General features: G+C 39.5%; 10 protein-coding genes and 1 pseudogene across 12 annotated transcripts in view; 7 read left to right on the plus strand and 4 right to left on the minus strand.

Annotated features, from left to right (window-relative positions):
* Positions 1–2,485: 2,485 nt before the first annotated feature.
* Positions 2,486–4,168, minus strand: LOC134616990 (tripartite motif-containing protein 16-like; annotated as a pseudogene).
* Positions 4,169–13,424: 9,256 nt separating this feature from the next.
* Positions 13,425–38,683, minus strand: retreg1 (reticulophagy regulator 1). The gene is made up of 9 exons (XM_063462125.1): positions 38,449–38,683; positions 37,313–37,419; positions 35,069–35,099; positions 17,393–17,510; positions 16,992–17,076; positions 16,504–16,626; positions 15,810–15,880; positions 15,238–15,361; positions 13,425–15,129 (listed from the first exon to the last, which is right to left on the minus strand). The coding sequence occupies exons 1-9, from the start codon at positions 38,631–38,633 to the stop codon at positions 14,624–14,626; spliced, it is 1,350 nt and encodes a 449-aa protein (XP_063318195.1). The 5' UTR covers positions 38,634–38,683; the 3' UTR covers positions 13,425–14,623.
* Positions 38,684–40,761: 2,078 nt separating this feature from the next.
* rnf182 (ring finger protein 182) lies at positions 40,762–44,836 on the plus strand. Its single transcript, XM_063462135.1, has 2 exons — positions 40,762–40,868; positions 42,154–44,836. Exon 2 carries the CDS (start codon positions 42,508–42,510, stop codon positions 43,369–43,371), a length of 864 nt encoding a protein of 287 aa, XP_063318205.1. The 5' UTR covers positions 40,762–40,868; positions 42,154–42,507; the 3' UTR covers positions 43,372–44,836.
* Positions 44,837–49,203: 4,367 nt separating this feature from the next.
* On the plus strand, positions 49,204–75,381 carry ranbp9 (RAN binding protein 9). The gene is made up of 14 exons (XM_063462102.1): positions 49,204–49,841; positions 52,997–53,108; positions 55,947–55,999; positions 59,305–59,472; positions 60,760–60,782; positions 64,404–64,588; positions 67,660–67,772; positions 68,270–68,378; positions 68,864–69,018; positions 70,416–70,569; positions 72,320–72,441; positions 72,611–72,762; positions 73,592–73,703; positions 74,380–75,381. The coding sequence occupies exons 1-14, from the start codon at positions 49,625–49,627 to the stop codon at positions 74,508–74,510; spliced, it is 1,806 nt and encodes a 601-aa protein (XP_063318172.1). The 5' UTR covers positions 49,204–49,624; the 3' UTR covers positions 74,511–75,381.
* A 7-nt stretch (positions 75,382–75,388) lies between these two features.
* On the minus strand, positions 75,389–84,612 carry nol7 (nucleolar protein 7). The gene is made up of 8 exons (XM_063462137.1): positions 84,411–84,612; positions 83,708–83,768; positions 82,714–82,769; positions 82,596–82,621; positions 82,375–82,465; positions 81,523–81,644; positions 81,068–81,145; positions 75,389–79,508 (listed from the first exon to the last, which is right to left on the minus strand). Exons 1-8 carry the CDS (start codon positions 84,593–84,595, stop codon positions 79,435–79,437), a joined length of 693 nt encoding a protein of 230 aa, XP_063318207.1. The 5' UTR covers positions 84,596–84,612; the 3' UTR covers positions 75,389–79,434.
* A 677-nt stretch (positions 84,613–85,289) lies between these two features.
* epdr1 (ependymin related 1) lies at positions 85,290–89,321 on the plus strand. The gene is made up of 3 exons (XM_063462143.1): positions 85,290–85,590; positions 87,416–87,624; positions 88,579–89,321. The coding sequence occupies exons 1-3, from the start codon at positions 85,355–85,357 to the stop codon at positions 88,770–88,772; spliced, it is 639 nt and encodes a 212-aa protein (XP_063318213.1). The 5' UTR covers positions 85,290–85,354; the 3' UTR covers positions 88,773–89,321.
* A 312-nt stretch (positions 89,322–89,633) lies between these two features.
* On the plus strand, positions 89,634–97,069 carry LOC134616965 (gastrula zinc finger protein XlCGF57.1-like). Its single transcript, XM_063462101.1, has 3 exons — positions 89,634–89,762; positions 91,004–91,253; positions 92,800–97,069. Exons 2-3 carry the CDS (start codon positions 91,019–91,021, stop codon positions 94,422–94,424), a joined length of 1,860 nt encoding a protein of 619 aa, XP_063318171.1. The 5' UTR covers positions 89,634–89,762; positions 91,004–91,018; the 3' UTR covers positions 94,425–97,069.
* Positions 97,070–97,980: 911 nt separating this feature from the next.
* LOC134616982 (zinc finger protein 501-like) lies at positions 97,981–112,386 on the minus strand. Of its 3 annotated transcripts, none has more exons than XM_063462124.1 (4): positions 112,229–112,386; positions 111,162–111,251; positions 107,915–108,152; positions 97,981–100,404 (listed from the first exon to the last, which is right to left on the minus strand). In XM_063462124.1, the coding sequence occupies exons 3-4, from the start codon at positions 108,135–108,137 to the stop codon at positions 99,398–99,400; spliced, it is 1,230 nt and encodes a 409-aa protein (XP_063318194.1). In that variant the 5' UTR covers positions 108,138–108,152; positions 111,162–111,251; positions 112,229–112,386; the 3' UTR covers positions 97,981–99,397. The 3 variants fall into 3 exon arrangements, with proteins under 3 accessions (XP_063318194.1, XP_063318192.1, XP_063318193.1); XM_063462122.1 differs by lacking the exon at positions 112,229–112,386 and adding an exon at positions 111,357–111,439; XM_063462123.1 differs by lacking the exon at positions 111,162–111,251.
* A 66-nt stretch (positions 112,387–112,452) lies between these two features.
* LOC134616960 (zinc finger protein 883-like) lies at positions 112,453–120,477 on the plus strand. Its single transcript, XM_063462087.1, has 4 exons — positions 112,453–112,620; positions 113,123–113,712; positions 115,747–116,011; positions 117,842–120,477. Exons 3-4 carry the CDS (start codon positions 115,762–115,764, stop codon positions 119,779–119,781), a joined length of 2,190 nt encoding a protein of 729 aa, XP_063318157.1. The 5' UTR covers positions 112,453–112,620; positions 113,123–113,712; positions 115,747–115,761; the 3' UTR covers positions 119,782–120,477.
* Positions 120,478–130,206: 9,729 nt separating this feature from the next.
* LOC134616991 (tripartite motif-containing protein 16-like) lies at positions 130,207–131,905 on the plus strand. The gene has a single exon (XM_063462133.1). The coding sequence runs from the start codon at positions 130,225–130,227 to the stop codon at positions 131,884–131,886; it is 1,662 nt and encodes a 553-aa protein (XP_063318203.1). The 5' UTR covers positions 130,207–130,224; the 3' UTR covers positions 131,887–131,905.
* A 5,161-nt stretch (positions 131,906–137,066) lies between these two features.
* Positions 137,067–143,199, plus strand: part of LOC134616193 (uncharacterized) — a 7,151-nt gene continuing 1,018 nt past the window's right edge. Inside the window, exons 1-3 of the mRNA XM_063460922.1 lie at positions 137,067–138,728; positions 140,440–140,489; positions 142,524–143,199. The exon at positions 142,524–143,199 is cut by the window's right edge and continues 1,018 nt beyond it. Of these exons, the coding sequence (XP_063316992.1) occupies positions 137,071–138,728; positions 140,440–140,489; positions 142,524–143,199 (2,384 nt within the window). The 5' untranslated portion in view covers positions 137,067–137,070. The remainder of the gene's footprint in view (positions 138,729–140,439; positions 140,490–142,523) is intronic.

Below are 143,199 nucleotides of genomic sequence, written 5' to 3' on the forward strand. Positions count from 1 at the left end.
TTAAACCGGTCCGTGGCGCAAAAAAGGTTGGGGACCGCTGCTATAGGGCTTGGTTAGTCTATGGGACTTTGGAGGGAGCTGAGGTACCAACAGGCCGTGTGAAACATGGCTCAGGCCATGTTTCAAGTGTGGGAGGAGTTCAGAGAGGCCATGGAAAAAGACTTTCAGACTGACTCGAAGAGATTCTGGCAAACTGTCAGGCGACTCGGGAGGGGAAGGCTGTGCTCTAGCTGCACTGTGTATAGTGCAGGTGGAGCGCTGCTGGCTTCGACTGAAGAATTTGTTGGGTGGTGGAAGGAATTCTTCGAGGACCTCCTTAATCCTACTGGCATGTCTTCCATTGAGGAAGCAGCGTCTGGGGATGAGGGGGGAAGACCCGCCAATCTCTGGGGCAAGGCCACTGAGGCAGTTAAACAATTCCTTAGTGGCAGAGCCCCTGGGTTGGATGAGGTCTGCCCTGACTACCTGAAGGCTCTGGATGTTTTGGGGCTGTGTTGGTTGACACACCTCTACCATGTTGCGTGGAGAGCAGGGGCGCTACCTCTGGATAGAATTTCTAGGCGTAGCCAAGTAGCGGAAGGCCTTCACCTGGGTGGTCTCAGAATCTCTTCTCTGCTTTTCGCAGATGATGTAGTTCTGTTGGCTTCATCAGGTGATGGCCTCCAGCTCGCACTGGAACAGTTCACAGCCAAGTGTGAAGTGGTGGGAATGAGAATTAGCACCTCCAAATCTGAAGCCATGGTCCTCAGCCAGAAAAGAGTGGGGTGCCCACTCCAAGTCAGGGACAAGTTCCTGCCCCAAGTGGAGGAGTTTTAGTATCTCTGGGTCTTGTTCACGAGTGATGAGAGAATTTGGTGCTGCGGCTGAAGCGATGCGGATGCTGTACCGGACCATTGTGGTGAAGAGAGCTGAGTGTAAAAGCGAAGCTCTCAATTTACCGGTCCCTACCCTCACCTATGGTCACAAGCTGTGGGTAGTGACCAAAAGAATGAGATCCCGGATACAAGCGGCAGATATGAGCTTCCTCCAAAGGGTAACTGGCCTCTCCCTTAGACATAGGGTGAGAAGTTCAACCATCCGGGCGGGGCTCAGAGTAGAGCCGCTGCTCCTTCACATCGAAAGGAGCCAGTTGACGTGGTGCGGGCATCTGACAAGTATGCCTCCTGGGCTTCTCCTGGGTGAGGTGTTCAGGGCATGTCCCACCGGAAGAAGGCCCCGGAGCAGACACAGGACACACTGGAGAAGTGTTTCGCCCCAGGTTAAAGGTGATCACTCGTTACAGCTTTGCATTGTTTTGCAGTGACTTTTCTCTGTGACAAAATAACCCAGACAAGGCAGCAAGGTTCCACAGTGCACCACATCAACATCCTGTATCAGGATAGACAGAGATCTTTTAGCCGACCTCGTCCTTCTGAAATTTATTCCTGTCTCTCTGATCTTATCCACACTCAGCATCAGATGATTTCTCCCAGAGCACTCTACAAAATTATCCATTATTGCTCTATACTTTAGTTGTGTACTTTAGCAAAGCTAAAAAAAAAATATTCATGAATTTAGAAAATTACATCTTTCTGTTGAAACCAAATGGTGAAATAGATAATCTTTGCACAAAAATATCACCCAGTGTCTATCTCGTCATAAAATGGGCAAAAGTCAAAAAGAGTAAATTCTATTTACTAAATTCTTCTATTTTCTTTAAGATTTTAGTGTTTACACTTCAGATAAAAGAAGTTGACAAGAAGTCTTCTCATCTGGATTCTGTCTTTACAACACTGTGAAGCTAAATTACAAAAGTATAAAAGTACAGAAGTACCAACCCATTCTGAAGTTTAATCTTTATTGAAAACTGTCAAAACACAAAAATGTTCCCAAGACTGAAATATTTAAATGTATTTATTTGAACACAAACTTCATATCATTGCTTTCCAATAGCCTTTAATCTTGTGTAATGAATTATTTTTAGTGACAAGGAGCACAAAATAAATCTTGAAATTAAAAAGCAAACAAATGAAAATCTCCACTATTTTTCTTGAAGCAAACCTTTTTAGTTAAGAAAGGTAAAAGAATTTCAAAGATTAAAAAATAACAAAAATAAAATGTTAATGCAGAGAATTGTGACTGAATCACATCAGTCCCAGTTCTAATGACTAAACAGTCTGCTGTCATTGTGAAGGAAAGATGTGTTATAGAAGTGTTACAAACACATTACAAACACAACACACGGTGTTCCACTCCTGTAAAGGTGGAAGGGGCCATTCCCCCCCAAGCTTGTGTTTATCTTCATCTTCAGGCTACAGAGCTGCACATTTTTGTGACTCTATCTTCCACAGTGGTGACATTAACACAAAATCTCTCCCAGCAGACATATAAACACATTGCAACTGCTTTTTGTGAAAAAACTTGCTGCACTAGATTTATACTGGGTCATATTTTGCCATAATGTCATAATACCAGCCTCACTCTTGCAGCTGATAATTATCTCCATTTATTTCAATTTGCAGAATTCAACACTTGTTCCAAACACAAACCATCCACTAAGATAAACTCCAGCATAGAGCGGCTGCGTGAATGTGGTCTGGACTCTGTGGAGGAGAGTCATGGTTTCAGAGACGCTGTAGAAGGACAAAATACCTGCTCTGTGATCCAGGTACACTCCTACTCTGGAGGACTGAGGACCTGAGATGGGAATTTGAATGTTGTTGTACCAAAATATATAACTGCTTTTGTTACACTCTAATGCCCAAGATTTATAATTTCGTCCAAATCTACATTCATTCCCCTCTCTGCTGATATTTTTGTATGTCACTGCTACATCAACTCCTATCCCATTCCACTCCATCTCCCAGTAACAACGTCCAGTCAGACTCTCTCTACTCAGGACCTGTTCATATCCAGTGAATCTGTCTGGATGATGAGAATAAGACTGATCTTGAAAAATAAATGTTGATTTTCTGTGTCCTTCTGATAATACAAGATTTTTGTGTACTGTGTTTGGATCAAATGTGATTTCACGTGAATATTTTAGGAATTCAGCTCTGGTCTTTGGCTCTGATTGTGGCAGTAAAACATCCACTTCAGTGACTGTCAGTGAGATGTTTGTCCATTCCTCTCTCAGAATGTCCTGTAGTTTATCTCTGACCTCTGACACAGCTGCTGTCACATCCTCAAAGTAGCTCAGAGGACGGATATTGATGCTGGATGAGTCTGTAGACTCACTGAGTGCTGACAGTGAGGGGTAGTTGTGTAGAAACTGGATGTGATCCTCTGTGTGTGAGAGCTGCTTCAGCTCAGCATCTTTCCTCTTCAGCTCAGTGATCTCCTGCTCCAGCTTCTCCTCAAGCTCTTTGACTCGACTCACTTCAGTTTCCTGCTGGGATCTGATCTGCTGCTTCACATCAGAGCTTCTTTTCTGGATGAGATGGATCAGCTCAGTGAAGATCTTCTCACTGTGCTCCACTGTTTGATCAGCAGACTGATTGATGGCTTTCACTTCACGCTGAAGCAGCTTCACATCTTTCTCTCTGTCCTGGATTCTCTACTGGATGTTTTGTCGACTCACCTCCAGCTCTCTCTGCCTCTCAGTCCTTTCTGCTGCAGCTGAGACTGTGTCGTGGCCTTTATGTTCATCCACAGAGCAGAGATAACAGATACTCTGGTGATCAGTACGGCAGAACATCTTCATCATCTGATCATGACGAGAGCAGATGTTCTCCTGGAACTTCTTGGAGGGCTCCACCAGCTTGTGTTTTCCAAAGGCAGGAGACCCATAATGAGGCTGAAGGTGTTTCTCACAATAAGACACCAGACAGACCAAACAGAACTTCACTGCTTTCATTTTTCTTCCAGTACAGAAATCACAGGCCACATCTTCAGGTCCAGCATAGCAGTGATCAGCAGGAGCAGCTTGGAGTCCAGTCTTCTTGAATTTCTCCACTAAAACTGATAACATGCTGTTTTTTTCCAGAACAGGTCTGTCTGGTGTGAAAGTCTGTCTGCACTGAGGGCAGCTGTAGATTTTCTTCTCTTCCTCTTCATCCCAGAAGCTTTTAATACAGTTCATGCAGTAGCTGTGTCCACAGGGAATAGTAACCGGATCCTTCAGTAGATCCAAACAGATAGAACAAGAGAAGGTTTCTCGGTCCAGCTGAACTCCTTTCTGCGCCATTTCTCCTCTCAGTGTCAGTGTCTGCGCTGTATGTGTTTCTTTTTTAAACGGTGCCTGATGAGTCATGCAGTTCAAATTCTTGGAACTTGTACAGTGGGAATAGGAGAAAGGTGAGGGAGGTTTTCAGTTTAACTTACTGCAGGAACAAAATTGACCTGAAAGAATAAGTGTAATAAAAATGTAATACATTAACATGCAACCAAGATTTACTCACCATATAGACATAAAAAAGTACAAGGTACGAATCATTGCACAGATTAACTCTTGCAGATATTGAACTTGTTTGTGAATGAACTTGTTTTCAGGGGATAAAATCTCTCAACTACAAATAAATCTATATGTATATAATTTCATGCAGTTAGGTGAAATAGAAAGTACACCCTCTTTCATTTGTGAGGATCCATATACCAGGAATCTTTTTTTTTTAAAAAAAGCTTCTGGTCCTTACAGGTTCCAACAATTTTCACATCTAGGTGTAAAACAACATATAAAAACTAGAAAGCGAAAATTTCAGAAGAAATTTTAAGTGTGCCTATGCCGCTGGTAAACAGTGTAGTTTGCCATTCATACAGCTACAGAGAGCAAAACTCAGCAGAGCAGCCATTCTCCACCATGAACTATGGTAAAAACAAACACCGCTCGCACCTCACAGATGACAGCTTACAATTTTGGGTAAAGATGAAGTGACTTTGTACAGCCCCAATTTGCAGACGCTGTGCACATAGTTTCATGAGCAGAAGTCCCATTGTACCACGGCAGACCCGACAATGTTTGCATGAACACGCTTTGAAGCATTACGTTATGGACCACTTTTCACACATGGTTGGTGTACCCACACAGCCGGCTGTAGCTTTTCAACACACAGCCTGACACACACCCAAAAAACAGCCGAGAGAGCACAGACTACGCCAGAGAGGCGTGATTGCAGATGCCGCTCAGGTGGGTCCACCTCCCCTGCAGCGGCACTGCAGACCACGCCCCGCCACACACATCAATCACGTAAAATAAATATTTATGCACTTTTGCATTCACTTTTTGTTTTTTGTTATTTTTACACAGTGTTCTGAATGATTAACAATGGTCTACAGCCAATCTTGTGTATTATTATACAAACTTTGGTTGTAAGATGCCCTACCTGGCCCCCTGGCAAAAGCTTTGCTAGATCCGCCCCTGCACAGTTACCAGCTGTCAGCTAAATAAAAAAGGAGCTTGGTGTTTATTTCTCTCAGAAACAGTTCATAACTTCCCTTCAACTCATTCATGTCACCTAAAAAAAAGGTAAACCTGTTTCTCCATCACCAGTTCAGCTCTGATGATTCGGTAAGGTCATCTCCTGGTTTCCACCAAACTACACCTAAACTCGGTTTATATCTGACCCAAATAGAGTGCAGTTCATAACTTCTTACCTGAAATTCAGTTCACCTCACGCTCTGACCGGCAGCCGCCTGCTTCTCCTGCCTTCGGTTTCCCTGATCCACGATCTACCACCGGTTGATCGGCGGTCGCCTCGCCGCCTCGTTCCCTGCATGCTCTGTCTGACACACACCGGTGGATAGCTGCCCTCGGTTGTAGCTCCGCGTCAGCGACCACCAAACAACTCAGTTATTTTTTCCACATCGACCAGCATCTGGACAATCCACCGCCTTTCACTGTTTGTACCGTTACTAAAAAAAAACCCTCATCGGCTCATAAAAACGAAAAATAAGTCCAGCTATGACCCTGAGTCAAAAAGACAGCCAGTTAGCTAGCTAGCTGTCTAGCTCTTTGCAGGCACCGAAACCATCAGAGCTAATATGGGATGTCTTGGTAACACGAGCACATATTTGAAGTTTACATCTGGCCAATCCACCACCTTTCACTGTTTATACCGTTACTAAAATGAATAAATAAATAAATCATTTATTTATTTAAAATAAGTCCAGCTGTGACCACGAGACTTTACGAAGGACCGGGTGTGAAACCAGAGTAAGCCGCTCTCACTGTCATCCAGGCCGGCTGTAGCTTGTTAGCAAAGCCGCGCTAGCCACACTAGCCAGCTAGCCTCAAGCAGAAACGACATCGTCAGAACATTGTCGCTAATATGGGATGTTTTGACAAAATGAGCAGATATTTGAAGTTTACACACCTATATTCTCGCCTGAAAATATCTTAAAAGTTTATTTTGTGACCTAGAAACAGTATTAAGAGGAAAATAAAAACTAAGTGATGGCCGCCATTGTTTGACTCGGCAGAGGCGTGCTATGAATTGTGGGATATTGAGTTTTCCACCAAGCATTACCGTAACTTTTGAATGATTTGCGCAACCTTAAAAATTCCAATGGCTCCTGAAAGCAGCGACGCTGTGCGCACCGTTGATATTGTCATCATTACGGTAATCCAAATAAGGGTAGACAGGCCGTACTACTCCCGGCATACCACTAGAGAGAGCCAACACACCACAAATGAAGTTTGAAATTTGTGTCAGTGGGACCAAAAGATGGAGCCAACACACCACAAATGAAGTCTGTTTCTATGGCGCCAAAAGAAGAATCTTTCTAAATTTGCACTAAAATATTAATATTTAAAAAACTATAAAAGTCATAAACACCAAAAGTGTATACCATACTAGTCCAGCTCCAGCCGCACAAAATGATCTAACATATGTAACCCTATTGTCAAAACTGTTTGGCAGAGAAGCGCGGGAAAATTTTCACTAAAATATTAATATTTAAAAAACTATAATAGTCATAAACACCAAAAGTCATAGCACACCATTCCTGATCCAGCCGCACAAAATGAGGTAACATATATGAATCTTGTCTCAAAACTGCGAGGCGAGATTCGCTGCAAAATTTCAGGCGGAAACTGAAGAATAATAATAACTAGAAAAATTTGCATTTCCTGCGAAAATGCTGTGTGGATGCCTTAACGCTGAAGCTGCCTGCTGAAAAGCTGAAAACGATGAAAAGTTGCAAAAAGTTGTATGGTGGTGAAAAAAAACTTTGCCCTGAGCAGGATTCGAACCTGGCCCTCCTGGGCTAAAGGCAGCTACTCACCTCACTGACCCAAACTCATTCTCAAAAAGAACAGGTGGAGAGACGGACAATTCTGCTGAAATGAGAAGAAGCTGCTGAGAATTGTGCTGATAAGAGGAGAAAAGGCTGAAAATTTTGCAGAAAAGAGGTGAATCAGCAGAATTTTCTGCTGAAAAGAGGTAAAGAAGCAGAAAGTTGCGCTGAAAAGAGATGAATCAGCAGAATTTCTGCTCAAAAGTGTATTTTCTGAAAACAGCTGAGATTTGTGCTGATAAGAGGTGAAAAGGCTGAAAATTTTGCAGAAGAGGTGAATAAGCAGAATTTGGGCTGAAAAGAAGTGCAAATTCTGCTGAAAAGAGTTCAATCAGCAGAATTTCTGCTGAATAGAGTTATGCAGAACTCTTTTCAGAATTCTGCTGAAAAGATGTTTTTGCTGAAAATAGTTGAAAAAGCTGGGATTTGTGCTGAAAAGTGGTGAAAAAACTGAAAATTTTGCTGAAAAGGGATGAAAAAGCTGAAATTGAGTTAAAAAAGTTTAACTGTTAACTGAAAAAAATGTTGCCACAAGCGGGATTTGAACCCGGGCCTCCCAGTCTGAGAACGGCTGCTCATCTCACTGAGCTAAAACACAGCTCAGCCTGGCGAGCAGAAATAAGTGACCACATTGATAATGTGTTCCATTCATTTCAATGGGCAAAAATATTGCATAAAAAATTCAATATCTCAAAAAGTATAGAAGTTATGAGCACCAAAAGTCATAGCACACATTAGCAGAAAGAGCAGAATTTTTTAAAGTTTGAACGGTGAAAATCGGCTGAAAACTGAGGGAGTAGTTAATCGGCAAAGAACGGAGCAACTAGAGGAATAATAAAGATAAAGAATAAAGAGAAACAGGAAAACAATAGTGTGGATGCCATGAGGCATCCACACAATAATAATAAATCCGACGAATAGTAATATGTGTGCCTCTTGGCATAGGCACACATAATAATAATAATAATAATAATAATAAATCCGACGAATAGTAATATGTGTGCCTCTTGGCATAGGCACACATAATAATAATAATAATAATAAATCCGACGAATAGTAATATGTGTGCCTCTTGGCATAGGCACACATAATGATTACTTGAAGTTATTGCTACAAAAGATGGTTCTACAAGCTACTGAAACATTGGGATTCAAGCAAAAATACTTTTGTCTTACTTTTGTCTCTCATTATAGATGATATAAAACCTTGAATAATAGTACCGCGGAAAGGTCAGCTGTTTCAGAGATGTCCCCAAAACCTAGCTACTTATGACAGGGTTGATTCTGGTTTTTCAACTGCCTTTACAGCAGCTTTTTAAAAAGGATTTCCCATATTATAACAGCAGGTGAATGAAATAAATAAACAATTTAACCAGTCTGACACATAATAAAAATAACCTTTATTTACTCAGATGTTGGAACATTTCTTTGTATTACTGTGATTACATGTGAGCTAAAAGTCAACTTCATTCAACTTTGCCACTACAAAGTCCTCTTAGGCAGTGATAATGTATTTCCACTTTTATCTACAAGGTGCGTACAAAAACACATGCATGGGGCATGTTAAAGAAACATAGTCACTCTTCCCAGCAGACATCTGGTGCAGAGTTAAATAATGATTGTAATATTTAAAAAATACATTACAAAATAAAATAGAATCCCACATCCGAATTGTCTGGGCCTGGCAGAGGTGATTGAGGTGTTGTTATAAACCCCGGTGGGTTTCAGTGAAATCTAAAATATTGATATTGCTGCTCTTTTGGAAAGCCTGCCATGTGTCTCTAATTATAGAGTTACATGTTTCAGACACACTTGACACATCCAAACAACCTGCGAGGTGTTTACCTTCTTTATCCTCACCTTTCCCAGTCCTGGTTATGTTGGAGGTTTCTTCCTGTTTTTTCACCACCGGTTTAGTTATTCATTAGTAATCAAAAACTGTCTAAAGCAAACCCTGTGCTCCTCTGACTATGGAGCTGTGATGAGCTGTGTGGTCAAAGCTTTGAGGCCATGTTGGTTAATTTCTACCCTCTAGTGGTGAAAGCTGTTTAATACAGCTTTATTTGGTTTAAGTTTGAAACACTGACACCTGAGTCACCCTGCAGCCAGCAGGAGTGCATTTTAGATGCATCTTCATATATCCTGTAATTGTTCAACTTATTCAGACATACAAACATGGCAACATTTTGCTTTGTAAAGTTGATGGTACTTTGAGTTTTGTATTTTAGATTATCATTTGAACTTTTAGTCTTTAGTTCTGCTTACTTTTGTATTCTGGGTTCTCTTTACATTTTGAGCACTGGTTTGTATTTACTTGTTTGTTTTTCAGTTTTAATATAGCCTCCTCAGTCTACTTTTGTTTCTTGTTAAGAATTTGTCTCTCTCCCATTTGTTACATCCTGTTTTAATTTGATACACAGTTGTTTCTTGTGTTTTGTATTTGACACAATGAGACAAGGTTCCTTTGTCTCTTTGTTCTTGATTAATTTCAGATGTTCTTGTTTCCCAAGTGTTTCCTTTCCACCTCTCGTTAGCTGTGTATGTATATATGGAGTCAGTTTCCGTTTGTCCTTTGGCAGAGAGTCAGTTTGTCATTTCTCTGTTTGGTCCCAAGAGTTTAGATTCTGCAGCTTTCATGGAGTTGTAACCTAATTGGTTGGTTTTACCTTGGTTTTGCCTGTGGGTCTTGGACTTCGATCATTTTTGCCACCCCTAATACCGATAAAATCAAAATAAAATGTATTAGAGTCAGGGTCGACATTGTTCTATTTTTTTGTGTTTCTAATTTTTGAACCTACTGAAACAGTCTATTTGATGAACCACTTTTCGGTACTCCAGCTGGTGGCTCGCGCTGCCAGGACACACTTCTTCCTGAGCAAACGCTTTCAGTTCTCACAGAAGGAAAATCACTGATATATTAATGATGGTTCAGTTACACTCAATTATTTTTGTCATGCATATTGTCAGTTCCTCTCCTTGTAATTTGGGTCTTTCCCACCAGAGAGAAGGAAACAAGGAAGCAGCACAAGGAAAGAGGAATTTAAAAAAGGCAACTAAATAAAACATCTTCACTTTGTTGTCACAGCTCCACTGACTGTTTATCATTTTGTTACAGTCTGTCTCATTTTCTGATCTCAGATGTCAAATAAATACATAGTGTTCATGAAAACGGTTTTATTTAGGCCTACTTTTAATTAAATTTAAACACGCACTTGAGTTTTTTGTTCTTTTTATTTATCACACATTAATGGTGAGAGACAGAAAGTTTGAATATGCAACCAATCATCTTACGAAAAATCTCACAAGACTAAGAGGTGCTCCTCACACTGTGGTTTGTATATTCATGCTGTGTTGCCTCTTTAGTACATAAAAAATGTAGGATAGACTCTTTCTGTCTATTAGATACATTTTTGAAATTGTGATTTCCCTCATGTTGACTCAGTGATCCTAATTTCAGTCACTAGGCACATATTAGAGAAATGAGAAAAGCCCTAAGTGTCAGAGAAAGCTGTGACCGTGAATCAGCATGACCACATACAAGACCTCCTCTAAGACAAATGAAGCCATCATTAATTCTTCCTGTGTTTTCCCTACTGTGACAAATTAAACATACACTCAATTTTCAGATTAAATATCTTCATGTCTAAAGCTGAGACAATAATTTTGATACCTTCTGCAAGTTGTAATAACATATGCATGAAACATAAAGGTAAAGCAGGTGCATGTAAAATTCAAATCCAAATTTTAAAAATAAACTACATATTAAAGATTATTTGGTTCCCTTGTGATTGTAAACTGATTTGATGGAATTGTGGGTAATGTAGTTGGAAGAATTGTTTCACCACTGAAGTTTGATTCAGGTGTTATGAGCCGAGTAGCAGCAGCAGTGGTTTTTCAGCCAAATCCATTCGTCCTTTTCTTCCCAGATATCCAGCCTGGGATCCTGGAGCCTGTCCTGTAAGCAACTAAATCCTGTCAGTTATAATACTAACAGCAGGTGATAGGAAGTTTTCCTGCCCACTATACAAACTCACTGGTAAAATACAGTCTTTGCTACAATAACACCTGTGTTCAGTTAACATTTACTCCTAAACTACAATTTAAAAAGTGAATTTTTATACTTAGATGACCTTTTAAATCCCAACTTTGAATCTTGTTTCAAAGTCTGGGTAACTCTAATGCGATTACTTTCAGCACTTGCAGACATGTATTTATTAAATGGTTGTAATTAAACACTGTAATTTAGCTGTATGCATATATAAAGACATTTAATGTGCATAAAAAGACAATAAATATTAGTGTTAAAGTGTGATCAAAGCATAAAATATTGAATTTTTTTTCACAATTTAAACTGAACGACCTCCTTTCCTCAAAAGGCCTCAAAATGTGTCTGAGAGGATTTAACATGCATAGACCTCAAGATGGTTTATAAAAAAGTATAAACCTTAATATAACGTATGCTGTACTTTATGAATAATCACTCCTTTATTTGTTATGCAACAATACAAAATGATTTACAGGCGTAAAAGAATTTCACAAATACATAAATAAACACATAAATATCGTTATTTGCTTACAACTAAATAACAGCAAGTGATGAATGAAACATTAAGTGTTTATGATACTTATCAATCCTAAATTTAGACCTCATATACCATTCAGCTGTTTTAAAAAGCCACAACTGATGAAAAATCAAGAGCAGGAGATTTGTCATCAACCAGTCACCTGCCTGTCATGCTGGGACCACACCATGCAATATCTTTGTGTTTAAAGGGAACATGAAATGCTACACATATAAAGGCAAATTTATGTTATTGAGCCCTGCTCTCAAAAACAGACAGAGATTTAAAATTGTCTGTGAAAGTTATAGTTTTAAAAACATGTTTAGCTCCATCTTCTGTCAGTGCAGAACGTGACGTCATTGGTCGGTTGGTTGATTGCGGCCAATAGACTTACATTAGTTTATGTTAGCTAACTTGTGACAGAATCGATAACTCAGAGGAAAAGTAACGATACTAAAACTAAAAATCAGTCTAAGAGGATCACTTCTATGCTGCTCCTGACTGTAACAATGAGTTTGATGTTAAAACCAAGAATATACTGTCCACTTTCACTGTGTGTCTCTTTAGCAGGAAGTGGCTGGTCGCTGTTTGGCTAGCTGCACTCAGACAGGAAAATCCACCTGTTAGCCGTAATGTTCGAGTTCGTAAAGCACTTTATAAATGAGGACTGTGTGGAGGAGAGCCTGTTTGAGAAAGGTGACAGGTGGTTTCACCGAGCTGACAGAAACTGTTTTTTCCTCCTCTGGCCAAGTTTACTGAGGGGCGCAATCAGCTGATGCATTCAGCACTTTTTATGCAATAAAATAATCTTTCTCTTCTTGAGCACATCCAGACAGTTTACAACATAACAGCCCACTACATGCACATCACACCAGGAATCCAATCAGTACGTCTGCAGGGAAAGCAATAGTATGTGCACGAAGGGAAAAAAAATAAGGCGGAGGCTCTGAAGAAGAAATGTCACACTTTTTGGAGACCTTTTGTATTTTCCTCACATCATCTCACAGACTGGATTACTTCATATAGAACTGAGGATAAGCGAAGCCCAAATGTAAGTGAAGGAGACTGTAACATGGAGATTTATTTTCCTGCAGACATGCTGATGGATGTTAGGGTTTCTAATAGCCTTCAGTAAAAAACTGTTATGTTTTTGGTGCGATATTCATGCTGTAACCTGTTATGTAGTAAACTGGTTGTGTTTTGGAAAAGAGAGAATTTTTTTTTTGCATAAAATAGTGCTGATGGCATCTTGCCAATATCTGCTTTGCGAGCTGATTTCACGGCTCCGTACACCCGGCCTGGTGAGGAAAAGCTGGAGTATTGGACTCCAGCTTGTCGGTCTGGGGACTCCAACAGGCTTCACACAGTCCTCATTTATAAAGTGCTTTACAAACCCGAACATTACGGCTAACAGATGAATTTTCCTGTTTGGTGCAGCTAGCCAAACAGCAACCAGCCACTTCCTGCAAAAGAGACAGACAGAGTGGACAGTATATCCTCAGTTTCTTAACATCAAACTCATTGTTGCAGCCAGGGACAGCACAAAAGTGATCTTAGACTGATTCTTAGTTTTAGTATCATTATTTTTCCTCTGAGCTATCAATTCTGTCACTAGTTAGCTAATATAAACTACTGTAAGTCTATTAGCCGCAACCAACGAAATGACCACATGACGTCATGTTCTGTACTGACAGAAGATGGCGCCAACCATGTTTTTAAAACTTTAACTTTAAGCACTTATTTCTTAAATCCAGCTTCACAGACAGTTTTAAATCTATGCATATATCGAGCAGGGCTCAATAGTGTAGATTAGCCTTTATTTATTTAGCATTTCATGCCCCCTTTAATAAAGGCGACTTAAACCTTGCTGTGACTTGACTCACAGGCATAATTAAATGTCTAATTTCTCTCAGCTCTATGTGAAGAACCAACTCAAGGAGTAGTACTGGAGTAGTATGTCACAAGATTTGAGTCTTACGGGAAGTCAGTATTCATCTTAATGTCCCCACTTTTTTAAGCTTTAAACTACTTTGTTAGGTTCAGCAAAGTTTGGGTTAAAACAGACGTTTCATTGTAAACTAAATTCCGAGCTCCTCTTTTGTTTCTTGGATTATCAGTTTGAGGAATCCTGTCTCACATAAAAATTATGACTGGCTTTGTGATAAGTTAGATTTAAATAAATAACATTTTCCCATTGCAACATTAATGAGAATGCAAATTAGATTTATAGGAACCCAATATATTTTAGGTGCAGGGCTGGAGGTGCATACTGTAGGTTTACCTTCCTGCAACTTAAGAATAACAAATCATATTATAAACCAGCATTTGTAAAATGGAAAGAGATATTCTAGTGAGAGTTTTGTACTACACTAGTTTTGCACACTTGCCACATAGCGACACTGTTACCTGAAAACTACGTCTAAGTCAATTCAGTGTTAATTTGAAATCCATATAAAGCCTTATAAACGTGAGTGACCAGCCTCCACCTGATTGATAGACTGACCAGCTGCAGTCCTAATGGCATGCTGGACCAGCAAATAATAAAAGTATAAATTTAAAAAATCCATATGCCTGTTTTCAGATGAGCATGGATCTTTCATTAGTTACTGAAATCATCTTAGAGGCCTCAGTTTGGTCAGCCATTATTAGGGTATATGGTGTGGTCTCAGCTTTGGGCTACTCTGGTTCGATTAAAAAAAGACAGCACTATCTGATCAGGTCTGTAGATGTTTGCTTAACAGGAAGAAGCTAAATTGAAACTCTGTGTTCTCACAGCTCTATAAAGTTGCCTCCCCTCCACATGTCCTCTGGAAACCACACCTCACCATCTGCTTTCAAACTTTTCATCCGTCAGTGGCGTTTAAGGAGTTTGGACAAGAAGCCAGAAGAGGCGGGATTGTCGGTCTGCACCTCCTCTTTGGCTTTGGCCTTCTCCTCTCCAAGGCCAAGCTCCCCCTCCAGTTGCTCCAACTCTGACTGGTCCAGCAGCTCAAAGTCCTCCACCTCGCTGTCCGACTCCTCGGTCAGCTCCAGCAGCCTGCTCGATTCTGTGAGTCTCGCCCGCTTGGGGTCTTCAGTTGGCGTCATGAAGCTGACCGCTGCTTCTATTCTCTCCTGGATGGCAGCTGTGACTGCAGCGGTGATAACTTCGCCTGCCATCTGGTTGACCAAATCGAGGGCATTGGTGGACTGGTCTTGAGGTTCGTGCTTGGATTTGATTGGATCCTGGAGCCGAGTTGGAGGTGAAGCAAGGCTGAGGCTGAGGTCATCGTCGTCGTCGCCATTGGTGGTCATGCCATTATCAAGTGAAGGGAATTCAGGCAGGCCACCAATGAACGGTTCTTCTCTGTCAAGGTCTGATCAAAGTGGCCCCGACACAAAAAGGAAGAAACACCAGTTACCTAAATATGTGAGACACGAAGTAGCTCTCTGCGTCAGTCAGAAGAGCATCAAATGAAACTTACCTTCTGAGTTCTCAGTCTGTGGTGTGTGTCCCTCTGACAGGTTGAAAGTACCATTGTCTGTCCATGTGACATCTGACACCTCTGTGTCCGAGACAGACATCTCTTTACACACTGTGGAGTCGAGCTGGGGGAGAGAGACACACGCAGACATCAGATTTTATAGTGCAAACCCAGATCTGAGCTGGTAATTGGTTGACTCAGACAAAGTGGTGACATCCGGGACTAAAAGATGAAGCCACATAACAACTAAGTGCATGAAACTGCAGAATCCTGAAGTCACTTGAGGCTTACAAGGCATACAACATATTCTTTCTGCATTACATTCATTACATTTGCACAGTGATTTGAACACTCTAATAGTGAGCGTGACAGGGAAGTGCACTCAGTGAATTCAACCAGCAGCTCAGTGTTTGGCATGAGGAGAAAAACTTTAAAGCATTTCTTGCCATTGAATTTGTCCCATGCTGACGATGGTGATGTGGATCATGTGTACTGAATTTTACTAGCTTTAACTGGATGCTATCAGTCAACAGAGGCATGATTAGATTAAGATGAGAAGATGATTAGCCAACCTTTGGAAACATAGAGGAGAGGTCTGACTCAATGCCTTCTTTCTCATTCTGAGCCTGCAGGAGTCGCTTTTCTGAAAGAAAAAAAAAGAAAAGAAAAACATGGATAAGACTGACTTAGTTCTCTGGCAAAATACTGGATAAAAAAGGTAAACTGCTTTTTACATGATAACAAATCTTTTTAATGTTTACTCACTATTTAAATATGCATTTTTATTAAAAATCTACTCTACATTCAGTGTTCATTTCTACAATAGTTCCTACATGCTATGCAGCATTTCACAATAATATCAAATCTAGGTCAAGCTGTGACCTCAATGTCAATTTACCTGCACACTTGACTTTGGATCAAATGAAAAAAACAACAAAAAAACCCACCATCACCGTTGCAATGGTAGGTCTTAATGAACTGCAGAGCAGAAACGACACACCCTTACATTATGCTTGTTATGTGTTGTTGAGATATATGGCTCATATTGCATATGCCAAAGGTAACATTTAGCAGTTGCAACAAAACTTCAGTTAAAGTTTTTAAAGATTTGTTCTGGTTTGGTCTGCATGATAGAAAAATAAAGGTCATATAAGTTTGCAGCAGTTTGGCAGGTGGTTGTCCACATGGTAAACCACATGGTAAGTCACTTCCTGATCTCATGTACTCGTTTGGATAATAAGTAAAAACAAATTGCATGATATTTACCGTGGTTCTCTTTGATTTTCTGAAAAAACTCCCCGATGCCAAAGTCCAGCTTCTGCAGAACTGGCTCCAGCCACGAGCTGATGTCATGAGATGAAATCAGAGGCCACAGAAAGACACCCAACACTTCACAGAGAAAAAAACAATGTCAGCTTATTTTGCAGAATAAAATGTGTTCAGCAAGCTCAAATTCAGCATGCGATATTCATCATATGTGTTGTTTAACTTGTGTTGTCCTCGGGATTCCCATATACTTGTTTGCCATTCACCTAGGGACCATTTTTGGCCCGAGGACAACACAAGGGTTACATCAAGATGTAGGCTCTTTAATAATCATTATTTATTTGCTAATTATTGCACTAATTAACGGTATACCGATGACACACCGCTATTGCACTCAATTTGGTGAAATAACTCTCAGAAACCAGACAAAAAATGTGATTTTCAGTTGATAACTTGACCTTTTGTTGAGCAAATCTTTGAGGACTCACCTAGAATATATGAGATAATGATCCCTGGAATGTAGCGTCCTAAGACAGCAAAGAAAGTGCACACACTGCAAACCAGCAGGCAAAACTAAAACAGAGAGGCAAAAACAAAGATAATTTTTTGCTGTCAGTTACAAACTAAACTCCCCCTCAACAGTAAACTGTTTTAGTATTTGTGTTTTTACAGATATGCAAAATCCCCCCCGGCTTCAGCTTCAGACACAAAGTAGAGACAGTGAAGTTATAAAGCAAATAGGTATTTTCCAACAATGCTGAATGGTAGAATTGTTTTATACAGATTTCTATAATTTATTAACTCATTCTTATACTAAATATATATATATATACAGTATACATATATGCTTTGTTTATGACAAACGTCAGGTATGTCGTCTCTGCCTCACCTTGCCTGGGTTTTGCTTTTTGAAAGCTGATGTCTCTTGCAGGAAGAGTCTGAGGGAGTCAGTAAGCTGAGGTCCGACCCCAGTCCGGCTGTCCTGGCCTGAATCAATGATCTCCCAGCTATAAAGAGACAAAGACAGAGGAATGTTAATTAAATTGAAGATAACACTCCTGACTGTGCTTGAAACAATGGGCCTCTAAAATGGAAATTCGGAGGTCTAATGATGCTGATGGTACTCTGCCAAACAAAATAGCCACCATAATTTAGACATTAAAGGCTAAAATTGTCATGGTCGTGGGTCTGTTGCCCAGAGTTCTGTGTTTTTTAAGTTTTCTAGTTCTGTTGCATTTCTTGCTTTAGTCTGTTTTCATAGTCCCCTCCAATAAATTGACTGGACTAGATCATGCTGACACACTTTACGGTGACTCCGCATTAAAAATAGGACCAGCATTTAACAAACTAAGAAGGGGATTACATTGCTGTCAGAGGCTTGAAATTCTGCTTCGTTGAGGGTCATTGATAAATTTTAGTCCAAGTAAAAAGCCACTCCAATGCAAATGTCATTGTCTAAATTAGGAAGCCTACAATAACATTGGCACGATGACTGTGCAGACAGGTGTGGGATGGGAATAGGGACGTGAAACTGGTTTCCATGCTGTGGCACTGCTGGGAATTCTGGGCCACCTGATGATTTATAAAACTTTCCGCTCCAGGATGGGAGTTCCCAAACATCACCTCCTATTTAAGCTCCACTATCAGCCCCTCGTGTTCTCTTCAGATATAAAACAGCTATGAAAGGCACAGGTGTGGCTCGTGTGTAGGTCATGTGTGATAAATAGATATGAGTATGAGGCAGCTATTGTCATCTTTCCTCTCTTAGCTACTTTCAGTTCCCCAGGCTGTAACGCAATGCGGCAGTAATATTAGTAAAGCTAAAATGTGATAAATGAGCATCTACTAGTGTATAATGTAACACTAGAAACATCTATCACCAGGACAGTGATTCCAGAAAGATCACCTCTGAATGGCTCAAAAACAAAGAAAAGGATTTTGTAATGGCCTAGTCAAGATCTGGACTTAAATCAGATTGATGTGCTTTCTCACGACCTCAAACAGGAAGCAAAATACTACTTCTAGAGCTGTTTAGCCTACTATCTTCTCATGAATATGATGGAAATAAATAGCAAAAATTTGCAGAAAGAAAATCATAAATCCGGACCCAGTTATTACAAAAATCTCAAAGTCGGTGCGAGCAGTCTCTTACACGAAAATATACCTATGAAATGTGATCACTCTGCAGAAGAAAGCATCAGTCTACCCTGCACCTTTGTCTCGTCGTTGTCGAAGTTTATTCTGGTCTCCTTTTTGGTTTACTTCTTGTTTTATTTTAAAGGTTAGGTCTTCATATTTTTTTTCTATGTTTCTGCTTCCTTCCTTTGGTATTTGCCCTGTCCTCTTTAGTGTTTGATTAAATTCACCTGTAGCTTGTTACCTTTGTTTTCCTGCTGTCTATTTAGCCTACCGACTCATTTCCCAGATTGTTGTTATTGCCTCTCTCTCATCCAACCTAAAATAAACAAGAGTATTTCAAGTTCAAACATAAATCCATAGTGTACTAAGAGAAATTTCTACTGTTGTTCAGACCAAATTAATCTGTCATTGTCAGTGTAAAAGCTGGAAATGTCTCAACCATGTTCCTCATATTAAATATCCCACTTTATCTAGCTGAGGATGGAAACTACATGTCCTGTGGTTGCAGCTGTCCTGGAAACAGCTGGTGGGAAATGGTGATGGGGCTCAGGTTACTACAGCAGCTAGACAGGTTTCCACCAGTTAACCAACAAATGTTGGCTTCATATCAAAATACTGACAGTTTTGTAGACTGTGTTACATTTTACACAGAACCTAACTCCTTTCTGAGTCTGATTTAATCTCAGTGAATGACTGATGCAGTAAACAGTGTGGAAGGGGAAGCTTAACAAATACAAGTAGGATCACTACTGTAGCCCGGTGGCTCTGCAGCGTTAGGCAGTTTAAGGCCACGTTTACCTCCAATGACTTACGCTGAAAGTCTGTCACTAATAATATGAGCTTGTTCTTTCTTTCTGAGTGCAACTTGATTCAAATTTTACCAGCACATACTGATAAAGGGACTGGACATTTGCATTAAAAAATAAATAAATAAATTACTTCCAGCAAGGTCTGATTTAATGTGGTATTTCTGACGGCTCCCAGATTTATCCCTATTCTTGGCAGGTCTTTAGGAAAAGCTTATTCAGCCTAAGTATTGCAAATTAGCATTTGCTGGCAGCTGCTAATACTGGAAACGATCTTCACCAAGGTTGGTTTTCTCCTTTCCTTGCACAGCTTTTAAATCCACATTCACAGTTTCCTCTGTCTACTGTCTCACAAACAGAGCATTAAACTAACTAAACTTGACTACTAAGGTGATTTAACTGATACCATCCTATGCATGCAACTGGTAAATCTCATATGGTGAAAGGCTGCTTACAGTTGCTGCACTTCTGCAAGCCACTTTGCAGCCCATCTTCTGCCCATAACCTAATTATTTTGCTTACTAACACAATCAGTGCCATGTCTGCAGTCATCTCCATTTTTCTTTCATCCCTGACCAGCATTAAAGATGGACTCTACCAATTCATTGTTATATTTACTTTTATTACACTGTCCGACCCAACACAGATCATTTGCATTGACTCAAAATGATAATCCAAATTGTCTGTATAAATTTGTAATCTGCTACGATCCAAAAACACCCTGTATTTGTGTTGAAAAAGAGAAACTGTTTTAGTTCAACCATAGAAATTAAACAGTCAGAACTTATCAGTTAAACTTCCACTTTATCTACAACTCAGTCCAATTCTCCCTCCCCACAATCATGCTTCAGTTTGGCACCTAGGCCACGAGAAGCGACAGTATCTCATTTACACCCACCTGACCCACACACCCAGCCTTGTCTCACATAACCCTGATGACAAAAACTCAACCTGCTGATCCCCTCTCGACTTCCAGCGCCCTGTAGGAGTTTGCTTTCCAGGCAAGATGGTGTGCTGAACATGTGACAGTAAAACTGCAAAGCAATTATAGCAACATGGATGGGCTGACAAGGTAAGAATTTATCCATTCCACGAAAGCCAGACATCTCCCTAGAAAGACATGCAGCACTTCTGTAAAGTTTCACCACATTTGTTTGTTTGAGCTTGTTGCTTGGTAATTTCTTTGGCAAATCCAGCTTTACAGCTGACACAGAGGCCTCTTGGATGTGATGCGATCCAGTGCCATATGGATGATTGCTTGTTCTGAAATTAGTAAATCCCATTTAGTTTTCCATCCAGCTTAACTTTTACAGTAATATTTGCATCAGCTGAGAAATGAATGCACATTCAGCAGATGTTTTGACCTACTTTGATTTTGACTTTTCTGGTGGGGGTCACCAGACAGACAAACCTTCTGCTCATGGGATTTTCTTAATTCTGTTGTTGCATTAAGGCTGAAGAAGGGAAGCTAGGTGTGATTTTGCCTCACTATATTCCTTCTAAATACATGCTAAAATCTTAAAATCTGTTCATTAACACTTGTTAACACTACCCTTTATATTCACCTCATCATCTTCATTGCAATCATGACATAAGAAGTGAAGGAACAAACCAAAACGCTTTCAAAGAAATGCTAAAATCTACCCATTTCTCTGAGCAGAGTAACACACGTGGTGTTTTGATCGTTGACTTTTCACGTTAAAAAGTAAGCTGGTGGCAAGTAGCCATCTTTCATCCTCATTTATATATACTGACAGGCGACTTTAATAACATTGTTCGATTTTTATCAAGATGACCAATCAGACTTGTTTATGCAGACATTGCACCAGAGCGCACCAACAACCCATACTCCTTGAGGCAGCCTTGGAGCTCAAGCAGACTTGGAAAACGTGTGATTGGATCGGCAGCTGCCCCCATTCACGTCCACAACCGAGTGGACCAACCAACAGCAATGATGTCAGTAAACACACCACAAAATCTCAATGGGAATGGAAAAAAAACACATTTCAAGACATTGACCCAACCTTCAACTCCCCCAAAACTTATCAAAAGTATGAATATTGGGTTTATGTTTACATTTCTTGGTAGCCTCTGTCTGCAAGATTTTCCAGTGAATTACGTCTCACCAGTTTCTGACTTTAGATTTAACCAAAAAGTGTTTGCACAACTTAAAGGAAAGTAATAATCAACTTTCAACATGTGCATTCTCAAAACTCCTGCCCCATGCTCTCTGGATACTTATTGAGAAAAGACTATATCATGTTTCATTGCCCCAGACTCTTACACACCACCACTGAGCACCGTTATCCACTGGTGGGTCATTATTAGTCACATGTATGAAGGATTCAGGCAAGAGTCCAATAGAAACTAAAAGGCCAATTTCCACTGAAAACTTCACAAGCAGCTGGGGAATGAAGATAGAACCATCACATGAGCAGCTGTTGAGCAAATATCATTTTTTACACAATGAGTAAGCTCTGAAACAACAGGAAACAGAAAAAGCAGCACGTCTGAGCCTCTAACAAGCCCGGTGACGGCAGTTTAAAAATAGAAAGACAAACAATGCAAAGAATGGCGGCAAAAACATCTCAGCTCTTCACTTGTGACTGGGAAGGAGGGGTTTACTGATGCTTTGCCCCCCCCCCCCCCCCCCACAGATATTTACCACAGAAAACCTGACTCTGACGCAACTAATACCTGATTATGTTCTGCGTAGAGACACACAGATAAAAAGACTGATATTAACAGAGTGAGAAATCAGAATCCCAGCTGATGGAGTTTACAGTTAATGCCTTCGTGAAAGGGCAGTCTGCATGTGTCTGCGTAAGAAGCCAAAACAAACAAGTTATATAAGAAACCAGTGTAACAGACAGACATGGCCCAATGACACAACTTTTCAAAGTTCATCTGTTCTGTGGTGCTTCTTTATTCAGACTGACATCAAAAGTTGAATGTATTATAAATTTAATAATTCTAGTATGATCTAACTTTACGTTGAGATTCTTTATTAAGTTCAAGTCACCCTCCCAACCCCCCAAAGATAAAAAAATGTTTTCAGTTTTTCTTTAAAGTACTTGAGCTTGTTCAGTTAAAAGTGCTACATCATCTCCTTCATTTCTGCCAAAAATAAAAAATAAATCTCAGATCCATGTGTTTTCAAGCCAACAATAAAGGGACAAATACAACCAAAATTGTCCAAATATCTGCATGTTTCCAACTGTAAAAACAGCTAAATTATTTCTATTGGATCTGGGTGAGCAGACCAGACAAGTCATTGCTCCTTAAATCTATTCTAGCTTCCTCTCCAGGACACAAATTTGTACCTCAATCCTGCCCCATGGTCTTCAGGAGACATCTCAAGGTCTTCGGGCACCTTCAGAGGGCTAAATGGTGCAAATAAAACAGCCAGGTAAAAACTGGATCACGGTTGATGGTAGAAAAAAAGAAACACCTAATTTAAATTTTTTCCAGTTGTTACAAAATGCAAACCTAGGCTTGAGGTAAACTCAGCTTTTAAGTGTGACACACTGCACGAGAGCAGCTTCTGTTTATCCTCAATGAAGCCCCGCTTGGAGTATTTCAAGTGACCCCGTCTAAAAATAACCGAGTCACACTACATTCCATCCGGCAGCCATCAGGAGTACAGAGGGACGGGGTTGGGTTAGGTTGTGCTGGTTTGGATGCGGTTGGGTGGGGTGGGGGGCAACAACAACAGCCTGTATCAACAACACCGATCCCACAACAACGGTCTCCTAAACACACCTGCTCATGTTTCAGTGACATGCACTGGACAAACAGATGAGCGTGTTAATCGATGCTGTCAAAACTTTTAGCTGAAGGGAAAGTCTGACGCTTGTCATGGCCTTTTCCTTTCAGCATTGTGTGGGCCTTTCTATCACTTATGGACAAACAGTTTCCCCCCTTTTGTATTTGTCTGGGTGTTTAACCCAAGAGGCAACATCCAGGAGTCAAAAGAAGTTCATGTAAAGACCACTTCAGGATGGCTCCAAAGACAAGACGTTACTGTAGAAACGTGTTTATGGTGTAGTACAAAAAAATTATTTTGACCGATTTATTATAGCTTTGACTGACGCAGAAAGGTGTAGCTGTCAGCCAGCTTCACCTGAACTGGACTTCTTAACCGTGTTTATGCTATTTGTACCTTTTCTTATTTTCGTATTTTTATGGAATTATCATAAAAATAATATGCTTACTTTGTAGTATAGACAAAAACAGAGAGATGCCAACAGGTAAAGGTTATCCAGATACAGTTTTGGCAACAACTTTGGTTAATTTTCTTCTTAAAAACATTCAACTTGGTAAACTACTTTTAAGAGGAAAAGCAACAAAGTTTGGATGTAATCACTGTTATTCTTTATACATGACTTAATCACATCACTTGACTGTGATGAAACACTCTGCTGGTTTATTGTGCTGTTTTTACTCCAGCTGACCCCAGGTCCAATCAGAGCGGGCACCCTGAAACACACCCACTCCATCCCAAGCGATCTGATTGGTTCAAGTGCTCCCTGTCACGTCTGAATCTGTTCCGGCAGTGTGGAAACAGCTGAGTCACTCACACACACACATGCACAGTAAGTAATTAGGCACACATTACACTCAGGTTTCACAACCCTTAAGAAACTTTGCAGTTGTTGTGGGAACACAGAGTAGCACAGCACTGAGTCTTTCCTCGAAGCCAACGCCGCAAACACAAATTGTATGAGTCGCATGACGTTCGTCTACATCTATAAGCACCATCATTTAAACACACAAATGGCACTGACATGATGCTTGACCAACAGTTCTTTCATTTTCCCAATAACAGTTTTATTGCATTTGGCATTAGTTTACATTCTGTAACTCTTGACTCCACAAATCCACAAAGCTGGAATAATTTAAAACACCTGTGTGTGTGTGTGCTGGGCTTTTTTAAAGCTGATCACTGGATAGTTCTCATATTTATATTATGATAAACCTGAGAAACAAAAAAAATCCTATTGAAGCAATCACAGTTATCTCTCTGTTTTGGTTCTATGTTCTGCTGTGTGGCTCAGGCTGACTTGTGTTATTGACCTTCCAGGTGCAGCAGGAAGCAGGTTTTACCAAATAAGCTATTACACCCACTAAGCACCAAACAGCAGACAGGCACACGTAAATGTCAGCTGTTAAAGTAAACAGCAACAACAGCTTCAACTCTTCTGGGAAGGCTTTCCACAAGGTTTAGGAGTGTTTATGGGAGTTTTTTTCCAGAAGCACATTTGTGAGGTCAGATACTGATGTTCAACCTGGCCTTCTCACAGTCTCTGCTCTATTTCATCTAGAGGCATTCTATCAGGTTGAGGTCAGGACCCTGTGGAGGCCAGTCACGTTTTCCCACACCAAACTTGCTCATCCATGTCTTTTTTGACATGTTGGAACAGGAAGAGGCCATCCCCAAATTGTCCAAATTGTCTTGGTATGCTGAAGAGTTCCTTCCGCTGGAAATAAGGGGGCGAGTCCAACTCCTGAAGAACCACCCCACAACACTCTCCTGGTAACCGCCAACCCCAGATTCATCCTTTAGATTGCCAGAAGGAGAAGCATGATTTGCGACTCCAGAAAGCACATCTGCACTGCTCCAGAGGCCAGTGGTGGCGTGCTTTATATCACTGCATCTGACGCTTTGCATTGCACTCAGTGATGTAAGGCTTGGATGCAGAAGCTCGGCCATGGAAAAGCATCCCATGAAGATCTCTATGCACTGTTCTTGAGCTAATCTGAAGGCTGTTTGAAGTTCAGAGGTCTGTAGCAACTGAATTTGCAGAAAGGTGACAAACTCTGTGGACTATGTACCTCAGCATTCGCTGACCCTGTTCAATGATTTTACGTGGTGTACCACTTCATGGCTGAGTTGCTGTTGTTCGTAATCGCTTCCGCTTTGTTATAATGCCAATAACTTTTAGCAGAGAGGAAATTTCGCAACTGGACTTGTTTTGCAGGTATCATGGTTCCACTCTGGAATCCACTGAGCTCCTGAGAGCAACCCATTCTTCCACAAATGTTTGTAGAAGCAGTCTGCCTGCCTGCTTGATTTTTAAATACCTGTGGCCATGGAAGTGATTGGAACATTTGAATTCGGTGATTTGGATTTGTGAGTGAATACTTTTGGCATGTATGTGTTTGTTCCTCAGGAGTTAGTGGAGACCACACGAGAGTGAAAAGGAAACTAACATTCACATTCACACAACATGACTCAAAATAAATGCCAACTTTTACTTACATTACTTGCAACATTGTTTTTTCAGTGATCAACACCCCTCCCATGCCCCCCTCCACAAACACACACACACACACACACACGTAGATATACGTGGCTGGCTCACACTCCCCAGCTGTCAGCTCACATTTTGGGTCAGCACCTAATCTCCTGCAAGCCTTTGCCTGAGACGTGCTCTGTGCCTGATGTACAATTACCCACGAGACAGCTCTGACAGACAACAGCAGGTGGCAACAACACAATCCCATCCTGCCAGCCAAATGCCACAGAGACAGATAGAGAGAGGAGTACAAGACAGACTGTGGAAGTGTAGATATGCAAATAATGGCAAAAGAAATCTGAAACAATCCAAGCTCCCAACATAAATAGATAACTTTACTGCAAAAATTTAGTGCGAGACCTAAGCTCCACACTACAGCCAAAAATAAAGCCAACATATCAGTGCTAAAAAGTGCAGTTCCTCTAACGGCCACTTGAGGCTGTGCCAAAGTACATCAATCCCCACAAGACTGCTGAAATTACTAATTTCACTGCAGAAACAAACATATTTAAAGTTTGATTAAAAAAAACATTGAAAAAAACTCTTTTAGTATTTTATGCCCTCAATTCAACTGCACAGTGGAAAATATTTTTATAACTCTACTTTTTTGGATTTGTTTAAAAAGCTGGCATCTTGAAATGAGAGCTGTGGTGACTTTGATGCACGTATCTGGAGTCTGGGAACTAGCCAGTTCAAGAAGTTGGTGATCCAATTATGGATCTCCAATTATTTATTAGTCTGATACTTAGCACAAATTAGCAGCTATCTTCATGATCTACAATCTCATCCAAATACGGCCACTTCGTAGCTCTAATGAATTCAAGTCCACAAACCAAAAGGTGACGCTGATGTAACTGTTGTACAGTTGGTACAGTTTTGGTCAGACGTTTACTCACATTCATTATGAGGCAGTTGAACCTTGGACACAGCTGCATGTTCCAACAGGAAAATGATCCCAGAAAAACATCACAACTGGTTTTGAAATGGATAAAGTATGCTAACATTAAGCTTCTGGAGTAGTCTTCCCAAAGTCCCGACCTCAACCCTACTGCACATTTGTGGACTTAATTTTATGCTTAAAATTCACATCTGTGCTATGTAAGCAACCAAATTAAATGAATTCTACCAATTCTGCCAAGAGTCACTTGGATGAGTGATGAAACATTTCTCCCATTAAAAAAACTACGTCCAGATGAACAGAATTAACTTTTTGGTAAATATCAGTGGGCATGTATTTATACTTTGACCCTGTGTGGATTAGAGAAAATCCCCCCAAAATGCAAAATTGTGCATCCAATTCTTGTTTTTTAAAGTCGTTAAAGAGGTACGCTGTGCAATCATTCCACCCAGGAATTAGAACAGTTTCAGAAATCATTAAAAGCCCAAAATTAACATGAAATTCATGCACATGAGTGTAACTTCAAGCTACAGCTGTACTTGTCACACTATTAACATTTTTCAACCAAAAGTTGTTGTCATCAGCTCCACTGACTCAAACACTGAATACATAGAAGATAGAAACTGGGTGAAAAAAGTCCAAATGAAGATTACAAGTGGACCTTTATTTATTAATCAGTTTGGTTTTACTTGGACCAAAAATCTTCAATTGGGTGAACTATAACTGAAATGAAACAATTATTATGTCCATGATATTAAAATGCATCTTGTGAGGTTTGTGTCACTTTACTTTCAAGTACAGTGTAAATTGTCCCTGACCTGGACTCACCCAACTATCTGTTATATAACTCAGATGTGTTGCATCCAGCCTGGCGCCCACAAATCCCTGTCACCTCCGCTGAATCCCACAGAACCTTTAGAGCCAGCATCGAGTAACAGACGACCTCCGCCCCTTGCACCACTAACACCATTTGAAATGAGCGTGTAAACCAGCTCACCAATGTGACTCCCCCTTCAACGCCTTCACCACTTGGTCACAAAACAGACTGCCAAATGGGTCATGGCTCAGCACCATTAAACGGGGATCTGAAACTCTGAGAACGTGCAATAAGATATTTCTATTTAATGTATTCCACACCAAAATATTTATTTTTATCATGGTATTTATAAAGAACAATCACTGAATGGTACTTTAATGAACAATTCAAATAAATGGGAACTGTCAGAAAGTACAAAGTAAAAGAACAAAGAATAAACCATGATCAATACCACTAATTCAAAAATTTGATGTCATCGCTTATAGTTTTTTGAATTGCTTGTAAATCCTCACATTTTCTGATTATTTACATAAAGGATGACAGGATTTTCTCTTTGAACTCGACTGTATATTTACCTGTTTTCAGCTCACGCTGAGCAGGTTTATATGTAACTTTATACAAGAAGAAGACCAAGAAGAAAATCTTATGAATTTCCTTTTAAAACACGATCACAAAGCTTTTTCTTTTAAAGATTCTTGCAGCACAAATCATTTACCCTCACCATATGTTTAGCTCCACAGTGACATAAACATATTTCAGGTAACTGGTGACATAAAACTGTAAAGTATTAAATGGTGCTCACTGACAGTTAATGAACACTATAACAAAACAAGAGTCCATAAAACTGATTTGGAAACAGACCAAATCCGACCAGTGAAGGACTGTACAGTAATTATTCTACAGTTACGTATCCTGAAATATTGAATCAAATAATGTTCTTATTTAAAGGGGAATGTGATGGACCGAGCAGTGAAGGAAACTTAGGCACAGGTTAAAGTCAAAAAAATGATTTTTTTATTTAACCCAAAAAACATAAGTGGTTAAATTATGCAAAAAGAATCAAAATCTTGGGCCCATAAAAGAGGTCAAAATAACAAAACTCTACTCAAAGTTGACAACACTACTGATAACTCAAACAAACTGACCTAACTTAACGAGACAAAGGGGAAACTTAAATAGTGGCTGATCAGCCCACAAAAAACACGAGAAGGGGTAAAACACACAAAGCCTAACTAAACCTAACATAATGAACTCCAATTCCCCCCCATGGTCCCGAGTTATGGCATGAACCAATTTGCAGTCTTCCTTTAAAGCTCGCTCCGCCCCTTTTCCACCTTTTGGCTCCTTAATCAAGGGACTGGAGCAGCTGCAACTAAGGTAACTCAGAAAACAAGATTAATCATACATAACAGTGTAAACTAAAATGTGCGCACTTATTTTAGAATGCAGTGTTATGGTTATGTGAATTAACTCTAAACCAAAACCAGTTATTTATTGTCCTGTAAATTAATTCCTGTATTTAAAGAAAGACAAATGTGAATGCAATGTTACTTATAAGCCTCTACTCTAACATGGTGGATATTACCACTGTGTGGCTGTAAGTGCAGCCATCACAGGGAACTATTATTCCTTTTCTTATTTATCCATCCATTATCTTCTGCTTATTCAATAGAGGGTTCAGTGAGTGGGGATATCGAAAGTATGGCGATCTCAGACACACACCTCTGTATGAAAATGCCGAAGTCCCACCCAGCTTCTGTTTAAATGTTCTGTTTATGACGGGCTATACCAAGGCCCAGAATATGATACAAATGAGTATACTGAACTGCCACGCATGAAAAGCTACTCTGGTAGTATAGAGAAATATTATTATGGACTTGGAAATGAGCAACACATACCTTCTTTGAACCTTATTTTCAGATTTTAATGCAGTTTAAATCTATGTTGTTATTTAACAACTTTCCTTCAGTCTGAAAACTTTAGGTCTCAGTTTAACAGCTCGGGTGTCAGATTTTAATGGAAAAATACAAACAGATGACTGGGATCACTATTAGATTAATATTTAATCTTTAAAGTTATGTGTAGAAATTGTAAAGTCACACTGTCGCTTAAACAAACTGAATAATTTATGATTGTGTGCTCAGGCTCCATCCAGTGGCAGAAATAAAAAACTAAGAATATGGATGGAAAGACAATCATGTAAAGAAATGATTCTTGTTTTCTTACAGAGAGGAGAGAAGGGAAAAAACATGCTCATAACTGAGTTCTCTATTGTCAGTAGTACTTTAACGCGATGTACTTTTTTAATATTTCTTCACAACAACTGAACAGTTTTGTAAATAAGTTTGTTTGTTTAGTTCTTCATGAAAATTATGTGAGAAAAATGTCATTCATCCTTAAGCCATCCTTTAAGCTCTAAACACCACGTCCAGAACACCTTACTGTGATTGCAGCCATTCCCCAACTAACTGTGAATGGTACTTATGACCATTGGTCAATGGTGTTTGATCAGTGGTTGTTCATAAATGGTCATGAAAATTTGCATATTAATGATCAAGAAACTGACTTCACAGCCAATTGTTCTAGTTTCAGTCATTGTGTAAATGTACTGTTTATAAAGTTGGGGAAACCTGCAGTCAGCTGAGACTGTAGAAGTCACTTGGACGAGTGACGAAACGTTTCTCCCACTGAAAACGCTACGTCCAGATGAACAGAATCAACCTTTTGGGGTCATCCATCCAGTTTCTTCTACTAATCTAATTCAGATAATGGGGCTGTGAAGCTTATACTATGCTGTCTTAAGGTGAGAGTCAGGGTATGCCTTGAAGAGCTCACCCTCCATCACAGGAGAGACACACAGAGAGACAGACAAGCATTCACACTAACATTCACACCTACAGCAAATTTAGAATCAGTAATTAACCTAACACCATCCATGTCTTTGGACTGTGGGAGGAGGAGCCACAGTACCCGGAGAAAACCCCCGCAAACACAAACACCACACAGAAAGGCCCCAGACTGGATTCAAACCCAGAGTTTGAAAAAATTTTAAAATCAAAAACTTCAAACTGAGATGAGTGTCAGGCTGATTTGTGACAGAAAGACAGCTTTAAGCATGAAGGGAAGGATGGTAGTAAGACCTGCTGTCATGCATGGTTTGGAGACACTGACAAAATGACAGGAGGCAGAGCTAGAGCTGGCAGGTTTAAAGATGCTGGGATTTTCACTGAGAGTCACCAGAATGAGCAAGATTAGAAAGAATAGGTATTTGGACATATCAGGTTGAGGTGTTTTACTGACAAAGTTAGAGAGACAAGGCTGAGATGGTTTGGACCTGTGCAGGGTAGGGACAGTGAAAATGTTGGACAAAGGATTTAAAGATGAAGATGCCAGACAAAAAGAATAGAGAAAGGCCACAGCAAAGATTCATGGGTGTAGCATAGGAGGACAAGCAGATGGTTGGTGTGACAAAAGAGGATGCAAAGGGTGAGATGGAGGTGCATGAACCACTAAGAAGAAGATGAGGTGGAGAAAAACTAAAAATCTGTGTAATCTACAGCACCTGTTTCATGCATGTGTAAAAAATGTGACCTGTTTCTAATAAGAATCTTTTAAGTGAAAAGGCACAAACACGGACTATTAGGTCTAACATCCTCATGTTGGTGTTGTTCCTGGATCAACATAATAATGTTAGTCTGGGAGCATCATTGGATCTGACGAATCACATTGTGTTGTCATATCATTGTGACTTTGGAAAAAAACTGCCGATGTCCACTCAGGAAAAAAATCCAAAAATGGGGTGTTAGGGTCAGGGTTAGGGTTGGAGAATAGGGTGCGATCGCGGTCAGGGTTATGGGCTCAGGTTTACGATTTGGTGTGTGGTGTGAATGTGTTTCCACGTGGCAAAGCTATTACATCACTACAATCTCATTGGTCACTTGTAATGTCAAACCTGGACCAACATTAGCTTTGTTGATCCAGGAACAACATCGACATGATATCAGATCGTGCTTGCTATTAATCTGTTTAGGCATCTCTGATTAGCTAAGTATCAACACTAAGCAGCCAGTCACAAGCTTGCAGTTAGAGGGAGGTTTCAGATCATGAATGCAGCTCTGTTCATAGTAAAGGCATACCCCAGGACATGCAGATTATAGTAATGGTTAATTACAGTTTAATCTGATACCTTCCAGCTGCATGTCCTGTCTTTCAAAAAGAACCAAATTCATTCCATATATTTGCTTTCTGTTGATCAACTAATCTGCTAATTAAGTAGGCATTTGAGTCATGCATCACAAGATACGCGCATGAAGTGCGTCATGAAACTGTAGGTTTCACTGTTTGACAAATCACACAGTTTAGTTTGACACACACAGGAGATATTAGCAGGGGGATTAAATTAGACAGTCATATGTGAGCAATCAGCTCTGCAGGGCTGCAGCTGAGAGTCAGGACGAGGCCCGGCTCTCGCAGAGGACTCAGTCATGCATGATACAGTATGAGAAGCTACACGTCTTTATATACTCGGTGTTAGGAAACCTTCCAGTATATTTACAAGAGATGATTCAAATTTAAGGCAGAGAAGTTGTTTTAGAATCACTGCACATCGGCAGAGCTGAACTGCTTATCCAAACCATGAGCGCCAAGAAAAACAGCTTTTAGAAAGTAACAAATAAAACACGTTCCCATTTTAAATTTGCATCTGCTTTGCTTCTGACAAATCGTGTTTTACCAGCTTTAAATCCAAATGCCTCTGAAATATCCTCAGCACATGCAGACATGTATAAGAAGCATTTCAGAGGTATAAATTGACTCAGAATCTGAAGTTATTTAAGCAGAACATTATATAACCTGTTTTTTGTTTGTTTTTTCACAAGCTTAAGTTTTAGCCTTGGGTCACCTTTAATAACGCACTTAATCGTCTTTAAACTCATTATTTAAATGCACCTTGGATGTTGTAACTGTTCCTTTCCTTGGATTTTGTCCTTTACCTTTGACCTTTTAACTAAGAAAAAAATCACCTTCAAACTACAAACAACTGAATGATGCAGGAAGCAGGACACAGTTGATCAACTGTTAGCGTTAATCCACCAAAACATTAGCTGCAGTAGCAATCTGGGAAGTTGAAGGACAGCCAGTGTCCAGTCTGACTGTTTTGGAATTTTGCATTGTCACATGGACCTCTGTTCGTTGACATTCAGAAAAGTCAAGGCTGCAGTGCATCTGTGAAAGCAGGGATAGCTGCAGAAGTAACTCACCAGAGGCAACAATTTAAAAAACTTTGGAATGAAGGTTTCAATCACTGCCAGGTGCCGATTAATATCAAAGACTACTCAAAAGTTATGAGACCTGAAAATTCAAGTTCTGCAAAAGCTGGATGATTTTAAGTGTTTTGTTAAAGATCTACTACAGCAGCCCATCTAATATGTGAAATAAAATGACTGAAATGGTAAAAGAAACGTCATCTATATCAAAACGCCACCTGGTGCTTTGTGGTCACACAGACTTTTTCTAGGTTTCATTACACAGACAGTATATGAAGCATGGATGTCTTAAATCTCCATTCATGATGAGATGACTAATGAAGTTATGAAGGCTGGTCTGAAAAGGCTGGGATGTTGACAGTGAACACTCAGCTTGAAGCTTCTCAACACAACTCAATTTTTCAAATACAACCTACGAATAATTACTGAAACATGCTGAAGCATTTAATGAGTAGCAGTATAGAATAATGCATCTTCAGCCCAAAGCTCCTGTGTGATTTTGTATTTGTAAAAAATAACCGAGTTCATGGAGTGTGTTTACATGGTCATGCTGCTTGTGAGATTTATCCTGGTTATATCCAGGAAATTACGTCTGCAGAGAAACCTGCTGCAGGTTCCTGTATACATGATAAACACTTGTATCCTGGTTACTGATTAGTGCATGATATTTGCACAAGAACGTGTGACAGCAGCAAACACAAATCAGCAGAAATGGCAGGTGTGACATTTCTGTAACTGTGACTGCAGGCTTTAACTCCTTCACACCCCAGAGACTGAAATCCATTTCCCTAAAAGATTGTTTGTGTTTGTGTTGTACTACTTGGCTTAATCTGCACCTGCACAAGTAGTCAGCAACACACCACCATATTCATGTTTTAAGAAAACAGGGCAATGGGCTCATGTAGTTTTAATGAAGGATATATTTGTCGTGGTCCCTGAGTTTTGAATTTCTTGTGAACTGATGATTCCCCAACCAGGTTTCTTCCTCTTAAAATTAAGTTTTCCTTCCCAACATTGCCAAGTGCTTGTCTCATTGGGGGTCATGTGACATTTGGGGATTCTTTCTAATATTAGAGGGTCTTGACCTTATAGAATAATGCACCTTGAGGCGTTTGTTGTAAATTAGCACCATATGAATAAAAGTGAATTGAATTTTTGTTTTTGAGAATCCACTATGAGCTTTGTTTCCTATTTTTTTGTAATATTAGTGAGTGTTTAGTTTAATATTGATAGAGTTTTTATTCACTTATGTTTACTCTTGTTTATGTTCTACTTTGACAAGGTTCTCTGTGGTTTAATTTTCAATCTTTTCAGTTGTATTTACAACTTTTCAGTTGTATTTAGTTCCCTTTTGCTCCCTACTCTGTTCCAGTCTAATCTCTTTAACTTGTCACGAGACAAAGAAATCAATCAATCAATAACAATCTTGTTTCCCCATTCTGTCACTTCCTGTTTTATTTTGGTATTCGTTGTTCTCTGTGTTCCCTCTGTCTTGTTATGTTTTCGTCAACTGTGTTCTCCACCTTTTTCCATTTCCCTCGTTACCTGTCTGTACTGTCTCAGTCGTCCCTTTGTCCTTTGTCGCATCGCCTACATTGTTATGTCTCGTTGCTCTGTGTTCCCTGAGAATTACATTCCTAGTTATCCCTGGTATTTATATTTCCTGGCTCTGTTCGGTAAATGTTTTGGATTTTTGGACTTTATTTATTTCTTGGTGCTAAAAGCTTTACAGGTTCAGTTTTAATTAAACCTCAGTCTCTGGCATAATATTGTGCATATGTCCAAACTCAAAAAGAGATCATAGCTAGAGGTGATTCATGAATCAACACTGTGTAACGCCACAACACTGCTGCGAGTCGATTCTTTCTTCAGTTGAACAACAGAGTAAGACGTCTGATTACTGAAGCTGATTACATCAACTTGATTTCAGGAGTCACATCCAATTAAACTTTCCTTCATGTGATATCAACAATTTAAGCTGACCAACTTTTTGTTTTTCAGCCAAGATCCTCTTCACCTTTCAGTTTGTGAAAAACAAGTTGTGTCAGACATCGTTTAAATCAGCATCTAAGATCAGATGTGTTTTGAGCAGAAGCTTGATGCAGATATGTTTGTTCTTAATTTCTTTGTTTAAATTAACTTTACTGTCCTATGGATGCCTTCAGGTTCAGGAAGCAATGAATGCCGCAATAGCATCTTCACCAATATGAAGATTTCTTCCTTCAGAGCAGCTCTGCGTCTCTGATATGTTTTAAAATCCAAACACTCCCATTGTAATTTTCACCAAACAAACAACATTAACAAACCTGCACATCACAATCACCTGCACTTAAGTGTCTTACCTTGTTGTCATGCTGTGCCATAAATGAGCTCCTGTGAAAAAAAAAACACAGATGTGTTATTCATCAGCACTCACGCGCTCACACCCACTACAGAAACTGTGGCAAAGAGAGAGCTGAGCCTGAAGGCTTAGCTATTGATTTATTGGATGATCTACATTCCTGCCCTCACCTATCGAGCGGTGACAGTAAGAATATCCCCTAAACCCGGAGAGGTGGTAGAAAATGAATGGATGGAAACAATGAAAAAATGGCTGGAGCAAACTGTAATGTAGTTACCACAAGCTATGATTGGACACTAATGTAATATAACAACCATGTAATAAAATAATGTTAAAAGAAACATAATTTGTAGATGAAATAAATGCTTAACAAAGACCCTTTTCATGTTTCCAACCACAGGTTAATTAGATATAATATTTTTATTGAGTGTTGATATAGTGCTAATGATTACTGTGATTTTATGAAATTATACTTAATGACGTGAAGTATGCAAAAACAGTTTTCTTTAATAGAAGTGTTAGGTAATGTTAATGAAAGTTTTCTACAAAGAGAAAACTATACTGATAACATTAAACTTAAATAACTGCTGACATCAGGAGTCCAATATGTTCAAAGTGTAATTGTGAGCAACAGTCAGGCTGATGAGTCACCATCCGCCATGAAAGATGATGTCTCATCCTTACTCATCGGGCTAATAAGCCAGGATGAAGCTGAAATCACGTAAACATCCGAACCAAATAGATTTGGTTGGTTTCAAAGCAGCCATTTATAACTCTGGTGAGGGAACATCTTGGGTTTAAGCTGAATGGCTTATTTATTTCATTTTAATTTTCCTCTTTATTTGTCAGGGATGGAAAAAATATTAATCTACTAATAAAAAAGATCCACTGTATCAGATTTAGCTGTTAGCTATTTTTCGTCCACAGTCCCTGAAATAGAAATATATAAAAAGAAATCATCAATAAATAAATTATAGTAATAAAAATGCTGTTGACAATTCAACATAATAGACCAAACATTTACCAATTATTTCAAAACCACAGACAGTATCCACATCCCATATATCCACTACGCTCTCTCATAAATATCAAATACATCTAAATAATATATAAAAGCCTTTTTAAAATCTGAGCTCCTCGTTCATTCGATGCGTCTTTTTGTAAATGTTTTATATTCTTGTCAACAGCCCTGTTAGATTATAGGTTTGTGCTACAGCCACATCACAATCCTCCCCTTAAACACTCCCTGGTGCTTCCTTTTTTCTCTGTCTTGTATTTGTTTGGTGCCTCCCCCCCTTGTTTGTCTGTCTGTCTGTCTGTGTTTTTGTTGTGGATGGGTGTGGGCGAGGTCTCCCTTATACCTGGCTCCCAGTTCTGCTCATCCTGCACATCTGCCAACAATCAGCCCCACCCAACCTGTTTTCTCCAACCATTCCGCGCCACAATGCAGTTTCTACCTCAGTAATAACACTTTGAACACCAAATTAGAACTTGCTTGTAGTAAATCTGTTCTAATGTTTCTTATCACAAAGCTTTCTCCATTTTTTCTTCTTCAGGAACATCACCCAGCTGCCCGCCAGTCTGCTTCTCCCTCTGACTACCTCAGCTTCTTACACTCTTATCCCACTAAAACCAGCTTCAACCTCCTTTACACACTATTAAGATCTCTGTACTTGGGTTCCACCTTTACAGTTTTGGTTGTAATAGATCATTCATTCTTTTCTATATTTAGGGTATTTATTGTTTTACATCTTCTAATCTGAGTGTCTGTCGTCTTTTTAATTATCATTACTCCCACAAAGGCCCCGCATACATTATAATGCTATTACTACATCTGCAGCAAAAGTGGTCCTGACAATAATCCGTCCATTTTCTCAAACACTGGATGCGACGCTGCAGCCTGCAACAGCTTTTGGCTCACAGTGACATTACACAAGACTACAGCCTGGCCCTACTTCAGCATCACTTGATGTCTCTGTCACACAATACACAGACTCCTGGGACACAAAGTCATCACTCAAAAGTTTTTAAACTGATTTCAAGCAACTTTTTGTAAAGTACCTTTACACACCTTGTGCGCTTTGACAAACACTTTAGTGTCAGTTGGTCTTTTATCGGTGTCAGTATTTGTATTTAAATGGGTTTCGGGGCAGTTATAACTGAAGATCCAGAGTTATGAGATTAAGGGAAGGCAGTTCCTTACTAGTTATTCTTCTCTTTAATCGACTGATCATTTGGGGGTTACCTGCGGATCTGGACCGAATTACATCTCGGGTGGTGACCGTGATGACCAGCAGGGCCAGGAGGAAAGCCAGGAGGGTGTAGGTCCGAAACGAGCCAAAGGCCACAAACCTGCAGGGAAACAGAACAAAAGTTTCACTCACAGCAGCTCACTCAGGTTGTTGTGATGCACTCCACAGTTTAACTCTGTGGAAGTTTTAGCAGATCAATGTTTATTTTTGTGCTGCAGCTGTTTGTACAAGATGATGAAGCTTTATATTTTGATTTTGGATACATAATTTTACATTCGTGGATGTAAAAAAAAAAAAACTCACCATCTATTGTGGAGCTAAAATATTCTCATATTCTTTTGCTATTATGAAAAAATGACCCTGTGTCAGAATTTTGAGCTTTTCTGCTTTCCTTACTCAAAAAATCAAGATTCAGAATTATAACAGATCTGTGTAACGAAGACTTTATAACATCAATCTATGCTTTTCCTCTTTCAGCACATTAAGCAGAACCACTGCAGCAGTAATATAGCAATGCTGGAATATATAAAAATACTAATACAAACAAAATTAAATGAACACTATTTGGGGTTTTAAATGTTGTTTTAAGTGCTTTTACTGTTGACTAATTATAAATGTAACTCTTATTTTTAGGCCATAAAATACATTTCAAACAATATATTGTAACAGAATGAGAAAAGTGAAATTTGTTTAAACAGACAAACAAAAACTGGACGAATTTTGTCTCATGAAGTCCCAAATTATTGTGATTTATTTTTTTATTTTTTTTGCTCATGGTGGTAGCGGTTTGTTTTGACAATGTCCCTGATACAGACATTGCATACAGAAAAATATAAGAAAAATACAGAAAACAGTGGTAGCTGAGTATTTACAACCCCTTTTTAAAGATCATCATTATTATTATTAGTGTGTGAAGTACAGATGAATTTAAAAGTAACAACGTCAAAGGATTTAAAAGATATAATAGAAAGAAAGGACTAAAGATGAAATAATTACGCCTTTAATGTGGAATTACTAGGATGTCATGATTTTTTAACAGTATATTTAATATTTAACTTAAAGTCATAATTTTTTTTTTTTATTAACAGGAGCTCAGTGCTGTGAGATATCCCTGCGTCATGATGCCTACCCGAACATCGCGTTGGCTGCAGCAAACAGGGCTGAAGTCCTGCATGGTCTCCGCCTCCAGCTGACCAGGCCGGTGAGGCGACACCCTGCGCGGCCGGGAAGGGTCTCCTGATCCCGGCTTGGCGGTCCGCCGGCCGCGGCCACCTGCCCACCTCCGGTGGTTCCTGCTTCCCGGCTCCCCAGCATTGAAAAACGACCGGGGTCCCTCCGCTCTGCCCCTCCGCTCCTTCAGCAGAGAAGGGTGTTAAGCAAAGCGGAGACTTTACTGAGCTATTTCCGATTCTGAGGTTTCAAAATAAGTGTCTCATAACGCATTCACTTTTTGAAAATAGTCTAAATGTTCTTTTTGCAATTAAAACTAATGCGTTTAAATCATACAGTCTTATTAAATTACTTTTTAATCTCAGGAATATATAGTTTACATTATTATTCACAGAGCAAAGATACATAAGTGAAACAAATGCAGTTACAAAACATATGATAACCAATTAAAAAGTAGCATGAAAGTTATTTTTTAAAGAAAATAAAATGAAAATACAAGTAACTCAAAAGTGTGCTTAAGTGCTGTGTTTGAGTAAAAGTAGTGCTGCTCTGGAACAGTGCATGCAAGGGGTGAAATTAAAAGAAAGAAATTAAATGTACAACAATTTTCTATCATTTGTATTAATTTTTCTTATTTTAACCAAAGGGTGGTAACTTTATATTTGAAACCTAGGTTCTAGCTTCTTATAGTTGTAATTAAGCAATCATTAAAATTATTTGCATTTCTTTTTGGCTTATTTTTTTCTGCCTTTATTTTGAAAGACACAATCATCATGCTTCCTGTATAATTGTCTCAACTTAAATCAGCTGCACACTTCAATTCCTGCCTCTTGTGTTGTTGTCGTTCAGGTTGGTGACGTCAGGTGTGTGTGTTCGTGTGTGTACATTTATTGGAGTGTAACATCTTTTGTTTGTGTTTTATTGTTATCATTATATAGCCTTTGTGTGTAAATGACGGAATTACTACTATATACTGTACATGTAACTACACCTACGTTTACTGCACTAAATACAATGGAATCAGATGTTTCTCAGCTGACAAAGTTAAAAGACTGAAGAATAGCTGCTTGATGCTGGTCTCCACCCATCCTGAAAGAGAAAGAGAAAGTCAATATTTAACTTGCATTCATCAGAACAGATCTGATTATGCCCAAACTTTAAACATGCCTGGTTTCTAAGAAATTAGCTTGAACAGCTTGGTGGTTCGTGTTTGTTTTTCTGCCCACTAGTGGTAAAAAATCACTTAGTTGAGCTTTAAAATGAACTTCTAATAAACACTGTGCAATAAAACGGTACAGAAATAAGATAAATGTCACTACAAGTGATTCATGTTATTGTTACTGGACAGCCTGTGTTTGAGTTTCCTCCCACAGATCAACAAACATGTTTGGCTAGCTGAGATTCTAAGCTGCTGTAGACCCAGAGGTGAGATGGACGCAACTTTAAGTAAAAGAAAAAACGAAACAAAAAAAACATATTATATTTTAACATTGAGGTACAAAATGTTGCAAGCGCTTCAGAGCTGTCAAAAGCTACAGAGCAGGTTGTTTTGTTTTTTACACTGGTTCCTTTTTCATTCCTTCCAGCATCCTTGTACCTGACAATTTTCAAAGAAATGCATCTTTTTGTTTGTTTGCAAACTAAACTGCCAACTGAACTTACAAAAAAAATCCATCTAACTCAGGGGATGAAATTGTACCTTCAGACACCAAGCTTTGTACCATCAGCTTGTTGCAGAACCATATGATTTGTTTCTTCAGCTGATTCTGCAGAAAAAGCATCTCAAAGTAATTTCCTTAAAAACAGGAAAGAAATCCAGCAAAGACCTGACACATGACTTGGCTCAAGACTTTTGCACAGCACTGTGCTTATTATAATGACCAAGATCAAAGTTTCCATAATCTTTGTGACAAACTTTTCCCTTTGCATGTGCCAGTTTGCCATTTCAGGGTAAATCCAGCCCTGAAACCACAAAACCAGTTTAGTCTTTGAAATTACTGTGTGAGGCGATTGTGACTTTTATTGGGCACTTATCATTAGTTTTCTTAGTTTAGTAATTAAGGTGGCAAAAACAGAACAACAGCTAAATGACACTGCGTGAGAGATGGCAGACTGGGCTACCTGCCACACTCGACGGAATGAGCCCATCTTAACAAGGAAAGCTCACATCTACAAAGAGACGTTGACCCATTTTGCTCTGCTGCCTGTGCTGTTCTGGCCGTAAATCAAGATCAGAGCTCACTGCCAAACCAGGATCTCCAACATTGACCTGCTCCACTTTCCACTGCTGGGTCCACTCCTTCAGTCCACACCAGTTCACCAATTCTGACACATATTTACATCAGCGGGCCTGGTCTCAAACCATAAGTGTCTTTCACGGTAAGACATTTCTCTTTTCTTTGTTGTTTCAAAATGTTGACTGTGAGTTTCAGCTAATGAAAACTGGATCATGGGATTTAAATTTGCTGTAACCATGATGGAACCCAAATGGCGGATTTTGTGCGTTACTAGCTAACTGTTACAGAAAACAGCAGCATTCTTACAAATAAAAAGAGAATCCAAAAGATTTCATGCAGAAACCTTAGGTGAAACAACCATCTGCACCCATCTAACCTGGTAAATGGACACTAATACAGGAAATACTAAATGAAAACACAGGTTCTCATTTTGTAACATTATGCATGGTATTACATATGCATTTGACTCAGATGTGTGTAGATTTAGGTAGCGCTAGAAGGATTGTGAAAGATTGTTTAAAAAAAGATAAAACCATGTCGGCTACTAGATGTGAAACAGAACGTTTAATGTTGCTGACCCCATCATCCACCCCCACCTCCACAGGATTTTTGTTTCTGAGACAGGAGTGTCATTATACACATGGCGACACTCATAAAGATAGAAGTTATTTACCTGTTTAGAACTATCACAGTGGATTTAGAAGAACCAGGCATTTCTGTAGGGATGGATGAGAAAACACATTTGTGTTTTTACTTGGGCACATAATTTTGCATATTTACACACATGCTCACAAACACACACACCATAACATACCACAGTTTATTTATATAGCATTATGGCTGACCAAAGTGCTGTACAACACAGATAAAGTTATTTAAATAGAAACTCATTCAACTTTTCATGCACACTTATTTTTGCAGACCATTAACAGGGAGCTGCAGTTGTTGTCTGTTTGTGTGTGTTACCTGGGTTTTATCCATGCTGTGTGTTTACAATGCTACATTATGAGGGTGTGTCTTCCTCCCAGAGACAAAAATTTAATCCATGCTATGTAAATTATTAAAGGTGAGGACATGATTTCAGGTTGGCATGTGTGTAGGCAACTAATGGTTAAGTCTACAGCAAGTGTTCAGGAAATGAAGGTAAGTCACTGCGATGTGCACGGAAGTCATGAATACAGTAGTGTGTGTGTGTGTGTGTGTGTGTGTGTGTGTGTGTGTGTGTGTGTGTGTGTGTGTGTGTGTGTGTGTGTGTGTGCATCAGTCACTAATTGGGCTGAATTTCATGGAGCAACAAAAGATCAGACTCGAAAATTCCAGCTCTGGTTTGTACAGGCTCTGCTTTGTTGTCCTTTCGCCTCTGTTTGCTGTGTTAACAGTTATGTGTCTCCCTCCCTCTCTCTGTCTCTCACTCTCTCTCTCTTTAGGTCTTTCTCTCAGTGTCTCTCTCACCCTTCTCCCCCCTTTTTTGTGCGGCTCATGAAAGGCTTTTTACTCCAAATGAAGCACGGTCAACCCAACTGCTTGGAACCAAGCAACCGCCAGAGGCCAAATTCTGCGAGGGGCTTCACCTTCCCGCATGTCTCTCTTCTCGCTTCACATTGAAACACAGACACACACACACATTTTAGGAGACAGCTGCAATGAAGCCTAGATCTTCAGTGAAGAGGACCTTCATCAGTGTCTCCATCTATGGGAAAAGTACCGGTGCTGAGCTTGGACTTGAGCTTTTGGTTGGATTTTGCGTTTGATCTTAGAGTTGGATAAAGTTTGAGCACAGGATGATGCTAGAGATGCAAAACCCCGAGGATAGTGGTGGTGGTGTTGGAGGTTCTAGCTTTGTGGACATGCTGGGCACTGAAGAGATGGAGTGTAAGATCTGCTACTGCGCCTACAACCTGGGGAGTCGAAGGCCTAAGGTGCTTGAGTGCTGCCACCGTCTCTGCTCCAAATGTCTCATTAAGATCCTGGATTTGGGTGAGTCGCCTCCAAATGCCTTGGTGTGTCCGTTTTGTCGCTATCTCACTAGACTGCCGGGAGATGCTGTGAGCAACCTGCCAGATGACTGCAACCTGGTGGCAACGCTGGCCCTCCAAAACAGGAATCAGAGAAACCGGCAGTTCCACCAGGAGGCAACTACGGAGCTGCTCCTAAGCCCCATGCGCCTGAGCTCACTGATGAGCAGCAATTCACCTGTGATATCTACTTCCTCCTCCACATCTTCCTCTACCCCTTACTCCACCATCCGCAGCTCCCCTAATTTTGTGGTCATTACTATCATGGAGCCTCCGCCCACATCCATATCCACCCAAGACATCCATCCCTACCAACAGATACATGGCTCTCACCTGTCAAACCAGGACTACCACTCATCCAGTCAGGACTCTATGGCATCCATCGCAGAGAGGTGGACAGTGTGGAACTGTGCAGCCCTCCTCTGCCAGACTTCAGCCCGGGCATTGGTATGGGTCCTAGGGCTCTTGTACTTTAGCTCCCTGCCTATGGGGGTTTACCTGCTCATAATGCAGAGGACAACACTTGGGGTGCTTCTGGTGAGTCTGGTTCCTGCCAGCCTCATCGTGATCATGGTCTATGGGTTCTGCCAGTGTATCTGCCATGAGTTCTGGGACTGCTTACCATCATAATGCAACCAAATGAACATGCAATGCTTTGCTTTGAACATGCTTGACAATAGATCTCCAGAATTGACTAATGGGGATGTTACTGTGTAGCTAACCATGTGAACTGTTATTTGAATGGCATAAAGGTGGAGCTCATACATCTTAATTTGTGCAGTTTTTAGGCTGATAATTTACTTACCTAATAAAGCTCAAAATGTCAGATAGCTTCGACTAAAACACTACTTCTGAAGTCACTGTTTAATGTAATGCATTATGATGTTATAGTTCAAAATCTAAAGGAATGTACAGACTGTTCTCATCTCCACATTGGTGTGACTGATTTACATACATGGTGTCCTCTTTAACCTATTCCCTGATACATCAGGTTAGGTATTAACCAACCAGCTTTCTTCCGAGTGCCATGAGTGGCAAACATAAGGTTTGAACCACAGGTGGGTGCAGCTCCTGTGGTCACAGCCAGAGCTGTGCACCTGAGATGATCATATCAGAGCTATCCTGTCATCGTGCAGAGTGAAGATTAAAAATAAAACTGACAGAGTATTTAGATCAGGCTGAATTTTTGTCTGATTAGGATTACTTTCACATGACTAACATCATCATTTGAAATTTTGGCCATGTTTAGGCACGAGCATCCGCCACTGTAGCAGTACATATCTGAAAGAAAATGAGGAAAAAACACAATAGGTACCTTTAATAGAGTTATAATATGTAAAACGCAACCTGCAGATCAGCAGCAGAGATCTTAAACGTTGTCTCTGAGATCTTAGATTTGATTTTAAACACACTCATTGCTTGTGTCAGAGGGACAAATCATTTTGTTCCGATTAAAGCCCTGCCAGCTAAAATGATTAATTCCCTCAAATAGAATAAAAGGAGGCATAATAATAATAATGTTTGCTGATAACTAACATTGGAGGGAAAAGCAGGATCTAGCTGATATAATTAGTCAAACATTAAGCTAGTGGGGGGTTTTTTAAGACGTGGGATCTCTGCTGTTAACGTCTATTCACAGAGTGCTGTATTATTAGTCTGAGCCACCAGAGGGTGCTGTGGCCATCCACCCCAACATCCACCTTCACTGCTGAGGTTTTGCTGGATGTCCTGTCCTTGCAAAAGTCTTTATTTCCAGTGTCTTTATTCAGGCTGTTAATCCTTGCAAAAAGATGTCAGCTAATGGAGTGACTGATAACTGACAGAACATCTCTGTCAATTAAAACAGTTAGAATCTGCTTCAGACCAGATCAGATTGTTGTTTAAGATTTTGGTGCAAATGTAACAGCAGTGTTTACACTGTAAGTTTGAAAGTCAAATTAACAGTCATGTTTTCATGCTTACTTGGTATTGTCTGGAGCGGAGACGTCTGGAGAGATAACTGACTGAGAGACCCAAGTCAAACACAAGCTAATAAATGAGTATGAGGTGAATAACATTGTACTGCTATCATTTGTGGCTTATTAAAATAGTCTTTAACCTCTGATGGCATTTTTTGTTTTACCTTAATATAATAATACAAATACAAGCCTTTTAAAAGGTGCCAAATTGACTACCAAATTACTCATTATTTTATCTTGTACTGGGTTAGACTAGTTTTTGCCTTCAGGTCCACCTTAATCATTTGTGGCATAAACTGAGCAAGGTGTTGGAACTTCTTCTCACAGATTTTAGTCCATATTGACATGATGGCATCACGCAGTTGCCGCATGATGAGAATCTCCTGGTTCTCCTGGTTCTTGTATCAACAGTTCTCCCTGAACCGTTGATAAGGCATCCATGTTATTATGTTCCATCCATCCATCCATCCATTTTCTTCTATTTATCCAGTTGTTTACACCAAATTCTGACCTTCTCATCTGAATGTTGCAGTGTTATCAATCAGACATTGTTTTGACCACATGTTAAAGTTTAAATCTGTTGAGCTGAACGACTGGTTAATTAGATATTTGCATAAGCAGTTGAACAGGTGGATTTGGCACCAGGTGGCATTCCTGTCACAACTCCAAAGGGTGCCTGCAGCTGGAATTGAACCAGCAACCTTCCACATATCAAGTGAGTGTGTTAACTTCTACACCACAAAGAGCAAAAGAAAAGTGAAAGGTGTGCCTGGAAGTATATTATGTTCTGTCAAGTTAATGTTATACTAAGAACTGAAAGCAATGGCAAATAATATAGACATATAAATAATATATCATATATATAAAATATAAACAATATAAAGTTTTTTTAATACAACATTTTATGCATGGGAAGCAGAAGCACAAAATAAGAGTGATAACAAAAAACAAACTGAAGTTATTTCACATCATGCAATAAAATGCAGATTCTTAGTCACATAAACCTACAAAATCATAAATTTTTAATTATGCGTTTTAATTTATGTGATTAGTGGAGAAGCATAAACAGCATATTGTGACGTATACATATGCATACAAACAGGGGCTTTATTACATCGCTCTACACAGCGTCACCATTGGTTAGAAGGCAAGCTTTAAATACCACTTTATTTGATTATTCTGCTCTGAATTGCTTTTTAGAAACTTTTATTCTTTATTTTCTGTCAGTTTTATTCCTCTTTATTTTGCAACACCCAGAACTTTTTCATGTAAAATCAGTACAAACTAAAATGTGATCAATTTGGAATATTGTAATGGATAAATGCAGAATTAAATTACAAAAAAAAGCACTGAAGCTAAGCCTTGATGTGGCTCAGTAGAAGAAGAAGGAAGAGGGTCAATCACACCAGAGCCCCTCTGTGTGGAGTTTTGTTTTTACTTTCGGGGGTTCTGGTGAATTCTGTAAAAGAGACTCTTAATCAGTTTCACTTCCTGGTTTAATATCGTTCAAAAGGATACACCAACCAGAGATTCTCAATGTGTGAAAATCATTATTTCTGTAAAATGTTGCTGTTGATTTAAAATACTTTGCTTGTACAAACTGTTTTTATAGCTTATTTTGCTATGATCCTGGTTTATACTGAATTGATGTGTCATTAGCCTTTTTGTGTTTGAGCTGCTGAATATAAGATGATAACAGAAAATATCCCTCTCTAAAAAAAAATTAGGATAGAATAAAGAGCTTCAGTTTATAGATGAATACATTTTCCACCACTGGTTTCAAATCCGAGCTTTCATTTCTGTTGCACTATTATTTATTCATTCATTTGTTTAAGACACTGAGGAGCTGTTCCCAGCACAATTTGTACCCATTCTGCTTCTACAGCACACGTCTTGCTGATGATAAACAGCCAAGGCCTAATGTGTGTGTTTTCCAGGGGATGTGAATGCGAGCAACTGCTTCCCTACAGGGAGCGTAACATCATTTCAGATTCCTTTTTAGTGATGCAATGAACATTCCCACATGTTGGCGCGAGGGATATTCACAGACCATGTGAGCCAAACAAAACAAAACAAAACAAAAAAAAAACCCTTTTAGTTTATAACAGTGATCAGAGCTGCTGGAAACAAAAACAAGACAAAACACGATCTTTAAAACAACTGTTTTTAGTCCACTGGCAGGCATGAATTATGTATTACTGCCAAGCTTTTGTTTTACTTTCTGTCTGTGTGTGTTTTGACTGAGCTGGTTTCCTTTAATTTAACTATTAAAATATCAACTAACAGGGCTGGATTAGCGCTGAACTACACCCAGAGAGGCCCCACACAAAAATATTCTCTGTTAATTAATAGGTAATTTGATTAGCTGCATGTCAGTTTAAAGTTCAAAACTCTGATGCTAAATACTTTTTACTGTAATGTTTATAGGCCCTTTAAAAAATACAAGTTTAGGGAAAACTTATTACATAAAAAGTCCACATTAATCATAAGATACAACTTTATTAACACTAAATTTAAAAACCACCTTTCCTTAAACATCGGCTATATAATTACCCCTCACTGTCTCTGGCCTGTATTTGTACAGCCACCATCCACCCCAACCACCTCCCTGATTAGCCCATAACATTTTCTCACAACAGAAAAACACTGCCAAATAGCAACGCAAATTGGTAAGAGGTCGTCTTTAAATTTACCTGATAAATTCATAGTACACATTGCACATTAAATTCATGTTTATTTAACAGTTAGTTACTACATGAAGCACAGTAAACTCTGAAGAAAGTGCTAATATTTTTTCAGAGAAGGAAAAGACACTTGTACCTAGTGGAGGCCGGGGTTGGTGCAGGGGATTTGAATGGTAAAAAACGCAACTCACTCCGACCTTAATCAAGATTTTGAACTTTTTGTTTATACCCTAAACGTAGAATCATTAGTATCAACCTTTACTCCACCTTTATTACCTGTGCAATCGACTATATGTTGCATTCAGTTACTGTGTGCAAGTTACATGTGCTGTAATTATGTCTAACTTCTGCCCAATGAGGTTACCAATATGTATCACCGGGGACTGTTTACAGTCTAGCAAAAATAGAAATACAGAGATGTAAACTGAACATAAGAGCAATTTGATTTAATAAACTTCTTCATGTTAACAAGTATTTGATAAAACATCTTTTATAAAGTAATACTGGTTCAGTCTCGTTCACAGTACAAAAAACAAAAAATCAATGTAAACAAATAAATGTATTTTAATGAAGCAAACAGTCATTGATATGATGTAGTAATTAGATGTAAATTAATATTTAAAAAATTGGAAAATTAAATAAGATTAGCCCCAATAAAACCCTGGCTGTCAACATGTGTGAGACTGCAGGCAAAAATAAAAATGCAATTAATGTGCAGTACACTGTTAATAAACTAGAAGAAGGCACATCTATAGATATGTTACTTACACACTGAACTAATGTAATTAATTATTATCAAGCTTCTCTATAAGCTCTCTGAAAATCCTTCAAGTGAGAGAAATCCTTCTAATGCTATAGAGTAGGGCTGCTGGAGGACCGGGGTTTTTTATTCATGTGGTTCCATAGTGGAGTGGTGTACATGTTTGACAAACAAGTGTAAGATACCTGGTTTGATTCCATGAGGAAATGCAAGGTGAACTGAACCAGGAGTCCTGACAAGACCCCCCTTTGGTGTTCTGGGTATTTGGTAGCCACCATGGCCCAATCAATCATGCAGCGCAATTGGCCATGGTGACTACTTTTGAATATGGTGCAGCTGAAAGTAGCTTTTTTTTTTTTTTGTCACTTATGATCTCTCCATGCTCCTCTTTTCTGTATTTCCTTTCCATCAATCCCCCTACTTGATCACCACAGATAGCTGCCCTTCCCCAAGCCTGGCTTGAAGTCTCTTTTCTGTTAAACAAGAGTTCTTCCTTCATTTGGTTGCCAAAAGCTGTTTGTATGTTTGTTTATATTATTAAAACTGAAATAAGTGATTAAAGTGATGCCTTCAAAGGGTGGTTAGCATGGTGGTTAGCACCTGCACCTTGGGTTCAAATCCAGCCTTTCCTGCCTCTCCTGTAGTTTGCATGGTCTCCCTGTGTCTTTGTGGGTTCTCCCCGGGCTATTCTGGCTTATACCCAAAGTAGTGGATAGGGTTAAGTTAGTTGGAGTAAGTGGTAGATAAAAGAAAAAAAAACTTCCACAAATAAGACCATATAGATTTTTCACCTTACACTGTCATAGGATATTAAAAAGAAAGACATATAATTAAGTGTAAATCTAGTTTAGAAACATCAACAATTAAAATGTAATAATAATGATAGAGCTTAAAAACTGAAAACAATGATGATGACACTAATCATGAAGACTTGCTGACAGTGTTAACCTTGTAATCTACTGATAAGATAGTTTTTAGCTCATTCTGTGTATTTTCTTCATATTCCCATAGGAAGTGAGTGGAGCTGTTTTCAGCCAATCAGATCAACGGATAATGCTCCGACAACAAACAAAAGATCGAGGCTAGCCGAGCTCATCATACTTTGTCGATCCGTCTAGGCTAACGTTAGTAGTTACTTTGCCCCCAGCACCGACTAGCTCCCTGTTTTTTTTACTTCTTTGCTCAGATCCCGTGGGGCAGTCTCATCCTCTTGTTTCTATTTGTGTTTTAGTCAGACCTAATGTCAACCTGAGTCATTTTCAGCGATCGCTTCGCCTTTGCTGGCCAAGCTAAACGCGTTAGCCAGGTTAGCTGCTCGGCTAACCAGCTCTGGCTGCCTCTGCAACAACCAGCGAAGCCAATTAGCTTAGCCTCCTAGCTTGCTAGCTTTGCTAACTCCCCTTTAAAACTTGACACTGACGGACACAAGTGGTTCTGGCTTGTTGCTGACAAGCCAGTTTACTAAAACTCGTGTCGTAGCCATGTCTGGACAGTCATCCGGCGGTGGGTTTCTGATGTCGGTAGTTGTCCACGGAGACTCGGCTCTGAACGAGCAGGAAAAGGAGCTCAATCAACGGCTCCGACGGCTCTATCCGGCCGTTAACGAAAACGAGACTCCACTTCCCCGATCCTGGAGCCCGAAGGACAAGTTCAGCTACATCGGACTGTCTCAGAACAACCTCCGTGTACACTATAAAGGTATGACAGAAAGCCTTAATCGGGAATTTTTGTACTTGTGTTACCAAATGCTAACGACATGTTAGCTTAGCTTGACGGTTAGCGGATCAAAGCCAACTGCCGTTGAGGCTAAAAACAAAGTCTGCTAAGCTAGCAGCTTCACCAACAACAAGACAGAGGACATCTTGCAACCCGACCAGCTGGCGAGGTGTAGCCACAGCCAAAATTGACCTGCTAGCTTGTTAGCTTTCCTGCTACCTTGTGAAACAGCTTGTCAGCTCAATTTATAGTCACCGGGAAGCTTTCACGACAGACAACCTGGCGAACTCTCTTGTGAAATATATATTTAAAAAAATCGTCCTTAGCCAAAGTACATCTGATGGTTTGAGTGCCAAAATTACAACGTTCAGTGTTATCCAAAATGAACCAGAGCTTGACAACCCTCTGTTAGGCTAATGTAACATTATTTTATTTATTATTAATTGTCAGGAAATGCTGTGTCAAATATCGTGATTATCCCGGTCAGAGGCTCTGCTAGGCTTCCAGTGAAGTGGCTAGTGTTGATAGGATATGCAGAGATAGTTGGACTAGTTTCTTAGCAAGGCTACCAAGAGGGCTTTTTTTTCTTTCTTTTCTTTTTTTTTTTCTGGTGCAGACCTACAAGAAAAGGCTAGTGTTTTGTTGTTTTGTTTTGTTTAAAAAAAAAAAAGGTGCAACTGCTTCCTGGGTGTGTACTACTATTCTGTGTCTGTCTGGCCCTCTGCACACACGCTTCCTTGTTGCAACTAGAATGTTCTGCCTTTGTGCAACAAATCCACCTGAATTTCTTACAGCAGCTGCAACTTTAACATTCAAACACTGTAAAACCTTTACATGTACTGACCTCCAGGGAGCAATTCTCCACTTACTGAACAGTTTACTCTAACAGCAGTGTTAAGCTCTAAAATTCAGGCCTTCTGTGATTAACCATGTTTTAACAGAATGCCATAGTTGTAAATGGAAACCCTTTGTTTTTAGTTAGATGGGTTTTGGTTCCAGCTCCAAATATAAATTCTCATATAAAACCCTCTGAAAAGATTGTTCTGTGAGTTCTACTGAAGCTAAATGTCAGCTGTGTCCAAAGGCCTACCAGAAATGTAAAATACATTTGTAATGTAAAATAGCAAATACTTTACAAACTGAAATGTCAGTTATGTAAACATTTTTTTTAAATAAACATATTCACATTTCACATGGTTAAATGCTAATATTTAGTGGTATAGTTGGCTAGAAAATGAATAATTCTTTGGTGGGTTAAGATTTCGTTTTGGAAGATTACAAAGCACATTTTTCGCCATTTATCTTTTTTCTGACATTTTATGGAGAAAAGCAGTAATTTTATATTTGAGAAAATAATGTTTCATACGTTAATACAGTAATAACAGAAAAATGTCATCAGAGCAAGAGAGAATAGCATTGGTGTTACTCAGTGATATAATTCACATTTGTACGCCTCACACCCAAAGACTGTTTTAAACAGCTTTACTGTGCAGAAGTTTGTATAACAGACAATACTTAAAAGAACAGTAGAAAATCTACACAAGAAAAGTTATTATTCTGTAAACACTGTGTTACCAATTAACTGCTCTGTAATAATGTCTGTAATTAATGATAATGCTATATTAATACAGGTTATTTGTAATCTCACTTAATAATTAACATGGTCTTTGTTTTTAGTCAGTACTGATTAATTTATTGATCGGTTCATTTACCCGACTCTAATCGTTTAGCTATTTTGGTTACAGATGAATACGTTCAAGACTTGTGTTTGCCAAAAATGGAAACCACTGTTAATTCTGGGTTCAGAAGTGTTCTTGTAAGCTGATCATCTTTAAACTTTATATAATTATAAAGATTAAACGATTGAGTTGACTAATACATTAATTGAAAATAATGTTTCATGCCATGGTAAAATTTTAATGATCATGTTTTCCTGTTGTTCTTTCAATCTGGGAGCCATATTGCCAGTAGAAAATTTGTAAAATGGAGGTGAGGTGTTTACTTCACTTGATCTACATCTAGTATATATTTCCTTATATTTGAATGTGTTTCTGGGGTATTTGAAAGAAAATAATTAAATGAACTTAACTGTGATAAGTAACCAAGTGTCTTTATTAAGACATACAAAAGCATTTAAAGAAATCTTTAAATTATGACAAATTGTACTGTAAACTCAGGGCCTGTATTATGGTCTGGACATACATTTACAAATGTACGGTGTTTTTACATGAAGGCAGTCAGGTCAAATGATGCTGCTGTTTATTGTTGATATCCTACATATAAAGAACCAGCCATTAAGTAAATGTATTGGATATTGTCAGATATTCTGTTGGCATACTGAGAATTTCCCTCTCTAATGATATTTAGAACCTTATTAATAAAACCAGTTTATTTGACTATCTATTGTAATAACTAAACACAGCTACTGAGTAACATACAGCAGTGTAAACATGTGATTTATAACCGTCATGGTGCTGTTAATAGCTCTACACTGTGGCTTCATGTTAACCTTAAATATCAGCATAATATTTCTGTATTGTTCAGCCATAGTGATACAAACCTATATATGTTTTATAGTATGTTCATCCACATATTCTTAATGGCAGACCATTGAATGTGGAAAATATGTAACCATGGAAAGTAAATTATGCAGTACTTACAAGTAAAATATGCACCTCGACAAATAGTGGGACATCCAGTATTTTCCTTCAGGCTGCTTTTATTTATAGATCCAAACTTGGGTTGTAAAATTTTTATAGTGTAGTGTCTCTGCAGAGTCCTTACCTCTCTTCTGATCCAATCTCAAAGTAACTCTGACATTATTTATATATATATATTTATATATATATGTTTTTCATTGGTGGGTAAATCTGCTAGTGAGGTGTGTTTTGTGCTTCTCAAACATTTAATCCGACTTAATGATTGCTAGCCTTTGCGATTTAATCCCTTACACAGCTTCTCATGGCAAAAAACCCTACATACACCGTAAACTGGGCTTTAAATTAAAGTGATATTTGGTCCTTAGCCAAAGTAACTGCAGAGAATCCTCTCTGCGTCTTGGCACTCAGCACATGTATCTCATGAACTATAGTCATTTGTACTAACTGCGCACTTCTGTGTTTTACCGCAACCTAAAGGTCATGGAAAAACACCCAAAGATGCTGCATCAGTGCGGGCCACCCACCCTATCCCAGCTGCCTGCGGGGTCTACTACTTTGAGGTGAAGATCATCAGTAAAGGCAGAGATGGGTAAGAGCAGCCCTAAACATTCCAGACATACACATTACTTTCAGCAGTGTTAATAGTTTGGGCTCATAGATGACAGTGAGTGGGTTCATAAGCTGGTTAGGTAAACTGTCGAAAAAATTTGAAACTAGCAACCTGCAACACTGCAAAAAAAAATGCAAAAAAATTATTTTTGGTTATTTTTGTTTGAAACTAGACAAAAGCAATAAGCAGAGGGACCATGAATAGACAAACTTGATTTTAGGTGTGCTGGCCCACTCAGTGTATCAAATAATAACCAATAAAATTACCTCCAATTTGTTCAAACTTCTCTTAGAGTAAAATATTTAATAGATAGCCTGGATATAAAACTGATTAAGAGCCTGCAATGTTTTCCAAAAAATAAGTGCAATTTTGCCCCATTCAGCAAAGCTACTCTCATTACAGCAATGCACAAGCAGCTCATTGTCAGATGCTGCTCCTCACTCTTCTCTGAACAGAGCAAACGAAGAGCGAGTCATGTCTGCAGCAGGAGAGAAAGATGCTGTGTTCACGAGGAAGTAGTGGCAACTGTTCATCTACAAGTAGGATACAGTCTATGGCGACAAATATTGTTGCCATATAGACTGTATAAAAGATGGGCATAGCGCTGCGGTCCTAGAAAATGAAACTAGAAAATGCCTTAAAGCTGCATTCTTTTTAATGGCCACCAGGGGGCAACCCTTGTGGTCACAAAGGGACATTTTCTAAGTTTGTGTCGGCAAAAATATGAAAACAAAGTATTCATACCAGGTGTTCACAAACCAGTGTGGGACCCACAGTTGGTACATCCAACCTTTATTCCGTTTGCCTGGTGTTGGATGGTTAAAGTTGCAGAACAGCTCAAAGGAATCGGTAAATGTAGCAATAAGTTCGAGGCTAGGTGACCAAGGTGAGATGGTAAAGAGTTGAACACTGGGGGGAAAAAAAAAACCCAAACAGTCACAGGAATGAAATTGGCTCTACCAGCTGTGCATGCTGGTGTGTTCATGTATCGATATGTAAATGGCAAACTGCACATTTGAGTAATAATCTAGGACTGCTCAATGTCACCACCTTGACGTGCTTATTTAAGGATGTTGGCATTAAACTTGTAGTGCCCTTGTGCTGTGCACTAATGCTCATGCAGCATTGCTAAGGCATGTGAGGTTGAGAAAATGAAAGAACAGCTTTATCTGTTTGGTTTTGTTTTTGTTTGTTTGTTTTTTGTTTAGTTTTTTTCTCTCAGTCATGCCTGTGACACTCATTTATCATGACTGATGAACTTCTCATTGGGAATGATAAACCTTTTGTTGTTGTTGTTTTTTTACAAAGTGGATAGTTGCTGAAAGTATAAAGTCCAAACAAGTGACAAGTCTAAGCTGGGTTTACATGAGCCGTAATCCTGCAGCGTTTTGCCTTGTGGAGTGTAATTGTTGTTTGGTCCTATGAGAGTGGGAGGTCGAGATAAAGCAGTTCAGTTTCTCTTCTCTAGAAAGTCCTGATTTTTTTTTCCCTCTTACATTGTTTTGTGTTCAATCAGAAATGATTTAAAATATGTCCTCCAGTTAAATTCATCCAGTAAAATTTCCTAAATAATTTCCTAAAAAATATTTAGGAAATTAATTTCTAACTGTTCAAGACTCCAGCCTGTAAACTGTAATGAATTCTTTGGTTATCCATTATCTTAAAAGTCACACATCATGTTTAGGTACCACATGCCCTTTACATCAAAAAGGATTTTAGAAATTCGTACGAGAAGACTGCAGAATAATGAACATGATTAAAATCTTCAAAGTGCCTCAGGTTCATTCGTAAGACATCAGGCATTCCCTGGTTGTTTGTAATCAGTTGGTCATGCTTGACCCCAGAGAAGTAAAAAAGTCTTCACATTTAACTGGATTTCTATAATGGTGTTTAGAACACACAAGGCTAAATATGTGTTTCAGAAGTTCAAATGTTTAAAACATTTTCAGAAGTGGTTTTTAGAACGTAGTTGGACTAGCAGCTTTGCTTTACATCTCAATTACTCTGTCACTCCAGCACTACAATCAGAGAGAAATGCATGCATCTCTACTAACTTGTGATTATTCTGCTGTTTTCATTATTTCAAGTAATAATTTTCCATTCAAATATAAGAAATAGGGTTCGGTAAATGATGGCTTTAAATGTGCCAGAAAAATACATCTAAATCTGTTTTCTTGGCTCAGAATGAGCCAATGGAGGGGGGGGTGTTCATACCACAAAGGTAGATTTTTGGGGGGAAACAAAATTATAATATGTTCAATTAAGTTAACAAAACTGTGTATATTAAAAAAACAAAAGAGGATGCCAAATTTGTAGGGGTTTGCAATGTTTTGCATAGAACAGCCATGCAATGAAGAAACTTGATATATAAATCAGTGGCAGCTTCATTCTCTTCAACTACTAAATGAAATGCGCAATGTTTTTTTTTCTTCTTCTTTTTTTTAACTTCAGATCTGGTGACTACATTTACAATCCCATGACATTGAATTTTAATAATTTCTGTTACTCATCAATAACCACATTAATGTTAGCTTCAGGTTAAATCTTTGCTTTTGCCTACATTGAACAATGTTATGGTAGCCCTTGTCTGTGAACTTAAATTATTAAAAAATAAATGACATTAACCTAATTAGGCAGACACCATTTTGAAGAGATTACGTATGTGAGAAATTGGTGTTTACCGTGTTGAATGTAGCTTGAGATGAGCTATGGCTGATGTCTGTGGTATGATTGACTTCAGCTTACATGTGTAAAATGGCTTCTTCAGTCTCTTTCTGCATAAATGCACAGCTTAACTCTCACCTGTCTGTCCTACAGGTACATGGGTATCGGCCTCTCAGCTCAGGGTGTAAACATGAACAGACTCCCTGGTAAGTTGACATGTTTTGTGCATTTGTTGCTGCTGTCTTTTGGTGTCTTTATCTGTTACATTCTACACTAGATATGTCTGGGATTTCTGTGGGTGTCATCTTGTCTGAACATAACTACTAGAGATTAGATTTGGATAAACTGGTTGGAGCCGTGACTGAGTCAGTTTATTGTGGTTGTTAGTTTGAAAAAAAAGAAAAAGGAAAAACAAGTAATATAAAAAACACAATTCAGATCCTTAAGTAGGCTTACTGGGAAATCTTCTATAAGGTCAACAAGGCTTTAACGTTTTAGTCAACCTGTTTTAGGATTATGTTGCTATACAAAGGCCTATAGAAAAATGAAATAAAATTGAAATTGGTTGCAACCAGCATGGAAAAATTGAAGTTAAGTTCATATGTTGAGAATTGATACCTGTCAGGACAAGCCAAAGGGTTTATATCCAGAGATCTCAGTAACATGTTGTGTAGCTCTTGAGTGAGGAGCAAGGGTGAATACTCTACTGAGCTTTTATGTATCGTTCAGGCCAAGGTGTTGTGTTGGCATATCGAAAGTGGCTAAATGAACATTTCTCGTTAGTTTGCTCATAGTGGCCTAAAGCATCTTAACTTTGATGAAACTGCCAAAAAACTGGAGAGGATGTCATAAGAAATAAGTGTTAACTAATCATTTAAAAGCTCATAAATTATGCAAAAGCAGACATTACCAACATAAACACCAGCCTATGAACAAACACGATCACTAGCTGAAATTTTTATCTTATATTTGTAATTATTTATTTATATAAATATAGTTTTCCTGTGAGGCTGTGGAGGACACGTTGCCCCCCCCCTTGTGTAAATGGTCTCTAAAAATTCCTAAAGCTGCCCAAAAGACTGTCACTGATGTCTGTGGGATCTTCTTAAAATGGAAATGTTATTTAGGCAGTTTTTTGTTTGTTTGTTTGTTTTCAGCATGTTTATTGTTATCTCAGACATAACCTTCGCCAAAGCAGGTTAGACGTAAGAATTAGCTTAACCAACCATTGCGATGCATTCATGTAAGCTGTTATCCAACTCTATAAACCAGAAAGCCCTCGCTAACCTCACCGTTTTCTGCAAAGCACAGGCCTGTGGTGGGTGGAAAGTTTAAGATTATCACTGTGTAATCAGTATATCCTAAGGTGATGTTTGACCTTTGTCATGCTCCCTTCCAGTATTTTTTTTTTTCATTGTCTGTTGATTACACAAGTGTTGTGCTTAAAAGCATTCTCAGTGTATGCACTCAATCATTAACTCGTATCCATGACTGTTGGAACAAGAAGAACTTTTTGTAAACACTTTTGCAATTAGGTGTAATAAAGTTGTTGTTTTGGATTTTTTTGAGCTGCTTCGATGTTTTAGTGAAGTCAGAAACCAACATGAGGTAGTGAATGTTGATGGTACAATAAAATGTCATGAATATCATCATTAATTGGACACTGCAGACGTCAACCCTACGCTCCCCTGAGGTTATCAGGCCAAACAGGACCCCAGATACCCTACCACCAGTTTGAAAGCTGGACCCACCCAGGAGCTCCAGTCTCTTCACACAAAGATAACAGCAGGCCTAGTGCCAACCGCACAGTCTCAGCTGATGGATAGATGCTAATGAAAACTCAGTAATTGTGAAGAACTGATGCCAGAGTGCTGCTGAGTTGAGTACTGTCCTGCAGTGATGACTGTGGAAACGGCAGGATTAATCCTGCAGCTCGACAGTAACTCACTGGATCCTGCCACATGGTTTCTAATGTTAAAACAGCCCCAAAGTCCTGTGTGCTGCAGCAAAGGCTGCATCCCCTTTAATCTCCCTGAGAAACAAGTACTGGGCAAACACAGAGTACTCCAGGTTTTAATACACACAGGTATTCTGTTCACATTAAACCTTTTCTCATCAGTAATTTTCTTTATTCCATTTTATGCTCAATACAAAAAAAATATTTATTTTCAGTAAAATAAGGGGCATCACATCAAAAATGGCCTGCAGTCTGCAGAAGGTTAAAGTGTAAACAAAGAATTGAAGGTTAAAAATGCCACACAAAAATCTCCCAATGCTGGGAGTACATCCAGTTTTCTGGAAGAAACTGAATGAGCTATGTCTTTCTGCAGTCAGCATGAAAACAACAGCAAGCTGTTCCACTGATTGAGAATACCGATTTCCCAGGTTCAGTTCCCATAGTGTCCTTGAGCAAGGCATTGAATCTTGCAGGTTTGTGCTTGCTGGCTCACAGTACAGGGCTGTGGGTGAAGGTGTGGACACATACATCTGCCTTTTTTTTTCTGTTTTAAGTGAGGATATTTCAGCTCTACTGCTCTCAGTACTGTGTGATTCTTGATCCAGGTCATGATATTACACCAGTGTTTACTGAAGCGTTGGAATTATGACGTCGCATGTCTATTTTTAGACTTAACATGCGAATTTCTGGCCTAATAAAGTTTGGTGATAGGGAAATGTCTGTAAATATGTTAGAGTTGGGTTTAACTTTCAGCAGATACGAAACATCTTGGTCCAGCTATTTTGTTGTTTGACAGCTTTTATTTCATGTCTTATTTGAGGAAATCTAATAATTAGATTAGAAAAGAAAAGAGGCAGCACTCAGAGAATCCCACTTGAAATCTGGGAGAACTCTGCCAAAGCAAAGATGAAAATCCTTTTATGACCATATTTTAGGGCATGTATTTAAATCAGACTTTACTGATGATTCTACACGTGTGACCATTAATATTGAAGTTTAATTTAAATAACACTTCGTAAATATGTTCCCAGAGGGATTTTAAGATTGCTGCTAAGTGGCAAGATTACTTCATAAAGGTTTTGACTTCTAACCCTAGAGCTGAGTAATTTAAACTGACGTATTGCTTTAGGTTTTCTAAAAACAAATAAGTAAATAAATACTGACATGTAGCACATGTAGGAGGAGCTCACTGTTTGTAACGCTGGCCCTTGGTGACAGGTAAAAGCTACAACATGTGAGCAGGTGTGTGTAAAGTTGTGTATAGGCTTTGCCTATAACTAACCCACAACTGTGTTCAACCATAAGAAGTTACTCTGTGTGACTAATCAGCTGCAAAGTATATCATTATTTTACAGCACTGTACCTTTTAATGTGGGTTTGTAGGAATATTCATATTGTGAGACTATGACCATTATCATTCAGCCCTCCTATGGGCTGTGTGTGTCTGTCCATGTTGTCTCTGTGTTTCTGTGTTGAGTCTGAGATTCAAACAATTGCTGCGTTTTAACACTTTTTCACCTCATGTTCTCACACTTTTCATTTGCATCGCTGCAGGTTGGGACAAGCACTCTTATGGTTACCATGGAGATGACGGCCACTCCTTCTGCTCGTCTGGCACTGGGCAACCTTATGGACCCACGTTTACAACAGGCGATGTGATTGGCTGCTGTGTTAACCTCATCAACAACACCTGCTTCTACACAAAGAATGGCCACAGCCTAGGTACAGAAAATAATACCCAATAATGCTGCCATGCAGTGGTCTGTGTATTAAGTTGCAGAAGGACTGCAGTGTTTCCAATATATTTTTTTTTTATCAATGTTTAAACAGAGATGGCATTTCTCTCAATAAGAGAGAGATGAGCAACAGTTTGTTTTTTTTGTTTTTTTTAAATAAATAGTTGGCAATCCCGCTTGTCCACTATATTTTTCCCACTGCTTGCCCACTCGTGTTTTGAAAGTTCAATTGCTGCTAACCAGTTAGCTCCAGCTCCTCCTGTCTTATCTTTCCCCTAATGGCTGGCTCACTGGCCAGGTTTTTGTTGGACTGTAATATTATTCACCTCCTTCCCCAAAAGGATCTCAGCCTGCAGCGCCTTGAACTGCAGCTTTTGAAAGTAGTCTTGCTTGTGTCCTGTCGCGCTACTGTAAGCTGGATGGTTACTCTGATCAGAAGCTGCGGTAGATGGAGGATTGGCTCACTTATGTCCCTTTTATACCACACTCACCAAAGCTTTGTAGTTGGAGACTTCCAAAGGAACCTTTGATTACATTTGTGTAGTTATTCATTTCTCACAAAGGGATTGGAAAATAAAATATTTTCTGAGGAGAAACTTTGCCATGATGTAAGCTCATTTTACAAACACGGCTGTAATAGTTTCACAGAAGTTGTTACTGAGCCAAACACAAAACAAGAGGCCACTGCAGCAAGTCCAGCTTGTGATATATTGCTCTTTTTTTTAAGTTTTGCATGTTTCTATGAATTGTCTTGTGTTGTTTGTTTTTTAAAATAATCATTCTTTGTTAATTAAATGTCTCTGATGTTTTTTGTTCTTCCTTTTTTGTTTTAAATTATTTTTTCCACTTTACTGCACAGCAAAGGAATGTTACAAAGCTCGATAGTAAAAGCAATGTAAACATATATTTATATGTATGTATGTTCTTCATAATATAAGCATCCAGCAAATCTGTCAAAAAGCTTTTAATGTGAAGGCTTTGCAGTACTTTGATGTAATTTTTAAATTATACAAATTTGTATTTTTTAGATAATGCTGTAGTGATAATTTCCTTCATGATTAGAAGACAGGGTTCACAGTTAAATCTGTCGGGGTTCTTTCACTCTGAAAGGAGACAGTCTTTCTCGCTTATGTGACATTTATGAACTGCAGCAAGATGACAGTAACCAGATTACCTCAGCACATGTAAACACGCGAACTGTGGCCTCACGCTGTGTGCAGAAATGGAAAGTACTCTTGTCTTTCATGCTGACTGTTTCTCTCTTCCTCTGCAGGTATTGCCTTCACAGACCTACCAGTAAGTACTGAGATTTTCTTCACTCTTTTTTGTAACGTAATCTTTTCCATAATTAGCACAGCTGTAGGAGATGACGCTATTTATGGAAATTAAATGTGTCATTTCCTGCAGAATGTCCACTGCAGTCAAAATGTTTAACCATGCAAAATGGATTAGAGGCTGGAAAACTCGGGAGCTCCGAACACACCGTCAGCTTTTCTCAAACACTTTCAAACTGGAAGGCCTTTCTTCTTCTGTCACATCTGTAGTGATTGTGGTGTCTGTGTAACCTTTGGCTAAAGTTTCTTTGGCTTTATCCAACCATAAACAGACACTTGAGTGTTCTCTATTAGGAATTTATTATGTGTTTAAAGCAAATGAACTGTACTTTCTGTATTTACGTTATGAAGTTCAGATGTTCACATTTATTAGGGAGGCTTTAACTCAAAGTTGTCAGGTGTTTGACACAGTAAACTGCTTTATATAACACTTTTTGTACTATAGTTTCATTTTTTTCCACAAATGGATGAACAGAGTTGCATTAGTAAAGCATCTAGTGCAGGTTGTAGGCCTTGAAATGTGGGGGAGAAAAGTAGAACGTAGAAAAATAGAAGAACGGCAAAACAAAGCACAGTTTTTAAAAATTATATAAATTGATATTAGCAGGAATATCTTTACTGTGTATGCAAAGCTTCTTATGTGGCACTGATTACATTATCTAATTATTTAATTGATTGGACCAAAAAAATTAAACGGAAATTCTTAAATTTAAATCTCGGGGACAATTCTCAAAGTAGAAAGAAGCTTTTTAAAACAAAGTCAGCAGACTTTATAAGCTGGTTTTTTTTTTTTTTGTTTTTTTTTTTTTTTTGTTTGTTTGTTTGTTTGTTTTTCCTCACAGAGTTCACTCCTGGTGACAGTTAATTTGATAATGCTTCAAAGTAGCTGCTTATAAATGTCTGAAGAAAGTATTTAAAAAAAGAAGAAGTTTATTTTAAGCTGCTCTAAACTTGGTGTTTGATCCAGATCTTCCATCAGTCATGTTGACACATTTTCCACTTCGAGTTAGTGGGGAAAACAGCTTGAAAGTTTAAAAACTATTTACAGTGGACCTGTTCTTTCTGTCTGTAACATATTACAGTGGCAAATTCACATATTAAACATGACCAAAGTTCTAACATAGGACATAAGTGTATGAGCCAAATGCTCATGCTTCTTTTTTGTTTTAAAGGGGGTTTGTTTTTGTTTTTTTTCTACTGTTTGCTGTGTATTGTGTCAGACAGAGGAGATAACTGTAATATTGCCATCTCAGGCACACAGCTGTGAGCGCAGAAGCCCCAACCTCCTGCTGTTTAAAACTTCTGTTTGTAAGCAGCAGCGAACCACAAATGGTTTGCCCCAAAGGGGGAGGACCTAAAATGTTTTGTTTTGTTTGTTTTGTCCTTTATACCAGACAGGAAGGCGAGCTAAGGAGCTGCACCAAGAACGTCCAAAAGTATGGAGCTAGACTTGAGAATAATGGCCCACTTTTTCAAATGGAACCAGAGTTTTGAGTACTCCTTTGTTTCTTAACAAGGCGACACGGTCAGCTCCTATTCTTCGTTATGTGAACGACTCCCACACCCACTGGGTCTTGATTCCAGTGGGATTCATGCATACGTTACCAAAGTTGGGATGTTTAGGGAGACACTTGTTGCTTGGTTGGTAGCAAATGAAAACGGGTGCCGGCTGTTATTGAAGAAGAAAAATAAGAGTCTTAGCTAAAACAATAATCCATTGAGCAGCCAAACAGACTTGGATGTGAGCCAGACATTCATGTTCCTCCAGAGCTGTGCAGTGAAGTGCGTCACCTCGACGCAGCTGACCTTTCTGGTTATTGAACCATGACAAAGACAACTCTGAGAGACACACACGGCTTTGTACTGCTGTTCTTATGTGGGCTGTTATCAGCGGTGTTATTCCCAACTCCTAGCCTAAATCTAACTCTACAAGACGCTAAACTTTTTTTAAAGTTTTTGTTGTTTGTCTTTTTTTGTTTAGTGTTTTTTTTTTTTACATTTTGGTATTTCGGTATTAATTTAATTTAAGGACACTTGCAGCGATCCAAACACAACACAGTGAATGTGCCTTGCCACCAGTCACCACTGCCTCTGATTAAACCAGAGCTCTGGTGATTGGTAGAATAGTAGAACAATACATCCAGATATGCAAATCTTAAGTGTTTTTCATTTAGCTCTGTCTGATTACTGTCTGTCAAATCAGGGATTTAAATTTAAAAAAAAAACTTTTTAAAACAGTTTTTGTTCCAAAGTCAGCAAACCTTTCAGCGGCTTTTCATCACGGATGACTAATTCTGTACTTGCAGTTTTTATGGCTGTGTGATAAGTGAAATTTAACTCTGGTGCTGCTTCAAAATAAGTGCCCAGAGACATTTTAAAATGCCAGCTGAGTGAGACTTGTTTCTGGAAAGGCTTTGGCTGTAATAATTGAGCTTCATTGCTTTCAGTGCTCCCGTACTTTCTACTTTTTATTCACCAGTACTCATGTATAGTGCTGTTGCTCATTAAATCATAATCAGAAATGAAATCATACAACAGTTTGGATTATGTCGTGTTTGAGTGTAGAGTCCTCCTTGTTTAACATCAGTAGTTTTCCAAAACTGTGTATTAGGGAGCTGCACTGTTAGCATGTGGGATTGCTGTTTCCTTGGTCTGAAAAACAAATGAGGTTTTTAATGAAGTTACAGGTAACAACAGGAAAAAGCTGAAAATTAAAATGAGAACTGCTGTTTAGTTTGGGTAGTATATTGGTAGATGTTGCCATAAGATATGCTCCATAGCATCAAATGAGTATTGAACAGCAGTCAAAGATGATCGGCAGAAAATAAACACAGCAACCTTTCAATGACCGAACCCAGTTATATTATAATTAAATCATATTAATTGTTCCCCTTCACAGTTCAATAAGCTTCAGATTGTAAGACAAAGAGCACCCACCAGTATTCCTTTATTATTTATGTCTTCAGTTGAAATTAATTTGCTCTAGGCTGAGTGCAGTAGATGGGACAGAGTCAATACAACAGGACTATGAAGTACTAGTAATGTATTGGAGGACAAACTAAAATTTAAAAAAAAAAATCATAAAATGAAGTGAAATGCACAATAATCAAAAAGATCTAAATAAAATGCTTTGTTGGGTTGTTGACTGACAGAACATTTTTTTTAGTTCTGTCTATAAAGCAAAATTAATCAAAAGTCAAGTATTTGGAAGTGTCATCAATTCTGATGAAGTCAGTTCAGCAATCAGCTGATAGTGATATTATGGTCAGTGAGTGCGATTAGGCTCCCCCCCCCCCCCCCCCCCCCTTTTTTTTTTTTTTTTTTAAAAAACGACGCCTGTGAAAACAGGCTGAGCTCTCTGTTCAGAAGATACACTGTCAGCATCCTACCACGTATGAGCTTTGTCAGCTACTAAAATCACATTTTAAGGCGTAATTGCAGACAAAAGCTTATTTCCTGAGATTTTCCGTTTTCCTGTTTTTACCCTTCATTGTTTCTTCCTGTTTTGATTAATTGTCCAGATTGCATTCCAGACTCCGTTTCCTCTATCACTCTTACCTCTCTTTATCGCTCCCTACTGCAGCCTAACTTGTACCCGACCGTGGGCCTTCAGACTCCAGGGGAGGTGGTGGATGCAAACTTCGGGCAGCACCCATTCGTGTTTGACATTGAAGACTACATGAGAGAATGGAGGACAAAAATTCAGGCCCAGATCGACCGCTTCCCCATCGGAGAGCGCGAGGGCGAGTGGCAGTCCATGATCCAGAAGTAAGAGAGTTAGAAGGCTCAAATTATTTGCATATATTTAAGCTAAGTACATTTTTTTTCAAACTATGGAATATTAGACTTGGCATGCTTTGTTCAATTATGATGTCGGCCCAGTGATAAGGTGCCACGAGGATGACTTCTTAGGTTAAGAATTACCTAGAAATTGACTTCAGTCTGCTTCCCTCAGGAAAAAAAAAAGACATCTTCCACACATTAGAGCAAAAGGGGACTAACCTGACCTATTTAAGGCTCATGAGGAACAGTGTTATAATGTTCAGTTTCTTTGTTGTACAGGATTGTCAAATCTCAAATTTTATCTGCAAATTTAACAATTTTATCAGGATACAGAATAGCAAGCCTTAATCAACAAATTTAATATCTGATACAAGTGGGTGGGTGATTTTATAGCCCACTGAAATAAAGACCATTTTGTTTAGCACAATCTTACTGGTTTGCTTATTAAAATTCATACATGCTTATGAATGTGTGGATTAAAGGACTTTCACTGTTAAGTACATTTATGTACAGATTTGACATAAAATTTGGCACTTTAACTCTCTCTTCTGCTTAACTGCTTGATGTAATGTGGCAGAGCTAGTTGTAGCAGACATGGAAAGCCATACGGAGAGTTATTATCATCATTACTCTACATTTCACAGCTGATTGGATTTTAACTAGACCTTAAATGGTTGAAAGTGCTGGTTGTTTCAGTAGTACCAGCGGTACATTGACCAGATAGAGGAAAAGGGAGTACTTGACTTTGTGACCTCAAGGTATTCTTCTGCATAAAACCAGCTGCCTGCTTCTCCTAAGTTAACGCCTTTGCAGGGTCTAAGTACTGGCTATTTTTATACACTTAAACACACACTGTTACACACTGTTTTTTCACAGATAAAGTTAATAAATAAATAAATGTTGGAACATAAAACAACTCTTACTTCTGTTTTCCTGTTCAGCTAGCGATGTTGGTGTGGGTGCATGAATTACTTGTTCTAAGTATAAAGTTCCTCTTGATTCAAATGGGTGTGAAAGTGTGTGTTTTACAAGTTGTATAGTCGCAGTTAACTGCTTATCTACAGAAAGAGTTATGGTGACTGCAGTTGGTCTCACACAGACACACACTCAGGCTTGTTAACTGACTGTTTTAGCAGTACATTAATCATTTACTAACTCATGCTTACATGAACAGGAGACAGCTGACCAGAAATTTACATTCATGTTGGATCCAGAGCTTTTGATCAGTTATTGTAGACTGAACAGTGTTCATCTTGTATTGGCTAAATGAAAAAGTCTTAGGATGCTGTGGGTGACAGGACTACTACTAACATGAAGAGCATCAAGGCCCAGATGGATTGTTCCTCATCGAAGAGCTGGAGCTGTGATTCAGAAGGGAAAGATGCAGGGCTTGGTTTCCCTTCAAGCTGTGGCCTGGCAGGATTAGCTCTCTGTTGCTATGATTACTTGTCCTGAATGGATTTAAACTCCATTTGATGGGGATTGGAGTTGGGGGTGGGATTGAATAAAGGGACCTATTGCCTTTATCCAGATGTCGCCTCACAGGCAGGAATAGAACCAGGAAGTTTCTGATCTTACACCAGTGCAGTGTATTGTCTCTGTGGAACAATGGTAGCATGATGATCAGCCGGTGAGAGTGGCAATGTCTTGTCATATAACGGCCTGAAGCATGAAGTTTGGTTTAGCTCTGCTGCACTGAGGGAACTCGTCATCAACATAGTAATGGGATGTTTGGGTTTAGCCGTGCCTCTAATTTGATTAATGAAAAGTCAGACACATACACTCAAAAAATATGCAGATGAATATGAGCATGGTATATTTTTATTCTTGAACTCTGCCAGAGTAGCTTTGCATTATTCACATTTCAAAATAATCCTTATGTATATTATCCTGGTCCTTGTGGTAGCACCTGGAAACTCTTTCTGTTGTCTGCCCTAAATAAACAGAATTTGAACAGTAGGTGAGCATGGCTTCTGTGCCTCAGATGACCACGTAAGGATGTCCCCCCCCCCTTTTTTTTTCTTTTCTTTTTTTTGACAGAGCTAAGAATTAATAATTTTAAAAAGAACTGTCCGAAACTAAGCATTTAGAGCAGTCTGAATCCTGAGCTTATGCCTCACAGGGATTTATTGGGCATACACTGGCCTCATTTAAAATATTGCCCATGTTTAAAATGAGCACTGATCATTGTAACAAATTTATATCTGATGGAAAATAAGAAAAAAATAATTGGTTACCTTTAAAGGGTCATTCTGGCTAATAAGACTTTTAAGTGTTTGTAATTTCAAGTTAGTCTTTCAGGTTTGTGGACATTAGAGAAGTAAAGAGTGGTCAGATGAAGAAAGCGGAAAGGCCAACAGCTGAACACACTTGGAAGTGAAAACAAACATGAACTAACTTTCATTTGCGAGGCACGGTGTACAGACAGACTTCCTGTTTTAACTTGACACCCTCACCCTTACCACAATGGTGTGCCCACAGTTTTCCTGCGCAGTGAGGGATTGTGACTGATTGTGACTTTACTACAAAAGGATCATTTTATTTCCTAGGCTGAGTTATTAACTTGGTGAGCAAAATTGTGACATGATAGAAAGAACGGATCGGAGAAAGCTACACAAATGAGACCAGCGTAGAGTTGAAGTTCAGCCTTGACAGTGAAAACAACAAAACAAAACTCAACTTTAGTTTTGTATATAGTAGTTGTTTCAGCTTGAGACTGTCAGCAGACTCTGTTATGCTGTTGCTGTGGTCCAAGTTCTGAAATACCAGCAGTTCAAGAGAAATTTGTGTGTAGTGGTGCTGTAGAAATTTGGGTGTAATCAGGCCAAAAATAAAACCTGCTTTATCTCACTTGTTGTGGTACATCCCTGTTCAAAATCAGCTCAGTTGAACCAGTTTTTATTCTGTCCTGACAGAAAAGTTCAATTAATGTTACTTCTGCTGAAGCAACATTAACAAATAATGAAAGCAATAAAAACAATAAAAGCAGTGTTATTGTAGAAAATCTGCTTCTGCTTTGTCTAATCAGTGTATTTTGGTTTTTGTTGTCTCATCAGGATGGTGGCTTCTTACCTGGTGCACCACAGCTATTGCGCCACAGCTGAAGCCTTCGCCAAATCCACCGATCAGGCCGTGCATGAGGAGCTGGCCTCCATCAAAAACCGGCAGAGTGAGTGCTCCTATATTTCTATATCTATTTCTTACTCCCCATTTTTAAAGTTGACACTGTCGTGGTATGTGCTGTTTTTGTAGATTTAAAAATCATAAAGGAACCAAAATGGTTGGTATGGTTTCTCTCTGCGAGACACAGTCAGCCAGCATATGTTGATTTCTAATACTCTACAGTATACAGTTCTTGAATTTAAACATCAGTGTATATGATATACACATTTTTCCCCACACAAACTGTACTTGAACAGGAGCCTGATCATCAGAAACCATAAGGGAGAAGTGACACAGTAACATTGGGTTGTATAGGGGTTTTCTATTTTGTTTTGTTTTTTTTGAAGATGCAACAATGTATCTGAGTGCAACTACAGGCAGAGGAAACCTAATGGAACCCATCATATAAAAGATGTTGGGATGACCCTCCCTTCTTACTGGAGGTGGAGGTTGTTAACGGTAGCATTCAAAACCTTCATGTGTGATTTCACTGTTGGTTTGTAGAGATCCAGAAGCTGGTGTTGTCGGGTAGAATGGGTGAAGCCATTGAGACCACCCAGCAGCTGTACCCCAACCTCTTGGAGAGGAACCCAGACCTTCTCTTCATGCTCAAGTAAGAACATGGTAGCATATAACATATGCTACCAAACCCTTTTATCTGTCACGCACCCTCACACAGCCTCACTATAGACAGTGAGTTATTTAATAATTATATTTAAAGGAAAGGGGATAAGATATCCCTTAAGATAAGATAAGATTTCCTGCATTGCTTTGAAAATGGCTTCACTCACTGCCCAACTTGGATGGAATCAAACATTCTGCCCTTCTTTTAATTCTCTAAGCTGAACGACTACTCTCTTTCACATATGTAGCTCTATACTTAATTACCAAGTTAAGTACTTTTTTTTTTTTATCTGTCCTCTTTTATCTGTCCTTTATCTGTCCTTACATCCCTTTCTTTATTTCCTCTATTTCCATCTGTTGTTGCTCTGTGTGCTTTTTCACCTTATTCCACCTCTTTATTTTCATACCATCCTTCCTAACCCTTCTGTTTTCCCCCCTTTTAATCTTTCCTCACCTCTTTCCGTCTTTCCCCAGGGTGAGACAGTTCATAGAGATGGTGAACGGGACAGACAGCGAGGTGAGATGTCTGGGAGGTCGCAGCCCAAAGTCTCAGGACAGTTACCCCGGTTCACCCCGGCCCTTCAGCAGCCCCAGCCACAAAGCCAGCAGCTCCCAGCCCTACCTCACAGGTACAGTCCAACATTATTCACATCATTCACAGTGTGAAAACTTCACTTATCTTTGGGGGGGAAAGAGGCCAGAGGCAAATAAAAGGGAAAAAATTCTTTCTTTCTTTCCCTGGCCTGAGCACAAATATACATCAGCTTACAGACACAATCTCTACACCCATGTTTGAATCTGTGTCTGCAGCACAAACTAAAGCCCACCACATTTTTTTTTCATCTTGAATGACACAGATTTTCCTCTAAAAGCAAGGTGCAACAAAAATACAAAACAGTGTTTATATTACTATTTAACAGAAAAGAGTGGATCTCCTGAACCAGTTGTGAGTTGTTCTGCCGTACCCGGAGACCAGCTGATCACTTTCAGCTGTATTTACTGTTACCCTCATTAGCATGTGTGGCAACTGACTTGTCTCTTCAGGAGCGTTAACTACACATTGCCGTGGTGTGATTGTTTCTTATGCCCTTTAAGCATCTGAAGCAGCATAAATACCTCATTGATTTTTCAATGAAATAAAATGGGATAGGTAACAGGCTGTGAATGCATTTCTCTTCTTTGTAATGGTGAAGCCAATAAACTGCCAGTGAAGCCTTTTTCTCCCTCTCTCCCTTTTTCTTCTTTTTTTAGTTGCAGTAATAAATGTTAAATATTTATAATTTATTGGCTCCATCTCAACACATTCTGCTCACATTTGCTGGCAGCATTTGTGCAAAGCACACAATAAAAAAACTGAACAAATGACTATTAACACCACTGCCAGTTAGTGCTGTGGAGCTCTTTAATGACAAGATAAGGGGGGGAAATACTATATAAAATTAGACTATTGGCTTTCTGTTTTTGTTTTTTACAGCTTTGTGCTGTCACTTTATATTGTGACTTGTTAGAGAGAGTGATACAAGATCATGTAAACTTTTGCTATTGTGGAGAAGATGTTTCACAATTAAAAAAACTGTAGTTTATTGTGAGTGTGTCAATTCTATAAATGCTATAAACAGTTTAGCCCCAGAGCAACTTATCCATAAATAAGACTCTAGCAGAAAGTAGGAAGGAGTGATGAATGATTTAAATGTATGCGCGCGCACACACACACACAGAGTAGATCTAAATTTTCAAATCAGAGTATTAGGCTTTTTATTCAACAAAACATCTTATTTGTTGCTTTGTTTTGTCATTCTTCTGTATGTTTTAAATATATTTATTGTAGATTTGTATATGTAATGTATTTTCATAAAAGTGAATTACTGTCATTTGTTATGCATGTAAAAACCAAACTATGGGTAGTGGTTGGAAATCAGCTGCAAGCGAGCACTTCAGAATGGATGCGTTACTTCTATTGTGTTTAGTAATTGGAGTTTTGACTGTCTCTTTAAGAACATTTGAAATATGTCAAACTTATTTGCAGGGTTCGACAGCAACTGCTGTAATGGTGTGACGTCTAATAAGAGCCACAGCTCCTCCCCTCACAGTCATAAGCCCTGCCCCCCGGGCTCTGGCTCCACCCTCCCAGCATCCGACATCAGCCTCAATGGGAGTCGCAGCCAACAGCCGATAACCAGGTATGGAAACAAAGCACTCACACAGCAGTAAAAGCTGGAGGCGTTTATTTGGTTTTGATTTTTTTTTAACCAGCATACCTTTACAATTTGACTTTAAAAGATGTAAATTTCATCATGTGACCTTAACTTTTCCTCCATCCCCCCCAAATTATTTCCATCTAAACTAGTTAACAGTAAATTAGACTTTTAATCAAAATAAGCCAGCATCACTTTATAACAATCATTTATCCATTTTCTTATTCAGAGTTGAACAATTATGAATTCATTATTAAACGATAGTAAATATTTCTTTCTGTAACAAGCATTAAAATTATATTTCCTAATTAGTGGTTATGTGTTGTAGTGGGACACATTACATCAGTATGCAACATAATAATGTATTTGTTAATTTCCAAATGTTATTGTCATTAGTGAGTCTGTCCTCGTTCTCAGGGGTTCAAGTACTGCTGTTAGGGCAAAGCTGCTGGCTTCTCAGAGGTACACGTAAAGCATCTGTTGGTGTTGGTCCTGTGAGCCACATGTCATGGCATCCAAACCACAACCTTTTACTAAGGCTAACCACACGCCTAGTAATATGATACTAAACGGCATGTGAAACAAAACAAACTACAGTTTTCACATTCACTCCCCCGCCTGCTTACTCACAAAATCTTTAAGACAATAACTATAAAAATCACATTTTACAAGGGCTTCAAAATATTTAGATGTACAAAAATATTTATCCAGTATTTATTTAACCATTGTTGTTAAACATTATCTGCCCAGATAATGTTCATAGATGGTTCAAACTAGACATTAAAATGAATATAATGAGTTTAGTAGGTTTTTTTTCTCAAATATTTTTTTAATGAATCTTCATGGCATCACTTCTCTCAGGGACTGAAAGTCGCATGTCTTAGTAATTTGGTTTCCAGCTTTCATTGAGGAGAAATTTCTTCCCTTGAACTTTCTGTGATGTGATTGTTGAATCTGGTAAATTATCCAATCTATCAGAAACATGTGCCTTTACACTTCAGACAGTTATTTTTATTTATGCTGGTTACTATTTGTTATTTTTGGTTATGGTTATTGGTTATTTTTAATATTCTACGCTCGACTCAACAGACAGGAGTTTTTGTTACCTTCTTGTCGAACTAATCTAATGCAGAGGACAGGGCAGTGTAGACTAATGGCGGCACGAAATTCACTTCCACAGTTTTTGAACTTAGGAATAAACACAACAACTTAGATAGGTCTAGGTCTTAGACGTTTTATGTGATGAGCATGTTGGTCCCTAGGGGAAGGATTTACTTTAAAAAAGTAAAAATGAGCTTTTGTGAATCCTATAGATGTTTAATGTAGAGCTGTTAGTATTAATTGTGTTGTTCTGATGTTTATGAGCCTTGTTAGAACTAAAGATCGAAATCGTGTCCATCCTGTAATGGTTGCATTAATGCTGAAAACTTGCGTAGACAGAAATCACTCAGGAAGCCATAAAAATATTGATAAATAATCAATTTTAAATAGAAGCTGTGCTGGCAGTGATTTAAAGCACCTTCAGAAAGCTGTTTTTGTGAACTGGTGCTGTATAAATTAAATTTAATTCACTTTAAATCAGAGCAGTATAATATTAGTGCCTCCAGTGGTGTGTTAATGCATTCACTTGGCAAGCAAAAGGTTGCTGGTTGGATTCCAGCCAAAAGTAGCTTCTACAAATCCAAACAGTCTCCACCTGTAGAAGCTGCTGACAGTTTCTTGTGTCTGCTCTCAGTAATGATGTGGATATGGAGGTCGATCACTTCACCAATGGAGTGACAGAATCGTCTTCCAATGGTTTTCTCAACGGCACCTCCAAACACGCCACGGAGCCTGACGACTGTGACGCAGACATGGGTGAGCAGAGCGTGTGGAGACATAAGAAACTTGATCTGAGATGTTGGATGTTGCATTATAGTTCTAGCAGCTTCTTTCTAGCAGCCTTTTTCTTCTTCAAGATTTCATGCACACATTGTGCGTGTCACGCAGCCTTAAAAACACTTTTCATTTTGAATTGACTCTACAGAGGTGGAGTCGGCACAATCTAAGAGGCAGCTGTGCGGCGGAAGCCAGGCGGCCATCGAGAGAATGATCCATTTTGGCAGGGAGCTCCAGAGTATGAGTGAACACCTCCGCCGTGAGTGCGGCAAGAACTCTGCTAACAAAAAGATGCTCAAGGTAACACAGGAATCTCTCAGTTGCTTACTTGGTTTATATTGTTTGTTTTTGTGGGGTCTGTTCACCTTGTGTGTTTGTATTTCAGGCATTTACAGTTGACTTCAATCATTTAAGCCATTTTCTTCACATAAAAATATGCCTGCCTTTGTACTGTATATTTATAAAAGCTTCAGATGTTATCTGTTTGTACTAGCTCCCAGTAAAATGTCCAAATGAGCCAGGTTCAAATCAAAGGCAGTGTAAAGGGGTGCTCATTTTCTACATTCTGGTCTCATTTAGAGCAAATTGATGGTGAAGGTGTTCGACTTTGGCAGGTACCTACATTGATGATCCTAGCATATGAGCATTCAGTCTGTTTTTCAGTGACATCTCGTTTCAGTTAAACAAATTGTGACAGCAACAATAGTTGCCAGAAAACTGCCTCAGTGGAAGGATTAACGCAAATGTCATAGATGGGTTTGAGGTTTTGTCATTTAAAATCCGAGATAACGGGGCTCATTTTCAATCTCTCCAAAAGGATGTCTATACTAATGAGCTCAAATGTTCAGTATTAACATTTTTTTATTTTATTTTTTTGAGGGGAGAAAGTATAGCTCAAAAACAGATGTTGTGACCTCTGCAGTCAGTCATGATGTAATATATTTGTTTTAAAATGTACAGTCAGTTCAGTTTTCTTCTTAAAGGAACGGGTCAAACTGTGGGAAAATTCTGTTTGAGCTGAAATGCTTACACAAAGAATGTTCAGCTACGGCATGTTGTAACAAAGCAGGTGAAATGAGGTGACGGGCTGTGGTGTGATCACTTTCTGCTCTCCCGTCTTCTGCTGCAGGACGCATTCAGCCTGCTGGCCTACTCGGACCCGTGGAACAGCCCAGTCGGATACCAGCTGGACGCCATTCAGAGAGAGCCGGTCTGCTCCACTCTCAACAGTGCAATATTAGGTGGGTCAGCCATGAGCAGTGCATGATCCAGTCTACAGTTTTCAGTTAACATTTTTGGATGTAGGAGGATAAAAGAGATTGATGGGGACTGTGGGTAACCCAAATCTCAAAAAGAAGCAAAAAAACTCAGATTGTGATAAATGCTAAGAAACTTTTGCATGTGGGTTGCTGCAGAAATCTTAAGACAGCCAGGCAGCATATCTTAGGGAATGCATATTAGCAGGACATGTGTTTAAATCCAGGTGAACTAACCTTAAAGATAAAGGTGTCAGTGCACCTGCTATCCAGCTGAAGGCAGAACTGAGCAGGTATTCTCATTCTGAGTGAGCTGGAGAAATGTGTGAGATGCTTCCAAAACACCAGTGATTTTTTTTTTTTTTTTTGTTTGTGTTTGTTTTTTTTGTTTTTTTTTAGCCATATATCAAATTGTCCTTTGCATGTTGATATGTTGATTCTGTTTATCATGTAATTTCTTTTTAAGCTCAGAAATTCTTTACAGACATTGTTAAACACAATTTTCCTGCAGATCCTGAAGTTTTTCAATTCAATAATCTGAAAATAAAGCCATTCAATTAAAATGACTTCCAGATGCATGACTGTCCAACAAGCACTGCACCTACCAATTCCTGATATTACCTGCAGTCACAATTTTCTTTTTTTCCCTTTTTCTTTCCAGAGACTCACAACCTGCCCAAGCAGCCTCCCCTGGCCCAGGCCGTGGGTCAGGCCGCCCAATGCCTCTCCATGATGGCACGAACTGGCAGCGGCTCCTGCGCCTTCGCCTCTGTGGACGATTACCTACACTAGCCCCGTGCGCACGCAGACACACACACCACACACACACACACACACACTCTCCAAGGGCCTGTCCAGAAATCCTTCTTTCCAACTCCTCAGTCAGTGTAGTCCTATTAGCCGAGGAGGCATTCCTCTGCACGCCGTCATAGAACGTCAACCATCTCACTCGCTTCTGGTTCTGCTTTTGCTGAACGCCGCTGAGGGTCAGAAGACATTTCTGGGCAGATCCTTAGAGTGACACCACCTCCTTTTCCATCATAAATATGAAATTACACCTCCACCTTCGGTTGGCTCCCCATGCGTCTGCCTCCATCTAACTGACAGTAGCTGACTTTAAAAAATAATCGGGGGGGCTGAACTCGTGTGGATGCGCCACAGTCCCCGCATTCCTGGGGGAGGAATCAAACCGGGGGTGGACAGACTGTTAAAAAATATTTCTGGTCAAACATAAATGGGGGGGGGGGAAACAGACGAGTGGCCGCCATGGTTGACCCACCATTAACGTGGTCCCTGTAAACCTGGGGCTTACCAGGCAAACACACACAGAAAACACACACACACAAATAAACACGGAGGCAAGCTGATGCTGATGCTGGGATTGAAAAGTCCACCTCACCAAGGCTTGCTCAAACTCCGGCCAATGCGAACCTCCGTTATGGCCTACCCCCCTCCTTAAATCTTCACCCTCCCTGCACCGCCTCCCTCCTGCTACCTTCCACTGACTTCAGGACATCGGCGGAGATATGTGTGACGTACGTGGACTCGGGACTTCAGAGAAGCCAGAGAGAATCTACAGTCTCGACTCAGCGTTCCCTATTTTTAATCTTTTGTTTAGTTTTTGTTTTTCTTCGGCGAAGTGGGCAGACGTGGGGGGGGGGGGGGGGGGGAGGCGGGGTTACCTGGCTCTTGTTTTGTTTAGTTTTTCCAGGTTTACAAGGCATGGTGCAGACGACGATGATTATTCTTATTATTATTCTAATTATCAATATATTAATTATTGTTACTTGCATTCACAGTATATTTGTTGAGCGCCAGCGAGAGCAAGTTCCTCCAACTTATTATAATAAAGGGCCCGATTCTACCGATTACCAGTGACGAGCGTGTGTACATGTTAACGTTTAAATATGAATTTAACAAAATAAAATTATATCAATAGAGCGACATATTTAGTTATAGAAATCACTGAAAAAAAAAACAGTCCTTTAATGCTTTGTGCTGACACCAGTGACCCCTGAAGTGTTCTGGTTGTTCCCAGTTTGTAAAATTTTCCTCTTTGGTTGAATCCAGGGTTCCTACACAGGTGAAAGTTGACACAAACTCCAGGTCTGGAAAATTCTGGAAAAAAACAGGTTTTTAGTTCTAAGAACTTGGCTGCAGATTTTACATGTTGTCCATGAAGTCACTACAGCCGAGCTGAGAGCGTCTTCAGACACTTCTGCTGGATTTTCTATGATGACTGCGCTGTGTAGGAGCCCTGCTTTGACCTCTGACTGCATTTTATCTGTTACCCTCCCTCCCCCCTTGGTAAACCCTCAGCCACACAAAAAATTTGTCCCAAACATTGTTAATATTTATTTTTGTATCTCTCTATGCTAATCTTTAACCCCCCAGCAAACTCAGGAGCCAAAATACCCTCTTGTTCATCATTCTTGGTTTAGAAGCAGCTGATTGGCCCCTGTGCCTCTATTGAATGCTGACTCGACTTTTGGTAATTTAAATCAGATGAGAAAAACTGAGCTGGTGTGAAATCGGCCTCTGAGGTAGCTCAGCCATTTAAGCCATTTAAAGTCAAACTTAAATTTCCTGTCTCCTAAAAAAAACAAGACAAAAAAAACAAAACAAAAAACTGTGTTTTTGTTTTTTTCCGTGAGTACGTCATAAAGTCAAGACCCCGCCCTTCAAAAAAAAAAGAAAAAAAAAAAGAGTAAATCCTTCGATTTAAATGTGGCTGACCTCTACTTCAGGGACTTCTTCCCGTGCACCTTTCGACTGCGTTCAGTGTTGCCGCTTCTGTTACATCACTGTTGTGCTCTGCATTGTTGATCCCAGATCCCAAACGTCAGGTTCCATCACTCTGACCCCACTTTTATGCTGAAGACCACTGATAATGAGAGCCAAGTCTCTCAGGTTACAGCTCGTGAGAACAGACAGCAGTTTTCAGTGCAGGAGTCCACAGGGTCCACGCACAAAGCCGTGCAACGGGTCACCAGCGTGTTCGTGATCACACTAAATGTTTTAATGGATGAACGATGTAAATTGATCCCTCGGAGTGAGACTGTAATGCCTGAGGCAGAACATTTGTATAATTGAAGTGAAATTGTGTGGCATGTGTGCCATCATTCAGCAGCTGGTCGTAGAGTAAATTAGTCAGATTTGATGCCCTGCAACTTCTTACGTGTATCAGAAATGTCAGAACGGGACTTCCAACTGATCTGTGTTTCAGGTAACCCTGCAAATGATCCAGAGGTGCACAACATAATGACCTTGGATCAGCTACATTTAAATCAGTGATGGTTTTTGTTTTTTATGGCAGAGCCTCAGAACTTATATATATTTATATATGCATTAATCTGTATCTTTACCTGAAGATGACCTTATTCATGACCATCTCCAGTTTTCCTCCTGTGTTAACTTGGCTCCAACTGTCTTTAATCAAACCAGTACCGTCATCAGTGGGTGCCAAAACCTCACCCCTCTCTTTGTATTAATGGAGAGGCTGTTAGTTCAGCTTAAACCATAGAAACAGTAAATACTTTTAACTTGGTACTTTTACCACCAAATTGCCCCCAGAGCTTTTTTTTTTTTTACTCAGCAAAATCCAGCAGGGAGTAAATCTATCCAGTTTTTATTTCTGAACTTCCTGAAAATGCATACCCATCACCCCTCAGAGGAGAGCTTTAGTGACCTTGCGGGTTTCAGTTTTATTAACAGAATTGGGGTTTTTTTGTTTTTTGTTTTTGGCCTCTTAGTCTGTAAAGATGTAAAAAGAAAAAAGACTTTAAGAAGAAAAAAAATCCAGAATTGTCACCTGCACTGTGGCTTCCACGTTAAACCAAAATGTATCGCAGCTGTGTTTTTTAGGCCTGTGTTCATGCTCGCCACTCGCAGAGAAACAGGAAGGCCGAGGCTTTCGCTTGACACAACATCCATCTTTTCCTCTAGCCCCTGGCCCTCACACCCACCCAGGAATCCAGAGTTGGTATTTTTCCTCACGGTGGAACCAAGCTTTCTGTACTTTGGTTTGTTTCTTTTCTTTCTGTTTTCTTTTTTTTGTTTGTTTGTTTCTTTGGATCGCAAGCAGTCACGGCATCGTTTAGAAAACTTCTTAGACAAAGTGTCTGTTGTCTCTTTCTGAGTAAGGTCTGAAACCTATGCATGCCATAGTAAAGTGGTGGTAAGATCAAGTTAGATGTCTCTTATTTTATTCTTTTTGTTTCTCCTTCTTTTAGCCAGTTCACGGTGTATAAGGAAGATGTCAACCAGTAAGTTGTCCACTGCTGACTGTGTGTCCATTTGGAGAAAAAAAATGTGCAATTTGTGTGAGGGTGAAAAGATTTATATTAAAAATGACAAATGATGATAGCACGTGTGTGGATGCTGCATGACACCTGAAGCAGAAGTTTAAATCGAGTTCAGTTTAATTCAAAATAACATGTTCAAAGATTCTTTTTTTTTTTAACTCTGGGGTTTCTTGCACTTTTACAATAACTGAAACAAAATTCAGTGAATGAAGCCCAATGACCAGCCTCTACCATATTAGTAGAACTGGCGACTGCGGGAAGGAAGAACCACCTTTGATCAGACTTGGGGAGGGCCAGCTATCTACCAGCCCACTGGTAGGGGAGGTGAGGGGGAAATTGAAAGCATAGAGAGAGAAAAAAAACAAAATATTGAAGAGGGAGAGAAAATAAAGGCATATAAACTCATGGGGACTGAAGAAAGGTGAGTGGAGACTGCTCAGTGCATCATGAAAAGTCCCCCAGCAGCCTGAACCTGTAGCATGGAAGGTGCAGGGTTGCCTGACACTTTGAAGGCTAATCTTAAAATAGGGCTTTGCTCTCCCAAACTGGGAGCTGGTTCCACAGGAACAAGATACTTCATCTCATTCTACCTTTAAAAACCACAAGTCAGCCTGCAGTCTGAGCAAAGTGCTCTGATAGGATGTGATACTACGAGAGCTTTAAGTAATGACAGATCCCAACTTTTCAAGCCTTTGTATCTGAGAAGGATTCAGTGTTTTGGACTGAAAATAGTAAAAAAAAATATATAACAAAAGCTGTGTATGTACATATTTCATGATAAACTACCCATAAATTTGCATATTCACAGTAAAATGTCCATAGATTGGCACTATAGTTCAACTTACTTTTTGTCTTCTAAAAATTGTCATTTCATATTTCAACTCAGGATTATTTGAGTGCTATTTTTCTCTTATGTCTGAATTAAGTTTAATTACCAAAGAAGCTGTGCTGATACTCAACCACGTCATCGTTTGCATTTTTGTTTTTGAATGCAAATGAACACCTGATGAAAGCATCAGGGTTTTTATCTCATAAAAATATGAAATAGAAAACAATCAGCATTTATTCATACAGAATTTTTACAGAAAAAAAAAGCAAAACATCTGATTTTTAGCCTTTCAGGTTTGAAAACACGAAACACAAGAACTTCACATTAAAGCCTTACAAACTTTGAGACCCAGTAATAAAACCTTTGCTTCTAGGTAAAGCCGTGATGAAGAACCTGTTAAAGGACTTTAGTTTGGTGGGATCTCAGTCTTTTGAGTCTCTGTGACAAGTTCAGAGTCTGTATACTGTCCCATCCTGAAGCTTCAACAGTGCTGCCACCCCCTCCTCAGTGATGCTGACTGTTTTGAGTCCTTTTAAACAGCCGTGGGGAGAAGTGTGCTCACAGGCTGCTTGCTTACGTCCCATCAACAGGAGGGAATCTGCTGTTTGTGGAGCCACCTCTTCTTCAGCTTCTCTGCTTTTGCTTTCTCCTTAGAGGCTGAAAGATCAGACCAATAACAGTTTAAAAAAAAAAAAAAAAGTGACTTATGTCCCCACAGCTTTCCAACTCAAACACCCTTTAGAAAGGACACAGAGCAAATATGCCAGTCTGAAGACTGAAAATTGGGAGTGTCGTCGCCATCTCTGCAGCAGGACGCCCGGGAGAGCGAGCACCTCTGTGAGACGGGACGTCATTGTAGCAAAGCTCAAATTGAGACAGATCATCGTCTTTACAGACTACTGCCACAGAGTGTAGCTTGCAGGTGTTTATTTTAAATCAATAACACAAATGTGTTCACTCAGTATTAAGACCAAAGAACAACAAACAAGGTGATAAAATCTCTCCTGAAAAGCCTCAGGGGCAGAAAACCTGGTGAGTGGTGACGACAACAACATTAATAAATATCATGGCATAAATCTGACCTGTGTGGCAATAACCGCAAAATTCTGTAAAAGATTTAAAGAGATCAAACCAATGACAGTTAAACAATGTGACTTGTATTTAACCCTCCATGCTAGCTCCTGTCTGATGATACATTTAGGCACATCAGTGTTCAGAACAATGTTAAATACAGGTCGGCAGTTTAAGACGTGAGCGTTACTTTCTTTAGTTGATCCTCTTAAGAAATGGTATTTCTCGATAGAAGCACTTTGTGAAGCTGGGTTTATCCCTATAAACATGTCCCTCGAGGCTCACTTCCATTTGGGTAGTCAGAATCCTTCACAGTTTGCACAGTGATGTAAATTTTATCTATAAATGGGTGAAACTAACATTTTTTGCAGTCTACACTCGAAGCCTAAATTAAGTCAGACCCTGTGTTGTGCTCCTGTAATGTGCTGAGGCGCTTCAAACTGGTTTGCTTTAATCATCTTGCCAGAAAATAGCCAAGAGCCAAAATCCAGGTGTGCAAAGCCTGCAGAGACGCGACCATATCTTTACTCGTCTCACACAGACTTCTATAACAAACAGGTTTTACCGTAACTCCTCGATGAACCCATCTGTAACTGTGACCTCAAACTTTTCATGCCTTTGACCCCATTTTTCTACATTTTACAGATAAAGCTGAAATCACTGTGTACTTGGCTGTAATTGGGGTGACCAAAGATGTAAATTAAGAAAGTATTACCACTTTGCGGCCATCTTTGCAACACCTAATTCCCTGGTCATTTATTCTCTAGAAATTATACTTCTATCTACATGCAGTTTCATAGTAGAAAGCAAAACAACCATCCACCTTTACTACGATAAGTAAACCTGCCCGCCTCCACCACACAGCTGAGGCCATCGTAAACCTCACCTGTACATGCCCAGCATAAACATCACTGGCTCATATTTCCACCATCTTTAGAGCTTCAGAATTTTCTGGGATTTGTATTCAGGCTCCACCATCTCCTTTATAACAAACTGTGCAGAAAGTAATCAGTTAAGAAAAAATAAAGTCTTCTTTTTTTCCCTTTTAAGCTTCTTATCTTTGGACGACACATTGCACCAACTGGACTGTAAAAGCTGAAGTAAACTTCCTCTGGTCATCAATCTCAGGCTTGTTCTGAACGTACCCCAGTCTTTCTTGACAAACTGCACTGCCGCACTTTTATTCCACCCCTTCTTGTTCTGGAGGGACAGCATCTCATTACCTGAAACCAGAAGGACATTAAGATTAAAAACACTGAGCAGAACGCCGGTCTGAAAGTCTGAAGACTGAAAGCTGTGAATGTCGTCGCGGTTTCTGCAGCAGGACGCCCGGGAGAGCGAGCGCCTCTCAGTGAGACGGGACGTCATTGTAGCAAAGCTCAAATTGAGACAGATCATCGTCTTTACAGACTACTGCCACAGAGTGTAGCTTGCAGGTGTTTGCTTCATTTTACATCAACAACACAGAAGCTGTGTTCACTCAGTATTAAGACCAAAGAACAACAAACAAGGTGATAAAATCTCTGCAGAAATGCATCTCCCTGTATCATGGAGTAGAAAACCTGACAAAAAATTAAGTATGGTGATGCCACCAGCTTACTTGTGGTCCTGCAGGTTCCTGGTCCGTACAGTCTGGACCGGAGGAACTCTTCGGCCACCTGCTGTTGGAAGGACGCCAGCGTTCGCTCCTTCACCGTCGTCACTGTGTACTTCCCCTTCAGACTGACAAACAACACGAGTACAATAAAAGGACGGAAAGAAGAATGCGTGTTTGATCAGCTTCACTTTAGTGAATAATGATCGTCTCACATATATCAGGATCAGTTTGAGACTTCTTCACTAGCACCAGCATGCACTTTCAATGGATTCAAAAGGCTGAGAATTAAAACAAGTCTCTGCACACAGTCCTACTAATATCCTAAATTTAAAGTGTCCAATGAGGTGAGAACAATGAAAATATCACATTTCTGTATCCTTATTTTATTGAGAGGTTTTCAGCATCTTCACTTCCTCTCTGAAATGTCACTGAGTGGATTCTGACGACAACAGATTTTGTCTTAATCGTGGTGGGTGAGGAGCTGCAAACTGGCTTTCATCAGTGCATCAAAGTTTGTCTACCAAAATTTTATCTGCAGAGATGTTCCCAAAACAATCAGTGGGTCTCTCCTGCTAATGAACTCCAGCTCCACCATCATGAACCATCGCTGGAGGAGAAACTCATGAGGACAGGCTGGAGCAAAGTCTTTATTAAATTAGACTGAAAAATATTAGTTTGAGACACTTCCTGTCTTCAAATACATAATTTTCTCTTGTTTCTACTGGTGCCTGGCAATGTGTAACAACAACAAGGTGTTTGCCGACCACACTAAATAATAAAGAATCTGGCAAATCCACCCAAGTAAAGTGTCTCTCTTAAACTCTGAAATAAAATTATTTAAAAACATTGACATACTTCCGGGCATTTGCCAATTTCCCACTCCTTTTCTTTTTCTTCTTCTTCGTTCCATCTCCCCCCTCTTTTTCTGGCTTTTCCTCCTGTTCACCTGGGTGAGGACAGGTTGATTTAGGTGAAGTCACAGATCTGAAGTTCATTCTGCTGCTCTACAAATCAGTGCCCAGTCCTTCCACAGCATCAGCTAAATGGTTAAAGATTTATTAAGAAAGCTTCTTTACCTTCATCTTCAGACTGTTTCTGCTTCCTGGGGAAAAGAAAAACAAAAAAATGGTGTGAGCACTGAGTGAATTGATGGAGACGATGTGTTAAATCCAAGAATTAGACGGGTAAACTTACTTTGAGGAAGCTGAGTCGATTTCCTCCAACACGTCAGCCGATAAGAGTTTTCTTTTCTGTGGAGAAAACAGTCTGTGAAACTGCAGGTTCACACATCTTTTAGTTTTTCTATGGCATTAGGTCACACTAAAAGGCAAAAAGAGAGAACTGTTTTTTGTCATTTTGCATTTTGAGTTAAAGTGAAAAATGTCAAGAATGGGACTGGAACAAAACATTGACATCCTCGTCCTCCTCCAGTGTCCTCCAGAATCATTCAAACCAGGCGTGCTACTTCCTGCCTCTTTACTGTAAAGCTAAGCAAAGTTAACCACCCTGCAGTGAAGAAGACTCACTCACAGGCAGAGGGATTAAAAACAATAAAGAAAAATAAATAAAACTCTCCTTCCCATCATTTCCTTAATGTTGCTTTAATACACCTCAAACAGCACATCAGTGTCTCCTCCAACCGTTTGTACACAACAAACTAACAACCTCATTTTGACTGCAATGAACACCCTCTGAACTCTTTTCAGATAGAAGTAAAATAAATGAAAGCACTGATGTGTGATTGGGTTGAGCCTGGATCCTGAACTATGAAGCAACTTCAGCATACTCAGGCTCTCCTGATCTGGCTTCACTTAAACTAAAATCAATAGTTAGACTGTAATGGGAGTTAAACAGGTTCTGCACTTTCTGAATCTGTTAGTCCGCTTGGGTTAGGGTGACGTAAATTTCATCTTTAGACTTTAAAAAATACTTTAGCTCATATTAGTGTCAATGTAGTGAGCTCTGGGGATTGGTGACACCATTTTCTAGGCATTCGATTGTTCAGCAGGCAGTAGTTTTGAACTTGTCCATATGTTTTCTCAGGAGCAGGTTATGACTTCATGAGAAGTTACCATGGTTATGCACCCTGGTAAGAAGGTAAATGCATTTGTAAAACTTAAAACTCAGGGTTAGACAGGGTCCAGGCCTCTGAAAGTATTTGAAACCATTTAAAATGACACACACTGACCTTCTGTTCTTGGAAGAGCTCCTGTCTCTTCCTCCTTTTCTCTTTTAGCAGCTGTTTTTCCCTGCAAACAGAGGAGCATTTCATCAGGTTTATGGATAACAATGACACAAACACACAACTGTACAGCTTCTGCTGATAATGTAATAACACTCATGGGGAATTTTTGCTGGTGGTGATCAAGCGTAAGCCATTCTCAGGGGGACTGCTAATATTCTGGTCCCTCATGTATGAAAATACTGCAAAAACTGACAAACGCCTCAGGATAATTTACTGATCCGTTTGTGGCCCTGCTGAGGTCACCCTTAAATGTGACTAGACGTATATAATTTATGACAGAACTGTTACTGATGTGCCTAATAAAAAGGCCGCTGAGTGTGCAGTCCATATCGGGTTTATTTTTTGACGCTTGAAAAGTTTCTCTTTTAGACGTTAGCCCAACTAAACTTCCGTCAAACAATCCAAAGATCCAGACTAATTTTGATGACACAGAGCTGTGCGTCTGAGAGTACACAACAGCTAAAAAATACACACGTTGTGAACATGAATTTTGTTAAATTTCGTGCTGCCGATTTGATATACGCCTACGTAAAAATTACGTTATGTATCTGTAGTGTTCACTGGAATAGAGACATCTGAATGCAAAGTTTTTTTGAATGGAGTTTGGCCCAACCGTCCCTGCACAGGTTAGCTAGCGGTTAGCTACCTTCTAGCGGTATCCAGCGCCTGTTTCATGCTCCGCAGAGCCTCAGCTTTGGAGTCTTCAAAGGTCACCTCCTCTGGAGCTTCATCGTCGCTAGACTCCAGCGACAAGGTGAAACTCTCTGTGGGCTTTTCGATGTCCGCCGTCTTTGACGACGAGCTCGCTTTCCCACGTTGTTTCTTCGCCATGTTGTCCAGCGTTGTGAGACGTCATCAGGCCACGCCGCACACAACGTGACGCAAAAAGAATGAACCCGACTGATCGACCAACCAATGACTGCAGCCCAACAAACAAACCGTTTTAGATAGATCTAAATGAGCGAATGATAGGATTATCTAATTCTAGAAAGTTTTTATCATTTTATATTTGTATTAATTTAATATTTATTTAATAAGTTTAAATTGTTTTTGCAGAATATATTTCAACATCCATACAATTATGCCAACATTTCAATATCTCGAAATGTCTAGTTAGTTACTTCTGAGTAAGTCAAACTTTTGAGATAGAATATCATCTATATTACAGTTTAACAATTTAGATGTTTGTAACTATAAAGTTTGTTGTAGGTAGTATTTTCCAACAGATTTTTATTCATTTATTTTAAATTTAAGGTCAGTCTCTCACAATTGTGACTTTTAACTTAAAATTTCGACTTAAGAATCTTGAAATCAACTTATTCAGAAGTTTCAGTCACTAAAATTTTGAGATAACAAGTCAAAAATTCTATTTAAATCTGCCTTTATTTTATTTTATTCATTTTTTATTTTAGTGGCGGAAACAAGTGTCTATATTTTCCTCATTATGTGCTTGTTTTGTAATACCTGGAGGAAAATGTTAACTACCTGTGCTTTAATTTTGAAAGATAAAACCGGAAAACCATCTCCTCTTTATTCTAGGGAGCTGCCGGGCTGTTAGTAGAGAACGGGAGTCAGGGTTGTATTGGCACAATGCACCGACTTCTGCTCGTGTTTGTGGCCGCTGCTGGGGCCTCTGTCTTCGTCCTCCCGCGGATGGATGCGTCCCCGGCGGTCGGGCCCTGCGTCGCCCCGCTGCAGTGGGAGGGAAGGTGGGTTGTGTACGACCACAGCACCGGCAGGAACAGCCGAGCCGCCGTCTCGTACGACGCCCTGAACCAGAGGATCCGAGTCCTGCAGCAGCACAAGAAGCACACCCCGTGTCAGAGGTAAGACCAGTAAATAAACACAAAGTAAACATGTTGTTTACAGACTTCGTTTTATTACTGCACACAGTCAGTGTGAAGAGTTACAACAAAACAAGCTGCAGCTGTAAATCTGCGCTTAATAATCTCCAAATCATCTATATAAGCATCACTCCATTTATCATTTAACAAAAAACACAGTATGATACCATTTTCTAATTAACACTGTACTTAACTGTTTTGTAAAAGCTTAGAAGGTCACTTAGAAGCATAATAAGGAACAATGTTATTGGTTTCCAAGTTGGCTGGTGTGGAGACTTTTCTTAAATATTGTAAATGTTGCTATTGGGATTAATAAAGCTGATTTATAATGGATTTGGTCCCAGCTTTAAGCTCTTCTTTTCTGTAAGATCGGCTTTGTTTTATAGTTTATATGTATTTTTATTCACAAAACCAACCCATAATTTACACCCATAGTTATTTATACTGCAAACACTACAAAAAGTAATAATAGTAATAATAGTAGTAGTAATAATGATTAATAGTAGTACTAATAATGATTATAAAGGTCATATTCGATTAATGGATAAATTATTTTCCCATGCTTTACACATCAGTGCTAAAGATCAGATTAAAAAACACATCAGAGACTGACTTATAACTGTACTATTAATCTATAAAACAATGTTTTGTTTAGTTTTTTGCATTTTTGTGTTCTAAAAAGGGTCATAAACAGTCTGTTTGAACACTTCACCAGCCTGTAACAGCCCTGCTGCCCCTGACCCTCCATCAGCTGCCTTTTTTCAGTGCACTCTGAGTCGTGTTCGTCACAGCTGCAGTGGTACAGACAGTCTCAGCCTGGACTAAAGTCTGGAGTTGTGAAATGTTCCCTGGCTGGTAAACGAGGCCACAGAGCGACTTTGGAGTATTTGGTTTGGGCACAGAGCAGTATCCTGCCAAAAGTAGCCATCTTCAGAGTCTCAGATACACTGAAGGGAAACGTTCATGCTGTAGTTAAACTTGAAGAAAGACTTTAGGAGACAGAGACACTATCAAACTCTTAGACAGTTTTCTTACTGCCCAAATAGATGCCCTCTAGTTTCTGTGCATAAGAAATGGAAGTAGGAGCCACGATGTTGCCCACTGGTTTTGGATTCTGCAATTTGAATGTTGAATGTTTTATGTTTTGGCCACTGCTCAGGTGGTTTGCTTCAACCGGATGTGACCATGTTTGGATGAGAGCATGCAGTGTTATCACACAGATCCAGCAAGTAACAGACTAATAAAATATTTACCAAAACTGAAGCACAAACTTCTTAAACACCAGGATATACGATTTGTTAGATGATTCATTAAAAATACTCCAAAAGGCACCAACAGGACAAACACAGTGGAGCGCTCTGGTTCTTTCACGGGATTTACTGGAGCTGAGGCCAAACATAGAAATGATTAAAACACATTCCAGTTAAATCAGCCTCTGTAGAGTTCTTATCAAGGGGAAAACTATCCATAGACACCAAAAATGAGTTTGTAGCAGGCTGTAAACATGATTAGTTCTACTGTAAAATCGGTCATTTGAACCTGGGAGTCTGTGCAGAATGACTCAGCTGTGGAGCCGGACTCTAGTGGACATTAGGGGAACTACAATTTCTGATATCTTGAGATTGGCTTTTAGCTCTGTAGGTTGATGCTTGGTGGTGAGACTTGCTTTTTTTCACAGCTCAAAATTGTGAGTCAAGCAATATCTATTTTATCTTTTTTTTCACTGTTTGTGTTTATACAGCACTCTCTGTGTCTTTTGTCCTCTGCACAATCCCATCCAAAAACTTCTTTAACCTCTTTGTTTCAGGTTTTTTGAGTATATCTACTTGTATCAGAGCATGGTGATGTTCCAGATTGACCAGAAGACGAAGGAATGCTCAAAGATCGCTCTGACTGAAGCCTGGGATCCCTTCGACGTCCCTGATAACTCCACCTTTGAGGACCAATACTTCATCGGCGGCCCTGGGGACAGCATTGAGGTTCAGGAGTGGTCAGATAGGAAGCCGGCACGCAAGCGTAAGTCTGAGATTTTTGTGTTTTCAAACAGGCCATAGTGAGTGCTGAAGAGTTAGGTCAGTGTTAGCCTAAATTCAGCACGTCCTGCAGCTACTTTATAATAAGAATGAGCCCTTTCACTGTGGTTCTTTCTTTCACGTCTGGCAAGTTTTATTGAATTATGAGAGTGGCTGTAGCTTCAAAATGATTTCTTTTCCACGAAAAAGAGTAATGCTACATTTTACATGCAGCCTTTCGTGAACTACCCCACACTAGTATACAGTACTGCACAGTACTGTTCCTTTATATTTATCTAGGAAAATGTAATAAACAGTATATAGGTGTATAAGGAGTTGAAAGGATGGCTTGACAGTCAATATGTGGTGTGACCACCTTTATTCTTCAACACAGCCTGAACTCTCTCAGGCAACATTCTTGTAATTTCTTAATAGTCTTCAGCAAAAGTTCTCCAGATGTCTTGAAGGACATTCAAAGCTTTTCTTTGGATGTTGGCTGCTTTTTGTTCCATTCTCTGTCACATTGCTTTAATAATATTAAGGTTCAGGCTCTGTGTAGGCCAGTCCATGACTGACAGTGTTTTTTTTCTATCCAGATGTGCTTTTATTGGCAGTGTGTTTCATCACTGTCATGCTGAAAATAAAGCCGTTCCCAGTCGAATGCTTCCTACATCCAAAATCTGACTGCACTTTTCTACATTTCTGACAAGCTCATCAACACTACTGGCTCAAGTGGAGCCCCAGACCAAGGCAGAAACTCCACTGTGCATTGCAGATCAGATGGCTGTAGAAACACTGTTGTACATCTCAGCAGACCACCTCTGTACATCTTGATTTTCCTCATATTTTTTAAGGACACACTGCACATCATGCTGAGATACGAGATTTGTGCCGAGGCAGAGCTGGCACCTCATCTGAAATTTGCTATTTCAGTAACTTGTCCTCGTCTCTCCACCAGATGAGACCTGGGTGGGCGTTTACACCATGAAGGACTGCTACCCAGTGCAGGAGACCTACACGAGGAACAGCAGTGTCACCACCTCCACCCGCTTCTTCAGCCTGGAGCTGGGAATCAGCGACCCCAACGTCTTCACCCCACCGAGCACATGCCAGTCAGCCCGGCCTGAGAGGATGGTCGACCTCGAGTGCTGAGACCTCATCAGATCTCACCTTTGACCTTAAAAGCTAAACAGCAGTTTAAGTCTGAAACTGCTTCCCTGTTTAGTCATTCACTATTGAAGTATACTGACATTTTATCTGAGGTAAAATTACAACTGTACTTTAGTCTGAAACCAGTGCCACAGTTTTAAAATTCTCCACTACAAGAGTAGCACTTACAGTAAAAGAACTCATTCTGCATATGCCCTGTCAGTTAAATACTACTAATATATAACTACTACAGTTCAGGGCTTCCCAAACTATGGTTCAGGACCCTCCAAAAGGTCAGAAGATGAGATCTGAATGGTTTTAAGATGATTCATGGGAAAGACAAATCATTAATATTTTGTAACCTGCTTTTATTTTGTGACTTGTATCTTTAAATTTCACTACGACATTTGGGATACTTGTATGAAGCATGATGTGTAAAGACTCAAAGCTAAAACTGTCAGATATCACTGGAATAAAACGATTATTTTCCTCTGAAATGTTGTGAAGTTGAAGTATAAAGTAGTATGAATTAAAATGATCTCATTATTACAATTATGGGTAAATGATCATTTCCAGACTGCCAGCTTTGAGTTAATTTCCGTGTGACTCTTCTTTTGACATTTAAATTTATTCCCCACAGCTAAACACAGTAAGAAATGTAAGGAGGTGTACGCAGATTGTTTCCCTTACTTTATAGACATTTTATTACCACAAAACCATTTGACTTTTTATATCAAAGAAAGCTAATGGCTAGTCCGGGGGGGGGCAGCAGCAGTGTGGTTTCGATGCTTCTAATCTGCCCAAAATCCAACGGGCGAAGAGCGGAAGTGACGCAACTGTCAGTGCTCAGGTGTCATTTCCGTATTTCAGAGAGTTTGTCAACATTAGAGACTACCGGTGGTTAACAATCGATCGTGCGGTATGAGGGGAAGATCAACCATCAGAGCAGACTGCAGGATATAAAGAAAGCTGAGATAGAGTGAGACATAACAGGTGTGTAAAACTGTGACGGTGTCAATGCGCTAACATAGCACTCACGAGCTCAGTTTGAATGCTAACAGACTGAAATCAATGAGCCGGTGTGAGCTAGGTTTTTATAGAAATAACACAAGTCCTCCTCTTGTTTTTAAATGTAGAATTTTAGCATATAGCATCCGATAAGATACAGGGGAGAGTGACTTTACTATAAGCTGGTTTTTATACATTAAAATCAAGGAGTCGGTGACTGGAAGCTTCTGTTTTCAGCAGTGTGCTACCGTCGGCTCTTTGTCCCTCGGCCCGCAGCCGCCTGCGGGGGCAGGTGTTCCGAAAGTGAATTTTTAAACGAGTTTTAGCAACATTATGTTTGGCCTGTATAAACTGTCAGAAAAAAAAAACTGTTATGAAATAATAAGGGGCCAAAATAGCCTCCCTCTGTCTTAACCTGCAGGCTCTCCCACACAGTGAGCAGCAAGCACAAGCTTGTGATCATAATTACTGAATACATTCAGACAGAGCTGTGATGCAGTCTTCTTTCAGATGCTGAGCATATACAGGACAGTAACAGACATTAGAAGACTCAGCTCCAGCAAAGCTGCAAAGTAACCGGAAGAAAATAAAGTCCATGTGTGCTGATTGTAAAGAGCTGTTTTTGAGACATCCAGCACTGACTGACGCGGACCAAACCAGAACCAAAGGCAGGAGCGACATTATTCTGATAAAAATCTGTAGGTTGGTCTGTTACAATAGATTATTTCCATAAGATCCACCACACCTGCCCTGCAGCTTCATTTAATACACTGATCATTGCAGAGTGCTCTGAACTCACCAATGCACATGTTCATGCACTGACAAACATCACCTGTCAGTTAGCGCCTCAGGTAATAAAACATTCTGTTAGGACAAAATAGACTGTTCCCAGCATTAAGTCATGTAAATGGACTGCTCATTATATAGCACTAACATTCACAATAAACTAGGGGTTAGTATCCTGGCATGCAGACTGGCGCAGTAAGGACACATTCCTTTGCTGTATACAAAGTCATGCCACAATATTACATCATGTTGAGGAGACTGGTGCCCATGTTAAACTGTGACAAACGGCGGCAGTTAACATGAATGTGTTTTCTAAGTCACTAACGTGTTAAACAGCAGATAGAGTGAACGTGTCACATCCAGGTATGGCAGCCTTTGCTCACGAGTGTATTTTGTCATCATATTGGTAACATTTTTCTTGTGTCCCACTGTTCCTCAAGACCTCCCACAACAAAATGAATTGTGAGAAAGAGGAGGGTCTGGATGACCAGGAGAGGAACAACAGCCTGGACCAAAAGAACCCAGATCCTCCTCCGATTAAAGAGGAAAAGAAGGAACTCTGCATCAGTCGAGAGGGAGAGCAGCTTGTAGTGAAGCAGGAAGCTGAAGACATCATCGTCTGGACCAGGGAAGAACAGCTCAGACTCCTGGATAACATGTGGAAACCAGAAATAAACTTACGCAGCACAGGTTTGTAAAACTGTAACAGTCTCAATTAAAAAGGAATATGACTCATGTTGGACCCTTGTTAGGAGTAAATATTTAAACAAGACATCCTTCAGGCGAAATAAAGACACTCAAGACAGTTTAGATGGTAACAACGTGCGCACGCTGGGTGAGCGCTGCTGTCTCAGGCTCACAACCAGCGTATGTGGCAGTTCTTTATTTATAGCGTTTCAGAGTATGTGTGTGTGTGTGAAGTTTATGATCTCAGAGTGTGTGTGTGTGATCCATAAGAACAGGCCCCTCTTGGTACCCTGGAGTGTAGATAAGAACGTCCTGCTCTCCCCTTCCTGGGAGTGAAACGGCTCGTAGAGAGCCAGGTACAGAGGAGATATACTGGGTAAATCATATCTGACAACACTATGCTTTTGTCTTTACTTCAGCTTCACTTCAGTGAAGCAGTAAAATTATAAAATACGATTAAATGGAAAGAATAAATGGGTAAACAACTATTAACACTAAAATTAAAGATAAACTTTCAATAACATATGAATAGAAGTGGGAATAATACTTGAAACATTTGAAAATCTCTTAACAACCCTAATCAGAGTTACTTTTATTTTTAACCATATAGGATGAATTTAACAGCCCACTGCAACAAATGGCATTAAAGCAAGAATCAGTTTTTACTTTTCACAACTAAAGTTCAATTTAATTCTATTTTCTTATACAGCGCCAAATCACAAGTCCCCTCAAGGGATTGTAAGGTAGACCCTACAATAATACATACAGAGAAAAACCCAACAATCATATGACCCCCTATGAGCAAGCACATTGGCGACAGTGGGAAGGAAAAACCTCCCTTTGAACAGGAAGAATCCTCCGTTTAATAATAACTAATTGTATAAAATTCTGACAAATGTAACATGTACACTAAAGTGTCTCTGAGGCTTTAAAACACGTCAGTAAGTTTTACACTTACTGTTTTCAGCAACTGTGATGAATCGTCACGTCTGTCATTATGTGCTTCTACATCATAAACGTTATTCGCTAATAGAGGTACAAATGTTTACTCAAGCAAGTTTAAAACAATACGGATAATGATTCAAAAGTGGGTTGAAGGACATGAATGGAGATGAGAGGATCTGCAGGGAGCAGCAGTAGTGTCAAACAGGATAAGCACAGGATCACGAGAGGGAGAAGAAGTTTAACAGCTCAGATTGTGCATCTCAGACTGGGAGCATATAAACAGAAACACTGACATGTGTGAAGCATGGATTCTCCCTGATCCACAGTCTGATTCACCCACAGTGGGGAGAGACCAGTCAGCTAATGAGAGATATATTTCTACATTTTGATATTCACAAACATCTAAATATTGAGATAATTTTTGCAAATTAGAATCCAAGAACTATGCAGTGACTTGCATCACTGTCCAAAATGATCTGCCACAGCTGAAGACTAAATTTCATTGGTAAATGTGAGTGACATGCTCACAAAGTAAAGACCTGCTAATAGTTAGGATTACATATTTTCTCAATTGTTTGTTTTCCTGTAATGTTTCTCCTTTCAGATTTCCCACAACAGCATGACTGTAAAGAGGAGGTTCTCACAGACAAGCAGGTCTTTAATCAAGAGATAAACTCAAGTATAAACCAGGATGACCCTTCACAGATGAAAGAGGAACAGAAGGAACTCTGGACCAGTCAAAAGGGAGAGCATCTTGTACTGAAGCAGAAAGAAAGCAAGCATGTGGACTCAACTAGAAATGCAGAGCTGAAGAAAAGACCTCAAATAAACAGAAATAAGCACCTGTCGCAGGCCCGGCATAAATCTGAAACATGTGAAAACTCTGTAAAATGTGACATTTGTGGAAAAACCTTTTACTATAAATCCTCTTTGACAAGACATCTAAGAGTTCATAAAGGTGAGAGGCCACATTCTTGCAGCACCTGTGGGAGAGGATTCAGTCAGATGATAAACTTGAAAAGTCACATGAGAGTCCACACAGGTGAGAAGCCATATTGTTGTAGCACCTGTGGGAAAACATTTAGTTTCTCATCACCCTTCAGAAGCCACCTTAGAATTCACACAGGTGAAAAGCCACATTTGTGTGGCACTTGTGGAAAAAAATTCTACAAGAAATCAGACTTGGAAAGTCATATAAAAGTTCACTCGGATGAAAAGCCCCATTCTTGTAGCATGTGTGGTAAAAGATTCAAGCATATGATAAACTTGAAAGTTCACATGAGAATTCACACAGGTGAGAAGCCTTATTCTTGTAGGATCTGTGGGAGCAGCTTCAGAAAGAAATCATCACTGGAATGTCACGTAAGGAGTCACACAGGCGAGAAACCATTTGCTTGCAGCATCTGTGGGAAAGGATTCACCCAGACACCAAATTTAAAAATTCACATGAGAATCCATACAGGTGAGAAACCATATTTATGTAGCACATGTGGGAAAAGCTTTATTAGCTCATCAGAGTGCAAAAAACACATGAGAATCCACACGGGGGAAAAACCATATTCTTGTAGCACATGTGCGAAAAAATTCACTTATAAATCAGGACTAGAAACTCACACGAAAATTCACACAGGTGAGAAGCCTCATTCTTGTAGCACCTGTGGGAAAAGCTACGCTACGATGGTATACTTGAAAATTCACATGAGAATACACACAGGTGAGAGGCCATATTGTTGTACTACATGTGGAAGAAGATTTAGTAATTTAACAGGATTCAAAAATCACATGAAAATTCACTCAGGTGAGAAGCGACATGTTTGTAGCACCTGCGGGAAAGGATTCATTCAGCTACAAAACCTGAAAAGGCATATGAGAACTCACACAGGTGAGAGGCCATTTTCTTGTACCACCTGTGGGAAAGGATTTTGTGGCCTGTCCGGTTTAAAAAGACATATGACAGTACACACAGGTGAGAGGCCGTATTCTTGCAGCACCTGTGGGAAATCATTTAGAGAATTATCAACATTGAAAACTCACATGCGAATTCACACAGGTGAGAAGCCATATTCGTGTGGCACCTGCGGGAAAAGTTTCATTCAGTTAGCACAGTTGCAAAATCACCTGCGAATTCACACAGGCGAGAAGCCATATTTGTGTAGTACTTGTGGGAAAAGATTCCGTAATGTTACGAACATGAAATCTCATATGACAATTCACATGACCACTGGTTAAAAGTTTCCTGATTAAGAAATGTGTCGGTGTAGCATGTGTGTTAATATTAGAGCCAGCGATGACAGTGCAAATCACACCTGTGGGATAAAATATGATTATCCCACAGGTATTATACGCTCAATACGGCATATATTTATTTTCCACAATAACTAACTGTAACAATTGTTTATTCTATTAATTGTCTTATTGATGCAGGGGAAACTCTGGTTTTATATTTGTCTGAATTCATATTTTTATTGTTTTAGGCTGTAGAGGTGACAAGCGCAAGTTGTAGATAAACTTGTTCCACTAAACAGCTTTGTTATAGAGAAAGAAGCTTAGATAAGTTTGGTTTTTTGTCACTTGTCGCTTATTATGGCAAATATTTAATTTCTCTGTTGTTCAGAGGTTTCACTGCACAATATTAAAAGCAGGGAAGTGTCACACAGAAGACACAAATATATCATGAACTTGAGGAACTTGATGTTCATTTTCATGAAAATTTAACTTCAGAAGATGCTGAAGGGTTTTGAGTTTTATAAGGTTTAAATAAAGATGTATTTTAAACTCATGACTTTTTTCTGAGTTGTAAAGTGAAGTCCCTACAATAATAGAGAGAAAACGCCAACAGTCACACGTCCTTCTATAAACAAGAACTTGGTGTAAGTGGGAAGGAAAAACTCTTTACCTTAAAAAATTGTGGCACTACATGCAGTGGTGCCAACATTAGCCATGTTAGCATGTTACCGTTAACAGGTGGTCAGGCTGTCCACAGGCAAAGACTCTGAGATTTGGCTCTCCATTTCACAGCAGAGTCCTTTCGCATTCTTCACATATCCGTGTTGGGTAGAGTGTAGAAACAGCCACTGAATCGCATTTGTCAAATGAGGTTTTTTTTGAGAGTTTAATTCTTTTTTTGTGAAATCCATTTTCGATTTGACGTATTTATCAGTGGATTAATCAATCATTTTGAAATATTGATTTATAAATACTGTTTTTATTTAAAATGTAATTATTAAAAAATAAGTTACTTTTGTAATGTTTAAATAAATAAAATAATTAAAAAAAATAAATTCGTAACTGAATTTGCAAATGCATTTTATTGCATTAACAATTCAAAATTGCAGCATAAAAATTTTTTGGGGTGTGTGTGGCTCTTGTGGTCCTCCATAGTCATGTTGCTCAAATTACTTGATCAGAGATTCATCCAGGAATCATCTTGATCGCAATCAACCAATAACTCGAGTAATGTGACTCCACTAAGTTGGTTGAGTGTGTGTCTTTATTCTGGTCCTTGATTTTGTAAACTTTCTATTTCTTTTTGTCAAAATGTTGGCCTTAGTTCCATGTTTTTCCGTTAATCAACAAGGTTTAAAATGGCTTTAGGTTAACCAAACAGGAAAATATCCACTTTGGGGTTTTCCCATTAATCCAGACAAAGGGTTGTTTTTTTCTGGTCAGTGAACTGTAACTTTGTTTCTTTATGAATAAACTGTAACACCTGGAACTTGTCTGAGTTAACCAGAGCTGCAAGTAATGTTTTCTTTTACACTTGGGTTTGTTTAATATATATGTATATTAAAGCACTTAAGTGTTGTTTTTTTCCTGTTGTGTTGTAATTGATAATTTGTGCTTGATGAGTTGCGCAAATGTAGGCTTCATTGATCTTTCAGAGTACAGCTTGGGAATATGTCTTCAAATCAAAATCATGATCAATGAACATTTTACCATGATTATGAGTAACCCTTTCATGCATGAATTATGACAACCTCAATCTGGATTTTTTTTCTTAAGTATTTTCACTCATCTTTAGGCATGAAAAAAAGATTTTTGAACTTCATTTTTTAAACATGTACTTTTCAAAGTTTTTTTCATGTCCATTTAGGTGGACAACATCACCTTTGGAGTGGGTGGCAGGTATGGAGTGACACATCAGTGTCCAATGTAGTGGTTTAAGTATACCATTAACACTGACACAAATACAAGAAAAGAGCCTTTGAATAGCTGTCCACTGTAGTGACCACTATGCGTGAAAGCATTAATGAACAATTTTTACATATATATAAAATACATCTCATAGATATAATATTGTTCTTGCCCTCACTAAATATATACTTTAAATATGCTAGTAAAGCTTAGATTTTCTTTCCATATTTTGATGATAGTATTACTCTTGGTCACTGAAACAATTTTTCTCCCAGTTTCCCGTTTTCTTCTATTTGTTTGAGTCTTGAAAGGGTTTGAACTGCAGGAGGGGAGGGCTTCTGTGGACACACACACACACACACACACACACACACACACACACTGCGCCTGAGATTACAATTAAGAACATCCCCTATTAGTGACGAAAAAGAGCCAACAGGAGAAAAAAAAACTTAATAGTGACTTTCTGTCAGGGCAAGCAAAGCAGGCACTACATGCCCAAACACATATTATCTAAAATCTGAGTGGCCACAATCTCTCTTCTTGCATCTCAAACAGCATTCTGTCATAAAGCATCTTGCCTATTTGCATACTTTAAATTACTGCCATCTTGTGACAGTGATCAGTTTTTCAGTTGGTCAAGTTGATCTTCGTTCAACGAGTTTACTTTGACATTAACCTCCTAGGACCTGGCGTCCACATATGTGGACATTACATTTTGGGTTATTTAGACCAAAATACTCAATTTTGCTCTTCAAGGGCCTGATATCCATTTACGAGGATATTATACTGCTACTGTTCTATCAAAATTTTAAACGAATATCCTCATATGTGGCTCTGATTTTTCATAAAAACAAAAATAAGGTAAAAAAAAATAATCTGGTAATTCTTTGTTTTTACATTTACCGGGCCCCAATATGCCCAAATATCAAAGAGAAATTAAAAATGCATGCCATGGAAGAGTTCGGGTCTTAGGAGGTTAAATATGGCACACAGGGCTGGTTCATTTCTTTTTTTTTTAAAGATTACACATTAGACCAAATTTTTCGACAAAAGTTTTAATTAGATTGTGTTGATATCTTACAATAAATGACCCACATCACAAAGAAACAGTGCAAAAGATTAAATATACAGGACAGGATGAAAATCAAGTTTAGTCTTCATTAAAATAAATATCACCACAAAATAACTAATGTTCATAAAAAAATATGTTATGTGTTTCTTGATCTTTTTCAGTTTTTAATCTTATGTAGTGGAACCTGTTTAGTGGCTAATAAAACAATAAAAATATCAAACTAAAACATATTTAAAACTAGGATGAAATTAGTAGAATAATATTTTCTTTTTTTCCATCTCGGTGATGAAATAACCTTCAGAGCATATTCAAGCTGGAACTTTGTCTCCATGGCAGACTTTAAAGCTCTTATAAAAGCTTCTGAAGCTGAAGAGTAAAACTGCTATTCATAAACTGGGCTTATGTTACTTGTTGACTTCTGGGTAAGTCTGTGTCAAATCAACAAAGACTTCTGCAGCCCATCTCAGATTTGCATAAAGATTTTACAGTAGAAATGTTAACCATTTATACTGATTGCTGTGAAATTTTAGCTTCATATATTGAATAGTTTTTTTCTTTTTTTTTTGGGGGGGGGGGGGGGGGGGGGGTTATAAATGGTCCAATGACCCACTTTCAGGCCTTTTTTTGCCCTACTCTACCTACCTACCATTTTGAGTCCTACTGCTTACACAACTTTGAACATTTTTATTCAAATTGGAGAAGGTTCAACAGAAACTTTTTGTTTTTATAGAAATTTAATTTGATGCTTTTTAAGAAATTAAATCCTGTCCTGTCTGGCAGCTTTTAAAATACGAATTATGGTGTAAAAATCACTGTTGTGCCAAACATATGTAGCTTTTCCAAGATACATTCTATGAAGTCTCTATAGGCTCCTCTTGTTTATGTTTCTTTTATTGGCTTATTTCATCATTTTATTTGTGTTATTTCAGTTATTAGATTATATGTAACATAGTATATTATAATATGACAATGTCTAAGTTGACAGGCAGAAGAGGAAAAAAAATACTGCTTTTGGACAACTCTGATAATTCTTGTTAAAATATGAAAAGAGGGAAAATATGCCCACACTTTGAAACATAACATTGTTATGTAAATTGGAGAAGGCTCAACAGAAACTTTCTGTTTTGATAAAAATCTGATTTAATCAGATTTAAAAATCAGATAACCCCCTAAGACACAAACTCTTCCGTGGCATGCATTTTTAATTTCTCCTTGATATCTGGGCTGATTGGGACCTGATGAATGTAAAAACAAAGAATTACCAGATTTTTTTTACCTGATTTTTGTTTCTAAGATAAATGAGAGCCACATATGAGGATATTTGTTTAAAATTTAGATAGAACAGTAGCAGTATAATGTCCTCGTAAGTGGATATCAGGCCATTGTTGAGCAAAATTTAGTATTTTGGTCTAAATAACCCAAAATGTGATGTCCACATATGTGGACGGCAGGTCCTAGGAGGTTAAACATGCAAATATCTAATGAAATTATTTTCTGAGTTGTAATTACACAACCATCTAGAAACTTGTTCTATTCAGATTAAACTCTTTATGGATATTTTTGTTTTTGTTAAAACATTTATCGTATTTGCTCAAATGCTTGAAAGCTGAATGAAAATAAAATATTATCACTTTACGACTTAGTTAGAAACCATATAAGTTTTGAAAGTAACTTAAAACATATAACTTTTTGTTTTGTTTTTGTTTAATATATGAAGCTAAAATTTCACAGGACTGGTTATACAGGTTTAAAATTTGTACCGTGAAACGTTAATACACATTGAAGATAGTTCAGTAGGAAATGTTCTAAAAACTGGCTTATTTGAGACCCTTTATAAAACTGGGCTTTCAATTACATCAGAACAAAAACACAGCCAACTTGAATAACTATTATTAAAAGCTATTCCATACTGACCAGAATATAAGGTCATCTTTGTTTCCCCTCAGGTGTAGCTGTGATTTTCCTCACTATGCATTCTAACAGTCACACACTCCTACTCTGCCACATTTTGTAAGGTAGTATGAATTCTCATGTGACTTTTTAAATGAGTCAACTGACTGAAATTTTTCCCACAGGTGCTACAAGTATATGGCTTCTCACCTGTGTGAATTCTTGAGTGAGTTGTCAAGTTTTTAATATGACTAAATCTTTTTCCACAGGTGCTACAAGAATATGGTTTCGCACCTGTGTGGATTCTTAGATGAGTTTGCAACGTCGAATTCTGACGAAAGGTTTTCCCACAGATGTTACAAGAATGTGGTTTCTCTCCCGTGTGAATTCTTATGTGCGTTTTCAAGTTTATCAAATTAGTGAATCTTTTTTCACACATATCACAAGGATACGGCTTCTCGCCTGTGTGAACTCTCATGTGAATTTTCAAGTGTATCATTTGGCTAAAACTTTTCCCACAGGTGCTACAAGAATATGGTCTTTCACCAGTATGAATTCTCATGTGCGATTTGAATGCTGACATGTCATTAAACTTATTTCCACAGATGCTACAAGGATGAGGCTTCTCACCTGTGTGAATTCTGATGTGCTTTCTTAAGTGTATCATCTGACTAAATCTCTTCCCACATGTGACACAAAAATATGGCTTCTCACCTGTGTGAGCTCTCAGATGTCTATTAAGTTTGGACTGATACTGAAAAAATTTTCCACAAGTGTCACATTTTAATAATTTTTTACTTGATGTTAAGTCCACATGCTCGCTTTCTTCTTGTTCTAGGCTCTCTGGGTCAGGAGAGTTGTGAAAAAGGAACTGGTCACTGTTTGGTTCTGATTTACATTCCTCGTAAGTAGAAGCCACCATAAAGGTCTCAGTCTCCTCCTTCAATACAAGCGGTTCTTCCTCATGACTGATGCAGATTTCCTCCTGTTCTTCTTTAATCTGCAGAGGTTCTGGATCCTCCTGGTCCAGATTGGAGTTCCTCTCTTGGTTACAGACCTGCTGATCTGTGACAACTTCTTCCTCCTTACCGATATCCTGCTGGTGGAGGTCTGTACAAAGACATCAAACATAAAAAAGTTTAGTGTATAAAACACAGGAGAAAATACAAAATAAAAATTGTTCAATTAACTGCTTCCCACTGGTTATTAATGCTGATGGTTGCTGCTGCAGAAAAAAAAACTGTGACAGTGAGCTCAGCTGCAGGTAATTTTAATTTTCCTTCAGTTCCATGCTGTGCTGAATTGGAAGCTAGTGCGATTCTTTGAGGACTAGAGTGACGTGTTCGCTAAGGTGTGCGTTTGTGAGTAGTTTTGCTGTTGTGTTTTGAATTCATCGTAGATGGGACACTGCTGCATAACTTAAGCATGTATACAATGAGTAGCAATAATTTAGGGAAATGATGGTTTGGTACGGTGTTCAGTTATATTACTGAGAAGCACTGGACTTTCCTTTCCAATAAATTTCTAGTTTTTGCAAAGCAAGATTGGACTTGCAGGGAATCTAGATTTTTGTGTTTTCCTGCAATAAAGAAGACAAAACTGGCAATCAATCTCTTAAGACACCTGTGTTTAATTATGGATTTCATGGACAAATGGCAGCAGATATAAACTAAACTAGAATAAGGACTGAACACTATTTGACCCCACAAACAGTGACCTAAAAACGCTTTTTACCTACTGTGGTAACCATCTTTGAAAAATAAGCCACTCTCTCTTTCTCAGGTTATTCAGTGTAAGAAACAGCTCCCTCATATGAAACCTTTTAACTTTAGTGTTTAGGTCTTGTTTTTTTCACCCCCATCAGTGTTTTTAGCTCATCTACTTTTTTTTGGCTCAAGGGTTTGGCCCTATTTGGTTTAAATCTAAAGCCCCTTGTCCACTAATACCTACTCAGATCAACTCGGCACGGTTCGCACAGTTTCCAGGATTTTCCATTAGGTCACAGTGCCTGGTACTAGGTACTGTTTTAGTACCTGCTCGCCCAGGGTTCCAAGCGATCCAAACAGGTACTAAAATGTGACGTTGTCACGCTGCATGTCACATTGGCTGGTCAGTAGCATCACTCGATGAGTCATGAGAGCATCTCGCTCACGAAAGTCAAAACCACCATTTCTGAAACTCGGCAACAAAGGAAATTACTACAAAAAACAACGCCATGTTCTCCCAAGTGTGACGAAAAGCTACAGACTGAGCAGCAGGGATATATTTTCTTCGACCTCCACCTTTGTTGTAGCGCTTGTGTCGCATATTATGTCGCAGGATGCGTACACAGGTTCTTATGACAACAAGCACGCAAACAAGGTACTACTGGGTTGTAATGGAAAACCAGTCGATTTGAGTGCAGTCGACTGCAATGTGCATTCACACTAAAGTGAATTTGACAACAACAATTGCGTAATTTTGCCTCCTCTATTTGAGAAGATGGCGGGACCTGGAGAGAAGTGCTGACACTGCCGACCTTCACCCAGTATGTGATGTGCCACACGAGAGACAATAAAACATTGGACCTACTGTATGCCAATGCAAAAGAGGCATACAGTTGAGATGACCATGGGGAGGACATAGACAGCCTTATGACCTGTTTTACTGGCTACAATAACTTCAGTGTGGATAACACCGTACCCACCAGGACTGTGCAGTGTTTCTCCAACAGCAAACCCTGGATTACCCCAGAAATGAAAGCCATCCTCAAGCAGAAGAGGAGGGTCTTCAAAGCCAGAGACAAGGAGGAGCTGAAAAGGGTGCAGAGAGAGCTGAAAGGCCTGATCAGGAATGGAAAGGCCAGCTACAGGCAGAAGATGGAAGACCAGCTTCTGCAGAACAATGTTAGTGAAGTCTGGAGAGGCCTTATAACCATCTCGGGCCACAAGGATCAGAACTTTCTGCCTGTGGGGGATGCAAAGTGGGCAAGTGAACTGAATCACTTCTTTAACAGGTTTGATTTATCCATGAGGCAGTCTTCAACATCGGCTGCAGACTCACCCACCCCCACTGCTGCTGTTCCACCTCTGACACATCACACCTCCTCTACTCACCCTGCTCACAACTTCCCACCCCCAACACAGCATCCAGCACACAACCAACGTAAGGCTCCAGCCTGTCTCTCTCGACCATCCAGGTTAGGAGGGAACTGAGGAAGACCAGAACCAAGAAGGCAGCGGGTCCAGACGACATCAGCTCCTGCACAGATCAACTCTGTGGGGTGATGGAGCACATCTTTAACCTGAGCCTGATGCTGGGGAGAGTTCCACACCTCTGGAAAACCTCTTGCGTTGTACCAGTACAAAAGACTCCACGTCCCAAGGACCTCAACAGCTACAGGCCCACCTGATGAAGACCCTGGAGCGGCTGGTCCTGGCTCAGCTTCCGCGCCTGGTGAGCTCATCACTGGACCCACTTCAGTTTGCCTACCAGCCTGGCATTGGAGCGGATGAAGCTGTCATTCACCACCTACATCGTTCACTCTCTCACCTGGAGACCGCTGGGAGCACAGTGAGAATAATGTTCTTTGATTTCTCCAGTGCCTTCAACAACATTCTTCCCACAGTCCTGAAGGACAAGATGGAGAACTCGGGAGTGGACCATCACCTCACAACATGGATATGGACTACCTCACCGACCAACCACAGTATGTGAGAGCTCAGGGCTGTGTGTCAGTCATCTGAGGGGGCCCCACAGGGAACGGTTCTGGCTCTGCTGCTCTTCACCATCTACACTGCAGACTTCTCCCACAACTCCACCCAGTGCTTCCTGCAGAAGTTCTCTGATGACTCTGCAATAGTCGGCCTCATCACTGATGGGGACGACAAGGAGTACAGAGACTTTGTGGACTGGTGCCAGCAGAACTACCTCCAGATTAGGGCTGAGACGATTAGTCGACTAGTCACGATTACGTCAACTATCAAAATCGTCGACGACTAATTTAATAGTCGACGCGTCGTTTGAAGCTTTGTAAGATCACAAAAGACGCAGGAATAAGTAGTAGGATTTAAGAGTGTAACTAGAAAGTGCATTTTCTGAAGAAACTGCAGTGTGAATGCTTGAATCTGAATGTGTGCACTGAAATGAATTAATTGCTGAATTTTAACTTAAAAATGTTGAATGAGATGAAAAATATAGAAATTTGCACCTGAAAACAAAAGTGCTGAAGTGCTAAAAGCTGGCAACCACACAGAAGTTGGAAAAGAGCTGAAAATGTTTTAATTTTAAATTAGAAAAACATAAGAAATGAGAAAAGAAAAATTAGAGTCAGAAAACATCTGAATGAATATTAAAAGTTCATATTCTTTGAATAACTGAATGACTAAAATGTGATTCCTCCACATGGATCCACACAGTTTAAAAAGTTTGTATCTATGAGCTTTGAAAGACACGGTGCTGGGAACAGAAGAACGATGGCTGCGTTTTGAGGGTAAAATGATATCTGTAGAGGAAACACTGTGGACACAGCAGCAGTTGAAAGAGAAGTGTTTAAGATGAATCTTGGCACAGTGAGAGACAGAGCTCGTTAGGCAGGCAGGTGTGAGCCTGGTTGCTATAGTGACTGCACCCAATGGCTCAGTACACACGCACACAGACATGCACCTCACTTTTGCTGCTTAAAATGAACAGAAAAGTCAGGCCGAAACAAATCGTTCCCAAATGAAAAGTACAAGTCGTATTGACAAAATTCTTTCACCGTGAGCGACGGCAACGTCTAGTCTACCTAATTCTCGGTTTTCATGGCGGTGGAGTTTATTATATGGACGTGGTGACAGTGGAAAGACACCATGCTCTTCTGATTTTCAAACGAACCTTCTGAGCCATTTTAACATTAGAGTCTATGGAAGAGTTGGAGGGAGGAGGCTGCACATTGGTGACATTTATGACAGAACCATAACATCTAGTACAATAATAAACACATTGGATGAAAGAGGACAGCGATGGCTACGTTTTGAGGGTAAAATCATACCTGTAGACCAAACGCCGCAGACACAGCAGCAGTTTTAAAAAAGATTTTAAGATTAATTTTCGACCTGCTTCCACTCTAGCAGTTGAGCTGTCTCACTCTGGGGGCAACATTCCGTCCCATACACACCCATTATAAACTCTGAAACGGCTGAAAAAACATCATGAAACTTAAACTGGAACTGAAGAAAAAGTATAAAAGATATTGAAAAGATAAATACAAGTTGAATAGTTGAATGTCTTGTCTTCGTTTTAAAGTTTGAATGGTGGCTCTATGTCAACGTATGTAGAAGTAGTAGGAGTTTAAAAATGAGTGAGTTGAATGAGGATTTGAAGGGTCTCCCCATTGAAATACATGGGAAATTTTTGTTGAAAAAAGTTGAATAAAATTAAAAATATAAATGTTAAAAATGAGAAAAATAGAAGCAGTCATGTCCAAAAGAAGAGGAATCTAACGGTGTTTGAATGGTTTTTCTAAGTTGAACGGTTTTGAAGTAGTAGGACTACAAAAAACGTACGGAATAGATAATAATAATAAAATAGAATAATAAAGATTAGAAGAACAATACTGTGAATGCTTTTACAAGCATTCACACTAATAATGGACTGAAACAGAAGATGGCAGCACTGCATGTACAAGGATGCCAGCTGCCGTTAAACCCCAAAGAAGAAGAAACTGTGTCCCAGAATTCATAGCGCGGCCCTGCTCAGTTTCCAACAATGGCGGCAGCTAGTTAGTTTTAATATTACTCTTATTATTCTTTCTGGGTCACAAAATAAACGTTTAACATATTTTCAGAATGTAGCTGTGTAAACCTCAAATATCTGCTCAGTTTATCAAGACACCACATATTTTCAAAAGCGCCCCGACGTTTTCGGAGACGTCTGCTACCCACCAGCTCGATAGCTAGCCGGGGTTCAAGGCTCACTAGAGCCGCTGAGAACACCGGACTCCCGGCAAATCGTTTTCAAACCCACCGCCGTCTTTCGCTACTCAGGTTAAACATGATATATAAGTCACTTAGATAACTGAAAAATGTTACTGTTTGGCTTTTTTCAGTATTTTATTTGTTCCTGAGTAAATCGGTTTGGCTGAGATTAAAGTTACAGTTTTTACACAGCTGAATAAACGTCAAGCAGACAACTTATCAGAAGTGTGAGATGCTCGAGAATATACTCCAGTGTCCTGTTATATTTTAGATAGCAAGGAGCAGACGGCTGAGTTTATTAAACTCCACCGAAACAATCTGCAAATTTCATTTAAATTCAATAAACTATCATCTTGTCTTTATTTTTAGTTAGCAGATACCTGAAACACTTAAAGCTGTAAGCTAATGATAGTTATATAAGAGCAGATGCATGCTGGTGCAATAAGCTGTACGTTTTACGTTCAATGGATGCATGATCTGATTGGTCGACTAATCGCAAAAATAATCGGTGACTAGTCGACTATCAAAATAATCATTTGTGGCAGCCCTACTCCAGATCAACACTAGTAAAACCAAGGAGCTGGTGATGGACTTCTGCAAGCACAAACATCCTCCACTGCAACCACTAAACATCCAAGGTATGGACAATGAGGCTATGGATAGCTACATGTACCTTGGTGTTCATCTGAACAATAAACTGGACTGGACTCACAATTCAGATGCCCTCTACAGAAGAGGGCAGAGCAGGCTGTACCTGCTGCAAAGACTCAGGTCTTGTGGAGTGAAGGGCCCAATCCTGAAGACTTTCTATGAGTCTGTGGTGGCCTCAGCCATCTTTTACTGTGTGGTCTGCTGGGGTGGCAGTATCTCTACTCGGGACAGGCAGAGACCGAACAGGCTGATCCGCAGGTCCAGCTCTGTTTTAGGATGCCCTAAATGGTGGCTAAGCTGTCATCCCTGGTGGACAACATCTCCCACCCCATGCAGGAGACTCTAACAACACTGAGCAGCTCCTTCAGTGGCAGGCTGCGGCCCCCACGATGTGGGACGGAGAGATTCCTCAGGTCTTTCCTTCCAACTGCTGTCAGACTCTACAACATGGTCTCTGCAGATGACTGAACATGTGCAGACAGACACACACACATCACATACACAATTGTAACAGTCTCCCTGATGTGCAATATTACAAAGTGCAATTTTTTTCCTGCTACAACAGAGCTCTTTGTACAGTATTTTATCTTATTTGTATAGTACTTTATTCTATTGTATATTGTATTTTATTCTTGTTGTATAGTATGCTATTCTATTTTATCTTACCCTATCCTATTGTGTTTTATTAACTTTTACCACTCTTAAACTTGTACTTTCTGCCGTGACCAAAATATTTCCCACGTGTGAGACTAATAAAGGTTATCTCACCTTATCTTAGGTTGAACCTTTATCATGCAAAAAATAAACCAGAAACGCTGTCGTCTTCTATGAACCAAAGCTTGTTTAAAATGGAATTAGATCAAAAACAGTACTGAAACTACAAGTGAAGTTTTTTTTTTCAAAAATACTTTACCACATTCTCTGGTCTAAAAATGAGAGACACCATCTGGCTTTTTAATCAGCACTCAGTTCAAAAACCTGCATCTTTGTTGGTACAGAGGTGCATTCATATCCACTGTCCTGGCAGCTTACACATCTGGAAAAGCACCAATAATGCTGAAAGGTATATCCAGATGACGTAGTTTTAAGGAAGACCTTGCATATATCAGCAAGACAAAACTAAATGTCATACTGCATTTATTACAACAGCATTAGTTTGTAGTAGAAAAGTTACGATCCTGTGAAAAACCAAGCACACTCTTAGTGATTCAGTAGCTTGTAGAACCACATCCAGCAGTAAAAACTTGAAGTCATCACTTTCTGTGTGATTTAATCAGTCTCTCGCATCATTGTGGAGAAATTTTGGCCCACTCATCTTTACGAGTTCATTGAAGTTTATGAGGGATTGTTTATACACATTTAGGGAACTCTTAGCATTTTATGTGCAAAGAGTGCCCTGAGTGCATGTGTAGTAAAATGGCTGAGTAATGAAGGCATCAGGACAATGGTCAACCCACGGGACAAAAGATCTTTTGTCGCAATAGTTTCTATTTCTTTCATGTCTGTGAAGGTTCTCAGTCATCCAGGTCATCATAGTCTAAGGAGGTTGGAAAGAAAAACGTCTGGACTTCTTTAAGTTGCTTGAAGACGTTTCATCTCTCATCCGAGAAGCTTCTTCAGTTCTAGGGTCAAATGGTGGAGAGTCCCAGATTTAAACCCAGTGGGAGTAATCCCCCAAAGAGGGACAAAAGGAGCCCCTGATGATCCTCTACCTAATCACATGAGCCAAGGTGTGGAAACGGGTGTGGGTCACAATGAGCTCACCTGAAACCCTGGCTGATTGTGACCCACACCCGTTTTCACACCTTGGCTCATCTTCTCGGATGAGAGGTGAAACATCTTCAAGCAACTTAAAGAAGTCCAGGCCCTTTTCTTTCCAACCTCCTTAGACTATTTCTTTCATATTATTCCCTCTCCACTCTCTCCTTGCGTCCTTTATACTATCCCTAACAATTATAGTACCTTTTAGCTAAGTTTAAAATCCTAAAAGAGTTATATAATTATTATGGACCTTTATTTACAGTTTAACATACCTATTCTGTGTAGCTTTATTTCAGGTTTCCAAATGGTATCCAGCAGTCTGAGCCGCTCTTTTCCGGTCCAGACGATGATGCCTTCGGCCTCCTGACCAGTGCAGACTTCCTCCTGTTCCTCTTTAATCTGTGGAGGCTCTGGGTCATTTTGGTCCAGACTGGAATTCCTCTCCTGGTTACAGACCTGCTGATCATCCACACCCTCCTCTTCCTCACAATTCATGTTGATGTGGGAGGACTTTAGAAACAAAGGGATGTAAGAAAAATGTTACTAATGTGATGACAGGAACACACAGATATAATCCAGAAGGACTGTACACTGCGAGCATGTCTCTCATATACAGTGGCTTGCAAAAGTATTCGGCCCCCTTGAACTTTTCCACATTTTGTCACATTACAGCCACAAACATGAATCAATTTTATTGGAATTCCACGTGAAAGACCAACACAAAGTGGTGTACACGTGAGAAGTGGAACGAAAATCATACATGATTCCAAACATTTTTTACAAATAAATAACTGAAAAGTGGGGTGTGCGTAATTATTCAGCCCCCTGAGTCAATACTTTGTAGAACCACCTTTTGCTGCAATTACAGCTGCCAGTCTTTTAGGGTATGTCTCTACCAGCGTTGCACATCTAGAGACTGAAATCCTTGCCCATTCTTCTTTGCAAAACAGCTTCAGCTCAGTCAGATTAGATGGGCAGCGTTTGTGAACAGCAGTTTTCAGATCTTGCCACAGATTCTCGATTGGATTTATACACCAGACAGGTCAGGGATAAAGTTATTGAGAAATTTAAAGCAGGCTTAGGCTACAAAAAGATTTCCCAAGCCTTGAACATCCCACGGAGCACTGTTCAAGCCATCATTCAGAAATGGAAGGAGTATGGCACAACTGTAAACCTACCAAGACAAGGCCGTCCACCTAAACTCACAGGCCGAACAAGGAGAGCGCTGATCAGAAATGCAGCCAAGAGGCCCATGGTGACTCTGGACGAGCTGCAGAGATCTACAGCTCAGGTGGGGGAATCTGTCCATAGGACAACTATTAGTCGTGCACTGCACAAAGTTGGCCTTTATGGAAGAGTGGCAAGAAGAAAGCCATTGTTAACAGAAAACCATAAGAAGTCCCGTTTGCAGTTTGCCACAAGCCATGTGGGGGACACAGCAAACATGTGGAAGAAGGTGCTCTGGTCAGATGAGACCAAAATGGAACTTTTTGGCCAAAATGCAAAACGCTATGTGTGGCAGAAAACTAACACTGCACATCACTCTGAACACACCATACCCACTGTCAAATATAGTGGTGGCAGCATCATGCTCTGGGGGTGCTTCTCTTCAGCAGGGACAGGGAAGCTGGTCAGAGTTGATAGGAAGATGGATGGAGCAAAATACAGGGCAATCTTGGAAGAAAACCTCTTGGAGTCTGCAAAAGACTTGAGACTGGGGCGGAGGTTCACCTTCCAGCAGGACAACGACCCTAAACATAAAGCCAGGGCAACAATGGAATGGTTTAAAACAAAACATATCCATGTGTTAGAATGGCCCAGTCAAAGTCCAGATCTAAATCCAATCGAGAATCTGTGGCAAGATCTGAAAACTGCTGTTCACAAACGCTGTCCATCTAATCTGACTGAGCTGGAGCTGTTTTGCAAAGAAGAATGGGCAAGAATTTCGGTCTCTAGATGTGCAAAGCTGGTAGAGACATACCCTAAAAGACTGGCAGCTGTAACTGCAGCAAAAGGTGGTTCTACAAAGTATTGACTCAGGGGCCTGAATAATTACGCACACCCCACTTTGCAGTTATTTGTAAAAAATGTTTGGAATCATGTATGATTTTCATTCCACTTCTCACGTGTACACCACTTTGTGTTGGTCTTTCACGTGGAATTCCAATAAAATGGATTCATGTTTGTGGCTGTAATGTGACAACATGTGGAAAAGTTCAAGGGGGCCGAATACTTTTGCAAGCCACTGCATGTGAGTGAACTTTAAAGTGAACAAATTTGACAAATGTGTCAGGAGTACCATGTGAGACAGTCTCGAGTTCTGGTGCTCTTATTTGCAAAGTTCAGACTACAAAACATTCAGGTAGTGGCTTAAAGTGTGAAGCAGCTATTTGATTAAAAGTTGTACACTGCAGAATCACACATGTCTAAAGAGGAAACAGCTTTTCCTAAATCCAAATCAGGAATTTGTTTCCATGATAAAAAACACGCTGCAGATAAACAATCAGTTGCATTTAATTTTGACCATGAGAACTTCTCTGCCTATGATGGGAGATCTACTCCAAGATCCACATTAAGAGCTACTTCCCTTTGTCCAGTGTCTTTCACTTATTTCAATCAGACATACTGTCAAGCACAGAAAACCAAAGGAGGCTCTGCTGCTGCCATGAGATTAGCTGCAGTGAGATTACTGCTGGATACCTTTAGTTTAAGGGTGCTCTATCTCAGCAAAACTTTTGAAATATTTTGAGAAACATTTCAATTTCAATTATTTCACCTGATCATTTAAAAATAAATTTTCTTAAACCCAGAGTTGGCACAAATACAGGCTTTCTTTACTTATGCAGAAGTACAGATATACTCCAGTAAAAGTTGAAGTACTGATTAAACTTCTTTACTCAAGTAAAAGTGAAAAAGTACAGGCTCTGAAATGTACTCAAAACAAGAAAGCAAAAACTAATTCATTGAAGAACATTTCTATTTCCTATTTCTATGCAAAGCTAACTGAACCTCATGCTATACTAATCTAATGGTAAAATAAAATTAGTAGAATACAAACTTTATGTTTGTCTGAATTCAATTCTAATAAATGTACTCAGCTTGAATCAGTTAAGTAGAACATCAAGAGTGAAAAAGAAGGAAAATAAAATATATCTCTATTTGCTGTTGCTGACATTGTAGAGGGCGACTTTGCCTCTAAACAGCAAAATGAGCACAGTGAGAGGTTAAAGTGGATTCAGCAGGTGGGGGAACCCTAAAATCAGTTGTAGTGGCTCAGTGTGGGGAAAAGAATGATAACTCACAATAATTTATATTGAGAGCAGATTATCTTAATGTGCAGGCTGTGATCAGCTGACCTGCTGCTATTGCTGAGGTTTACTGCTCTTTGTGGATTTACACACCTGCATCAGATGTTTCATGAGTTTTTCTGGCTGATTTACATCCTCTGCACTGACAGTACACTGTTGATGCTATTTTCTAGATGGTAAAAAGGTTGAATTCAGTGAATTATTCTCCTACCTTTGAATCTAACCTTTCTTCTTCCTCTCCTGTCCTCTTTCTTATCTTTCTCCATCTCTGTGTGACATCAGCTCTCTTTCTTTTTTCTCCCTGTGAAATATAGCAGCTGGAGCTTTAGCTAGCAACACACTGTGAACAACTGCACACAATTTGTGTGTTTGCTGATGTTTGTTGAGCCTTTGAACTTGAAATTACCTGTGATTTAAATAACATCACTCCCTTATGTTCGTTCCTCTTCTGTAGCGTTATCTAAATGTTGAAGTACTGCAACTTATAGACATTTGCAGTTGTTCCAAAAATATAACAAAATAAAATAAAATAAAAACACCACCTCATGTTAACCCCTTACTAAGGCACACAGTTTTGCCTCTTTCATCCCTTTTTATATGACATCCTCTGGTAATTAATACACAAACAGGATTCCCTTTTATGTGTTACTGTTTAGGCTCAAATAAGTTTGATGTTTGGAGGCGAGAGGCGGAGAGAAAAACATGTATTTAAAAATGGTGAGGGTCGTCTGCTAGGGTGCTAGGACCTGATCGGGGGTGTTTTCCACAATATTTCTCAAAGTAATCTGCAGGTTGTACAAACAAAGTGACATTCAAACTGTTGTAAGTGACCCAAGGACCTATAATCTGTCAAGCACATCTGTCCTGGATATTATCAAAGTCATTTAAAGCAGAAACAAAGGTTTCCAAAACGTGACTTTTAACAAAAGGGAAAAATGACTGCACACAGAGTAGACACAGTAAGGCAGATTCAAAATGACATTTTCAAAAGAGATTCGTAGATCCTGCTGACTACAGCCAACCAATACATAAAAAAGGATATTAAAGTTTGTTTTTCTTTTAAAAAGGAAAACACGCCAGCACTGGCAACCCCTTTTATGCAGAACAAAGTCGCTTCCCTCAGTGTCTCAGTGGGTATTTAACGTCAAATATTTACATTTAAAATAAAGAGAAGCGCTTGATTTTAGCCTGTTAGCCTACAAACTGAGCCGCTACATGAGCTCCAGCACGGTTCACACTCCCGTGTTAGCTCACCGAGACCGTCTCAGTGTTACACACCTGTAATGTGTGGCTTTATCTCGGGTTTCCAGCTGATGTCCAGCAGTCTGAGTTGACGGCTGGTCTCCTTCTCATGCCGGACGATCGTTTTTTTTTTTTAACTTGTTAGCAGATTTCTTCAACAACAATCACTCTGAAACCCGAACACTAGACATGTTAAACAGTAACCGTTGCGTCATTTCCGTCATTTCTCTTCTATTGTACTTCCGGTGGGCTAGAAAGCCCAGAAGCGTATTGCTGCGCTTCTCAGGTCAGTCCGACGAAAGTCAAGTCCTTACATAAAGTCTGGCACCCCTACGAAGGAGTAATGTACGATAGATAAATAATAGCTTTTTTTTGTTTTATTGTAATTGATCATTTTGAGGAACAACATGGAAATTTGGAGATTAAAGGTAAAATATTATTAGTGTGTATAGCAGACAAGGCAGTTGTTTGACAGTAATAATATTAAAAAAAATAATGCTTTTCTTAATGTAGTCCTGATGCTTTGCCTTACCTGCCTATCACACAGATGTTTCATTTTCATCACAGCAGTAAAAGTATTGCTGTTTTATTGACAGCTGTAAAGAAAGGAGCTCATGCTGAAGTATCAGTTTATATAAAATCAAACACACTGAGCTCCACATGAACTTCATGCTAACCGAAAGTAAAATGTGGTGCAGACAAGCAAGAACCAAAAAATGTCTGTCCTTTGTCACCATTTTATTAGATTTTTACTGTTTGTGTTAAACTATGCTGTTTCCTGTTACTGTCCCTGCTCTTTGTTCTCATCAAAGGTCTTGTTCTGTTAACACTCTGTGCTGAAGCTGAATATTAGATGATACAGCTCCAGACTAAATCACTGACCCATTAATGACGCTTTGATACAGTTGTATCTTGCACTTCTATCAACAGGGATGCAGAGGAGGTTAAAGCACTTCAGCTTAGTTTGTTCACAGCTGTGCCAAAATTCATGAATACCTCCACGGATGTCCCGAGGAGGGCAACAATATGCTTTTAATGCAGCCAATCTGACGAAAATTTAAAAGGAGAAGAGGAAGAACGGAAATGATGCGTAATGCAATGTCAGACATATGATGCTGAAAGAAAAATTGATCAGGTTGGTGATATGAAAGTGAAACTCAACTTGATTGATTTGTTTCGTACGAACTCGAGAAGTGAAAGTTATCAGAGCCTATTTTGATTCTTAAGGCAGACTCATTTGTTTTGGGAGGATTTCATGTTTTTTTAAAACAACATTTCGGTCCACACTCCACACCAGTTGGTGGCGGTAATGCGCCATTTTGCTGTTTGCCAACCGCCATTAAACAATAAAAAGAAGAAGGAACCGACGCTGCTCTGTCCCGTTGTGTGTCTGAGAGGAGGTGACTGCGGCTGCTCAAGAAATCTCAGAGGTTAGGATAGGATCGTCCGGTATGAGGAGATCAGTCAGCACAGACTGCTGGATATCAGCTGGAAATCTGAGTTAAAGTATCACATTACAGGTATGTAAAACTGGTGATGGTCTCAGTGAACGAACACAGGAATACCATATCGCACCATATAGGACTGATCAGAGCTCAGTTTTGGCTAACAGTCTAACAAGGACTTCTTCTCTATCTTTAAACGGCAAACCTTTAGTATTAACATCCAGGAGACAGAAGCCGGTTCTGTGTATTTTGGTCGGAGAGTGACAAACCCGGCGGGTTTTCACCGGACGGCGTGTCCGTGCTGTCGGGTTTTGTGCTTTGTGTTTACGTCTTTTTGCGCTTACCTGCCCTTTAATCGTTTTAGCCGATTGACGGTTGAAATTGTTTTGTGAGCTTTAAGTCGAGATTCCGGCGTTTCTGGCAAAATACATTTGCATTTAAAAATTGATCAAATTAAATCAGGATTTAATGAATCGATAACTCATAATTCATATTAAAATCGATTTGAATCGGGAAATCGATTTTTTAAACCCACCCCCACACAGAATAGCTGTAAAAGAAGAGCACTGTCCTGCAAAGTAACAGTGTGTATAAATGAATACAGTTTCATATGAATACAGCTAATGTAGTTATAAAGCTATAAGGTATCTGATATAAGAAGAAAAAAAACATAAAAATGTTTTTTCAATAATTGTTATTATTATTTTTTAATAAGGATAGAAGATGTTTATACGTTTATATTATTATGTTTTATTATTGTTTCTGTGCGGTGCAGCAGGCCATGTGGTGGTTGTGACAGTGTGGCGTCTTCATTTGGGTCCAGCCACAGTTTCAGTGAGCTGCTGCTACAACTAACCTCCTGATTAGCTAGCTTGTCTCAACAACTTTAAAATTAATTGCAATGTTTTCATTCTGGTTTAATAAACAAATGTTAATAACAATTTAGCATCTTTTTACTGTCTTGATGCATACTAAATCATCCAGGTATTAAAATCCCCAAAAGATTCTGGTCATCTGGACGTAGTGTTTTCAGTGGTAGAAATGTTTCATCACTCATCCAAGTGACTTCTTCAGTCTCAGCTGACTGCAGGCTTCCCCAACCTTATAAACAGTACATTTGCACAAGGATTTGAAACGAGCCCACAGAATGAACAATGGGCTGTGAGATCAGTTGTCATGACCACTGATCAAAGACCATTGATCAATGGTCATTGATCCATTCACATACCATTTACAGAGAGCTGCACTCACAGCATTGTAAGATGGTGAAAGATGGACCCGTAGGCCCCCTCCTCAATTGAGAGATTGTCTTTCCCTTTTCACAGGTACTCCTCCTCCTTGGGGAGTCAAGGAGGTCTTTGATCAATGTCTATTGATTTGTGGCCATATATATGTATATATGTGTGTGTGTGTCTAGGCATATGTGTATGTTGTTGGGGGTTTTTTTCATTTGCCTTTTTTATGGGCCCCCCAGCTGTCTGTGAGTCTGTTGGCATGTACACAGAATGCCCACTGAAGTAACTTTGCCCTAAGATTTATTTAAAGATTGGGATTTAGATTGATCTACTTAGAAAAATGGGCTGTGAGGTCAGTTTCTTTTTTCATTAATATGCAAATTTGATCAAAGACCATTGATCAATGGCCATGAGTACCAATAATGGCTGCACCCACAGCATTGTAAGATGGTGAAAGATTTACCCATAGGCCCCCTCCTCGATTCAGAGATTGTCTTTTCCTTTTCATGTAAATTACCTCTTCAAGGAGTCTTTGATCAGTGGTTATTGATCAGTGGTCATTACAATCTGCATATTAATGATCAAGGAACTGACCTCACTGCTCGCTGTTCATTCACTGGTTTCAGTCATTGTGCAGATGTACTGATTATAAGGTTGGGTAAATCTGCAGTCAGCCCTTTGAGTGCTCTAGGAGAGTAGAAAAGCGTTATATAAGTATCAGTCCATTTAGTGTTCCTGAAACACTTTCAGTTTTACTAACAAATGTGAGCAACATGCTCACAGTGTACAGCACTGCTAGATTATATTTGCTCACAAGTATATTTTCCTGCTATCACACTAGTAACAATTTTCTTGTGTCCCACTGTTCCTCAAGACTTCCTAAGGCAATATGAAGTGTGAGGAAGAGGAGGGTCTGGATGACTGGCAGGACTTCAACCAGGGGAGGAATTCCAGTCTGTACCAGGAGGACCCAGAGCCTCCACAGATTAAAGAGGAACAGGATGAACTCTGCATTAATCATGAGGGAGAACAACTTGTAGTGAAGCAGGAGGCCGAAGGCATCATTGTCTGGACTGGTGAAGAGCGGCGCAAACTGCTGGATACCATCTGGAAACCCGAAATAAACCTAGAGAGCACAGGTATGTAAAAACTCATATATATATATATATATATATATATATATATATATATATATATATATATGACAGCGTTATGACAGCGTCCTTATGTGCCGACACCGGTGTTTTAGCTAGCAAAGCGGCGTGGCTGATGTGGAGTGAAGCCACGTTAATGACAACATGTACAACTATTGGAGATGTGAGCAGGACAGACAGAACAATTGACAGAAAAAGTGTGGACTTTATACCAGTTTTTAAATTGTGTTGATAGGCCACGTAAAACCAGAGTTATGATAAAAATATTTGCAATGTTTGGTTTTCTTCCTGAATACTATCGTTTTTTATATTTACTGCGGGAAGAAACGGTGAAAATGGCGAAAAAGGAAGGCGCTCGAAAGCGCTCTCCACCTGTGAGCAAAAACAAAACCAAACACACACCCCCTCCCCCTTTCCTATTGGTGGAAAAATGTACCATGTGGACCAATCAAAAAATGATATGGCAACATGGCATTTAGTTGTTTAGGAAGGGGGACGTTTCAGGAGTGATGGTGGTGGTTTGAGATGTGAGAGATTTGCGACATTTAGCGCAAATCTTGTGTAGTTAGTGTGTAGTGTAGTCAATAGTTTTGGTGTGTGTGTCAGAACAATGAGGCGACTACTGAATGTTAGAGGAGTGATACATCTCCTGCTGTCAGGCCTGCAGGTATCAGACTGTTGCTCTCCTTTATCTAATAGTGGACAGAAATTATTTTTTGGAGTGGCACAAATAATTTGTGTGGCATCAGATTTGATGCAGAACAGCTGATTGTTCTGTAAATAGTTTGAAATGTTTATTTAAAAAACCGTCTTGGCTGCATTTTTAGGTAAACAGCTGCAAAAACTTTGTTGTTTGCATAACTCAGTTACTTTTTTGAAGAAGTAACTATATAATTAATTGCCCAACATTTACATTTACAGTTACAGGACTCTCTCCCAGACCACAGACTCATACTCATAATACAAGTCAGAGCTTTATAAAAAAAAAAAAAGAAAAAAAAAAGTTAAGTTTTGTTTTCAAAATTGGAGTTCAAGTTATTTTTACTTCCAATAATGTTAACATACTACACAGGCCATGAACAAGATTTTTTTAAATTTTCATTGTAAGTGAGCTAAAGCACTTAATTAAAAGTAGTCTAACATAAATGTAAATGCTGTAATTTGATTATTTTAATAAACCATGTAACTTGGATGGATTCGATGCTGGCGTGACCACAGTGCACACGTCTAATGTCGCTCACAGTGGTCCAAGGGACCGCTCAGGGAGTTTGTGTGTTTGCTCAGACACATGAAAAATTAAAGGGAACATTGCCCCTCACCCACCCATGAAAGAACTGCTAGAAAATACACAACACACAGTAATAATATGTTTTACATTATAAAACAATTCTAATTCTAAGTGATATTATACACTGCTTGCATTAAATTTTAGAATCGTATTTATACCGTTAAAGTCGAACAAAAGACGGTATATTAAAATTATGTTAAAGTTAGGAAGGTAAAAATAAAAATTTATGGTTGCTAACAATTTTAGATTTTTCATTTTATTTTACATTAGGTGTGTTAATTCAGTTTCTGTTTTGTAATTTAATTGATGTTTGTATTTAAACATATGTACTTAAAAATAACTGAATTCTGTAAAATGTTATATGAAAAACTCTGGATGTTTAAAAACTCTGCCATTTAACAAATATTGAGCTTTTCTAATAAGAGTGTCAGAACTCCATTCATTTATATCAGTGCGAAAAATAATTGTTCAAATTTTTGAATTACACTTTTCTTTCATAAACACATTTTTCCCATTTGTCCCATCAGATCTGATTCACCAAGTTGAGCGTAACAAGGAGGAGGTTCTGACAGACCAACAGATCTGTAACCAGGAGAAGAACTTCAGCCTGGACCAGGAGCACCCAGATCCTCCACAGATTAAAGAGGAACAGCGGGAACTCCCCAACAGTCAGGAGGCAGAACAGTTTCTACTGAAGCAGGAAACTGATACGTTTATGGTGATTCCTTTTTATGAGCATAGTGACCTCAATGAACTAGAACCAAACAGGAACCAGCTTCTTTCTCTTAACTCTTATGAACCAAACATGCATGATTGGAAAGAAGGTCACCATGTGGACCTGGGATCGGCTAGAAATTGGGAGCTGAAGAAAATGAGACATAACAGAAACGATAGTCACAGTAATATAATACACAACTCTCCAGTATCAGAGAGTCAGTGTAAATCTATTAAAAATAAAAATTGTGTAAAATGCACTTGTGGTAAAACCTTTCGCGATAAATACAGCCTCACTAGACATTTGAAAGTGCACACGGGTGAGAAACCTTATTCTTGTACCACCTGTGATAAAAGATTTAGTGAGTTGTCAAGTTTGAAGAGACACATGAAAATTCACACAGGTGAAAGGCCATATTTTTGTAGCATCTGTGGAAAAAGATTCCGGCAAACGATAAACTTGAAAACTCACATTAGATGTCACACAGGTGAGAAGCCCTATTCCTGTGGGACTTGTGGAAAACAATTCAGTCACATGATAAACTTGAAAACTCACATGAGAACTCACACAGGTGAGAAGCCCTATTCCTGTAGCACTTGTGGGAAAGATTTTAGTAACTTCTCAGCATTCAAAACTCACATGAGATTCCACACAGGTGAGAAGCCGCATTCTTGTGATACTTGTGGGAAAGGATTCAGTCATATGATGAACTTGAAAACCCACATGAGAACTCACACAGGTGAGAAGCCCTATTCTTGTAGTACCTGTGGCAAAAGATTCAGTCAGAAATCAACATTGGAACGTCACATGCGAATTCACACAGGTGAGAAGCCACATTCTTGTACCATTTGTGGGAAAAGATTTTGTAACTTATCAGCATTAAAATCTCACACTAGATTCCACACAGGTGAGAAGCCACATTCTTGTGGCACCTGTGGGAAAGGATTCAGTCATATGGTAAATTTGAAAACTCATATGAGAATTCACACAGGGGAGAAACCATATTCTTGTAACACGTGTGGAAAACAATTCAGTCATAGGATGAACTTGAAAACTCACATGAGAACCCACACAGGTGAGAAGCCCTATTCCTGTAGCACTTGTGGGAAAGATTTTAGTGACTTCTCAGCATTAAAATCTCACACTAGATTCCACACAGGTGAGAAGCCACATTCTTGTGATACTTGTGGGAAAAGATTCAGTCATATGATAAACTTGAAAACTCACATGAGAACTCACACAGGTGAGAAGCCCTATTCTTGTAGTACCTGTGGCAAAAGATTTAGTCAGAAATCAACATTGGAACGTCACATGCAAATTCACACAAGTGAGAAGCCACATTCTTGTAGCACATGTGGTAAAAGATTCAGACATATGATGAACTTGAGAACTCACATGAGAACTCACACAGGTGAGAAGCCCTATTCGTGCAGTGCCTGTGGGAAAAGATTCTTTCAGAAATCAACATTGGAACGTCACATGCAAATTCACACAGGAGAGAAACCACATTCTTGCTCCACTTGTGGGAAAAGATTTTGTAACTTATCAGCATTAAAATCTCACACTAGATTCCACACAGGTGAGAAGCCACATTCTTGTGGCACCTGTGGGAAAAGATTCAGTCATATGGTGAATTTGAAAACTCATATGAGAATTCACACAGGGGAGAAACCATATTCTTGTAACAGCTGTGAGAAAAGATTTCGTTACACGACACAATTGAAAAGACACATGAGAATTCATACTGGTTGAAAGTTTCACTCTTTCAAAATGTGGGAGAGCTACTGTTACGAGTTTGTTTCTCACACAGGTGAGAAACGAAATCACTGCAAGACCTGAGGGAAAAGACCCCATTCTTATCTATGGTATAGTTTCTGTCTAGAACACTTAAAGACAGAATTCTTTGGGGCACTTTCATGTTTATCAGATAGCATAGTGAAGACAATAGGGAGAGCATGACAAGAGAATAGAAAAACAGGCGCAGCAAAAGGAATCAGGTAGGAATCAAACATGAGTTTAAGCATGCAATATTACAGCATATACTAATCTATTCAACTTGTGAGCTAAACTGTTATCCAAGAGCTTTGAGAATTGTTTATTCAAATTATTACCTCATTTCCATGATATATTGATGAATCTCTGAGTTATTTAAATCCCTTTATTTATCTGAACTCATATTTTCCAGTTGTTCTAGTGTTGTACATGTGAAAAACATCAATTGTAAATGTCTGTTGTTTACAATATTACAATTGTAATAATTATTATTTTATTATTAAAAACTAATAATTATGTCATGGTGGACTTGAAATCACTTTGTGTTGCCATGCTGATTTCTGCTTAACTTCAGGGGAAATTTCATGCCTGTATTGTTATTTATTGTTTAGTTCTGTTGTATATGAGTATTGGTTATGTGTTCTTAAATGGTAAATAAAGAGATATTTAAAGGTTTTTGTGGTTATTTATTTCTTCAGAATCAGAATCATCCATCCATTTGCTTCCGCTTATCCTTTCCAGGGTCGCGGGGGGCGCTGGAGCCTATCCCAGCTGTCATAGGGCGAGAGGTGGGGTTCACCCTGAACAGGTTGCCAGTCTGTCACAGGGCTAACACATAGAGACACAGACAACCATTCGCACTCACATTCACTCACAGATTCACACCTATGGGCAATTTAGATTAATCAATTAACCTATCCCCACTAACAGAATCAGATATACTTTATTAATCCCGAAGGAAATTATGGGTTACAGCAGGCAGCATGCTAGTTGGCGCATGTGCACTTACAAGGAACCTTCTGACCAAACATACTTTAGACAGACATCACATTGGGGAGACAGGTCAGAGAGGTAGGCTGATAGGAAAAAACAACGAAATTAAACACACATGAGGTGAGAGGAGAAAAAACTCCACCCAGACTGAGCTCCTAATGGGAAAACAGTTTGAGAGCAGAAAAAAATCACATTTCCTTTCCTGCTTGGCTTTCTCATGTCTCTGTCTAGTCTTGTCTACTTCTCTCTCTCTACCCTGGAAGAGTCTCACAGTCTGTTCTCTAAAACCTAAAAGAGGAATTATGGATTTGATCAACTGGCCCCTGAATGCAATTGACACCCTCTTCTTGACGAGAAGCCTGGGTTCGGGAGAGCCCGTGTGTCCTGGAGGGACGTTCCCTGCCGGATACATGATGGACGGGTGGAAGGACTGGAGGGTCGTGTACCTGGTGGGACTGTCGACTGAGGACATTGAAGATATCTACCTTTTTGGAACCATGATAACAGGGTTCTTGCTGATAGGCGCTGGCTTGGCCCTGGCTTATCAAAGAATAAAGAAAGCAGAAACGGCTGTTCAAATTCCCAAAAGGCTGCCCGCTATGTTGATTGGAACAATGGAGTGAGCCGTGGCTACTCAGAATGGGCTCAGTAGACGCAGCACGGATGACATCTTGGAGAAGCTTGTGGCTGCTGTGAGTACTGAGACTCTGACAACATCTGACAATATCTTGGAGAGGCTCACGGCTGTCGTGAACACTCGTGCTCTATGAGGAAACTGGATAACATCTCGGTGTAGCTGGATAACATCGTGGAGAGGCTCACGGCTCTCCAGTGGGAATGGTGAGGAACCAGTGATGGACATTAGACAGACTGTAAAATTGTGATGCAGTGGTTTGCACTAAAGAAAGAACACCACCATTATTTCATGCGGCTACCATATCGGTGCCTGCTGCAGTCTCAAGGCTGGAGCTGAACATAACAAACAATTTCTCCCCTGATAACAAACTGTGTTTAGACTCTTCGTTCCAAACGCCCTTGTACGCTTATCTCCAAGGCCGAGTCGGACGGTGGGTCTGGGCCCAGCGCTGGATGAATAGCTGCAGGACAGCATGGCTGTGTCTGCATCGGCTTACTTCTCACCCCTTACCCACCCCTGTTGCTTTTCACGTGCTTCATGATGCTGTGATGTGGACATTTATGTGCTCTTTGTGCAGAGGAGGTTTTTTTTGTTTTCTGTTCTCATGCTGTCCTCCCATAGGAGCCCCCAAGTCCCCTCCTCGACTTGCCCATTTCAGTGTTTTTCCATGGGGGGGGCTTTCTTGACTCTTGACTCAACGGGTGGGTAAAGGGTGAGAGGGAGAGCCGTTGTAGACAGCGTGTCCTGAACACTCAGCATGAGGACTAAATGAAGAGCTTTTTGACATCACTAAGTTTTTGGAAACTTTTTTCTCTCCCCAGTCTTGTCCTGTCTCGATGGTTGTCCAGTTTTCCTGTTGTGTCAAGTTAGTATGTCTTAGACCTGGTCTCAGTGCTTGTTAGTTCCTGTTTTATCTTGATAGTCACACATCCCATGTGTGTCATGTTCAGTTTTGCTTCCCCTGTCTCATTAGTTACATTCGGCTCAGCTGCGTGTTTTTTCCCAGGTGTCTCCACTTTGCACTAATCTCCTTTTGTGTATTTAAATCCTGTTTGTGTCTGTTCTCTGTTGTCCTCCATCGTACCCAATGTCCCTGCATAGCGTGAGCTCTCATGTTACATGTGATTTTGTCAGTTGTCTTGATTTGTGCAGGAAAAAGTCAATTTTGTTGACATGTATAGCCAAATAAGAGCAGTAATAAAAGAGTGCTGCAGTGATGGACATACAGAACGTATTTGAGCATGTTGGAGGTTTTTGATGAGGAAAAATATGAGGCAGAATCTTTCTTTCCAAGTTCACTGCCGAACCAAATGATCTGATGTATCTATATCCTCTAGGATTTAAGAGTTTCAACAAATAACTCAAATGGAACATGCATCCAACATTAAAATAAACCTTTTGTCAAGCTGCTTATTCAATTTTGTAGTTTGCCCTGACTTGAAAGAGATTCTAAAATCTACCTGGATAACTGAACTGGATTTCACTCAATGACCACAATATTTGCTTTTTCCTTCTTTTCCCTCCCCTTTCTCTATTTTGCTTTATCAGACCAACTTCACTGAGCATTGCATTTGTTTGTTACCAACAGCAAGTTCCCAAAGCCAGTCAAAGATTAGCATTTTGTCAAACGGGTCAAAAAACCCTTTAAATAGAAGAGAATCATACATAACCTATTTTATATGCTACACACACATAGGAACAACATGATAACAATAAAAGTGCAAATTAAAAATTTGACTTAATACGCTTAATACTAGGGATGGGTATCGAAAACCGGTTCTTGTTGAGAACCGGTTCCCACTGTTTCAATTCCTTGGAATTGTTTGCCATTTTTGCAAACGATTCCCTTATCGATTCCAGTCGCCCCGAATGACGTCACCACGTTGCGGAGGGTCATTTACCTGGCAGGAAACATGGCGCCTAAGTGGCTCAAACGCTCAAAAGTTTGGTTATACTTTACGAGAACGGATGACAACAGGGCAACTTGCAATACTTGCAAAGCAGATATTTCATTTAAGGGAGGAAACACTACAAATATGCAAAAGCATTTGCTCACAAAACACGCGATGACCTCAAATGAATGTCATGTTTTTAATTCCGCTCCGGACTCGTGAATCTCAACCCAGCAGCAGCGGTAACGTTTGCACGTCCTCTCCCGTTAATCCGGCAGGTAAATAATCAACTAACAGTGCATATTATGTTAGCGCGATCTGCCTTATTACAAAACCTGCCATTACTGTGCATTTAGGTGACCATGATGAGAGAGACAGACAGAGTCTGGCTGGCTCAGATGCTGGCAGTTGTCGCTGCAGTCTACCAGTAGCGTCTCCTTTCAGGCCAGGATAGACGAATGTCACCGAGCAGTGGTTAAGTTTGTGGTAAAAGGCTTGCACCCATTTGCCACAGCAGATGCCCCCGATTTTCGGTAAGTGAATGTGTTTAATTGTAGGCAGGGACATTACTGGATATTCTTGTGTAATTGTTACAGAATAATTTATGTTATACTTTGTCATTGCTACAGAAGAATATTTATTTTATTATTTTACATTTACAATTTTTTTTTCCCGGGGACCCTGTGACACCCCATTGAAAAACCATAGGCTGTGGATCTCTTAAGATCTCACTGTTGGGTTTGTAAGGCCATGTTACTCCTGAATTTCTATCTTGTTCAAAGAGAAGATATAAAACAAAGTTCTAAGCTAATCGACCTTAGTGTTCTCCTTTTTTAAAAAGAATCGATAAGAGAATCGATAAAGAATCGAATCGTTAAACAGAATCGAAAATGGAATCGGAATCGTGAAAATCTTATCAATACCCATCCCTACTTAATACATATATGTTAGTTTAGTAAAGAATATGGCCCCAGGAATAACATTAATAATAACATATTCAGTAAAAGGACTAGATGTTACAATCCCTGATAATACATTGCTTCAAATTATTTGAAGAGTTTCAGTCAGGTTTCAGAGCTCATCACAGCACAGAAACAGCTTTAGTGAAGGTTACAAATGATCTTCTTATGGCCTCTGACAGTGGACTCATCTCTGTGCTTGTCCTGCTAGACCTTAGTGCAGCGTTCGATACTGTTGACCATAATATCCTATTAGAGCGATAAGAACATGCTGTAGGTATTGCAGGTACTGTGCTTCAGTGGTTTGTATCATATCTATCTAATAGACTCCAATTTGTACATGTAAATGGAGAGTCCTCTTCACACACTAAGGTCAATTATGGTGTTCCACAGGGTTCAGTGCTAGAACCAATTCTGTTTACATTATACATGCTTCCCTTAGGCAGCATCATTAGAAGACATAGCATAAATTTTCACTGCTATGCAGATAACACGCAGCTCTATCTATCCATGAAGCCAGGTAACACACACCAATTAGTTAAACTGCAGGAATGTCTTAAAGACATAAAGACCTGGATGGCCGCTAACTTTCTGCTCCTTAATTCAGATCAAACTGAGGTTATTGTACTCGGCCCTGAAAATCTTAGAAATATGGTATCTAACCAGATTCTTACTCTGGATGGCATTACCTTGGCCTCCAGTAACACTGTGAGGAACCTTGGAGTCATTTTTGAAAAGGAGATGTCCTTCAACGCACATATTAAACAAATATGTAAGAAGGTTTTCTTCCATTTGCGCAACATCTCTAAAATTAGAAATATCCTGTCCTTAGTGACGCTGAAAAACTAGTTCATGCATTTATTACTTCCAGGCTGGACTACTGTAATTCATTATTATCAGGATGTCCTAAAAACTCGCTGAAAAGCCTTCAGTTAATCCAAAATGCTGCAGCAAGAGTACTGACAGGGACTAGAAAGAGAGAGCAGATTTCTCCTGTATTGGCTTCCCTTCATTGGCTTCCAGTTAAATCCAGAATTGAATTCAAAATCCTGCTCCTCACTTACAAGGTCTTAAATAATCAGGCCCCATCTTATCTTAATGACCTTGTAGTACTATATCACCCTATTAGAGCACTTTGCTCTCACACTGCAGGCCTACTTGTTGTTCCTAGAGTATTTAAAAGTAGAATGGGAGGGAGAGCCTTCAGTTTTCAGGCCCCTATTCTGTGGAACCAGCTTCCAGTTTGGATTCGGGAGACAGACACTATCTCTACTTTTAAGATTAGGCTTAAAACTTTCCTTTTTGCTAAAGCATATAGTTAGGGCTGGACCAGGTGACCCTGAATCCTCCCTTAGTTATGCTGCAATAGACGTAGGCTGCCGGGGATTCCCATGATGCATTGAGTTTTTCCTTTCCAGTCACCTTTCTCACTCACTATGTGTTAATAGACCTCTCTGCATTTAATCATATCTGTTATTAACCTCTGTCTCTCTTCCACAGCATGTCTTTCATCCTGTTTTCCTTCTCTCACCCCAACCGGTCACAGCAGATGGCCCCGCCCCTCCCTGAGCCTGGTTCTGCCGGAGGTTTCTTCCTGTTAAAAGGGAGTTTTTCCTTCCCACTGTCGCCAAAGTGCTTGCTCATAGGGGGTCATATGATTGTTGGGTTTTTCTCTGTATCTATGAAGCGCCTTGAGGCGACTTTTGTTGTGATTTGGCGCTATATAAATAAAATTGAATTGAATTGAATTGAATTGAATTGAATTCAAATGGAGAAAGTCTTGAGGGATGGCTATTATGAGGAAAGGCAGCCCAGAAACTTTACCAGCGGGACACATTGTTGTGTGCCTCAACTTCAGGGTGTTTTGGTCTTTTACTCCAAGCTAGTCTGACATTTTTTTTAACTTCCTTGGTTAGATTTAGGGATTAGAGATCTGATCTAGTTTATCATATCAAAATCTGGGACACATCGTCAGTAGTGGTTACTACTTTCCAATGCACATGGCACCTTTAACTTACTTGGTATTAGCAGGTAAACATTACTGTTAAAAGATACAAACTAACGCTCAAACACACATCCTTTCAACATGCATCATCACTAAAACAGTTTTAAGTCACTCACAAACAACTGCACAAAACCAACACCAACATGCTTCCACTCGGGAGCATACATGTTAACAAAAGGAGCTAAAATCACGTCACACCAGTTAAGTTATCAACTTCGACTGTTGTTTCACATTAACAGGTGTTGCCGATTGGCTGATGTTGGTCAAACAGATCTGTCATAGACTTGCTTTTCAGAAGCTGTTACCGATAAACCAGGAAATTAATGATATTTAGGAAATTAATTGTTGATATTTTGCCATTTGGTGGAAAAGTGAAAAGTTCTAATTTGCCTTTCATAAGCTCCAGTATTAAACATCATAAGTGCTTTAAAAGCCTTAACATAAACATGTCTCTGACAGCCTGGTGGGAATTCTTAAAACTAAGTCTTCACTTATCCCACGTAAACTAAAATTAAAATACAAAATTTTTCATAGTGGCATGAGAAAGGGATGAAAACCTAGAACACGTTATACAAGATGGAACGTTTATTTTATTTGAAGATCTTCATCTGGTAAAAGGAAATTTGAGCATATTACTCCGGTTCTGGCCTCCCTACACTGGCTTCCAATTGATTTTAGGATCCATTTTAAAACCCTTTTATTAGTTTTTCCATCCTTAAATGGTCTGGCACCTGTATACTTGTCTGATCTGCTGAAGTGCTATGTCCCCTCTCGTTCACTCCGGTCTGAGCAGCTGTTGCTCTCAGTAACTAAATCATGTTTGAAACTTAGAGGAGACCGAGCGTTCTCTATTGTGGCTCCGAGGCTTTGGAATGAGCTTCCTCTTCACATTAGGCAGTCTACATCAGTCCTGGTTTTTAAATCCACATTAAAAATGTATTTTTATTCGCTGGCCTTTGACTCAGTGGGTAACTGACACTTTAACTTATATTTTATTGTTATTATTATTGTTGTTTGTTTGTCGTATTTATTATTCTTATCGTACCTTTCATATTTCTGGAAGTAAACTTCTTTTTACAGTGAAAAAACCCCTAAACTTCTGAGCAAGCACTGAGCACGATGCCACGGGAACGTGAAATTCACAGAGAAACCCCCGGATCCCCCCACTGACATGATTGCTGCAGCAGCGGGAAAACCTCCACCAGCCCCACTCCTGCTAAACAGGTGACAACAGATTTAAGAGCGACAGGACTCAGTGCTGCTGAATCTTTGGTTTTATTTATTTTCTGCTGTGTTTTACTTGCATGTATTTGAAAGAGTGAGTGTAAACAGAAAAAAGTTTTTATTTTATATGCTGGAGTATGCAGAAAATAGGTTTCAGTGTCAAACAAATTTCTTCAAGTCAAAGATTGTTGCATATAATTTAATATTTGCTTGATGCACAAAGTTAAAAGATTAAAACTAACAAAACAAGTTTTAAAACGAGACTTTTTCATTTGATTACATTTTATATGATGGATTATACAGAAAAAGTAGAATTGGACATCACTAAGTTTTTGCAAAGGTCTATTGATTTATTACCTATTCGGGTTGTGTATCATGTTTTTAAAAAGTAACTAAGTAACTGAGTAACAAATTACTTTTCTCAAGTAACTAAACCAGCACTCTTGGCGATCATATTCTGTTTCCAAAAGCTGCCAGACATTGTTATTGTGCTGTTTACTCATCCTTGCTCTTTGTCTCTGAACCTCCTCCGTGTGTCAGTATCCTGTTAGCATTCCTCTGGATGAAGCTCCCTTGAAAACATCTCTACCAAATAAACTCAACTTTTAGAAGGATCTCACCTGCCTGCCCACTCTCCACCCCTTCACATCCTATCAGCCCATTGCTCCTCTTCATGAATCCCTGTCCTCTACTCCTCATTCACCTCATGTTAATAAATCTCTTGTCACGGCCTTTTATGTTCCAAACACCAAAAAAGTCCAAGAAAAGGCCATGGGTGGCAACGGGAGGTTTGTTTTAGAACGCACCTCTTACTTCATTGTTTAAAATTATGTGGCGTTTATTTCGTGGAAAATTACAAACAAAAAAACCCCAAATAACTTCTTGCAACTTAAAATGAAACGAAAGTCAACTTAATTTGCTTTAACAACTTCAAAAAGTGGTAAGAAAAAATCATTTTTAAACCCTCCCGTTGTTCCATCTGAAATTTGGCAAACAAAAAACATCTGTACCACACCCCTCCAGGGTGCTCTTAATCCCTTGATTGATGGGAGGGTCCATAAGCTAATAAACCAATCACTTTCCAAAAACTTTTCCAAAAATAAAATTAATTACAAATTTACATAACAAAAACTAGGTCCGCATATTCTTACAACTTTAAAGAAAAAACAAAAATGAATACAAATTGCAATTTATAAACATTCAACAAAAATGGCCACAACATCTCTTAAACTTGCCTCTGAGTATTGCATCTGCTTTTACTGCTGCTACGTCTCTTTAACATTGTAAAACAAGGAAGCAACCTATGGAATACGTGAAGTCCTGATTTCTTCTATCTGAAACAGTCAATGTATCTCAAAAGGAGAAATGGAAGTAGTGCATGCTCCCATCCATCCATCTATTCGCTTCCGCTTATCCTTTTCAGGGTTGTGGGGGGCGCTGGAGCCTATCCCAGCTGTCATAGGGCGAGAGGTGGGGTACACCCTGGACAGGTCGCCAGTCCGTCGCAGGGCTAACACACAGAGCGCTCACATTTACACCTATGGGCATTTGGATTAATCAATTAACCTATCCCTGCAAACTGCGTGTCTTTGGACGGTGGGAGGAAGCCGGAGTACCCGGAGGGAACCCACGCAAACACGGGGAGAACATGCAAACTCCACACAGAAAGACGGTGGTGGAATCAAACTCAGGACCTTCTTGCTGTGCGGCAACAGTGCTAACCAACGTGCCTGAAAGTACTTAGTTACTCATTTGCTTACTTACACTGGACATATTGAGGACCTGGTAGCAGTTTAGAAGGAGTAAGAAGCCCTTTTTGTTGAGACCCTTTTTCTTTTGTTTATTGGTTGGGAGAGAATTGCCCTTTCTTTCTGTTATATATATAAAATAAGGATCATTATGTATGCATCAGTATGACTGTGCAATGACGATAAAGAGTCATCTCATCTTATTGTTAGTGTCATGGTCCTGGTCCCAGTGTTTTGAGTTCTCTTGTATTTTTTTGTCATTTGGTGTTACTTTATTATTAACCTCCTTAAGCAACCCCTAAAACAGCAACATTGTGCCCCATCAGGTAAAAAATAGGCTACGTTTGCTTTGCATTGTGCCCACCTGATGACAGTGATATAGTATGATGCGATTCCATATTAGATTCTTGATGAATGTGGGTTGTTGTTCTTCAGCCTGCTTCTATGTGCCCTTTTTAACTGTGAGCACCCGCCCCTTTAAACATCTCTGCACTGCCCTGACTAAATGTATATATAAACTGTCTCTATGGTTTACAGTCTGAATCTGACAAGCTGTCAGCTTTTCATTTCTACTATTTGAATTGTTAAAAGAAACAGAAACTATTCATTTAGCAGATTAACATAAAGAATTGAGAGGCATCCAGTTATTGATATTTATATTATTTAGTTAAAGGTTTGAACAAAAAACAATTAAACATAGAGCCTCTCCCCGCTTTCTGGAATGAATCAAAGCCTGATAGCCCTCCCTCTTCTTCCTGCTCTCTAGCTAAGCACCTCCTGTCTGTTCATATCTTTCTGTGTTCCCTCCCCTTAGATCTACATTTTGAAGATGGGTGTAACCAACACGTGTTAGAGCTGGCAGGCCCCATTCACAGCAGCAACACATGTTGTTCAGATCAGAGGTCAGACCAGTTTCTATAATAAGGAAGTGAAACTTACACAATCACTGACACTGAGAGGAGAAATGGCGCAGAAAAGTGTTCAGCTGGACCGAGAAACCTTCTCTTGTTCGATCTGTTTGGATCTACTGAAGGATCCAGTGGCTATTCCCTGTGGACACAGCTACTGCATGAACTGTATTAAAAGCTTCTGGGACAAAGGGGAGAATAATTTCTACAGCTGCCCTCAGTGCAGACAGACTTTCACACCGAGGCCTGTCCTGGTGAAAAACACCATGTTAGCAGTTTTAGTGGAGCAGCTGAAGAAGACTGGACTCCAAGCTGCTCCTGCTGATCACTGCTATGCTGGACCTGAAGATGTGGCCTGTGATGTCTGCACTGGAAGAAAAATGAAATCCTTCAAGTCCTGTTTAGTCTGTCTGGCATCTTACTGTGAGAAACACCTTCAGCCTCATTATGATTCACCTACATTCAAGAAACACAAGCTGGTGGAGCCCTCCAAGAAGCTCCAGGAGAACATCTGCTCTCGTCATGATGAGGTGATGAAGATGTTCTGCCGTACTGATCAGCAGAGTATCTGTTATCTCTGCTCTGTGGATGAACATAAAGGCCACGACACAGTCTCAGCTGCAGCAGAAAGGACTGAGAGGCAGAGAGAGCTGGAGGTGAGTCGACAAAACATCCAGCAGAGAATCCAGGACAGAGAGAAAGATGTGAAGCTGCTTCAACAGGAGGTGGAGGCCATCAATCAGTCTGCTGATCAAACAGTGGAGCACAGTGAGAAGATCTTCACTGAGCTGATCCATCTCATCCAGAAAAGAAGCTCTGATGTGAAGCAGCAGATCAGATCCCAGCAGGAAACTGAAGTGAGTCGAGTCAAAGAGCTTGAGGAGAAGCTGGAGCAGGAGATCACTGAGCTGAAGAGGAAAGATGCTGAGCTGAAGCAGCTCTCACACACAGAGGATCACATCCAGTTTCTACACAACTACCCCTCACTGTCAGCACTCAGTGAGTCTACAGACTCATCCAGCATCAATATCCGTCCTCTGAGGTACTTTGAGGATGTGACAGCAGCTGTGTCAGAGGTCAGAGATAAACTACAGGACATTCTGAGAGAGGAATGGACAAACATCTCACTGACAGTCACTGAAGTGGATGTTTTACTGTCAGATCCACCAGAGCCAAAGACCAGAGCTGGATTCTTAAAATATTCGCGTGACATCATCTTGGATCCAAACACAGCACAAAAACGGCTGTTATTATCAGAGGAGAACAGAAAAGTAACAAACATGGATCAACAACAGTCTTATTCTGATCATCCAGACAGATTTACTTTTTGGTGTCAGGTCCTGAGCGGAGAGAGTCTGACTAGACGTTGTTACTGGGAGGTGGAGTGGAGAGGGAGAGTTGATGTAGCAGTTGCGTACAAGAATATCAGCAGAGAAGGGAGAGGGAAAGAAAGTAACTTTGGACGTAATGACAAATCTTGGTCATTAAATTGCAACAATAACAGTTATATATTTTGGTACAACAACATCCAAACTCCTGTCTCAGGTCCTCAGTCCTCCAGAGTAGGAGTGTACCTGGATCACAGAGCAGGTATTTTGTCCTTCTACAGCATCTCTGAAACCATGACTCTCCTCCACAGAGTCCAGACCACATTCACTCAGCCGCTCTATGCTGGACTTTGGCTTGGAGAGACTGCTGAGTTCATTAAACTGAAGTAGACTGAAGTCTTTAATATTGCTGTGGCTTTAAATCTGTATTTTAGTTCCATTCTATTTTCCCTGATCATTGTCTTGACATTTTGTGCTATATATATATATATATATATTTTAACAAAGTTTTTTTTCTTCTACATTAATTCCAGGATTTCACTCAAAAATGGTGGAGAAAATGTGAACCTAATCTCAATGACTAACTGAAGTAGTCCTCCTGAAACACGGCAAGGTTCAGGTTGATGATTTCAACTTCCTTAAAAGAGCTTCATTAAAAAGAAAGAAGTCAATTTTTGCTTTATTTGATTTTGACAACAAAAAAGATTTGATGTAATGATTCATCACAGGTAAAGTTACTCCACATTTTTAAGCATTGGACAAATGACCTTTCTTTGATGTGTCTCAATTGGATAAGTAGAAGAAAATAGATGGCAATAGATACGGTAATAAATAAATAGATACGCAAAAGCTTTAAGATACTTCTTGTTTCCAGTCTTTCAACAGATTGAATTACATTTAAAAAAACAAAAAAACAAAAACATTTTTAAATGCAAGAAAAGTTCGATATTATATAAATAATCTTCACTTATGAATATAAAACTTGACAATAATAAAAGCGTTATTACACATTAATTTGTTCTCCATAAAAACACCAAACTGAACCATATCTCATTCTAACACATGTATTAAAATTATTCAGTGCTAACCATTCTTGGACACCATCCCAATGTTGTTTAATGATACAGCATGTAAAGAAAAGACGTTGAGTGTAAGGAAAAGGACTCCCTTACTACAATTATTTATAATACAATTTGTAAAACATTTAAGGGGCACCTTTCACTTTATTAAAAGCGCCTTATCTAGTACTTTACTTAGCATCGCACTTTAAGCATAGATTTGCACATGAAGAACATTTGCACACAATACGTTTAATTATTTATTGAATATTTATTGTGTATTTTAAAATCAGTTGGTAGCCTTTGTTCCAGGTCCTGCACAGCTGCTTCTCATCAACAAATGTGGTGGTTGTCTGTTTAAAGGAAAGGTTGTGACTGAGAGAAAATAAGGTTTATCAGTAAGGAGAACTAATGTGTGCCTGTGTGTGTGCGTGTGAAAATCTAGGAGTAAAGGTGGTGCAAAGAAGTGACTGTAAGATGTGATTACTCACCTTTCTTTCCTGTGTACTCTCCAGGGTGTTTATGTAACCGGGTCATAAATTACATATTGTTATAATTACACAAATTTTATTTGCCAGTTTATACCTGACTTTTAGGACCTTCAAGCCTGTAGTTATGTTCATTATCTGTTAGAGCCCCTCCTCATCCTTCTTCTTCTTCTTTGGTGCAACCCTATAAATACGGCGTACCTCTTTGGCCTCTCCCCTTTTCTACTATTCTCCTGTGGGAGAGGTTGGTGTCATTTCTTTCCCAACACTGTGCAACACACATATAATGTATATTTAGCCAACCAGATGTTTCTGATTGTGTTTTTAGTTCAATTATTGTCATCATTGTGCCTGTCTTTGGTAGATGCTCGTGTGCCACATGTTATAGGCACAGTTAATGCTAGCATGAATAGATAATTCTTGCTAGCTTGGAAGTTGCGGTGGGTTGAGCTAACCCTCTTCCCTACTGTTTGCATTTGGTTGTAGGAGCTGGAGTGGGCAAGTTAATGACTTGGAGGTCTTTGTTTCTTTTACCTCTCATTGTCAGGTATGTCGGATTTCATGTTGGTGTTTTTTTTAATCTTATGTAAAATATGTTGCATGTAAGTTCGTACTTTATATTTAATGTAAAAATAAATGCAGCGCCATTTTCTACAATTCCCCTGTAGGAGAGGAGCTGGACTGGGCAAGTTAATGACTTGGAGGTCTTTGTTTCTTTTACCTTTCATTGTCAGACACAACGCAGGACCACACCAGTTACATTTTGGCAAATGTTTGCCTGGGGGGTCCAGGCACCATTTAAAGGTTCCGGGAGAGACCATGGGTTAAGGAGGTGTGGGTAATCTTTTGTGCTTGGGTTTTTGGGTGTTTTTATAGTAATGGGTGTGGTGTAAGGATAAAGTGTAAAATATTTCTTAATATGAAAATGTGAAATGTATGTTTATATTTATATATTGAAATTTATTTATTGTATGTGGTGGAAGGTTGGGATTTGAAAACTCACCTGTTAGTGGAATAATGGTTTAGCCTGTGACAGCTGAGGGTATTTTTAAGGCTGCCAGTTGTCATTAGATGCAGTGAATTGTTTTGTGAGGAGAGCTTTATTGTGAATAAATGCCTCGTTCCACTATACTTGTCTTGGTCTGCCTCCAGCTGCAAAAGGCCGTCCTGTTACAGTGAGTTTAAATATTTTTTTGATAAAAAGGTACATACACTACTGTCCAATTTAAATGTTCATCTAAAAATCAGCACACAGATAAATATCATTAATTGTGTTAAAATGAACTTTCATTGTGGGTAGTACAAGAAATGATAGATCTGGTTCAAACTTATAGTTTGCACATTTTTGTAGCATGAAGAGGAAAACCAATTTTTCTAACTAGTAAGACTTTGCTATTACGTTTACTGTCAAAGAAGTTGTAAACATCAGTCCTCAATCTAGGAAATGGAGTTGTTACAGCAGAAACCTGGAACATCACTATAAAAACTATTTAAAATGTTTTGAATGAGTAATTACACATACATTTTATTTTAAATCCAGAATAACCTAAAATATTACGAGTATGCGCAGGGACTCAAGTAAACGTTGGGAACGCTGGCAGGTTCAGGAAAAAATTATCTGTTCTTAGTTTATTTGGCAAGGAAACAGAAAACACAGACTTATCACTGGCCACTCAGAGTGACGCCAAAAACCGAGTTCATGTCAAGGGGTGTGGAAGCAGGACCCCAACACAGGACTTCCTGTGCAGAAAACTGTGAATTTATTTCAAGATTCAAGAGCTTTATTGTCAATACAGCAGTATACACAGTATACAGGGTATTGAAATTCTGTTTCACCCCAAGCCCTGCCCCATGGTGCATTTATAAGTATATAAAAGATATATATCCAAAGATATTAAACTAGAAATTACAAATAAATAACGTGCTAAATTTCGGTAAAATTATGGGATAAAAAGGTACTAATTACTAACTATACAATACAATAATGATAACTATACAATACTAACTGTACGATAAACAAAGACAGGACAGAGACAATACAAAGTGGATTGTGCAGTGGGATTGAATACCAGGTTGGGTTATTGTCAGGATATTATAGACGAGACATGAAAAGACATGTGCAAGATGCAAAATGTGCAAATGTAGTATAGTTTAGATGTGTTTTCAGTAACTATGTGACTGAGTGTGAAAATAAGCATATTGTTCCCAGGTGGATTTGTACAATTTGTTGTTGTTTTTGAGTCTTTTGATGAGTATTGTAAGGTGTTTGTAGAGGGGTATGTGTATATCAGTTCTTTGGTGGTAGTGAGTTGAGGGCTCTGACTGCTTGGGGGAAGAAGCTCTTGCAGTGTCTGTTCATTACGGTTTTGATGCTGCGAAACCGTCTGCCAGATGAAAAGAGGGAGAACAGTGCATGTGAGGGGTAGAAAGTGTCCTTCACTACACCGTAAAAAAAAAAAAATCCTAAAAAACCAGTAATATTCCGGCAGCTGGGGCGCCAAAATAATACCATAAAATAACAGAAAATAACTTTCCCATGAAAATACGGTTATTTTCAGTAATGACAATACAGTTTGTTGCCCTAATTTTACATGGGATTTTGCCTTTTTCAAGTGCTTTTAAACATTAAATAAGGAACAATTTAATGTGATTAAACAATGAAATTACCAATAAACAAGGTCAATGAATGTCGCAATATGAATAATAATACTTAAATGTACAGAAATATACAGTTAACAGTTGGTTTAAATAATAATGGATTGCATTCATATAGCGCTTTATGAGACCCTCAAAGCGCTTTACAATCCCTACCAGTAGGTGAAGTGTCTTGCCCAAGGACCAAGACTGTCCGAGCCGGGGCTCGAACCGGCAACCTTCTGATCACAAGGCGAACTGCCAACTCTTGAGCCACGATCGCCCTAAATAACAATAATAATAATAATTATTTGATGTAAAAAAAGCTTATACGAATCATTTTATATATTTTTCCATAGCATTACATTTGAATTTAACAGTTTAATCTTTCAAATAACAGACAAATAATTGTGAAATCATGATGCATTTGTGAATGTATTTTAACAATCTAAATATGCATATGTACAGACAGATACATTTAAAAAACAAGAAAATTATGTTTTATTACATTTACAGTGATTTTACGTTAATTTACATTTGAAATGTAAAATCACAGTCTATTTATGTAAATTTAATGATATTCTAGAAGAACAGTACAAAACTGTAAAATGCACAGTAAAATACTTTTATATTACAATTTTTTTTTACAGTGTATGCTGTTTGCACGTCGGATGATGTGTCTGTCGTAGAGTTGGGAGATGGGTGAGAGAGGGCCTCCAATTGTCCTCTCTGCTGTCCACACTATCGACTGCAGAGACTTCTTTTCAGCAAGGTCATCTGATATGTGCACACCCAGGAACTTCACACTGTTGACCATCTCAGAAGCAGCTATTCATATAGGAGATTAACATGAAGAACTGAGAGGCATCCAGTTATATTGTTATTGATTTAGTTATTTCTTTAAGGTTTCAAAAATAAAAACAGTGAAACAGAAACCCTCTCTCTGCTTCCTGGAATGAATTACAGCGTGAAAAACTTTAAAATGTAGGGTAAAAATGCATAATACACAAGTGTTTAAAAAAAGCCCTGTTTTATCATCTCAGTCCCTAAAGTGGTCGCTAATGTGTCTGTACATCTGCTGTATCTGAATTATTGCAAGGAACAGAAACATTTCATTTAGCAGATTTAAAGTATAAACTCCCCTTTCTTGAATGAATAAAAGCCTGATAGCCCTCCCTCTTCTTCCTGCTCTCTAGCTAAGCACCTCCTGTCTGTCCATATCTTTCTGTGTTCCCTCCCCTTAGATCTGCACTTTGAAGATGGGTGTAACCAACATGTGTATAAGCTGACAGGGAACATTCACAGCAGCAACACATGTTGTTCAGATCAGAGCTCAGACTAGTTTCAATAATAAGGAAGTGAAACTCACACAGTCACTGACACTGAGAGGAGAAATGGCACAGAAAGGAGTTCAGCTGGACCGAGAAACCTTCTCTTGTTCGATCTGTTTGGATCTACTGAAGGATCCAGTGACTATTCCCTGTGGACACAGCTACTGCATGAACTGTATTAAAAGCTTCTGGGATGAAGAAGACGAGAAAAAAATCCACAGCTGCCCTCAGTGCAGACATATTTTCACACCAAGGCCTGTCCTGATGAAAAACACCATGTTAGCAGTTTTAGTGGAGCAGCTGAAGAAGACTGGACTCCAAGCTGCTCCTGCTGATCACTGCTATGCTGGACCTGAAGATGTGGCCTGTGATTTCTGCACTGGAAGAAAAATAAAATCCTTCAAGTCCTGTTTAGTCTGTCTGGCATCATACTGTGAGAAACACCTTCAGCCTCATTATGATTCACCTACATTCAAGAAACACAAGCTGGTGGAGCCCTCCAAGAAGCTCCAGGAGAACATCTGCTCTCGTCATGATGAGGTGATGAAGATGTTCTGCCGTACTGATCAGCAGATTATCTGTTATCTCTGCCCTGTGGATGAACATAAAGGCCACGACACAGTCTCAGCTGCAGCAGAAATGACTGAGAGGCAGAGAGAGCTGGAGGTGAGTCGACAAAACATCCAGCAGAGAATCCAGGACAGAGAGAAAGATGTGAAGCTGCTTCAACAGGAGGTGGAGGCCATCAATCAGTCTGCTGATCAAACAGTGGAGCACAGTGAGAAGATCTTCACTGAGCTGATCCATCTCATCCAGAAAAGAAGCTCTGATGTGAAGCAGCAGATCAGATCCCAGCAGGAAACTGAAGTGAGTCGAGTCAAAGAGCTTGAGGAGAAGCTGGAGCAGGAGATCACTGAGCTGAAGAGGAAAGATGCTGAGCTGAAGCAGCTCTCACACACAGAGGATCACATCCAGTTTCTACACAACTACCCCTCACTGTCAGCACTCAGTGAGTCTACAGACTCATCCAGCATCAATATCCGTCCTCTGAGCTACTTTGAGGATGTGACAGCAGCTGTGTCAGAGGTCAGAGATAAACTACAGGACATTCTGATAGATGAACAGACAAACATCTCACTGACAGTCACTGAAGTGGATGTTTTACTATCACGACCAGAGCCAAAGACCAGAGCTGAATTCTTAAAATATTCATGTGAAATCACACTGGATCCAAACACAGCACAAAAACGGCTGTTATTATCAGAGGAGAACAGAAAAGTAACAAACATGGATCAACAACAGTCTTATTCTGATCATCCAGACAGATTTACTTTTTGGTGTCAGGTCCTGAGCAGAGAGAGTCTGACTAGACGTTGTTACTGGGAGGTGGAGTGGAGAGGGGGAAGAGGTCATGTAGCAGTTGCGTACAAGAATATCAGCAGAGAAGGGAGAGGGAAAGAAAGTAACTTTGGACGTAATGACAAATCTTGGGCATTAGATCGTAACAACAGTTATAAATTTTGGCACAACAACATTCAAACTCCTTTCTCAGGTCCTCAGTCCTCCAGAGTAGGAGTGTACCTGGATCACAGAGCAGGTATTTTGTCCTTCTACAGCGTCTCTGAAACCATGACTCTCCTCCACAGAGTCCAGACCACATTCACTCAGCCGCTCTATGCTGGACTTTGGCTTGGAGAGACTGCTGAGTTCATGAAACTGAAGTAGTTTCCATTTTATTTTCTCAGAATCATTGTTTTGACATTTTGTGCAATATATATATATATATATATATATATATATATATATATACTCAAAATTGGTGGAGAAAGTGTGAACCTAATCTGAACTGAAGTAGTAGTTAAGAGTACATATTTTCAACTTTCTTCTTCATAAAAAAGAAGTCAACTTTTGCTTTACTTGATTTTGACAACAAAAAAGATTTGATGTAATGATTCATCACAGGTAAAGTTACTCCACATTTTTAAGCATTGGACAAATGACCTTTCTTTGATGTGTCTCAATTGGATAAGTAGAAGAGAATAGATGGCAATAGATACGGCAATAAATAAATAGATACATGAAAGCTTTAAGGTATTTCTTGTTTCCAGTCTTTCAACAGATTGAATTACATTTTTAAAACTTATTTACAATTTGTTATGCAATAAAAGACTTTGATATTATGTTTACTATCAAAGAAGTTGTAAGCATTAGTTCTCAATCTAGGAAATGGAGTTGTTACAGCAGAAACCTGAAACATTACTTTTACCAGATTTATTAAAGCTACCAGAATAACTATGAAAACAATTTTAAATAGTTTAAACAAGTAATTACAATGCTGAGCTTAAATCCAGAATAACCTAAACTATAACCACTATGCACAGTGATGTGCAGGCACTCAGTAGGCCACAGGTGTCAAACTCCAGGCCTCGAGGGCCCGGTGTCCTGCAGGTTTTAGATGTGTTCTTGATCCAACACAGCTGGTTTAAATGGCTAAATTACCTCCTCGACATGTCTTGAAGTTCTCCAGAAGCCTGTTAATGAACTAATCCTTTGATTCAGGTTTGTTGACCCAGGATGATATCTAAAACCTGCAGGACACCGGACCACAAGGCCTGGAGTTCGATACCCCTGCAGTAGGCAAACGGCAGGCTCTGATGGCTCAAGCTGGGGTTGTGCCTCTGGCTCAGGAGGAGAGGGACCCGCAGGTTTGGTCTCTGATACAGGCGGAGGCATGGAAGCCGTCTTAGGGGAAGCATCCTTAGAAACATTGTCAATAGGTTCTTTTCTAATTTTGTTCCAAGTCACACACAGAATTAATTGAGACAGAACAGTCAATGACAGGCTCATGGACAACACTTTCACTCATATTTAGTCCAGAAATGTTCACGTCACATTTTCTATACCAAACTCACACAATCTCTGGAGGAACTGGCCAGTTTAGAAACACCAACGCAGAATAGAAAAGACCTTTTTTGTCATTGTACATGTACAGCAAAATTGAAGCTTGACAGTTATACAATCATACAACTGTTATACAACTTCACAGTTATACAGTTCAAAAAAGTTCTTTTTGGACTTTAAACTCACAAAATCAGAATTTAAATAAACATTGGGAACACTGGCAGGTTCAGGAAGAAAATAATCTGTCCTTAGTTTATTTGGCAAGGAAACAGAAAGCACAGACACAGAAAGCACTGCCCACTCAGAGTGACGCCGAAAACTGGGTTCATGTCAAGGGGTGTGGAAGCAGGACCCAAACACAGGACTGTGCAGCAAACTGTGAATTTATTTATAGTGAATAAGAATGATGACAAGAGCAAACAATCCTCTTTGTGAGAGTTTTTTTGTCTTGTGCTTGCTTCTTGTTCCCGTGCTGCGACTTCTCGAGTGTCCTTGGTGAGTTTCCTTCCCCCTTGTGGTGTCTATGTACAGAGCGCTCAACTCCCGTGTCCACAACACTCTGGGAAAACAACAAGCAACTGGTAAGTACACGCCACTTCTCAACTCCAAAAACACTGTCCCACAATTGCTGGGAAATAACTGATTTCTCTTAACAATCCAGCATCGACTGCAGCTCAGCTACTCCGTTAATTAGCCCTCCAGACGAGGCTGACAGGTGCATGTAATTATCCCTCAGGTGTGGCTGGCTCCACTGCAGGAAAAACTCTCTGGGCCTGATGTTACAGGGAACTCTAGACACTGCCCCACAAACACACACACACACTGGGAGAGAACAACAACGAACATATGACAGCAAGGCATGTTAAACAGACACACGGGCGACCAGCGAGAACTGCCTGCCCAAGATAACCCCAGAAATATAAATAAGTCCACAAAAAACACATGAACCCATGACAGTTCATGCATTTATTACTTCTAGGCTGGACTACTGTAATTCATTATTATTGGTTTTCAGTTTGCGGTGCTTTAATGTGCCCTGCAGGGGTCAAATTTGTGTGTGTTGATCATCTATACAGCAGCTTTTGTCAGTGTGGTTAAACCGAGGGTGACATACTTTCTTCACAAGACAAAGTGCTGCATGACTTTAACTGTGACAACAAAATATCTTGTTTTTTAATCTCAAGCTGCCTTCTCCTTTTATGTGAAACAAAGTTCTGGGCTCTCTTTTCCCCCCCACTAAGATTTAACTGTGAAACACAGATTCAATACAAAGCAGTAGAGGGCAGTAAAAGACCAATTTAGCCGGTCCTCTATGTTGTCTTCTTTGTCAGAGTGAGGTTCTTCTGGAAGAACACATTGTACCTGTTATGCGTTGCATAATAAAAATATAGCTTTTCTCTTAATATTGTCTTTAAGCCCCATGCTGTTCAAGAAAATAAAACAAAGATGTGAACTTGTAGTATTCACAATATAGAGTAACACCCTAACAGTAACTCGGCTCACTAAAGTGGCTTGGATAGGAAGGTAGTTCTCATACTGGCCAGTCTAAACAAAGCTATTCAGTTTAATTTGACTAATGAAAAGAGTCAAAATATATTCGGTGTGTCATGGTCCTGTCATGGTCAGCGGCATGACTGTTGTGACTCTTGTGTTTTAACAAAGTTATTCCACATGAGCTTGATTTCAGTGAAAGAGTTTGACAGTCTACAATCCTACAGTCGGAGTCTACTGACTGTAGCTGTCAACAGTGAACTTTTACTCTACACATTTTGTGTGTGCTAATCCCATTTGCATCAGTATTAATCAGTGTAGTTACACTGAGGGTGCTGTTGGTCTCCTACTGCATCCTGTATACTTTCTGTACAAGATGAAGAGCTGCACAGATTTAACTGTGACAACAAGGTTTCGGTACCTCCTATGTAAAATACAGTTTTGGGCTTTCTACAGTCACATCCATGAGATGAGCTTGATTACAATTAGGTTTAACTGTCAAAAAATAAACTTCAGAAAAGAAATTATGATTTGTCATTTTGTGTTGCACTGTGTTGCTTTTATTGTCAGACGAAGGTTCTTTGTTCTGCTTTTGGTTTGTTTTTCTATCTAAAAACTGAAAATGTAGGGTAAAAATGCATAATACACAAGTGTTTAAAAAGCCGTTTTATCAGCTCAGTTCCTGAAGCGGTCACTAATGTGTCTGTACATCTGCTGTATTTGAATTATTGCAAGGAACAGACACATTTCATTTAGCAGATATAAAGTAGAAACTGAGAATTGAGAATTTAATTTTTTAAAAATCTGTTACAAAAGATTTGGACAGAAAAGGGGAAAGAACATACAGTCTCCGTCCCTCAAATCCATCCCCTTCCTTGAATGAATCACAGCCCTCCCTGATAGCCCTCCCTCTTCTTCTTACTCCCTACATCAGCACCTCCTCTCTGTCTAAATGTTTCCTTGTTCCCTCCCCTTCAGATCTGCATTTTGAAGATGGGTGTAGCATGTAGTGATATATAAGAGCTGACCAGTCCCATTCACAGCAAACCTTATGTTTAAATCATAGCTCAGATTAATTTGAATTGCAAGGAAACTCACAACCATACAATCACGCTCACTAACAGTTAGAAAAAAAATGACACAGAAAGGAGTTCAGCTGGACCGAGAAAGCTTCACTTGTTCGATCTGTTTGGATCTACTGAAGGATCCGGTGACTATTCCCTGTGGACACAGCTACTGCATGAACTGTATTAATGGCTTTTGGGATGAAGAAGAGGAGAAGAAAATCTACAGCTGCCCTCAGTGCAGACAGACTTTCACACCGAGGCCTGTCCTGGTGAAAAACACCATGTTAGCAGATTTAGTGGAGGAGCTGAAGAAGACTGGACTCCAAGCTGCTCCTGCTGATCACTGCTATGCTGGACCTGAAGATGTGGCCTGTGATGTTTGTACTGGAAGAAAAATGAAAGCCTTCAAGTCCTGTTTAGTCTGTTTGGCATCATACTGTGAGAAACACCTTCAGCCTCATTATGATTCACTTACATTTAAGAAACACAAGCTGGTGGAGCCCTGCAAGAAGCTCCAGGAGAACATCTGCTCTCATCATGATGAGGTGATGAAGATGTTCTGCCGTACTGATCAGCAGAGTATCTGTTATCTCTGCCCTGTGGATGAACATAAAGGCCACGACACAGTCTCAGCTGCAGCAGAAAGGACTGAGAGGCAGAGAGAGCTGGAGGTGAGTCGACAAAACATCCAGCAGAGAATCCAGGACAGAGAGAAAGATGTGAAGCTGCTTCA

The sequence above is a fragment of the Pelmatolapia mariae genome, linkage group LG18 (genome assembly GCF_036321145.2).
Source record: "Pelmatolapia mariae isolate MD_Pm_ZW linkage group LG18, Pm_UMD_F_2, whole genome shotgun sequence".
In the NCBI taxonomy this organism is placed as follows: domain Eukaryota; kingdom Metazoa; phylum Chordata; class Actinopteri; order Cichliformes; family Cichlidae; genus Pelmatolapia; species Pelmatolapia mariae.

What these genes read in the sequence shown, in the direction of transcription:
- LOC134616991 (XM_063462133.1), top strand. Translation starts at nt 130,225, where the DNA reads ATGGCGCAGAAAAGTGTTCAGCTGGACCGAGAAACCTTCTCTTGTTCG.
- LOC134616982 (XM_063462122.1), bottom strand. An exon ending in AAGAAAGGTTAGATTCAAAG is followed by an intron (nt 108,153 to 111,161) that starts GTAGGAGAATAA and finishes TTGTTTCTAAAG; the next exon opens with TCCTCCCACATCAACATGAA. An exon ending in AATAAAGCTACACAGAATAG is followed by an intron (nt 100,405 to 107,914) that starts GTATGTTAAACT and finishes GTCTTTGTACAG; the next exon opens with ACCTCCACCAGCAGGATATC.
- ranbp9 (XM_063462102.1), top strand. Translation starts at nt 49,625, where the DNA reads ATGTCTGGACAGTCATCCGGCGGTGGGTTTCTGATGTCGGTAGTTGTC. An exon ending in AAACATGAACAGACTCCCTG is followed by an intron (nt 56,000 to 59,304) that starts GTAAGTTGACAT and finishes GCATCGCTGCAG; the next exon opens with GTTGGGACAAGCACTCTTAT. An exon ending in TGGCAGTCCATGATCCAGAA is followed by an intron (nt 64,589 to 67,659) that starts GTAAGAGAGTTA and finishes TTGTCTCATCAG; the next exon opens with GATGGTGGCTTCTTACCTGG.
- retreg1 (XM_063462125.1), bottom strand. Translation starts at nt 38,633, where the DNA reads ATGCTGGGGAGCCGGGAAGCAGGAACCACCGGAGGTGGGCAGGTGGCC. An exon ending in AATTCGGTCCAGATCCGCAG is followed by an intron (nt 35,100 to 37,312) that starts GTAACCCCCAAA and finishes TTTTTTTCACAG; the next exon opens with GAGCTCATTTATGGCACAGC. An exon ending in GAAAATCAAAGAGAACCACG is followed by an intron (nt 15,881 to 16,503) that starts GTAAATATCATG and finishes TTTTTCTTTCAG; the next exon opens with AAAAGCGACTCCTGCAGGCT.
- LOC134616960 (XM_063462087.1), top strand. Translation starts at nt 115,762, where the DNA reads ATGAAGTGTGAGGAAGAGGAGGGTCTGGATGACTGGCAGGACTTCAAC. An exon ending in AATAAACCTAGAGAGCACAG is followed by an intron (nt 116,012 to 117,841) that starts GTATGTAAAAAC and finishes TTGTCCCATCAG; the next exon opens with ATCTGATTCACCAAGTTGAG.
- nol7 (XM_063462137.1), bottom strand. Translation starts at nt 84,595, where the DNA reads ATGGCGAAGAAACAACGTGGGAAAGCGAGCTCGTCGTCAAAGACGGCG. An exon ending in AGGAACCTGCAGGACCACAA is followed by an intron (nt 81,146 to 81,522) that starts GTAAGCTGGTGG and finishes TTCTGGTTTCAG; the next exon opens with GTAATGAGATGCTGTCCCTC. An exon ending in GTTTGTCAAGAAAGACTGGG is followed by an intron (nt 79,509 to 81,067) that starts GTACGTTCAGAA and finishes CTGATCTTTCAG; the next exon opens with CCTCTAAGGAGAAAGCAAAA.
- LOC134616965 (XM_063462101.1), top strand. Translation starts at nt 91,019, where the DNA reads ATGAATTGTGAGAAAGAGGAGGGTCTGGATGACCAGGAGAGGAACAAC. An exon ending in AATAAACTTACGCAGCACAG is followed by an intron (nt 91,254 to 92,799) that starts GTTTGTAAAACT and finishes TTCTCCTTTCAG; the next exon opens with ATTTCCCACAACAGCATGAC.
- rnf182 (XM_063462135.1), top strand. Translation starts at nt 42,508, where the DNA reads ATGATGCTAGAGATGCAAAACCCCGAGGATAGTGGTGGTGGTGTTGGA.
- epdr1 (XM_063462143.1), top strand. Translation starts at nt 85,355, where the DNA reads ATGCACCGACTTCTGCTCGTGTTTGTGGCCGCTGCTGGGGCCTCTGTC. An exon ending in AAGCACACCCCGTGTCAGAG is followed by an intron (nt 85,591 to 87,415) that starts GTAAGACCAGTA and finishes TCTTTGTTTCAG; the next exon opens with GTTTTTTGAGTATATCTACT. An exon ending in TAGGAAGCCGGCACGCAAGC is followed by an intron (nt 87,625 to 88,578) that starts GTAAGTCTGAGA and finishes TCTCTCCACCAG; the next exon opens with ATGAGACCTGGGTGGGCGTT.